The sequence below is a fragment of the Rhamphochromis sp. 'chilingali' genome (assembly GCF_963969265.1).
Source record: "Rhamphochromis sp. 'chilingali' genome assembly, chromosome: 21".
In the NCBI taxonomy this organism is placed as follows: domain Eukaryota; kingdom Metazoa; phylum Chordata; class Actinopteri; order Cichliformes; family Cichlidae; genus Rhamphochromis; species Rhamphochromis sp. 'chilingali'.
The window spans coordinates 27,825,779-27,967,765 of NC_137949.1; the positions used below are offsets into that span (position 1 = coordinate 27,825,779).

At 41.3% G+C, this 141,987-nt stretch overlaps 9 protein-coding genes across 14 annotated transcripts; 4 read left to right on the forward strand and 5 right to left on the reverse strand.

The window, feature by feature from the left end:
• Positions 1–508: 508 nt before the first annotated feature.
• asap2a (ArfGAP with SH3 domain, ankyrin repeat and PH domain 2a) lies at positions 509–57,703 on the forward strand. 2 transcript variants are annotated; one of them, XM_080870404.1, is made up of 28 exons: positions 509–1,042; positions 17,425–17,497; positions 25,040–25,185; positions 27,020–27,094; positions 34,779–34,828; positions 38,839–38,968; positions 39,832–39,917; positions 40,599–40,674; positions 40,755–40,841; positions 41,929–42,032; positions 42,596–42,665; positions 43,445–43,532; positions 44,269–44,317; positions 44,606–44,772; positions 46,215–46,348; positions 46,918–47,012; positions 47,927–48,116; positions 48,276–48,361; positions 48,732–48,847; positions 50,239–50,306; positions 50,413–50,520; positions 51,507–51,732; positions 52,234–52,374; positions 52,765–52,861; positions 53,300–53,358; positions 53,469–53,548; positions 54,120–54,236; positions 55,890–57,703. In XM_080870404.1, the coding sequence occupies exons 1-28, from the start codon at positions 914–916 to the stop codon at positions 55,962–55,964; spliced, it is 2,922 nt and encodes a 973-aa protein (XP_080726530.1). In that variant the 5' UTR covers positions 509–913; the 3' UTR covers positions 55,965–57,703. The 2 variants fall into 2 exon arrangements, with proteins under 2 accessions (XP_080726530.1, XP_080726529.1); XM_080870403.1 differs by having other exon boundaries at positions 510–1,042; positions 54,117–54,236.
• A 143-nt stretch (positions 57,704–57,846) lies between these two features.
• Positions 57,847–61,868, reverse strand: itgb1bp1 (integrin beta 1 binding protein 1). The gene is made up of 7 exons (XM_080870408.1): positions 61,719–61,868; positions 60,057–60,171; positions 59,894–59,972; positions 59,670–59,800; positions 59,455–59,547; positions 58,909–59,058; positions 57,847–58,824 (listed from the first exon to the last, which is right to left on the reverse strand). Exons 2-7 carry the CDS (start codon positions 60,126–60,128, stop codon positions 58,741–58,743), a joined length of 609 nt encoding a protein of 202 aa, XP_080726534.1. The 5' UTR covers positions 60,129–60,171; positions 61,719–61,868; the 3' UTR covers positions 57,847–58,740.
• Positions 61,869–62,084: 216 nt separating this feature from the next.
• LOC308389195 (cleavage and polyadenylation specificity factor subunit 3) lies at positions 62,085–71,711 on the forward strand. Its single transcript, XM_080870405.1, has 18 exons — positions 62,085–62,273; positions 62,398–62,461; positions 62,712–62,809; positions 62,915–63,043; positions 63,122–63,299; positions 63,408–63,497; positions 63,600–63,750; positions 63,941–64,116; positions 64,204–64,362; positions 64,797–64,943; positions 65,038–65,190; positions 65,299–65,407; positions 65,598–65,696; positions 65,898–65,992; positions 66,411–66,498; positions 70,569–70,635; positions 70,771–70,867; positions 70,947–71,711. The coding sequence occupies exons 1-18, from the start codon at positions 62,203–62,205 to the stop codon at positions 71,046–71,048; spliced, it is 2,073 nt and encodes a 690-aa protein (XP_080726531.1). The 5' UTR covers positions 62,085–62,202; the 3' UTR covers positions 71,049–71,711.
• A 185-nt stretch (positions 71,712–71,896) lies between these two features.
• LOC308389196 (uncharacterized protein) lies at positions 71,897–73,648 on the reverse strand. The gene has a single exon (XM_080870406.1). The coding sequence runs from the start codon at positions 73,561–73,563 to the stop codon at positions 72,523–72,525; it is 1,041 nt and encodes a 346-aa protein (XP_080726532.1). The 5' UTR covers positions 73,564–73,648; the 3' UTR covers positions 71,897–72,522.
• A 2,514-nt stretch (positions 73,649–76,162) lies between these two features.
• Positions 76,163–81,461, forward strand: LOC308389289 (transmembrane protein 151B). 2 transcript variants are annotated; one of them, XM_080870591.1, is made up of 2 exons: positions 76,163–76,772; positions 79,222–81,461. In XM_080870591.1, exons 1-2 carry the CDS (start codon positions 76,659–76,661, stop codon positions 80,821–80,823), a joined length of 1,716 nt encoding a protein of 571 aa, XP_080726717.1. In that variant the 5' UTR covers positions 76,163–76,658; the 3' UTR covers positions 80,824–81,461. The 2 variants fall into 2 exon arrangements, with proteins under 2 accessions (XP_080726717.1, XP_080726718.1); XM_080870592.1 differs by lacking the exon at positions 76,163–76,772 and adding an exon at positions 78,196–79,048.
• Positions 81,462–83,210: 1,749 nt separating this feature from the next.
• Positions 83,211–88,350, forward strand: lrr1 (leucine rich repeat protein 1). Its single transcript, XM_080870486.1, has 5 exons — positions 83,211–83,752; positions 85,145–85,243; positions 86,447–86,699; positions 86,913–87,387; positions 87,488–88,350. The coding sequence occupies exons 1-5, from the start codon at positions 83,570–83,572 to the stop codon at positions 87,741–87,743; spliced, it is 1,266 nt and encodes a 421-aa protein (XP_080726612.1). The 5' UTR covers positions 83,211–83,569; the 3' UTR covers positions 87,744–88,350.
• An 88-nt stretch (positions 88,351–88,438) lies between these two features.
• dnaaf2 (dynein axonemal assembly factor 2) lies at positions 88,439–90,925 on the reverse strand. The gene is made up of 2 exons (XM_080870485.1): positions 88,948–90,925; positions 88,439–88,857 (listed from the first exon to the last, which is right to left on the reverse strand). The coding sequence occupies exons 1-2, from the start codon at positions 90,706–90,708 to the stop codon at positions 88,477–88,479; spliced, it is 2,142 nt and encodes a 713-aa protein (XP_080726611.1). The 5' UTR covers positions 90,709–90,925; the 3' UTR covers positions 88,439–88,476.
• Positions 90,926–93,426: 2,501 nt separating this feature from the next.
• On the reverse strand, positions 93,427–97,213 carry LOC308389731 (Krueppel-like factor 11). The gene is made up of 4 exons (XM_080871247.1): positions 97,051–97,213; positions 95,955–96,257; positions 94,651–95,590; positions 93,427–94,206 (listed from the first exon to the last, which is right to left on the reverse strand). Exons 1-4 carry the CDS (start codon positions 97,063–97,065, stop codon positions 93,905–93,907), a joined length of 1,560 nt encoding a protein of 519 aa, XP_080727373.1. The 5' UTR covers positions 97,066–97,213; the 3' UTR covers positions 93,427–93,904.
• Positions 97,214–107,261: 10,048 nt separating this feature from the next.
• On the reverse strand, positions 107,262–123,039 carry grhl1 (grainyhead-like transcription factor 1). 4 transcript variants are annotated; one of them, XM_080871872.1, is made up of 16 exons: positions 122,867–123,039; positions 120,577–120,766; positions 120,228–120,301; positions 119,597–119,730; positions 119,260–119,492; positions 118,544–118,626; positions 118,109–118,262; positions 117,670–117,781; positions 117,185–117,279; positions 114,317–114,560; positions 113,720–113,847; positions 112,047–112,075; positions 111,762–111,847; positions 110,251–110,336; positions 109,783–109,847; positions 107,262–108,553 (listed from the first exon to the last, which is right to left on the reverse strand). In XM_080871872.1, exons 1-16 carry the CDS (start codon positions 122,884–122,886, stop codon positions 108,439–108,441), a joined length of 1,848 nt encoding a protein of 615 aa, XP_080727998.1. In that variant the 5' UTR covers positions 122,887–123,039; the 3' UTR covers positions 107,262–108,438. The 4 variants fall into 4 exon arrangements, with proteins under 4 accessions (XP_080727998.1, XP_080727997.1, XP_080728000.1 ...); XM_080871871.1 differs by having other exon boundaries at positions 120,577–120,769; positions 122,867–123,038; XM_080871874.1 differs by lacking the exon at positions 122,867–123,039 and adding an exon at positions 122,587–122,860.
• Positions 123,040–141,987: the final 18,948 nt, after the last annotated feature.

Here is a 141,987-nt window from a genome sequence, read left to right on the forward strand (position 1 = left end):
TATATTTCTTCATACATTCTTATATAGTTCTATATTGTGTATTTTGTTGTACAGTTATTTTATTTTCAACTTTAATTTATATATTTATCTTTATCTTATTCTTCCCAGTTAAATTTACCCTTCATTCTAATTTGTGTTGTACAGTTATTTCATTTTTAACCTTAATTTATATTTTATTCCTTCCTAGTTAAATTTACCCTTTTTAATTTTTCATATTTATTTCCTATCTTATTCATAGCCTTTTCCTTTTTTGTTTTCTTTAGGTCACGAGCAGTTGTCCAAGCATTTCACTACATATCGTACTGTGTATGACTGTGTACGTGACAAATAAAATTTGAATTTGAATTTGAATTTATATATCACAGAAATCACCTTCCTACTGCGGTGCTATAATTTACAAGCAGCACTGAACGCGGCGTGTCCCCATTGGCTGGTGCGGGTTCATTGAATCCCCTCCTCTACCTTTGTCAGTTCCTTGCGCTCCCGTTGAAACGCCTGGTTGTTGTTTCCCGGGGCTTGGAGGAAGGAGAAGTTACCTCTGCTCTGCTGCAGGTTTTCGGGACACCGAGAGAGGACAGCGGGATCTGCCGAGGAAGCTTTTCTTTCCCCTGTGACCACCCGGCTGGCCGTTAAACTGAATGGAGTAGCGGGATAAAAAGGCAGGAGGGATTTAACCTTATCCATCACCTTGTAAAGCACGGCGCGGTGAGAGCGGCAACGTGCAGCACTGCTGCGCTGGATTGTGTAGGGAGCAAACAAGGGAATAACACAAACAGAGATGGTTTACTACCCGCAGGGACCTTCACACACACCACTGCTGCTACTGCTCCTCTGAACTTTTCAGTCCTAGAAGTGCGCAGACGAGAAGGGGGTTAAGAAAAAGGGGCTCGTTCTTATCAGCAAGAAGGGATTAATGATGCCGGACCAAATTACAGTTGCAGAGTTTGTGGCAGAGACCAATGAAGATTACAAATCGCCGACCGCCTCTAACTTCACCACCAGGATGTCCCAGTGTAGGAATACAGTGGCTTCCCTGGAGGAGGTGAGTGATGGTAGCCCCTTGTTTTGCAAACATAAATGAGTTCTATTCAGATTTTCCAGTATTGGCAGGTAGTGACGTAAACGGTTACCACTCACTTACACATCCCTTAACCTTTATATTCACGCTTTGGCAAACTCAGACATCATTAATTAGAGGTTTTTTACTGTTTTGCGTCTACAATGTGCTCTGGTTGTAATTCAGTTTAATTTTAATGTCCAATTAGAGATCAGTCCTCACAGGTTTGCACAGCATTTCCAACATATCTATCCGTAAACCCCCGATTCCCCAAAATGGAAGGAATCTAAAAATGTATAACAGAGGAGGGGTTCTCCTTTCTAAGAGGACTAGACATGCAATAGATGTCTCATGTACAGAGTAAATGAATGAGGTAAATTAGGGGCTGTGAGAGGATTAAAAAAAAGAGAAAGAAATCAGTCAAATATACACGACTTTTCACTGTTCCTGCACAGAGAGCACTTTGTGTTCTCCTTTAACTTGCAGGTCATCAGGAGGAAGGACACTTCCGCTTTGTTTCCTGACAGCCCTCTGCTGCCTCCCTCCCTCTCTTGTTGTAGTTTCCCTACTTTGTGTACTGTAATGGCAGAGCCTCGCCCTGCCTCCTGGTAAAAATAGAATTTCCCACATGAGTAGCTCCGTTTGTTATGTGTGTTAGTGTGTCGCTGCTTTGTTTGCCGTTGGGTGGCATGTGGAGGGAATGGGGGGTTTAATTCTGGTGTCATTAAGGTAAAAGGTTTTGGAACTGGTGCAGTCATTTTTCCATCCAACACCTTTTTATTTAAAAAAATAAATAAATAAAAATGACAAGATGAGGGAATCTGGTGGCTTAGATAATCCACATATGGGCTCAGTGTCAGCTTAAGCTTCCTGATCCTCCACACCTTGGTGAGGGTTGTGGCTTCATTTTTAACCTGTGTATATATGTGTGTGTGCGTGCATGGAGGACTGAGCCAGGCAGACGGTCACACACCTGCTCTAGCTGACAGGTGCTTCTCCTTGGCATCAGTCACCATTCTGCACATACTTTGCCTCAACCTTTTCATTTATTTATTATTTATTTATTTTGCTGCTGCTCATTTTTTTTTAAAAAATAGCCACTAATCTCCAGTTGGGAAGGATTTTCAGCACTGCTCGAATGTCTTTTCCCGTAGAAGTAAACATAAAAGTGTTTTTTTTTTTTCTCTTCTTAAATAGCAGGTCAGCTGTAATTGGTGGCTTTGTGAGCTTGAATTGTTGGGTTGAGAGACTAATTCAGCAGCTTTGTTTTAGAGTGCTGCTGCCGCTGGAGAGGCGCACAGAGTGGCGTGTTGTTGTTTCACATTGACCTGCCCAAAGCTGAGGCTCAGGGAACACAGGGCCTTATTGTTGGGCCTAGCGGAGCTCGCTCACTTTGGTCTGTTTGACCAATTAAACGCTGCAGTGGAAGGGGAACACTTCCTCTCATTGTCTGCAGGCCTGCCTGGAATTTCAAGCGCATGTACGCAAACATAAACACATTTACATACACATGCGTGCACGAGCACCTGTTAGTGGTGCTCATCTTCCTGGTGGCTCATCTTGGAAAAAACTGACTAGCAGTCAAATGGACAGCGTACTTCACGCATTTAACCTCGAGTATAATAATACACCTGCATACTGTCTAGTCATGAATGCCGGATGAAGATTTTATACTGCTGTTTTCAGCATTATACCGATCGTCGAACCTTGTGCTGATTCTGGCCTTTCTGTTTGCTGTACAAGTGCTCATTTCTTTGCTTTTACCCTTCAGCTGACAGTCGAGGACAGAGCAGCAGTGTACTCTGTGATGCTACAGTGTGTTGGTATATGATTTCAGGTGACACTTGTGAGCTTTGTTTCCCTGTACAAGCTCCACTCGACAAGTAGAGCTTCTCCACTAAAAATGTGTTTTTATAAAATGACCACACTGCTATCATTTGCACAAAAAATGCATTTTATGGTGCAGTAGTGTATCGTGGTATCTCCTGTTCCACTGCTTTAGGAGCTTGCCCCCCATTATAACTTAGCAATGGGTTATTTATTAGTAGAAAGGAATGATTACTAGTCTTAAAACAGTCCTGTTTGCTGTTTGGGAAAATACAGGAGGTTTATCTGCTTTATCCTGTACTGTTTTGGAGATGCAAACTGCTTATAAACCTGGACGCCTCACCTCTTTGGAAGGTTGCATCCAATAATCCGTTTTCCTAATGAAGCGTGTTGTAAAGTACCTGATGGGCTTACAGTCTCAACTTCTTTAAAGACTCTGATCTTTGTTTCTGGCTGTTTATAGAAAAGCTTTAAACATGTTAACCAAAGCGGAGACTGCACCGCTCTGAGAGTTTATGTCAACGGGTGCACATTGTTGTGTAATTATTTCTTTCCAAACTTAATTGCATCTGACAGAATCTTAATTAGGCTAGTAGCTTTAAAGTGCTGGCTATTAGGAGGCCATTCAGAGAGCTTGTGCGCATGTGGGTGCTCGTTTGTAAAAACCACAACAATAAAAAGCTGTTTATCCAGTAAGAGGATATTGGGCTTTGTGTCATGGCCCCCCTCTGTGCTCATGTAAAACACTTGTGCTGACTTTGCTCTGGGCACACTTTTCAGCAGTCGAGATGTAGGATCTGTTTTTCTTTATTCGTAATAGTCTGTAATCGTTTTTTCTCATTCCTTATTTAAAAATATGACACTGAGGCAATCGTTATTATGTCAGCTGTCAGGTTTTTTTTGTTTTTGTTTTTTGTATAACACAGACTGTGCATATCAGGAAAAACCATGAGCTCAAGTGGAAAGCAGGACTTGCCCTGAGGGATGATCTGATCCCTGTCTATTGATCACGCTGAAGAGTCATGCACTCAAGGCTCACTCGAGGAGAAACTCATGAGTATGTTTCGCTGAAGTCAGAAATTGGCACACATTGTAGTCGTCTCAGGTCTGTTTTTGCACCTTTTTTTTTTTCCCTCTTTCAGTTACTAAAGGCTGCCTGGCAGACAGACACCTAAAACAGCTGCAATCAATTGAGTTGCCTCCAGGAACGAATCTCACGTGCTTTCACTTCTATCTTTGGCAGCAGTACCTGGTAGTTTCGTGTACTGTCACTATTGATTGATTGATTGGTAATTTATTTCAACATGTGAACAATATACAAGTACATTTAGAAAAGAAATGAGAGAAAAAAAATATACTATACTATGTTGCGCTTGAAACTCACAGAGGAGGTTAAAGAATTACTAGTACATTCATTCTGTGGTAAAGTGGGTCACTTACTGGGTTCGCGATGTGTAACATCAACAGTCCTCTCAAACCGTTTGCTAACGGTATGAAAGAGATGTTAGTCATACTTTAGACTGCTGAGCAGCAGCGTCTGGGGCTGTAAAACAGCCGTCACTACTTGATATTCAAGACAAGCTTTTGTGTTCTCAGCCCTTTGATCAACCCTTTGCAGGCAGACACACAATATCCGTTATGACATTACAGCTGCTTTCTCATTTAAAGTTGTTTGACAGGTAGAGTGCTTGCCTCCCCGGTGTAGCTTCGTATGTAAAAGTATCCCTAACTTGTTCCTCGACCTTAGTATATTTGTCTTTCTGTTGTTGTATAGTTATATGATATGTGTGTTGCTTTTGTGTGTGTGTTTTCTTTTCTTTTTTCTTTTAAGGATCATGTAAACCATTGTCCACCACAATACACACACACACACAACAAAGGAAGACAATTACTTCATGTAAAGTAGCATAAAGTATTTATGAAAGGCCACTTATCATGCAAGTGTTTCAACATTTGACAAAAAGACACCTTACAGCTTGCGCTAAGTGCATGGTTTAGGTAAGGCCTCAGTTAAACAAGACTAGAGATGAGTCAGCAACCTCTAGCTGCTAGGGAAAATGTGTATTTCCAGGGAAAAATGTTTATCTCCTGGCTGTTTGTGACTGGTAGCTGGCACTCACTGTGAAATTGACTGCTAAAGCCCTGCTCACACAGACCAAGAGAGTGTTAAGTGATCTCACTGTTGACCACAGAGTGCTTGGGAGAACTTTATATTCTTTAACCTGTTGAGGTTTCTGGCAGTCGCTGGAGTGAAATTGGCTGCAAAGTTCAGTAGATGGTACTGCACCAAAAACCTTCCCGTGATTGCTTTAGTTGTAAGTTGGGTGCGGTGGTTGACAATAGTTTTCATGGAAGGTGCCAACTTGTCTGCAAACACTCGCTGTTTACTGTACATTGTGTTTACTTTGGTTTACAGTGAAACTGCGATGCAAGCCAGAAGTGGAGACCGTTCACTTTCAAAGTAACAGTTGCTTACTGCTTCAACCAGCACTTTCCAAAAGGTGCAACTTTTACTTTGAAAGTCAACATTTCTAATTTTGGTTTGGATCACAAGCGTTTGTTTCAAGTCACCATCTTTCATGCAGTCTACAGGCAACCATGGTGATGAACTAGAGACCAGTTGCAAGGAGGTTGTTGTAGGTCTTTAGCTTACAATGTGAAGCTGTTGTTGTGATTTGGTGCTGTGTAATTAAAGTTAAATTGACTTGCTACAGCAGCCAGTTTCACCTGGTGACAGCCGGCAATGTCTAGAAACCACTTGCCATCTGGTTGAGGAATACATGTTTTTCTGTAGCACCAGCAGTTTCAAGGGCATTGTCAACTGGGCTCGATGCGATTGTAAGTGACGTGTCAGGATACCGCGTGCAGGATGCAGCACCAAAGACATCTATTTGCCCATGCGTGCATACAGATTTTATACAAGGCAGGTTAAACAACAGGTTAAAGATCTGCTGATGTCCGATCAGGCGGTTTAAAATTTGCATTTTTACATGCACTTCCATTTGTTCAAGAGCCTCGGGGCTGCAGTGCTTTTGTGAAAACGGCTCAGGTTACTGAGCCAGAAAACTTAATGAACCATGACAAGGAGCAACTAGAGGTCCAATCTGAAGCTTTAAGTGACTTCAAGTTCATTGAAATGCTAAAAAAAATCAGTTTCTTGATGTAATGGCAATAGTAAATGACTGATGCAGAATACTGCATGGCTTATGCCCTCTAATACACCCACTCAGTGGGCCTCTCCTTCCAACCTCTATCTCATTGTTAAGTTTATTCATTTTTTGCAGATGAATAACGGTTATTTATAGCCAAGTCAGCTTTTCATGGATTGTTCCTGGCGTTAAGGGCAGTTGGGGGTAACTCGGTCTTGAAGGCTAGCATCATTATTCATCCATCTGGCTATTAATTCACCCAACAGAGGTCCATGACTCTGGCATGCCAGCTATGCATTGTAAAGCCTGCTGGATTATTTGCACTTGATTTTGTAGTGAGATTATTTTGTGAGTATCTCTGGGAATGGAAATGGCATTCACAGCATGCACGGGTGCTGGCTCTGCAGCCCATACCAGTCTGCAGTCTGGTTCTCACAGACTGTTACTAACTTTTCTAATGCTGGTGTGCAACATGGGCATGTGGCTTATGAAAAAAAAACAGTGTGTTTAAAAAAAACAGCAGCTGATTACTGCCTGCCCTGAGTCTTTAGCCTCTCATCTCTTTATAGCACCTCTAAGCCTAATCTGAAGCCACCAGTTGTTATGGGTACATGCTCTAACTTGACGCTATCCTCTGTTAGCACATGGTGATATCTCTTAATTTCTAGTCTGTTCTGCATAACCGGTTGGAGCAGGACAAAACATTTATTCTTCTCCTACTATTTGCGTTGACATGTTTTACCTAAAGTGCAACAATTTGTGGTGGATGTGTCAACATCTAAAGACAAATGTGGTCTCCTAACTCATTTTACACATGTCATTCTGCTGGCTTGTGTTGATTTTCCAGCAGCTCCCGGGCCTAAAGAGAGCGTGGCCTTCTCCTGTCCTGATTGCTGCCCCATCCCAGGCGTGGTTGGTGTTAACGGCTGTGACCTGGTCAGGGACAGCAGCTGCACCCCCATTGGAACAGGTGGCCTGGAGGAAAGTTTTAACAGCCTTCAGACAAGGATTATCAGTGCAGGGACAATCCACATCTAATAGCTTTAGAGCCACACAGTTGGATCTATAAGCTCTTACACATACGGCCTAAATGCGCCGTCTGGTCCAAGTGAGCAACTCAAACCCCCAGCCACCTTGGCCAGTCTTCTGTATCCCACCAAAGAAGCTTAATGATGCTCTCAGTAATTGAAATGGGATTTCTGGCACGATCACAGCAGTCTTGTCTCCTCCCTTCATTCTAACTCTTTATCCGTTGTCCCTCGACTTTGCCTTAACTGTAGTTAAGGCACCAGAATAGGCCAAGTATGTTGAAGCAAAGCCAAATCTTGGGATGAGCTCTTGAATTTTTAGCTTTTAGTTTATTTTCTATAGTAATCTTGCTTGAGGTACTGGTGATGGAATACTTAAAGTTGATATCTGGGGAAAGACATGTTGCATGTGATTAAACACTCTCACTTTATGACTATATCTGTGGTAAAAGTCTCTTTTCATTATCTGTGTGGGACTGCTAACTCAATGATTCCCAAGGGTTTCAAATGGGAGGTGGCTGTCCGGCGTCTGGGGCCTGGTAATGCAGTGTTTGTGTTATCATCCTCCTCAGATGGACTCTGGCCAGGACTCTCTATGATGTACCTCATTAAGATCTATTAGCGGCAAGCGTCCCAGCCTTGTCCCAGTCACTTCAAAGCATTGATGCCTTTTATCCTCCGTGGCTTTGACTGTTACGATGTGATATGATTTTATTCAGTTTTGTGTGCTGTCTAGACTTGTGGGTGAACACATCAGGACTTGGTAGCGAATTCATTTTCCTTTATTGCAGCCTGTTAGTCATTGTTAGACCTAATAAGTCTGTTTCATTAGGAGACAGGGTGAAAATGGTCAGAAACTGAGTCCGGCATGGTGAAAAGGACTGAGGTTAAAGGACAAACGTGCTTCTCTCTGTCCTAAACAGAGGTTAGGGGGTTAGACACCAGGGGCACTTGGGGATGCCTGGAAATTAAAGCCCATCTCATCCATCAGAGTGTCCTGGCCCAGATTGTCAGAGACGGCTGCTTTTGATGGCTTTTGTTCCCTCACAGGCTCTACCTCTTCCATTAATGAACTCCGCTATTGATTTGTAGTCCCGTCCACTCCATGTTGCTTAGGCCCACGGTGCCGTGGGAGGGGTGAATCCTCACAGTTGTGCTGTCCTGTTGTCACTTTCACTCAGAGATCTGACCCAGACCTCTCCTTTGTTTGTTCTAGCGTTGCCTCCTCAGAGGCTCTCAAGGCAATCTTAGTTCGATTGCTTCTGACTCGCTTGGGGCCTAAGATCAGTTGTACGGTGTTGGAATTACACATCGGTAGTCTGGAAGGTGTGAAACCGCCAGTCGAACCTGCACCACCACCCTTCAGTTGTAGTACTGCTCTGCAACATCCAACATCTGTCCTCCTGGTGTGCAGTTTTCATAATATCAGTGATAAATTAAATGTTCAGCATAAGTCACAAAGCAAATGCTCTAAAATAGATTTGTAGAATTCATTTGTGGGAGTCTGCTACAGCACTGGAAACAGTGATACTTCCTGTAATTTTTGAAGCATGTTTTATCTGCAGAGATTGCCCGAGTCTGACACTTTTCAGATTGTCTGAGTTTCGTAGAGCGGAGTGAGTTCATGTCAATCGGAGCTCTTTTCAAGTTCTGAGTTCCCGGCGGAGTTCAGAGAGGGTTGTGTGAAATACAGGTCATCCTCGTCTCTACGTCTGAAGTGCGCTCTCAAGCCAACAACGGCACACAAACACAATCGTGGTCTCTGTAGTTTTTTACAGCAGAGTTTTCCAGGAGAAAACAGGTCATTTTCCCCTCTGTCTCTCAGGCATCATGTTGTAACTGTTGGTCTCTGGCACAGGAGTCTCTGACACCGTGAAGCTGGCACAAACCTCCGTGTGAAAAGAAGCCAAACAGAAACTTTAAGGTGAAGTCAGAGGAGGGTTTTTTCCCCACTGCTTCCTCAAAGTGCAGCACATTTGGTCCTTATTTCCCCCCCACCCTCTCCTGCAAACTTTTATCAGCCTCCTGCTACTTTTATAAACTTCATTAAATACTCCCCCTCAAAGTTAGGCAGACCGTTTTAGCAGGTTTTAAATACATGGCGCCATCGGGGTCTTAAGCCTGCTGCTCATTTAACCCTCATTTTTAAGATCTTTTATGTTATATTTGAAGTCATGCACAGAGCGTGGCGGATACAGTGATGCAGACCTGAATCTGTTAGTGATGGGCTGGGGCTGCTCAGATGCTATAGATGCATTTCACTTTGATGCAGTGCAGCTGTCTGGGGAAACCAAAAGGAAACCATACTTGCATTGGGGTCTCTCACCTTGTAAAATGTAAAACACCCTGAAATATGCCTCGGGACTTAACATGAAAGTTTGTTTTCTCTGCCACTTAAAGCGCTGCAGTTGATGTTGTCATCCCAGTGTGATTTCTGGCAGCTGGTAGTCAAGGCTGTGGTCCAGCAGCGGTCTTTGTAGTGCTCACCGAGGAGCTGTAAAGCAGCGAGTGCGCGGTACTAAAGTACTTGTGGGTGGATGAGATGTTTTCAGAAACTTGCAGTTGGGGAGAAAACTTAAACAGAAACGAAACCGAAACTTCCCAAGTGAGTTCAAGCTGGAATTATTAGGCTCCCTGGAAAAAGATGTTGACTCATAATAAATGTAGTCACTGTTTAGCTTTGTGCTGGAGTCTTCATCAGTTCTGTCGCCAGAGATGCAAAAATGCACGCATTTCTGTGTTAATGAGCTCATGTCAGCGTGGAGTTTTCCATGCTGACCTCGGGCAGACTAACTTCTCACATCTCTGCAGTCGAGGGAACAGAAAGCCTGCAACTATGGCCCGTTAGCAGTCCACTCCACGAAACCCACCTCTGTCCAAATATTGACTTTTCTCACTCAGCACAGAGAAAAGTTGTGAATGAAACACTTGAAAGTGGCTTTAAAGGAGCTCTTTTAAAGAGGGAATTCATCTGCAGCTCAGCTGAAGAGGTTTAAAATCGAGATTATAGATAAAATCTGTCTCGGGTGGAAAATCAGAAGCAGAGACATAAGAAAACTGCATGGCTTGAGCACAGCTTCCTCAGAGACATGCCTCTTGGTTTTAATGTCTGCATGTTTGGGGACATATTATACTCATTATACATTTCAAAGTAGCCCTTATATTTACTTTGAGCCTCGATGCAACTAAATTCATCCACTGTTGGGTTGAGCCTTTTTTTCTTAGCTCCTGTTCCTCGCAAACAAAAGGTTTGAACAGGAAGAGAGACGGGCTTCTGCGCTCAGTGTCGCACCTTTGTCACAAATGAGATGATCATATTAAGCCACATTAAACATGTTGCTTCACATCATACAACATCATACAGAGCCAAGAGTTTAAAAAGCTCTCCAAGGGGATTACTTGTGGCTATTGTGACCTCAATGTTTGTTTAATATAATAATAATAACCACTGTGAAGGGAGACTTATGACAAGATATAAGGAAAAGCATAGTAGGTCTACTTCAGTGTTCTGAGTTTTGAGCTGAGACACAGATCTTCCTTCACCGACACAGAGCGAGTTTCCCTTCCTGTGTTTACACTGTGAAACATATGGAAGTGCAGACAGCAGCCCGAAGGCTGGTCAGTACTTTGCACTGTGCAGCTGCTTCAACAGCACACCTGCAGAAAACCTGACTTGTCCCTTTTTTGTAATGTTTCAGAGAAGACTGCATACAAATGTAATGTTTTATTTATGTTTCTCTTGGGCCCAAGTATACTTTTTTTTTTTTTTTTTTTTTTTTCCCCCAGGTGACTCAAAAAAAGGGAAAGTTTTTGATGCAGTCTCACACAGTGTATAGATGGGCGTTAACCTCGTACACCTAATGATAGATGTTCATAAGACACTTATGTAGCGCTAGTGGTCGACCTGCTAACCGCGGTGAGTCAGTTGCTGTTTGGCCTGTGAAATCTTTTACACAGCTCATCTGCTGTTTCAGATATGAAGTTAGATCTGTCTCATTAAGAGATCCTGTTCCAGTTTTTGCTGTGTGGGCTGACCACCTCGCAGTGGGGAAATAAATATCAATGTGATGTTGAGTGCAGTCAAATGATCTTCACATCAAAACTTAGGCTTTTTCTGTCCTATTAACTCACTCTTTTAGTTGTAGTTGTTTTTTCCGTGGAGCTACTGTACCAACACATGCAGCAAATCCTAGGCTGCTGCTTTCTTACTCCCTGGTTTCCACTATATGAAGCAGACGCTTCCTTGGGTCCCCGTCGCAGGCGGTGGGGAGCTTAAAGGGTAAGGCAAGGTTATAAGACGACTTATAAAGACGCACAGACAGAGCGCAGATGTGCGTGTGTGTGTGAGCTTCAGAGAAGTGTGTGAAGATTTCTCGGATTGCCTTTCTTTAAAATTTAACGTGTTTGTTGTCTGCTGATGGGGCCTCTGAGGAAAGAGGGACGGCATCTTGCAAAGCAGACATGCTGTCATCAGCAGATAGTTAGCTGGCAGGAACAATGGGGCTGGGTCTCTGTCTTGTCTGTCAGTCACTCCTGCATGCAATCATCCAGGAATGTGTTTCTTCTTCAGACAGAGGAGAAAGAGGTGGAAACTGCTACGATAAAACAGCCCTGTTAGCTGGACCCACTTTTGCTGGCGTTGTCTATCACTCCCCGCTGTCTCACATGGTCTTCGTGTTCTCTCTACCTCACTGTGTTTTGGGTTTTGTTTCTCTTCTCAAGATATAAAGGTTCTTTTGTCAGTTACAATTATTTTGTCCTTATATAATGTCACTTTTTTCAGTCTGAAACCAGATTTGAAGTAAGTTTTAGTTTAGAGCAGGTCACCTACTAATTGGAAGGTTGTTGATCTGCATGCCAAATATCCTTGTGCAAGATAGCGATCCCAATTTGCTTTCCGATGCATCCATTGGAGAATGAATGTTATCAATGTTGGATAGAAAGCACTTGCATTGGAAAAGCATAGAAAAAAGTGCTTGTATGAATGAATGTTAATGAGTGAAGTTGTATTAAAAAAAAATTCTTTGAGTGCTCCGTTTGAGCAGAAATGATATGTGTCCGCTGTTTTTTTTTTTTTTTTTTTTTTTTTTCTCCTCTTAAAAAACCCTTTAAATTCTTTTAATTTTTTTTAAAATGTAAACTTTAGTGGAGTGGAGTTGAGCATCGTCAGCATTATTCAGCTTTACGGTGTCTTCTTTCCTTCTGTCTATGATATTATCTATCAGCTGTGGGCTCACGGCGATCAGTAACATGACATATAATACTCAGCAATTCAGGAAATGTACAAACTCAAGTGAATGGATCACTCTGACAGTCACCCCCGTGACCCTGCGTTAGTCTGCGCAGATCGGCTGCAGCAGATGCTGCTTTGTTATAATCACCACGATGATGATGCTGATGTCATGCCTTTAAGATGATTATCAGTAGAATTCAGTTTGGGTCTCTGATCCTTCACAAGATGGGAGAAAAGTGCGCTTCTAGTTAGTTTACTGTGAACTGCTAACAGGGAGGAGAAAACGGCTGACATCGCAGAAATGTCACATAAATTTGGCTGGTGAAGCAGCTCCAGGCCGGGTGACGAGGCCTATTGTGTGTGTGTGTGGATTCAGCTCGGAGCCTGGGCTGAGCCTGGGCTGATGAAATATTACAACACCGCGGAGTTCCCCTCGCACTGTGAATACATTTCTGGGTTACATTTCTGCTTCAAACAAGTTTTTACAAAAAACTGCTCAAATGTGGGCAGTGCATCGGAGTGCAAATGTGTGAAAGTGATTGATGAGTCATGTGAGAATGAGTCAGAGGAGTGTGTTTGGTGGGTTTATTACCCTGCTGGCCTGTCAGACCACTCTGTGCTGATTGATGGTGTGCTTTGTGCTTGAGCGGGGGACACCTTGTGTGTTTGGGAGGCGAGATGCCTGTTCCAATGTGCGTGTAAGCCTTGGACTCGTCACTTAGTGTTGTTATGAGAGAGGTCAACCAGAGGTTTAGAGGTAACGGTCTGTGAGAGCAAAGTATTGACAGCTGAGCAGCCAGAACATAAAAATTGGCTGTTTAATATTGTGCCACTGAAAATAGCTCTGACCCATCGGATCGCACTCCGGCACCAGGTCATTGACCCAGTGTGTGGGGAGGGAATCGTGCACTCTTGGAGCTTATCCTGGGCTAGTTTTGCAATTAGGTAGGGCACATTTTCTTCCAGCTGGAGGCATCTGTCATGGGGGAGTCCCATTAACCTGTTTGGGGAGAAGTTTTAGGAGGGGTGATACATGTCAAAGTAATATCCACAAGAATGAGAAGACTCTAGCCAATTGCAGCACACGAGGCAGCATGTGAGTAGTGAAATGTATTCTGGGATAGTGCCGCATCCACCAGCGCACCCAGTTTGCATATGCATTGCAAACCTACTGCAACACAAACCTGCTTTATGTGAACAAAGCTGGACTCTTTTATTCATCACAACTGTTATAACCTGCACAGGGAAATGAGGTCACATTGAAATCAATGTTGCCTGAATGTCAGTGTTTCCCTGTGTACTTTGCAGTAGTTGACAAATAACTTCTAACATAGAGGCTGTTTGCTGATACTGATGCAGAACACATAGCTGCCATCTGACTGCTCTGATACAGCATATGCACCAAAATCTTTAGTCACAAAACTAACAGATTGCGGTAAATCTGATCCATTTGGCTCGTCGTCCTCCATGAAAACATGCACTTTATTGCCAGAGAGTCCCGCTGAGTCAGAGTAAGAGTGCTCCATGACTACCGACCTCGTCTTGTGTCGTGTATTTTTTTAATTTAACATATCATTCTTATCTCTTGTTATAGAACTCGCTGTTCAACTTAACTGGAGTGAGCTTGCACCTGACTGTTATCTCAGTGCATGCAGCACACATTTTGCACTTGTGTTTTAAAATTATGAATTAAACATACACAGATGATTTATTTTTTATGCACAAAACTCGTCTGTAAAATTCTGCCACATGCGTTAGCTTTCGCAGCTCACCTCTGTTTGACCTCTCGTCCTCCAAACCAAAACACACTCAACCTCAGATGATCAATAAACAGATGAAAGGTTCAAGCATGTTTTTCTGAAATTGCTGGCTAGCTTAAATGAATTCAGCTATACGTGAGGCAGTTTTCATGACACCCTGAGAGTTACAGGGTAACTGTGAAATTGCACATCATATCGCCTCAAGCGCCAACCCCTCACTATGTTTGATATGTTTTGAGCCTGAAAATCATTAACTCCACCTTATGTTGAAGAGGGGATCAATGAGATCCTCCTGGAAGCCTTCTACACTCTCGCAGAAGCTCAGATACCAGCAGAAATGCTTTGAGTGCTTTTATGGCTTTCGTTCTTAGCACTTGGAGTAGACTTGATGTACAAAGGCAAGCCCCAGGTGAGATTAGCTCTACTAAAAAAATGCGCTCTGGGTTAAAAGTCTTTGTGTAGTTGAATTGGTTTGGCGGCGTATGCAGAGATGATACTCTTTGTAGGAAAGCTGTACTTTTCCTCAGTCCTTTTTCCGATTGAAGCTCAGTCAGAGCTACAGCTGCAGAGTCTGTCTGAGCCAGACAGAGCTAATGGGATAATGGCATATGTTACAGATGAGTCATTTAACGGTAGCTGAAGGAACTAAAACCACAGAACTGTAAGTCCCACTTATATGCAAAAGCTTCTTTTAATTTGCACAGTTCCTCTGGTTAAATACATCATATTTTATTTTTAGCACGTTACTGTTACCAGACGCTGCTGTCTGGAAGCTTAGTTGTATAAACACATATGTTCAGGGGGGGAAAGCAGTTATATTTAGAAATTTGAAATATTAGCACTTTGCACATGCCTGTGTTTTCACAGCATGAAAAATGCCTGAACTGTATATGGGAGAGATTTGGTCTTCTGTGAAACGCCAAGTAGAGGTTGACAGTGCGGATAATGTGCTGCTGTTTCAGGGGTCAAGGCTAGGTGAGCGTGACCGCGGGGTATTTTTCAGCTGAAATGAGCAGACTAAATGCATTTGTCAAAGGCAGGAGTGTGTCATGTATCTTATTAGTTTAGCATTTGTGTTAACAGTTCTGCACATATGAAAAAAAAAAAAAAAACTATTAAGAAGTTAATAAAGAGAGTAATGAAACAGGAAAATGCCCACCAGTGTCTGCTAATAAGGGAAGGTTAAATCATTCATCACTAAAAGTGAGTGAAGTTGATTGAGAGCTCTCCTGCTGGGGTAGTTTCTTTTTGCTTCATGATGGATGTGGGAAATAATCTTCCTGCTATGTTTCCATCCTCAGTCTGCTAATCTGCTGATCTGCTAACTAATTTTCTCATCTGCAAATTAGTGATTTGCATCAAACACGTCAGTGCCAAAGTGCCTTAAGCTAGCATGCTTTTCCAGTGATTCCAGTAGACTGCTTTTGTTTCAAAAGAGATTTCCTATTGTAAAAGACTCCTCGGCTCGACTCATATGGCCGACCTTGTGAATGGTAAGTTGTATCCCTCTGGTTTTCCGTCAAACCCACTCTTAGTTACAGGCCTAGAGACCAGTGGGGAGTCCACTGGCAGTCACCAGTTCCTCCACCCAGTTTGTGAGTGGTTGCTAACAGCTTCTGTGAAGCCGTTTGCTAAAGCTGCTGTCATGTATTTTGAAAGTAAAAGTTTAGCCTTTTTTGCCTTCACTGCTGCTCGGCAAGTGGTTGGATAGTGTTTGCAGACTAGTTGGCAAGCAGCTGTGATATGCCAGAAAGCACAAGGAGGTTTTTGGTGCTCTTTGCGTCCAATTTAACATAGTGACAGCCTGCGTGACATAAGATGACAATGACTAAAATCATCACCTGGCAGCTCCATAATAGTTGTTAGTTTCATGGTTTCTCTATCCATTTTTTTTTTTTTAATTTACAGTTTTTTGAAGTTACATCGATTTTACATTGAAGTAAGTGTAAATGTCATAGCTCATTAAACTCATTAAAATGCTGTTAAACTATAAAAGTTTCATCATTCTGTTCAAGACTGATCCCCCACACCCCATTAGTCGTTTTTTCCCTCTTCCATGAGTGTAACTGTATCCCCTAACAGACTGACAGGGTCCCCCCTCTTTACCCTTATAGGTGGCCTCTGTGAGCCCGTACTGACAGAAGAGTGAAAGAGGACATTGTGAATGTTCTTGTCTTTTCTCTGAGCTCTGTGTTTTATTCTGTCTGTCCCTCAACCAGTGCCACTTAATTTATCTGTCACTTTCCCTTCAAAGTCTCTCATCGCTTCCTCTTTTTCTGTTAGTGTGGGTGAGATGTGACCTCAGGGAAAACGACGTGCTGAGCAGTTATTCAGCATCTCGGAGCCTGGATATTAAAACGATTTATGGATTTAATAAGTTTTGTCATCGCATCTTGTGCAATTGCAGAGTAGAAAAAGTGCGTGTGTGTGTGAAGTATGTGTGAGTACATTGCTGAATGGGAGTCATTGTCTATTTTTGTTTTCAGGGAGTTGAGGGGATCTGATGGGTGTCAGTAAGACGGGGAGCGGGGCAGAGAAAAGTGGCGCCGGCTTTGCCCTGGTCAAGCAGACATACTTAATAAAGTCTCTAAAAACTTAATTTCCTAAAAACCCCCTCACCCCAAAAGATTCCTGTCATCACTGACACAGTGGCGCATTGTGTGAGCTTTTCTCTGTGAGACTGGCCTGAATGCATTGGAGGGAAGGTGTGTGCGTGCATGTGTGTGTGACTTTGGTTAATCATAGACTTGTGTATATATTCATTGCGGGGAAAATGCCCTTGTTGCAATGGACCTCAGTTACTCACTGCTCTTGCCCTACGAGCCGTTACAGTGATGAACACACACACACACTGACACACTGACTAATGAGGGAGCCCAGGTCTATTCTTGGCTTTACCTTGAATAATGCATTGCTAGGAGCCACATCGGTGGGTTAGAAACGCACAAACTGTAGCGACCACACACAGGCGTGGATTGAGGTTGTGGACTAAACCGAAACCACTCAACGCCTCATTACAATTCAGAGCAGAAGCACAATCTGGGATTAGGAGGTAACTATCTAACAGTACACATTTAATAAAGGTGGTACATTGTGTTACTGCAAAGCATGGCTGCTTGCAAAACCTCAAAATCTCCACACAAATATGAGCGATTCAGATATGTCCATCTACCTCACAGGAAAAGGCACCGTACAGACTGGTGTTTCTGTATTCTGTGCACACTGTTGCACTACATCCTACTGAGTTTACCTTTGGAAGAAGAGTAAAGACCTCATGCAGACTAAACATACGCCATCTTTTTCACGCCATAAATTTGCACGAAGTTGAACGTTGACTTCTTAATGTGCTCTTCTCTGTGTGTCTGTCCAGGCTCTGGATGTGGATCGCAGCGTGCTGTACAAGATGAAGAAGTCCGTGAAAGCTATCTACACGTCTGGGCTAGGTGAGTCTTGACTACGCTCCATCACCACAGCAGATCGCCGGCCTCTTCTGCATTACTGAAAGAACAATGCTGCATGATTCAAATATTATGAACCATTTTAACATGCCAGCACTGAAGGAAAGAGTTAATTTGTAGTAAGACTAGATGCTTATGTCTTACCTTTTGAGTCTCCTTTAGGAGGAGACTCCTTGTTGGAGTGCAGTGAGCAGAATATTTCTACATCTTTATTTAGTAAAAAAATATTTAAGAGGTTGGTTTGCTGGAAATGCTTTTTTTCAGTTCCTTTGGTCTTTATTTTCTGTTTGATTTTAAAAGAAAGTATATCCTCTGTCTTTGAGGGGGAGAGAGAGGTTTGTCTTTTAAGCCCTGTGTATGTGTGTGTGTCATTACCATGCTCATTATGCCTGGCTGTGCCAGTGTTGGGTGTTTTTTAGTGTCTTTTGTTTGGCCTGCCTGACAGAACCCTGCTGAGAGGCAGAAATGGAGAGAGACCTCTGAACAATGTGCTGAGCACGTCTTTTTCAGAACAGTGTGAGCTCTGTTCAGGCAGGAGGGACAGCTGTCTGATCCAGACCCCCGGAAGGAACAGCTGGGGAGGGGCACAGCCTGTGTTTGTATGTGGCCGCTGAGGCATGGACACACACGTTCTCACGTCACTCTTAAACATGCATTTACATTTATAACGTCCAGCACTTTTCAGTCCCATGTAATCTTTCATGCAGGTGTAAGCGTATAAGCTGCAAAATGTTGCCGTAGGCTCTTCATTTGAATCTTTTTACTGGGACGTTGCTGCATTTCAGACGGTTTTTATAAATGTTTGGAGTAGAAACATTGCTTTGTCTGTAGGAATACCACAGGGGATGCTCTTATTTATGCTCGCATGAATGGAGGTCACCTTTTGTTATCAGCAATTATCAAGGAGAAGCAGCCCAGACACCAGTGTGTTTTGAGTATAACCCAGAGGATTTCAGTTTCATGTCTGTGTGATCCTCATGTGCCGAGTACATGGCACTTTTAAATGGAAACACAATAATGACAGTTGTTTAGTATATTTTCCAAATACAGGCTACTAAATTAAAAGCCATATCTTATACTTAAAGTTTTATTGATCCATATTTCTATAATAACGGTACATCCACTGAGTGTTGTGACAAGGGCAGTTTAAATTACTATCTGCCAGTTCACTTCAGGCTTTTTGTCGCTTACATCTTGCTAACTCGCACTTGTTTTTATTATTAGGCGGCTGCAGACCTCCTCTGTTGTGGCTCAGTGTGCTCCCTGCCCAGCAGCTAAGTGTATACAGACATTTAGCTGCTATGTGGGGAATATAGTGGAGTATGTTGCAGGTGAAGCCAGATAATTACCTTTTGGATTTGATGGTGATCAAAACAAGAAAACCAGAAAAGTGACTATTATGTTTCTCAGGTGACCAACCCAACAGTGTGTATTTCCTCACTCAGCACACCTGTGTCCCAAATGAGCGTTGCCAGGTTGTTGTGTTATCCCGAAGTCTGACAGACCTCGGTATCATTAAATCTAATGTTTGTCACTTCAGGGCGGCAGGCTAATGCTAAGGATTTAGAATATGAGCGATCTGCTTCCTTTGCTGCTGCAGCCGTCTACAGAAAGCTCGGCTTGCTTGCTAGTGGCTGCATATTTCGTAGTTGGACGGCAAGGCAGCCTTGTTTGTTTGACAGCATGCCAAACTAACCCGCACATCAGTGTAATGTAAATGGGTTACATAGCGCCGTAAATAAACAATCCCTCGACTGTAGTTTAGGAGCAGTGTTCATGTGGGTGGCTTTGCAAACCCTTTTACCTGCAGAAACAAGCTACATACACTCAAAAATGATCCTATTGGCTCTTTAAAACCAGCTGAGATTAATTAGATTGTAAGTGGTTAATGACACCATGCAACTTGTATCTAAAGCCAAGCTCTAACATAAATATAGAGGAAAAAGGATCACTTGAGTTTTCTTAATGTTCTCCAGACAAGGTGTTGTGGGTAAAGTGTGAGTAATGTGACACATAACAGGGAGCCTCAGCACCTGCTATGGCTGACTGACTCTTCCAAAATTCTGCAAAGATATTTTAGGCTGAGAAATAACGTTTTGTAACGATGAGGAGAAAGAGGAGCTGGGTAAGCAGAGGGAATGTTGAATGTTTAGAGACTGTATTGAGGTCAAATCAACGATTTTTTTAAAGAATTACCATCTCAGGGAAAATCTGAGAGGCTGAGCGTGCATGGTGAGTTTGTAATGTGGATAAAGAAAAAGATGGGAAAGGGAGCGAGAAAGGTGGAGTGGTTTTAAATGAGCAGGAGAACCCTGTGTTGCTGCAGAGACCTGTCAAGGTGTCAGCATGTGGGTTTTGATGAATAAACCAGCAGCAGCATCTCAGACCTCAGAAGGAGCAGGAGCTGATCGCGCAGAGCTGCTCGGACAGGCTTGTCAGAGCTGCTGAACAGAGGATAACTGGAGGGGGATGATGTACCTGTAGCTGGGAAGGACATTTAGTTGCTGAATATAATGCAGAACTCAGACCACGCTGCATCAGAGAAACACTGAAGTTGATCATGTGTCTGCAGGTAGCAGAGAAAACGAGATTCTCCATAAACTTTTAGCACGATTACCTTTAATGTCTGAGATAAATGGGCCGAGGAGAAACTAAAATGAATGCAGAGAGGACTCAAAAAAAGAGCTCATGCTACTTGTGTAAAGCGGTTTCTTAGATTTTAGTAAATACAATTTAGAAAATATAACGTTGTCTTTGCAAGACTGAAGGTTTCAGGTGGAGTTTGCAGCTGGTTAAGCTGCTGGGTACATAATTGATATTTAATTATTTATGTTTATATATAAATACGTATATCAATGTTAAAATAAATTATTTGCATGTGCATTGGCTTGCATAGAAATGTAGCTTTAGACAAAGTTAAGTTGGCCGAGCTAACCCCGCCAGTTTCTGTTTTCATTCTAAGCTAACTGGATTTGTACTATAGCACATGTTCTCACTCACTGTCATCTCACTTACTGTCCTCGTTCCAGGAATTTGCAAAAAAAATATTTTAGCAAAACATCAAACTTGAACTTTAAGGAAAGTTTTCTTTCTCCTTTGATTGTCTCTCATGCCTCTGCGATTCCTTGTCTCTGTCCCGTGGGATTAATAGTCACGCTTCCTTTTCTGTGTGCTTGTGGTCATTTTGCTCAGCGTTGTTTTCATTGAGTCCTTAGAGAGATCTGGAATTGATCGGAGGTCACCGGCGCATTGTGTCGCCGAGCGTCAGCTGACCCGGACTTACGAAGCTGTGTGGGAGAGACGGAGAGAGGAAGTTGCTATCTGGTGATTAAATCCCGCATGTGTGGGAGAGAAATGGAAGAGGCTGCAAAACAAGCCTTTGGGATGTAAGATAATCCTCAGCAGACGCCTGGAAAGCTGTACATGTGTGTGTTTGTAAGTTTAGGAGGAAAGATACAGCGGTGAATGCCACAGGCGTGAGCAGGCTTCTGTCTTGCAGTGAATGCAACTTTATCATTTCCTGAGGTTGAGCAACAGGAATCCTTTTCTCTCCCTTTGACGCACAATATGCTGCCATTTACTTTCAAGCCGACTTCTTAAGCCATTTCTCATGCTGATTTTAAATAGACAATAACATCCACTCTCAAAGTTTCCCTCAAAGGAAGATGAAAGTACTGACTTCAGTTATACAAAGGAGAGGGGACCATCTATCCTTTTATTTTCCTTATCTTCATACATTACTGAGACAATATACGCTCAACAGCCAGTTTATTCAAACTGCGTATTAATGATCTATTGCAAATAACACGAAAAAGCTTGTTTCAGAGATACCAGGAGAAGCTAAATAAAGATGACTTATTATGAACTGTGACTCATGCAAAGCTACACTAGTAGAAACTAAGATTAAAAATACGGACTAGAAAAAAGCACAACATTCCCCACATTGAGTTTTTTGCAGAAGGGTAAGGGTTTATGTTAAAGTGGGCTGAATTGTGGTTATTTGCATACCTGTGCAATAGCCTGAGGAATCACTAAGAACTCGCAGTCAGCCTGACAGCTCTTCACTAATTGTAGCTCATTTAGTGTTGTTATATTCTGAGTTTGTCTTCTCTGAGAAATTTCCCTGTAACCTCTCGTCAGAGCCTGAGTTGGCGTCTTTTAGATCTGCAACAATAAAAATCAGGTAAAATCAGCTTATGTAATGCAACAATCAATGAATCTTTTAAGCTCTAATCATATAAAATCCCAATTCCCCATTTTCTGTTGTTGCATATCTTTAAGTGAGGTTCGGAACACCAGTGTTATTTCATGGAAATGTTTACTCAGTGTCTACACATCTGCAGGTAAACAAGGAATTAGCAGGTTGTGTTTGCAGTGTAAACTACAGGAAAATGTCTCTCCTGTCCTTTGTTGGGTTTTTTCCTGCCACGTAAACTCACACGCCCTCTGCTCTGTACTACGGGGCTGCATGCACGACATGTTTGGGTCATGTTACAACAAATACACATGTAGTCACTAAGCTGCCCTGGAGGGGTTTGTGCTATTTGTCAGCTTTGAGTAGGGCTCTCATGTGCCACTTCAAAAACAACAACAGGACCCCGCCCTGTTGGCTCGAAACCTGGCTGAGCTAAACAGCTGGAGCGGATTTGGAAAGCGGGCTGTGGATGTGTGGCAGTGGTCGGTTTCTGACACATGACTGTGATTGAAGTTTACTACATCTTTGTGTGGTACATCTCACTGCAGGTCTTTGTTATGTAAAAGAGGATTTGGTGCTTTTGGTTTTTTATTTATTTAGTTTTTTGGATGAAGAATTGATCACTTTATCGAAACATGAGATCGTTTTTTTCCCCCTTTATTTATTTTTGTAGGTCTTTTATTTCTGCACAGACCACAGACAGAGGGGGGAAAGTCTCATTATAACACATACTCGCCAGGCTTCTCATTTTGCCACTTCCCTTGTGAGTCTCGCGGCAGCTTTCTTATCATCGACCTCTGTTATTGCGTCAGATGATATTTTGTGGCTTAAATTAGATTCGTCTCGTGAGCATGCCTGCAGGTAGTGACTCAGGCTTTCAGCTCTTCCCTTTTAATAACCTGATGGATACGTCAGCGGCCAAGACGTGAGCTTATCTAGTTACCTGGAACATCTGTGCAGTTGCTCGTTGTGTGTGTGTGTGTGTGTGTGTGTGTGTGTGTGTGTTACCTCTTAAATGCTGAGTCATAATGTGGTTGCAGGTGTCTTTTGGCATGCATCCTCACAATTTCAGACCCCCCCACCACCACCGCATCCCCTTATATATTTTTTTTTCTTTCAGTTGTTCCTACTTCCACCCCCTTCCTTCCACCTCTGTTGCGTTTCTCTGGAAGTTGTCGTCATAGCAACAGTCCCCTGGCGCTCCATCCCTGGCTCCACGGCTATCCCAGTGGCATTGGTTGTTATCAGCAGCCTAGTGTGGCGTGAAGTGCATTAAGTGGAATCTCCTAGGCCTAACCTTGTGGTACATTAAACCGATTTTAGACGCACTCTGAGATTTTGGGGCAGCAGGCGGCATTAGATGAGGGAGGCCTTTTGTGTGTGTCTTGCGGATTACATTGAAAACCGGATGGCAAGCTTGACACGATGGTATTGTCACAATACCCAGGAAAACACTCAATAACATTTTTCGATACCACAAGGAAGTTTCACCCCAGATTTAACAAAATAATTTCAGATTATCATCAGAGGTTTCATTCATTTTACAGATTATGAACATTTCTTTACAAAACCTAGTAATAAACCAAGGGTACAACAACACAATACCTAAAGTCACAACAACTTAAGTTAGAAGAGCATAAAAGTTGAACTTTGGATAAATTGTTGTGGTTAACATTTCTGATAACTGGTTAATTATTCAGTGGTATTGAAATGGGAATTTTCCTGACCTTGTTTAATTTAATATCAGTGTTTATTCTCTATTAATATTTGAGTATTGATACATTTTTTTTTCTTTTTGACAACCTTAGTGAGGATTTGAGTAAATTAAAGAAAACTTGAGATTGGGCCGTCTCCGGACCAGTTCAATCAGTGGTGATCAGTGCTGCCACAGGGTCGCTGGGATATCGGCTTAGTGGGAACTGTTGCACATAGTGACCGAGCCCGGCAACCATCAGATGCTAACATTACGTGTAGTAGTCCAGCTTGCTCTCTCTTGCAGCCTTTCACCACACGGGCGCTAGGATATTTCCTGGTGGCAATCTCGTGCTTTTGGACGACTGTGAACAGTGAACCGGAGTTGGTGGTTTGCTGATTACTAACTGTCAGGATTTGCATACATACATCCCAGGTCTGCACAAGCAACTCACTGGCAACAAAATCTAGATAAGATTGGCAAAATATTATATAAAGACCTTGCCTAGATGATAGCTAAAGTATATGTAACACATTTAAAAGGGACCAGTTGTCCTTTTTTCCTTATTTCTGTCATTTATTGTTACAATAAGCATTCATCAGTCAATTTTAGTGTCAAAATTGGGAAGAACGATAAAAGAAACTGCTGATCTACTGCAGTTTTCCCACCCAACATTGTTCAGTCTTTAGCATGAAGACAATGAAGACAAAATCAAGTCCATCGATGCCATCGAGTGAAAAGGACGGTATTGTAGGAAGAGGAAAGATGGCAGGCGGGGAGAAGATAAAAGAGTTCATTGCTACAGATGAAAGCAAATGCTGAAAAATAACCCTCAGATAGGGACCAGTTCTCAAAAACGTGAGTGAAAGCACAAACACGCTTGGCCTTATAATATTATTATTGCATATCATTTGAACATTTGCTCTCTCTGTGTATCATTCTGTTTAGGCTAATTATCTCATCATTTGTATTTGTACGACCTATAAAATATGAGTATGCTCAGTAGACACACTGTAGCCTACCAAGAAAACACACTTCTCTGGATAGAGTCTGACCAATTTATCAGGCAGCAGATATTAGCCATTTGTCCATCTATTGGTATCGCCAGTTATATCAGTCATTAAAGGGAAAATTTAAAAAACTGAAGTAGAGACTGGAGAAACACCCTTCAACCATGTTATGAGTGTGGATGTTGACTAGTTTGTCCACCAGAGGGCACTGTTTGTAATACCACAAACACGTAAACATATTATTATTGCACATAACAAATATTAACTCCTGTATTGTTGGTCTCTATAATTCACCATAGCCTCATTGGTCTGTCCCATCCTTTTTTTTTTTTTTTCTTTCCAAAAATGATTGCAACTATAACTTGACTGAAACATTTTATCAACATGTAGGGTTAATTTGTAGAATTTATGGTTTGTGCCGGGGGTGAGTATCTCTTTTGGTCCGTCCCTGCTGACCACCTTCACTATAGATGTGTGAGGAAAACCGTGTAATGGAAGGAAACTGGATTGTTTTACACTGGAAGACTATCACCATGCATTATTAATACTTATTGATTGACTTTTAACTTGTTAGGATCAGAGAGAAAAAGACTTTGGTTAATCTGTGTGTATATATGTGTGTTTTTCAGCACATGTAGAAAATGAGGAGCAGTACACTCAGGCCCTGGAGAAGTTTGGAGAAAACTGTGTGTACAGAGACGATCCTGATCTGGGCTCGGCTTTTCTCAAGTTCTCCGTCTTCACCAAGGAGCTCACAGCGCTTTTCAAAAACCTTGTGAGTTCACACTGTGTGTGTATGTGGCTGTATGTGTGGGTGGGTAAAGTCCTCTGGGACAAAGACAAATTTTCATGCTGTCCTTAACTGTGTTTATTCCACCGTGTGTGTGTTCTCTAACACACACTGATCACACACAAAGTCCAGCTTGAACTTAAAGCCCTGAGGACATAGCCCTAGTTTTTCCATCAAGACATCCGAAGAGCCAGTGCAACACCAAATATCTCCTGGATCTAATACTGCCTGATCTGTTAAGCCCAGGTCTTGTGTGAAAGCCAACGCTTTATTAAAAAAATTTGACTCCATCTTGTGAGGTCTGTCGCTCCCCTCGCACACTTTATCAGCTCATACCGAGAACAGGAGCTTTAGATTTTGTGTTGGTGTGATCTCAGCGTCTTATATTAAAGAAATATGAGCTTCTGCCTGACCTGGATGTGAAGATGTAATCTCCAATAGCTTAAGAAAGCACTGGGTTCCTAGATTGCGTGTAGGGGCTGGCCTTTATAGCAGCTTGGAAACAGCCGAGTTAAAGGCAGAATTTGTGTCTTTAACAAGTTTGAAATGTGATTAAATATGAAAATGATACCAAGGGTGGTGGAATTTTTATACCCAAGACACTGAGCTATGTGTAATTAACCCTTTTGCACCTTCACTCGATGTTTTCTCACAAGCTTAACGATTCCTGAATCCGTTTCAGACTAAAATCTTAATAGCATTTCGTTCAATTCACTTTTGTTTAGATGCCACCGATTCACAATAACAGTCACTTTGTATAGTAAGATCTGACAGTGTTAGAGAGGATCTCCTACAGTTGAACAAATGATCAATTCAGGTCTCAAGCACACAAATCTAGAGCTAAGTCCGTGACTCTCGTGGCAAGCATGGTTTCCAGGAAAAAAATCTGCATTCCTGGACTGGTTAGCAAGTATAATCAGTCCCAAAGAGCGTGCCGCAATAAAAACCTCCCTGTGATTGCTTTGGTTGCTAGCAGACTGTAGTGATCGCCTATAGTTTGCATGTACATGGACTTTTCTGCAAACACTCACCGTTTACTCTCCGAGAAGCAGTGAAACTTGAAAAAATGGAACACAAACCAGAAATCGAGAGCATTCTCCTTCAAAGTAAAAGATTTATCTCACTGCTGCAACCAGAAGATTTTCAACTTTTATTTTGAAGGAGAACAGTATTTGCTTCCTGTTTGCGTGACATTTTTCACAGTTTCACTGCTGTTTTGCAAGTAGTTTGCAAGTATCTGGAGACTTCTGTGCAAACTACTGACGACTGCAGCAACCTGCTAGCAACTAAAGCTATCACAAGTAGTTTTTTGCTGCCAAATGGTCACCAACACGTAACTAAGCCTGTGTGACTGAGACCTTATCTTCATTAAGATGCTACATACTGCAGGCTTAAAGAATAACAAAACGAATGACCTGATTCAGCTGATTTCCAACCTTCCTTGACTGAGAAACCATCCATACCACTGCTTTTATTGTAAAACATGACCAGTTGTGTATACATGCTGTCGCAGTAGATGTTTACACATATTTATTTTTAGTGTTTAGTGACTGTTTCCACTGAACCTGTGTGACGTGTTCTGTGTTACAATTTGTCTGCTAGTGGCTTCTTTATTTGCGCAGCATTAGCCTTTCAACGCTATTATTTGCTTAAGATGAAGAGCTGAAACTCTGGATTTTGTATGTCCACTGCAAGGAGACGCAGCACACAGGACACTGCTGAAAGGATTACGTCTCAGTGACTTTCAGTCTCCTGCTGTCTTAAAATCTCTGACGTAACCTTTCGACTCTTATTTGTGTCTCTCTTCAACTTCCTCCAGTTCCAAAACATGAACAACATCATCACCTTCCCTCTGGACAGCCTGCTGAAAGGAGACCTGAAGGGTGTCAAAGGGGTAAGGCATATAAACAGCAAGTCTTTGTGTTACTCTCCATGTGCTGTGTTTTATACAGGAGGAAATATTAAAGCCATTATTCTTGGATGATGCCCTGAAGTACCTCTTATTCTGCGATAGTGGACGGACACTAAGGGTTGTTCTTGCACTAATTTCAATGTAAATGTCAGCTGATGAACATATTCATCTTGCAGTTGTTTAATCCGTCAAAGAAACCAGATCGCAGAGTGAAAACGGCTCACTAGACGTACAGAGAGACCTTCTGAGTGGTTCAAAGCTGCTGGACAATTATTAACCTCCTTTAGGTGCTGCAGTCTAGCTATCAAGGTTAATAGCACGCTGCTTTGATCTCAGACCACGTTCCTGTTCCCAAAAAAGTAAAAGTGGAGCTGGCAACACAGAGAGAGAGAGAGATGGTGGATGAAGCAGTTCCTGGAATATACCTGTCTGCAGCAGAGCTGATTCATCAAACTGCAGAATAAAAAAATCAGCCTCTGACTGAATGAATATTAATGTTAATGTTTTTGTGTAGTTATGCAAAACTATGAGGGATGGAGTCCACAATCTCTCAGCTTGAGTGATTATTTATTAATGTCTTTAATTGCTGCTACAATGGTGCAGGTTCATATTAAAATGGCCATAAGGTCAGCAAGCGTGCAAATAACAACACCAGTGAGAGCAGATATTCTTAATAAGGTTCTCTCAGGAGCACAGCTGCTTACAAACATGCTAATTATATGCTTTGTTTGCAAGGGGAGGCCAATCAGATACTTGACTTAAAGGGAGAAGGGCGCTAGCTAATAATGTATTGACTTTTTCAGATCGAGGATGAACAAGGCCCAGAAAATAAAGATTATTTTGAACCATGAATTATGCAAAGCTACTTTTTAGAGGCCGTGAATAGAAATGCGGAGCATATGAATGTTTGAGAACGTGTTACTGTGCATGTGTTTGCAGGATCTACTGCAGTGCTTCTCACTTTTTCTGTTGTGAGATCTAAAGCAATATTCATTTGCTTGGCTGGTTCAATCTATAACTGTGTGTTTCTTGTTTAGCTTGGAGAAGCAAAATAGTTTTCTGCCCATCATGGGCGGTTTGTTTAATTTTGCAGTCCTTTCAGGTATAGAATAATAAATATGTTCTCCTGTAAACTCTTCTTCTTGAAAGCCTACTAGGAGTAAACCCTGAAGCTCTTCTCTGAACTTAGTGCTTTCTGTGACATTTCAAGCCTTCTTATAGAGGAAATTAACTGTGTGTGCATCAGAAGTTAGCTGGGGTGGTCTCTGCCTGTGCAGCTATGCTCTGAAAAACCTGGAAACTATTTTAATAGTCCTTAAACGGAGTCTTTATTGATATTTTACGAGGTGTCAAAACAATGTCGTCTTTATCGGGGGAAGAGCTAAACAACCGTGAAATGCCACCAAAACAAAAGCAGTAAATTAAGGTGGGAATAAAAGACCGTAGCTCAGTATTTTCACAGGTTTTTAGTGCTACGTTTGGAGACTGCAGTAAGCGAGGGAGGGGTGACACAAAGACTCGCAGCAAGGAAATGCTTAATGCCTGCAAACACGCTTTGGTCTGAAATAAAGTGTGTTGAGGTTTAATAGACAGGCCTGTGCCTTGTGTATTAATGCAGTCTGCTAGACGGTCATGTGTGTCCACCAATCAGACTAAACCCAGACAGACACTCATCAACAGTCTCTGCCAATCTGTAATGCAATCAGACTGTCCACAGTGGTCTGTGACCTTTCACTCTCTAGGCACATGATTAGATTTGGTTTCCACTGAGGTATGATGTAGTTAAGTCGGCTCTAATGAGGGTGGTTGCCATGGAGAAGCCAGTTGTCCCCATGACCCCTGGCCACTTTGTGCTGTCTGGCCCCTGAACTGCCCTCCCCCCCCCCCTTTTTTTTTTTTTTTTTTTTTGCTTTCTTTCCTCAAGTGTTGTCGTTTTGGCTTCAATCTCCTTTTCTGTTCTGTGATTTCCTGCCTTTGTCCTCTCGTCTCTGTTTTAACTCTGCTGATATCTCCGCCTTTCTCTCTCGACACTCCCCCCCCACCCCGCCCACCCGGCTTTGGCAGCCAGTTGTCTCCGCAATGCTTGCCCACTTATTGCTCATTAGCCCACAGATGATTCTCATTACCCCAGTGGCAAAGGACTAATGAGCTGCTGGTTATTTTATACTTCAGGGCACACTCACATTTACACACACTTATATAAATGTCACCAGTGATGTAGTCACTAAACCTGGAAGTTAGGCTTCTACACAAAGAGAGAGAAAAGGTCACAGAGATGTACAGTAATGTTTACCTGTTGCTCACTTACACAGCCCAGAGGCTTTCCCTCGTCTCTTCCTTATTGCCATTCATTATTCATTATTCCACCACTACCACGGGAAGTACCTGTTAGGAGAGCGGGTGGGGGAGTAGGAAGAAGTCCAGACATGCACGACAGGCTGTTTACACTACAGGGAGAGGAACAACTGAAGTATAATATATTAATTGGCTGATGTGGATGTCATTAAAGAGTAATGTATTTAAAAGATCAAAGGAGCTTACGAGGAGGAATGCATTGCAATGCGGATGGGAATTATGTACTTCACCAGTCACAAGCAGGAACAAGATTTACACATTTGTACGCTCATTTTAAACGAGTTGTGGTGTTTTTGGAACAAATATGCAACAATTTTACAAGCAAATCAAACTCGCCTCGAATAAATGTTGATGACGGAAACCTGAGTTCACTTTTATTAATGTAGCTTCGAAAGCAGACCGTGCTTGAGGTAATAAAAGGAACTTGTGCTGATTTCCCTATTTTGTTCTTTGACTTTAATAGAATGGCTTTGCATGATTTAGGGTTCAAAATAATGCTTGTTTATGTTATACCAGTCCTGAATAAGACATCTGAGCTCACCTACCGTTTTAGCACCTTAAGCCCGTCTTACCTATAAGTCCCCCCCCCCCCCCCTTTTTTTTTTTTAATAGGTAGGATTAACCCTAACTTCTGCCAGTAACTCTTTACTCAGCATTTAAGGCTAAATGTATATCTTGATCAGATCATTTCTCAAAAATTTACACACAAAAGAGGGCAACTAACAGTAACACCTCAACAAATGAGAAGTATGCTGCGTATTTTGAAATGTACTTCCCTCTTGCCGTTCAGTGCAGATCAAAAATGCAGTTTGGTCTCTTAAAATTCTCCACGTTCAACGCTGCGGTGTGGCAGCTTCAGTAGTTACCAGCCTTTACATTTGATTTAATTCAGGATTTAATGGCTTTCTGGTGACTGGTGCTCACATAAACCCTGTTAATATTCTGCCAGTGCTGTCTTCAGCAATGAGTGCAATGAACTCACTCTGCAAGAGGCAGCAGCTAATGGCTCTGGGATTAGAGGGCTAACACTTAACAACCTGTCACTGCTGTTACTTGATTAAAAACCCCGACCATCTTATCACAAAGGAGAATCAAGATTTCATGTGTAAAAGTCAATTTTAAGGCAATGCAACACCCTTCTTCTCTTCGTATTTTGCTAGGAAAATGTGAAATGCATTTGTTATGACCATCTTTATTCTTCAACACAGCCTGAAGTCTCTCAGGCTTTTTGTCATTTCTTTATGTAGTCTTCAGGAATAGTTCTCCAAGATTCTTGAGTGACATTTTGCTCTGTTTTTTGTCAAGATAATCCAACACTGCTTAATAATGTTGTGCTCTCTGGGGAGGCGATCCATGTCTGATGGTGTTGCACTGTGTGTGTTTTTTTTCCACTCATTATGTCTTTACTGAGATCATTGTGATGCTGAAAAATGAATGTGTTCGTGCTGCCAGTGAGAGGCTTTCCAGATGGTACTCCATGGTGAATTAAAAACTGATGGCAATTTTCTGTGTTCATAATTCCATCAATTTTCACAAGATTCCCAGCACCAGTGGCTAAAATGCACCTCAAACCACGACAGTGTTTTACAGATGGTCGTGGAAGTTTTGGTATACCTCAGCATTATTTCCTTGTTTCCCTTCTTATAGAAAATGGTCAGGTACAAGGACTGGACTGAATGAAAAATCGGCCAATATCCAAAGCAAAACCTTGAAAGATTTCAAAAAACATGAAGAACTATTGATCAAGACCACTTTGAAAAAAATGACAGGAGTAGAAGAAAGTCTGGCTGCTATGAAGAAATTAGTGGTGGCTAAAGAAGTTTTGCACAGTAATGAAATTAAGCCCTTTCACTGTAGTACCAACAAGAATGCCGCTGTGAGGGTCAGTGGAAAGCCCAGTAGTGTTATTGCTGGAGATAGACACACTCCCACTCAGGAGAAATTAGAAAGTGTTGATTTCACCAGTCTGTTCTGCTAATACTGAATTGTGAGAGCGGATGCCTGCATGACATCATACCTGCCGTCTACTCGCTCATCACATGCTTATGGAGAGGTCTCTAACACACCGTGAATCATATCAACTTATCAGTATTCAACCCCAGTGACTAAGGGGTGCAGAACCTAGTGTGTGTGTTTGGAGCTTTGGTGGGGGGAAGCTAGTGTGGACTAATGCATTTGGATTGAGGGATATTAGTCCAGCTGTGTCCCCCCCCTCATTGTGTTTCAGTGGATCGTGAACACCCGAAACCGCCCACGCATGCTAGCTGTTGGAGGTTTTTTAGATGAGAGCTGATCTGTGTTTGCTGATCTCATTAGTTTGCAAACCAAATACTCTGCAGCATTAGTGCTTTTAAAAATGACATTGGCAGACATTTAAAAACAGCACAAGGAAGTAGGTTAACATGCCAGTGGACCTCCGCTGTAGTAACCCTTTCGTAGCACCACGTCACATGTAACACAGGCTTAGTCATTATTCTGGTGGCCTCGCATCAATTCAACTCCAAGCATTTTTATTTATTTTTTTGCAAGTCATCCCTCTGCTTTCTCCCTACTTTCCTGCCTCTCTGAACCTCTCTGTAAAAAAATAAAAAATAAAAGGGAAAAAGTAGGTCAGTAGACAGTTCTACAAAGTTTTAAAGTTAAGAGCCTCCACATCATTGATACATTCGAGTTTCATCTTATTACATCCCTTCTTCTGTTTCTCCACTCTTGCCTGATCATATCTAAGATCCCGCTGTGACATTCAGGGGTCTTTTTGCTGCTCACACTTTCTTCCTTTCTCTCTAAATATTCTTTAGCCAGTCTGTTAAATGATGACAGTAACATTTCATTTGTTTCTCTTCCTGATAGGCCCCCCAAAACATGCTTTTATTTTGTCCATCTTTGGCTGTGACGATAGAAGGATTATGGGCTGCCAGCCAATGCAAATGCTACGTAGTTCTTTGTCTTTTGTGCCCTCTGTCTTCTTTGCAGCAGGCGATAAGCTAACACACAAAAAAGATCCCAAACACAAGCAAGAGTAATCCACAGTACTGTTTTTTTCACATGTTTTTGACAGCTGCAGCATGTAGTGATTCTGCCAGGGTGTACATAGACCCCACACTCCCCCAGTGGCACCCTTACCTCTCATCAAGAGCCCTTGAAAAGGACTCCGATCTACTTTAGGTTGCACATTTAGTATATCTGTAGGAAAAGGTGTGAGGCACGTATTCCAGGAGCTGCTAATCCTTCACATGTATGCTCCTTGTATGGTCCTGGGTAGTAAAAGGTCGCCTTCTCCATCTTTAGATTCAGCCAGACAGGATACAGAGTGCTAAAAGCCTGCATATCTCTGAGGGAGTGTTTTGCCCCTGTGCCTTGTCCTATTCTGCTCTGCCCTTCCCTGCCCAGTGATGCCTCTGTCTGGTATTTTTAGCCATTGTTACCATTTTTCCTCCTCTCTCCGGCTCTGACATTTCCTTCCGCTTACCCTCTTTTTTTCTTTTTTTTTTTTCTCACTTGCTCTCTTGACCTGCAGTTCATTCTTTTAGTGGCTTCCTTCTACCCTTTGACAATTTTCCCCGCAGTCCTGTTCTTTTACGTTGGATTTTTATAGCCTTTTATACTCTCTTTTCTCTGGCGGTTTCTGCCGTTGAGCTGGATGAGTGAATGGCTCCCTGCCCCTTGAATTGGCCCAGTGAACCATGTTGTGATCCTGTGGGCCGACAGGTCGAGCCTGTCACTCCTCTGCTGTTGAAGTGGAGGTCAGCGGTGGGGATCAGCTCACTCTGGAGATCTAACAGTGACACTGAAGCCGTAAGCAAAACCTAAGGCAACAGAAATTCATAGCAAGGTGAAGAAAAGTGCTGCATGATTTGGTTTGGCTTTCTGTGGTGAGCTCACTGTAATGTTTTAATTACAAGAATTAAAGCAGCTTAATTGCAGCTAAATCCTTTAGTTTTTTTTTCTGTTTCTCTGCTGTACAGCAGATTTTCCTGGCCTCCTGACCCCCCTCCACTCCTCATAACAACACAACAGTTGATTTTGGTGTATTGGTTGTTTTTTAGGGAATAAAATGGGCAGCTGTACCCAGTAATGTCTGCTTTGTGCGTCCTAATCACTGTTTAATCAGCACTGGAGGACCAAAGAGGTGCTTTAATCAAGAGTTTTGCTCAAGCAGCACACGACGGCAAGAAATCGTTACCAGAGAATTTGCGTTATGAATGCCAGAAACAGTCACCTTGTGTTCCTGCTCACTGTTGAGACAAATGCCGGCTGTATAGATTAGCTATATTTTTTTTGCAATGTTTTGCTATTGACGTGGTGAAGGCTGTGTCATTCTGCATCCAGTTTCTTGATTTCTGCTCGCTATTTTAACAGTGTAACCACACAGTTCCCGAGTTTTCTGCTTGATGCGCTTGTCTGCGTTGATTATGTATAGTACATGTAGGGCTCTGACTATCAGTTACTTTCATTGTTGAGGACCTAAGAGTATTTATTAACCGTGTTTGGAAGTCATATGTGAATAAAATCTTTGCACCTTGAGAAGCTTTACATAAATACAAGAAATGGGTAGAAGCTGCTAGTCTCTCTTTCTGAGAGGTAAAAAAAATTATATATATATATATATACACACACACACACACACACACACACACACACACACACACACACACACACACACACACACACACACACACACACACACACACACACACACACACACACCTACCTGCTAGCGCCTCTGACTAAGTCTGAGGCCGGCCAAGATGTAGACAACTTCCCACAAAAGTGCAGCAACTTGGACTCATTAAACTAAACAGCTGTCACGAGTATATTAATGAGCTTCAGAGGCCTTTTATTATTTTTGGATAAACACAAGCTGTTTCCTCCTGTTTTCAGTCTTTCTTGTAACTTTTTGGCTTCTCCTTCGTGACGTCCGAAAGTAACTTCCCAATGGGTCTCAGCTTTCTTAATTAAATGTATGTGAGGATCCCAAAAGTTGCACCAATCACAGGAAAACCACAGAGTAATGTTTTTTTGTTTGTCTGTTGTTGTTGTTTTATGAAGATGCAATAAAGGCTTTGTTCTGATAAATGAACCAAACAATTAATAGACTGTAAGAGCCAAACTACCCCGTTCATTCAGCACCTGCAGCTTTGAATGTTACCATGTGCTCCACTTAAGAAAATGTCGTCCCAGTTTATTTCTCGTCTATGTTCTACTCAACCCTCGATCGTCTCGCTGTCTTTCAAAGAGCTTGTTGCTGGTTTTGTTCAGTTTTTAAAAATAATTATTATATTAATTAATACTTCCTTTTGTTTTTTCGCAGGATCTGAAAAAGCCCTTCGACAAAGCCTGGAAGGACTACGAAACAAAAGTGTAAGAAACTAAGCGCATCTAATCAGCAGTTCTTTGTGTGTTTTCTACCATATTTGATGTTTGCACTGTTGTTAGTCCATGACTTGTGCTCATGTAGTTATACGTAGTTTAACACTTCAAGTTAGTTTTGTTTGAATGATTTTGGGCAGTATGTTTAAAATCAAATGTTTAGTAAGTGTCTTGTGTCTGTCCTCCATGTTTCCCTTTTAATGCCTCTTCCCTTGATTAACAACTCAGGCAATTCCTTATAATGTGAATAACCCACTGTCACCTTTTCCACTTCCACACTGAGACTCCATTTTCACCGACACTCCTTTGTGATTGTGCATGCAAAGAACTCGGGAGTTTTTATAGCACTTTCATATATTTTACAAGCAGCAAAGGACATTCTTTACTGAAAGGGTAATGCGTCTTCTCTCCAAACCGTTTTGATCAAGCAGTGCAGACTGTGTGCTGACATTAAGGGTTCATCTAGATGCCATGTGACCATTCCCGACCGTCCTAACTTGTTCTATTTTGTTCGACTCCATTGATGGCTAATGGAGGCCATCAATAGAGTTTTCTGCCTGATATGAAAAGCATCCAAACATATCAGTGATCATCTAATCTATCCGCTGTCTCCATTTCATAGGCTCAGTCAAAGAGCAATTACAGTATTTGGTCAACATGGCATTGATTTCTGGTTTCCTAATTTTGTTTGCGAGCTCTTTGCACCCCAATGCCTGATTTTGAATTCCTTGTTAGGGGTTCATCCCACATTAAAAGCTGTTTATTCAGGAAGTGTTTTGGCTTCATTTTCACAAGTGATTCATTTATATTTTGTTTAAATGTAGAAAAACTCCAAGTCCTTTGTCTTGTGGGTGCTTTGCTTCCTGAACCAACAGTAGTGAAAATGAATGGACTCTCAGCCCCGTCGTCATTTGAACAACTGTCAGTTTGGCTAGCAGCCAAACAGCCTGGCTAACACGTGTCTCTGTATTTGTCGGGGCTGAAGATTCATGTGCTGACAAAGGCCGGCAGTGTAAACCTAATGAAATCGGGTTTGGCACCTTCAGCAAAGCTAAACAGAAAGTTTAGGACAAAAACCAAAAAGCTTTTGGGACTAATGTCTGTGAGTGTGAGGTTGTTTGTGTGTGGTGTGCTAACCGTGTCTAAGGTTTTAACACTGTACCCATGAATATACACTCACTGGCCACTTTGCTAGATACACCTGTTCAGCTGCTCATTAATACAAATATCTAATTAACAGCTGAATTGATGCCAGATGCCACATTGCAGCAGCTCGGTACATTTAGGCATGTAGACACAGTTAAGGTGACTTGCTGAAGTTCAAGCCAAGCTTCAGAATGGAGGAAGGTGACCTAAGAGCCAGATGGTCTCTGAGAGAAAATATCTCATGAGCGGCTGTTCTGTGAAAATGTCTCGTTGATGTCAGAGATCACAGGAGAATGGCTACAGTGTTTCGAGCTGGTAAACAAACAGCCACTTGCTGCTGCCTAAGTATGCAGAAGAGCATCTCTGAATGCTCAGCACGTCAAACCTCTCACTCCATAACCACTCCTGTCAGCTAAGAACAGGAAACTGATGCTGCAATTCTCATGTTCCCACCAAAACATTGCCTCACTTTCAATGATGGCTGCTTCCAGCAGATTAATGTGGCGTGTCACAAAGCTCAGACCATGACGATGAGTTCACTGCACTCAAACGGCCTCCAGATCTCAGTCCAGTAGAGCACCAATAGACCTGATACCTCAAGATTTAAGGCACTTCTGAAAGCAAGAGGGGGTCCAACCTGATACTACCCAGGTGTACCTAAACACAGTATCCAGTGAGTGTACCTCCAATGAAACCTAGACAAATGTGACTGTACAACTAAATACAAACAGCTCATAATGTCACAGGTAAGACAAAATATTTAATTAAATAATTAATGGACTTGAAAGTAAAATTTTAAAGTTGCTTTTTTACTTTTGCTAAGATTCTTAATTTGAAGTTTTGAATATTAAGTTTAAGGTTAATAAGTGAGTTAAACATCAGGTAGTGAGCTAAAATGTCTCGATGCATGCTCAATCCATCCAGGTAAGGAAATCCCAAAAAGTCGATTGTGTTCATGAACACAATCGACTTTTGTTACTTTAACGCACATGAAACAGGCTGGACTCTTACGCAGCTTTCAGTCACATTTCTGCATAACTGTTTAAAAAATATGCTGTGAGAAAATGCGGCACATCCAAAAGAATGACCTGTTGCATGAAAGGTTCCCCCCCCCCTCCCTTTGTTGTCTTTCTGTGTTGTCCTGATTGCCTGTGGAAGATGGAGAATTTATGGGAAAAACCGGCTCTGAGCGCTGGCTGTCAGGCAGCATGTATCTCATTGGCTTGTAGTCTCTTAGGTCCTACTCCTGACCTTTTTAGTACACTAAACCCATGGCTAACCTTAATCATCTTTAACGTAATCATCCTCAAACACTAAAAAAAAACCATGCACAAAAGAATCCTGCAAAAAGTGTGGAATCGAATCGCTGAGTCAAACCCCTCTCCCTGGTCGACATCTGCGCTCTAATTCCTTCTGCTTTATGTACTGATCTCAATTGTCGTCATCAGCGAGAAACTACAAGTGTTTGATTTCCCAAACAAGCTCTCAGCTAATTATGGAAACCTTCCAAAAACAGCGCTGATGAGCTTAGTGCAGTTTGACGCTTGGCACTTCTGTTCAAGCAGCTTGGATTATTTATTTATTTATTTGTTTTTCTATCATCTCAGTGAAATCGGTGCAATGAGCCGTGCGTTCCTCCTGTGCAGACACACCTACGCATTTGGTGTGTTTGCTTCAGGACACGATACATCTGGCAGTACAAGGTGATTAAAAAAAGGCGAAATGAGACACCAGCTCGAATTACTGAGGAATGAATGAAGTTGGCTTTGCAAGAATTACTTTCTAATTCATCATGATTGTCTGACATAGCTGGTGGATCATTTCTAATGGGGTGTCTGCAAAGGAAGCAGTTCGCTGATCACAAATTCGGAGAAAGTCGGAGAGATTCAATGATGACGGGTAAAAAAACAAAGTGGGCATTCCCCCGAGTTAAACTTTTCTCACTTTCAAGGCGACATGTGACAGAGTTGTGAAAATTCGAGGCATCGAGGCAGCTAGAGCCTGGAATATCAAACATCAGCTGTATTCTTTGTTCTCATTGGTTGACACTTCAATCACTTGCTTTGGAGTTGAGAGAGGTTTATCTCAGGACCGGTCCACTCTTCATTCCCGAGCCTTTTTACACCCGTCGCTTGTCCCTTGAGCTTCAGAGCAAAGCGTGGCGAGTTAATCGTTCCCCGTATGGATGCCTTTTTGAACATCTCTCAACTCTGAGGCCAGTGACTGAAGCGGCCATCAATGAGAGCAAAGGATACAGTTGATTCACAGAGGGTTACCTAGGCAACTGGAGCCTGGAATGTCCTCTAGCGGGCTGGATCACTGACATAGGAAATCACTTCCTGTGCCGACGCCCCTCGGTGTTGCTCAATACTTTACTACGCAAGAACTTTAGGCACTTGACTAAATCTGCGTCCACGCAGCATCACTTTGTCGCTAACGGATGGTTTCTAGGAGACGTTTCAGGCTCCGGTTGCCTAGGTAACCCAGTAACATATTTAATACCAGGTTATGTCAATCCTGTGCTCTTATCAGGAGCTTCTTCAATTGCTCGCCTCGATATTTTCAGGTCATGAGACAACTTTTTTCACTCAAAATCGCCAAATGTAATCAACACTCTATGGTTTCTAAACATTAAGTTTTAATAAAGAGAATTTCTGCTTCTTCGTGTAAGCCCATCTACTGCCTTGACACTTTTACAAAGCTGGCTTTTTCTCATCTTATATGTAGCTCAACCATGAACTGCCTGACAACTTTAGGGCTGATTTTTCACATTATGCCTTCTGTATGCTTTCGGTGCTGTTATGGATCTATTGATTGCTCTTTGACACCCTCTGCCACGCTGTCACTCTTGCCAGCACCAAGATAGAAAAGGAAAAGAAGGAGCATGCGAGACAGCATGGGATGATTAGGACGGAAATCAGCGGGGCAGAAATCGCTGAAGAGATGGAGAAAGAGAGAAGATTCTTCCAGCTGCAGATGTGTGAGGTTAGTTGGAGCGATTATCAAGAGACGGGTTTCATTTGGTTACCAGTGTTTTAAATATATATAACATGAATTAATGAAACATTAAAATTGTATGAAATCCTGTACTCAGCATGGATGATCTGATATCCTCGTGTTGGTGTTGTTCCCAGACCATCATGAAAATGTTGTTCCAGGTTCAACATTGCAAGTGACCAATCACATTGTTGTGACGTTATTCCTTTGCGCGCCAAGCCATTCGTGCATTTATGAAATTCCAATGTTGCAAGGACAATATTAATTCTGCTTACTGTTTATTAAAGGGTTAGGGTCAGGGTCCGTTGATCGGCGGACAGAGGCGGTTTCACGCAGCTTAAGTACAGTTTTTTGTTTTACGCCGGTTTTTCCCGAAGTCGCAAAGGTATGACGTCACAACATTCTGATTGGTCACTTGCAATGTTGATCCTGGAACAACATTTAGTATGATGATCTGGGAACAACACCAACACGAGGATATCAGATCAACCACTCAGCATAGTGTTTATCAAGAAAATAACAGGCAGTGGTGGGTTGAGAAAACAGGGCAGTTTCTGTCAAAGTAACGGTAAAAACTGAATACTGCGCGGCCTGATGGAATACAAAAATCACATTACATGTAAGCATGTTTATGTGCTGAATGCCTTTTTTTTTGATGTTTCATTTTAATGAAGCCTTGCTTGAAAAATTACATTTTTGCCCTTTTGAAGTGTCTGGGTATGAGATGAAAGTGATGTATACATTTGAGATGGTCCATGAGTATTTGAAGTCTCAGACTTCAAAGTTGCTTTTCCATCTGTGTGAACCTGGACTGACCCCTCTTCCTGGATCTGGATTCAATCTGTTTACAGTATCTCCTCAAAGTCAATGAGATCAAGATCAAGAAGGGGGTGGATCTGCTGCAGAACCTCATCAAGTATTTCCACGCACAGTGCAAGTAAGACGTGCATATTATATACGTCAAATTTATTTTACATCGTAGGCCACGTACATACTACTTTGATGCTAAGTGGACCTGACACATTGTGTAAAATTACAGAAAAGTTCTGGTAGTTCATCATCATCCAGACAGTCTTGTAATTATAACATAAAAAGATTATGTTATCATATAGAAAACTTTTGTCCTTTCTGTAAATTCACTGTTAAAAAAAACAAAAAAACACGTGCATTTATGTAGCAGATGTTGAAAAAAGTTTATGTTATTTAACTGTTGATGAGGCTCCTTTTATCTAAATAAAAGGCTGTAAAACCTAGGAAAATGTGGTTAAACGTTCAAGATCTGTGCACTCCTTTACATTCTCAAAAGCCATCTAGCGGGCGGAATAGGAGTCTTTACCAGGCCCATTCTGGCCCCTAGGCCTCATGTTTGACACCCCTGATACACGTGGTTAAATTGAGTATATATGAAAAGCATATTTTTACTGTCTAATAGTAAAGATTTAGTTTGAGGTATGCATACACAGTTGATGTTATTTTTAATGTATTATATCAACAATATATTTAGGATTTAGGCAAATCCAGTGCCCCGATCCACTGTCACTGCAAAGAAAAAGTTACTCACGTATACTGTAAATCTGTTTTGTGGCACTGGGATAAATTTGTGTGCTTCGTCATTCAGTTTCTTTCAGGACGGTCTAAAAGCTGTGGACAACCTCAAACCTTCCATAGAGAAACTGGCCACAGATCTGCACACGGTCAGAGCCGTTTCAATCCAGCCTGTTTGTCCACTCTTAAACTTTCCTTCATGACTTAGACATGACTTGTGTCTGTACAGATAAAGCAGGTGCAGGACGAGGAGAGGAAGCAGCTGGCTCAGTTACGAGACGTCCTCAAGTCGGCGTTACAGGTGGAGCAGAAGGAGGTAACACCCACAACAGAAACGAAACGATCAAATGCTTTATGATGTACCGGACAAGCTGAAATCTGCTTATTAAACTTCAGCTTCTCTCAGTGGTGACATTAAGTTGGGACTCACGCACACACTAATGTATATACGACTCCATTACTAATCTATCCCTCTGGGTTGGGATCTAAACTATAATTGAAAAGAAGCACATCTTTTTTTCTTTTCTTACATCTGTCTTGTTTCTTGCATGTGCTATTAGTCGTTTACTTCTCTACCCAAATGAACTGAGGTAGACTGCTCATCAGCTAGATGCTCAGTGAACTGTTAAATATGCTGCAAAGCGCAGCAGCTTCAGGTCTAATCTGAAGATTGTTTTCTTCTCTCCTCTGCCGCCGCTGCCTTTTGTGAAACAAGTCCAGAAGAGTAAGTGGATTTGTGGAAAAAAAAGAAAAGCTATAGCATCTCGTGTTCCCTGTGGTGATGTCGTTGCTTCCAGTGCTCGATGTTTTCGATGTAGTCGTTCAGTGAGAAAAGTTTGAGGTGGGCCTGTCATATCTTTTTTTTGTGTGTCTGCTGATATCAGCACACATCAAGCCGCTCCACCACTCAGAAGTCGTCCTCTCTGTTTCCCGTAGTGTTTCCACAAAAAAGGAATATGCAAAAAAAAAAAAAAAAAAAGTCTGGGTCCTCTTTCATGGTAGCTGATGTATTTAAATGAAGCCTATTCAGGCTGCATGTGTTAAAACAGCAAGAATTGCTAATGAGATTAAAATGCTAATGACACAATTTGGCCAGCTGCTGCTGCAGACTCTGACTTCAAAGGTGTACAAGCTCTTATTTTCTCCCTTCCCTTTATTTGCACAAAATCACTCAGGCTGAGAGGAGCAATCTTAACATAATTGATATTTGCTTTAAAATCCTCCGCGGAGCAGGAGACCCAGAAGCACAGTGTAATCCAGAGCAATTTTGCGCTTGTGCAGCTTCCCCTCGACTTCATACTGTTTTTTGCTAATTCGGTGTGTAGCTCCTGCCTTCCGCACCTCATTTTCTGAAATGACAGCTCTGCTTTGTCGCCTGTGTTTTTGCTGTTTTTTTTCCTCAGGATTCACAGGTGCGTCAGAGCACCACCTACAGCCTGCACCAGCCGCAGGGCAACAAGGAGCACGGCACCGAGCGCAGCGGGTACCTTCACAAGAAAAGTGATGGGTATGTTTAGAAAAGGGCGTTCAAAAGATCAGATGAGTCACTACACAACAAACTATTTCTTCAGTGAAGAACGCAGAGAAGGCTGTGGCGTTTAGAGGCCTCATTATTCCTCCACCTCTGTCTCTCTCGTGTTGGTGGGTTACTAATGAGTGTTTGTCAGCAAGATTGTGCAAAAAATTACCTGCACAGTTTCATGCAGCGGCTTGGTGGAGCGATGGCACACGTGCAGTAAAAGAGCTGGCAAAATAAAAGATGTGTGGTTTGCTTTGTTTAAAACGAGCAGTCTGCAGATCATCTTGAATGCTGAAAATGTCCATAACAAGTAGTCAATGGTTACTTTGGCGATCCTGCTAGATGACATTAATTTGTCAAAATTGATTCAGATCATTTTGGCTTTTAATTCTTTTTATTGTTTTATTGTAGACATGCTCACCCCGTGTGTCATAACTAATGCATGTGAATGCTAGTGGTAATGTGATAATGATAAATATTTCATAGGCTTTACCGATTCACTGCACGGGTGTACGCGCGACATACTAATCGCTGCCGTCTCTGCGTCGCAGGTTGAGGAAAGTGTGGCAGAAGAGGAAGTGTACAGCGAAGAATGGATTCCTCACCATCTCACACGGCACAGTAAGCAAACAGTGGAAAGAAACACAAGACGACATCTTTTCTTCTGAAAACACACACAAACCTTTTAGTTTGTCTGCAAGCCTCATCATTGCTGCTTGTCTTCATATACATTGCAGTGAAAAAGCACAAAAGTGAATTTTTAGCATTTTTCACACACTTTTAACACACTTCAGTGTGTTCAGTGTTTTTTAAAGTTTTTAAATGATCATTTTTATTTACTTAAGGGGAAATCTATCCAAAAGAAGGGAAAAAAGTGATTGCCCCCTTGTTAAATTATGATTTATTTTTTTTATTTTTTTTATTTTTTTTTAATAGTCCATCTCTGATTGAGGTTATTAGGTTTAGAGGACAATGGCTTTTTCACACAGGGGGAGGTGAGTTTGGATAACTTTTTTCCCCCTTTAATTGAATTAAATTATCATTTAAAAAACTGCATTTTATATTCAGCCGGCTGATTTTAAATTGCTTTGATGATCTGAAATATGACAAATAGGCAAAAACTGAACTGCACATTTACATTTTCCACAGATCAAAGGACAAAGTCTGCAAGTTAACACTCCTCAGAGTTTCAGTTCACTCGGCTCATTTACATTAAAGATTCGGTCAACCCCTCTCGCTGACACGGTTCATCTCTCACAGAGCTGCTTATCAGATGTTCTGTTTGGCTCCAGCAACAGTCAGATACACTTAAACCAACACTCCTGCTCACTTGTTCTCTCATTTTTCTCCTTCTCCCCCTTTCCTTTCTTTCCCTCCCTCCATCTGTCTCTCTTTCATAGGCTAACCGGCCACCAGCTAAACTCAACCTGCTCACCTGCCAGGTGAAACACAATCCTGAAGAGAAGCGGAGTTTTGACCTCATATCACGTACGTTCAGCCTCTTCTCTTTGCTTTCTGCCGCCTGTGTTCTCCAGTGTGTTGTTGTAACCAAATGCCTCTGTTTAATTGGCTTCGAGCAGCAGCTGGCTGAGATTTGTTATGTAGCTGAGCAGATTTCAATTATTTCCCATGCAGCGGAAAACAGAGATGATTAAGAGACAATATTAACACGTCTGACGCATCTGAATCCAGCGTGTAGACTAGACTCAAATACCAAAGAGCAAAATGATGGTCGAATAATTGCTTTCATGGCTGAGAGAGATTGAAAGGCTACAATGTTGCTTTCTTTTGTTTGTTTCTGGCGAACAAATATTCAAATAACACTTGCTTGGAAGTCTGGTCATAAAGAGATGGCAGGAAAGGAGGATGGAGAGAGGGATGATCTGTGTGATGATCATGTGACAAACATGGCAGTTTGTGGCTATTTAAATGAAGACTAAACTTCAGGCTTTAGGGATATAACACAGTTTAAGTTTCCTTTCATTTAGTTGTATAAAAAACTCCCATGTGAAGATGGAAACACTCGTACTTTATGTTTTTGTTTTGCAGCGCGCCCTCAGTCTGACCTTTCACTTGAGCACTTTAATGCCCTCTGGAGAGAATCACTCAAAGCTTTTTACTGCATATCTGCAGCTCTTTGACTGATCTTCTTCCTCTTCAGTTTTTTTCTCCCGCTCATCTTTTCTATTCCATCATTTGTTTCCTTTCTTTTTTTTGTTTTTAGATGACAGAACGTATCACTTTCAGGCCGAGGACGACCAGGACTGTCAGATGTAAGTGCTTTTCCCTTCCTTCCTCTTGTGTGTGGGTGCGCCTGTTTATCACCTCCAATGCTTTCCACACACTTCCTCCCTGACACACACTCAGTCACTTTACCTCCCACCTCATGCCCATTAACTGCCCTTTTACTCCAGTCTGAACCCCCCGTGTCTGCCTTAGCTGCGCCTGTTTTTACCCACTTTCCCCCCTTCTCCTCCCCGTGCTTCTCCTTTTGTCATTTTTCCTCTTTTCATCTGCCCGACTCATGTCTCCCGTGATCCTTTACTCTGTCCCTCCTGCAGCTGGATCTCGGTGCTACAGAACAGTAAGGAGGAGGCGTTAAATCAAGCTTTTAAAGGGGACCATCATGTCGGCGAGAACAACATCGTGCAGGAGCTGACCAAGGCGATACTGGGGGAAGTCAAGCGGATGATAGGAAATGATGTTTGCTGTGACTGCGGAGCCCCGAGTGAGTGGCACAGTTGGACGGGGGAAACCCTCAGATGCCTTAATAAAGTTCAATTTAAGCCTAAACAAATGGAAAACTAACTATGTTTTGAATCTTACATGATCATTATGTGATATCCCACAATTTAGATTATGCTAAACTCTTATACAAGCAGCTTTTTAAGACCAGAAACGACTAAGTATGCCTTTTTTCCATTTAAATACAAGGTTTACATGCTTTTCATGTTTTGTTTTGTTTTGTTTTTATAATTGAAAGCATAGTGATGCCAGCTCATTTACTTTCATAAATGGACCAGATTGGGTTGAATAACAGGCGTTGAGAACTCAGGATTTCCTGGGATTTTCCTCCAGTATCAGCTCCTTTTTCCCTGAAGAACTTGTTTATGTGTTCGTGTACTAAGAGATGATTTATGGGAAAGACACGATTGCGTAACTGCTGTTGTGTAGACCTCAAATTGTAGTAATTCAGAAACCATAACGATCTCAAATTTTAGTAGGCTGGCGTGCGCACATAGTTGGTGGGTCTCCAGTCATGAGGATCTTCCGATTTCTTCAATTCCTTAAACATCATTCGGATTAAAGATTTTTAAGTCTTTACATTTAGCTTCAAATATTACTCTTATATAATTTCAGGTTTTTTTTTCTGTCTTGCTTACAGCTGGGATCTTAGTGAATGCATATACAGTGGACCCTAAGAGTATTGTTCCAAATAGAGCCGCACCGAGTGCATTTTACACAGCACAGCAGCCGATAACTTCATTAATTATTTAAATCTCCTGACACAGGGGACTGGATCAAATCAGAAATCTCCACAGTTCTGCAGTCACGATCAGATTTTCTGGAAAAAGCAACATTGACTTTAACATCCTTCCGCTTGTATCCTCGATTCCTAAAGGCAGCGGACACTTAGAAGCCTGCCTGGAGGCAGATCAGACATGTGCACACTGCTTTGGCAAAGTGTTTGCTGTAATTTAATGTAGTATACAGTACTTACGGGGAGCGGGTAGTGTAATTCATGCACACCAGTGGTATAAATTCCTCGTATTGAAAACTCTTAGAGTGGTTCCCCTGAGGAAATATTCTGCCACAACCTTGAAATTAGTTTTGTGAAATCCCCCAAACCCATGAAATACCCCCACCACAGATCTGTACTTTATTATAGTATGTACGTACGGCAGGCACATATACCTACACATGCACAGAGTAAGCAGTCCAGCTCGGTCACTTTCCTGTGACAGTGTGTTAGTGTTAGTAAAAGGCTTTTCAGGCAGCCATTGGATTTCCACAAGGACACATCAAAGTTGGCTCACAGGCTGCTGAAGTGACTTCTGCTTCAGTGCTTTTCACCCACATACACTCCTCTCTCATGTCACTCATGCATTGTTTATGTCCCTTTTTCTCCATTTTCTTTACAATGATCTTTCCTTTTTTACCCCTTAACAGACCCGACATGGCTATCCACCAACCTGGGCATCCTCACCTGCATTGAATGCTCAGGGATACACAGGGAGCTGGGAGTCCACTACTCGCGGATCCAGTCCCTCACACTGGATGTACTCAGCACCTCAGAGCTCTTGGTAAATCACTACCCATCTTCTTGTTCCTCTTTTTCTTATCCAGAGCTCTCTGGAATATTTTAAGCAGGATAAGCTTGGAAAATGAAACAAGAAAGGGAAAAAATAGAGGGAGATTTTAAGGACAGGTGGACAGTAAATAAAGATTGGGTGAAAATGAGAAGCCTTACAGTGCCTTTTGCGTCTTCCTCTTTAAAAGACCTCTGGAAGTCTGCACACTCAGAATAGCTGAGATTTTGTTTGGCTTTTCTAATCACCGTTTGGAGTAGTGATTTACTGCCTAAGGGACGGTCGGGATTAAATGCTTCCAGCCATCATTGCTTTCCCTGGTGTTAAGACGCCAGTCATGTTGGCCACAGTCAGACGGGGCGTTGTGGAGTCTGTGAGGCTCCACACTTGGAGCTCAGGATGTCTCCTGCCTCCCGGTGGGGGCGTGATTGGAGCTGATGACTTTTGAGTTAATCGATGTGGCTCAGAAAATGACACATAACTAGTTTTAATTACTGTGTGTGTGTGTGTGTGTGTGTGTGTGTGTGTGTGTGTGTGTGTGTGTGTGTTTTCGTGTTCCACAGCTGGCCAAGAATGTGGGGAATGTAGGCTTTAATGAAATCATGGAGGCTTGTTTAAGCGCTGAAAACGTGGTGAAACCCAACCCGGCCAGTGACATGTAAGTCACCCCCTCACACTCCATTCTTCCTCTATCCCCTCACCTCACCTCCATAGCTCTTCTGCTGCTCCCGTCTCCTCACTGATCTCAGTTTACACTCTACACATCGATTTGCGATCCTTTTATGTGACCCTTTAACGCATTTTAAGTAACAAGTTTGACATGTTTTTATTGATTATCTCTTCTGTTTTAAAAAAAAAACTAAGAAAAGAATCTGAAATCTGATCAACTTTTTATCATAATCACAAAAGCTGTTTTTGATCCTCAGAGTGAGAACAATTAAGGCGACTTCTGAAAGAACAGTTTAATGCATTATTGAAACCTGGAAAGGTAGTGTTGAGGTGTTGTCTTGAGGGAAGAAGTGTGATTGGGGGGAAGAAAATCTTGAATGATTCTAACTTTTGATTGGATGGTCGTAGATCGCTAAACATTAGCAGAATTCATGGCTCTTGTTAATGATAGTGAAAATAAGAGCATTTCCACATGCACGGTGCAAAGAGGACTCAAGGGTTTGGGGCTAAGCAGCTGGATAGCCTTAAGAAAACCACTTGCCAGTGAGACTAATCGGAGAAAAGGGTTTCAGTGTGAGATTCAGCTCTGGAGCAATAGAAAAAGGTTGTGTGATCTGATTACTCCAGATTTAGCCTGTTCCAGAGTGATGGGTACATTGAGGTAAGAAGAGAGGAAGATATGGTCTTGCACCCTTTATGCCTGGCGTCCACCCTACAAGGGCCAGAGTGATGATCTGGGGTCACTTCAGCTGCTAGAGCTGATAAGTTCCAGGTTCAGCAAGATTAAAAAAATGAAGACAGCAGATTAGTTTTTCCATCAATGGATTTTTTTCTTCCCTGATGGCACGGGCATATTCCAAGATGACATGCTAAGAGCATCTGTGTCCTCGTGTTCTCCCCCAGGCAGGCGAGGAAAGACTTCATCACAGCCAAATACACGGAGAAACGTTTCGCCAAGAAGAAGTGTCCGGATGCGATGTCGCGGCTTCACACGCTGTGCGACGCAGTGAAGGCCCGAGACATCTTCTCCCTCATCCAAGTCTACGCTGAGGGGGTGGACCTCATGGAGCCCATTCCTCTGGCCAACGGGCATGTCAGTGCACAACATATGTTAACATTTTCCTGCGTACCGTTTCTCCTCCTATTTATAATAATCTGTGGCATTATTATTGCTCTCTATCTCCTTCCATGAACCTGAAATCCACCACACGTTCCAGAGATTTCATGCAAATGCTTGATCGTTTTATTTCAGGAACAAGGAGAGACGGCTCTTCATCTAGCGGTGAGGCTAGTGGACAGAACGTCCCTTCACATCGTCGACTTCCTCACTCAGAACAGGTAAACACAGCACTGAAGGCAACCAGAAATCAATATGCTGAGATGGTCTGTCGGACCATCATAAAAAGACCAAAAGCTTATTTTCAGTCCTGCTGGTTTCTTGACATCCACTTTTTTTCTGTTAACTCTCTTTTCTCTATGGACAGAAACTATTTGCATAATAATAACAATGATGCATTAAAAACAACAATAGAGCTTTGTTTTGCTGTGGTTTGCGTGCTAAAAACACAATTTTACAGAAAGTGTTTGTATTGGCAAAACTACTCCCTGGTCTTATGGAGCACTGAGGCAGGACAGAAGAAAGCTGGATTTTATATCCTCTGTGTTGGGATTTAAAGTTTTTCCCCTCTTTGTTTCTCTTCCCTGGAAGTTTAAATTTGGATAAGCAGACAGCCAAAGGCAGCACAGCGCTGCACTACTGCTGCCTGACTGACAACAGTGAATGTCTGAAGCTGCTGCTGCGGGGGAAAGCCTCCATAGAGATTGGTAAGGAAAAACACCAGAAACAAACAGCACAGCCGCAGTGCATCAACAGTCCATTGTTCTTTTTCTGCAGCAGCTAACAAAGTGCAAGGACTGAAATATTGTAATTACAGTTTTGAGGTAATTGTGCTTTGGGTGTTTCCATGTCCATCTATTTCTCTCCCTGTACATTTAGTCCTTTACATTTTTCTGACAGCGTGAGACACCGGTCATTTTAATCAGGAATCACAAGCACAAAAAAAAACCAATTTTGCAGATTAAACTTGATCACAGTACAGTTTAAATTGCACATTACTGCACTGTGCAAAAGTCTGAAGCCCCCCCTCATTTCTTGATATTTGGATTTCAAGGAGTTAGACTTTCTTATAGTTGTAATATTAACTGGTTTAAGCACTAGCTCTCCAAAGCTTTCTAAAATTGTCAAAAAGGGCCTTTTAGGACAATTTTCTATCATTTTCAATCCACTCCTTGTACTTGATCATTTTCAGAGTATTATTTTTTTGTGTGTTAAGCCACTTAACACTGACTTCTGAATCATTCGAGCTTTAAAAAAAAAAAAAAGCACCTAACTTAAGGGATGAACCATTTTTTTCTGCCTACATATAACATACGACTTGGCAAAGAATTGATTTTAGGTCTGAAGTGGTGTCAGAAGCCATTCTTAAGGAAGGGAAACTGAGAGAAAAGGCTGAGGTGTGCCGTATTATGCAAGAACTGGACTAAAGAATCAATGAAAATAGATCTTATATAGTAATGAAATGATAAAATCATCAGTTTGTGTGGAGGAGACCATGAGGGGCACAGTGAGTGTAAAACATGGCGTCATGCTTTGTGATCTGGTCAGAACTGAATATAGAAAAGTCACTTGCGTGCAATACCATAGGAAAAACTTCTAATCAGCATGGCAATGTTCTTATTGCTGCACCTATTTACTAGTAAAATATAAAGAAATGAGGGGTGGCTCAAGACTTTTGCACATTATATAGAGGCCACTGCAATGGAATTTCTTCATAACAGTGTGCTTAATACATGAAAGCTGCTCGTATTTATAAAGTTGCTTTTGAGTGAGACTTTTGAGTCCGGGAGTTTGTTTTCTCTGGTGGCCTATCTTCATCTCACACTTGGTTCCCAGAAAACAAGCCGTGGCAACTTTTTCTCACAGCACTTATCTTTCTGCTCTGCTCTGCTCTGAAATCAAACAAAACAGCCAGATAACAAATGAATGGAGACGGAGCACAGAGAGACACCAGAGAGATGCTCGGTGTGGGAAACGGTTTAATTATACATTTGTCTTGTCACAGTGACAGGAAAGGGAGAAAATGGGCCGTGTGTTTGTGCTCATGTGGCTTGTGAGTACAACAGTGATTATATGTGTCTGTTGTTTTGCCTTCTAGCTAATGAGGCCGGGGAGACACCGCTGGATATCGCTCGAAGGCTCAAACACCTACAGTGTGAGGAGCTGGTGAGCTTACTATGTTTAGACTTGGCTTAATCCTGCAAGCACATCGTCGCTTCGTGAAATGTAAGAGCTGTCAGTCATTTGCGTTTCCGTACGTATGTGTTTACAGCTGAACCAAGCACTGGCAGGAAAATTCAACGCCCACGTCCACGTCGAGTATGAATGGTGCCTGCAGCACGAAGACCTGGATGAGAGCGACGAGGATCTGGATGAGAAGGTGAGGGATGCTTTTGTGAATAGTAATAGTTCCTTTTTTTTTTTTTTTTTTTTTTAAAGATTTCAAGACAAAAAAAGTTTTAAAAAAGTGATAAAGAGACAAACAAACAAACAAACATGAAAGGGATGAAAACGACTAACGCTTGAGAGAGAGATCAAATCAGCTTTGTAGTGAGGCTGCTGTGAAAAACAACCTGAAGAGCTCTGAATTTCTGCAAGAGGTTTATTTTATTTTGTTTCCACTAAATACAATCTCCTTAAATTAAACACTAAACTCCTTATTTCCTTTGTGCTTTTTAATGCGCTTTGTCATTCTTGCTGCCTGAAATGATTGAATGTGATTGGATTTTGGACAAGTTTAATTATTGATAGTTAAACATGTTGTTTTCAAGGCTGAATTTTAACACAGGAGCTTTATATATATCTAGGAGGAGAAATGGTGCATTTTAATGCAGGAGTTAACCTGCCTCAAGTGGCCATTCGAGGAACTGCAGTTTTGGCGCTGGCTTGATTTTTCAAACCCTGAAAGTTGCCACTTAGATTTGATTGGACCTGAGTTCATTATTGAAAACTCATCAGATAATTGAAACTGGTTCAATTTTTGGGGGGGAATAACCATGTTTTAATTTTATTTTTGTTGTGTTGTTGCCTTTGTTGAAGTGTTGTAGCCAAATGAGAAATCTCCTAAATACTAAAATAATCATTCAAAGTAATGCTAGAAGATTAGTGAGAAGCTTTATTAAAAGGCAAAGACAAAGTCCCATGACTGGGACATTGCTGCCTGCGCAGAGCGTGCAGGAGTCACATGACAGCCATACTTCACTATGAATGCTCACGTGCACCTATGTCAAGTAATGTCAATAAAAAGTTCATGATTGTGGTGCATGTGTAAAGTGCATGGTACCTAGGTTAATCATATATGATGTGCTCCTGTCTCACATTGTGTAACTGTAATGCTCACATCCTCACATGCATGCCTCCCCTCAGCCGAGCCCCCATCGGAGAGACGAGCGACCGGTCAGCTGTTACACTCCGAGCAGTAACTCCCACCACGTACAGTCCGGCCTCGGCTCCGCCGGCCGTGAAGCTAAGGACAAGCAGCGCCTCTTCATGCCCAACCTGGTCAACAACGAGACTTACGGCACCATAGTCAACACAAACCCCCCTCAGCCCACCACCAACTCTGCTCCACCTCTGCCCCCGAGGAACCTGGGTAAGCTCAGACAGGAGAAATAAAGGCGAATGTAGGTAGAAACCACTGTGAGCGAAACACACCGGCAGGCATTTAATAAATCTGTTACGGTTTATATGAATGGAAAAAAATGATCTCATTCTCCAGATAACACAGATAACCTCACTTCTTCTGAAGCTGGCCTCTTTGCCTGCCTATAAGGAAGTGATATGAATAAAAAAATCAATAAATAAAATCTAGTGACTTGCCACAGTCGGCCTATAATACCATTAGTGTCTGTTTGGAGTGCTGCCAACAGAGCAGAGGACGAACAGCCAGCTGTGTCGCCCCCCTCACGTCCCCACAGCTCTCAGCCTCGGCATTCATTGCCCTCATTAACCGTCGCTCTCAATTACACTGAAATGGAAACGACTTGACTTCATTAGTGGACGCTGGTTCTGGCAAACAGCCCTGCTCTCTCTTAGTCTCCCTTCTTTTTCATTTTAATAACCCCCATCTCCTTTTTCCCCATCTCGTCTCCAGTCCAGTTGTCCGGCCCGGGAGGCTCAGCGTCCAGCACCTGGAAGCCCAGTCCTTTAGACCTGACTGGCCGACAGAGGTCGTCCTCAGACCCCCCTAACATGCATCCTCCGCCGCCGCCCATGAGGCTCACTTCCACTGGAGGTATGGCCCCAGTTTTGTGCACGCTTAAATGCTGCCTTTAAGGCATAGAAACTCGTTCTCAGTCTTGACCAGAGCTACAGTGAAGTGATTTAATAAGACGTAGTGGACATTTTATAGATGTGTTTGGATCGCAGCTCTTCTCAGCGTCTAATAAAACATTTTACTGGAAGAAAGCTGTTAAATGTTTCATTTACATAATCGACACATGCACTTAGCTCACGTTCAGTTTTCTTTTCTTTCCACATGCATATGTCAAAGGTTCTTCTGACCTTAATTTATCAGTTGATCTTTTTAAAACCAGACTTCCTGACTCATCACAACATCAGCTTAGTCACATTTTTCTTCACACTGTAAACAAATGAGCTAAAGCAAAGGATTGCTGTGTTCCAGCTCTGGGTCTTCCTACTGCGATGAAGATTGACTCCATGAGCAAGTCAGGTCAGGGGCCACTGGGGTCCCGGGCGGTGCCACCTAAATCTCCCGCAGGGTAAGAACATAAAGGCGCATTTATTTATGCACAGCAAAGTTTTAGATTTCCTTAGATGTAAAAGGCGTGTCGACATGTACTAGAGCTTTCTGAGCTACACAAAAATATTCATGCATTCACACATACACATGAAGATTGTGCACTGCGGTCGTGTGTCTTGTTTTGGCTGCTTGTTTTGTGGCGTTTCTTTCCAAGTGGATAGAGACGCTTCTTTAGCTTCTAGGCTAAGCTCCACATCAAGCCAGACAAGTAATAACTTTCCTCCACAGTCGTCCTTTTGTCCTTTTTTTTTTTTTTTTTTTTTTTTTCTTTCTTTTTCCTTCCCACAGGCCTCATAGTGTTGTGATAAATGCCTTTGAGCTTCCTCAAGAGCTCTTTTCTCCATCTTGGTACGACTATCACTCTTCTTTTTTTTTCCCTTCTTTTTTGTATTTCCAGAAATGATAAAAGCTTCAGCAGAGGGCCCCTAAATCGAACAGAATCTAAAGAAAGAGCATGTGAGTAACATTGTGTGTGAGTTGTTTGAGTATTCGCTCAGATCCCGTTTCTCCTCTGGAAACGTGGAAAGTTTTGTTGTCACCGTGATCTAATTTCCTTTTCATTCCAGCTAAGGAACTGCCAGGATGCCCTCAGAACTCCATAGGTCAGTCTCTGCCTCCAGCCCCCATGCCGAGGAAAGCATACCCAGTGAGTCCCTGATTTTTATTTTTTCAATTAACCCCTCCACCCCCTTTAATTATCATCCAGATTTTACTTTGCATATTCATTCAGTTTGCAGTACAGACTCATCTGCAGCTTATTTCCTAATTCATGGCTTACTGCCTTTGTAGAGCTGTGTAAGTCCCCTCCCTATTGTTTCAGTGATTCTAGTGCTTGCTTGTAAATTCAATCCCTTCTGCAGCCTGACTCCATAATTTGGCCTTATTCTGCATGTGAGAGGGCTACTGCTGGCATTATGTGTTTCATGTTAGCACATTTTAAGCGTTTTAATATTGCAAAGCGATTTGAAATTGACTAGAAAAACCAGAAAAGAGTGCACGTCTTTCATTTGCATGGTCTGTACACTAATCCCCCTCGCTGGCTTCTAGTTGTTGGTATTTGCCAGTCCAATCCCATGCAGTGCCGCGATGATTCACAAACCTCATCTTCTCGTCAACTTTGCCTTAGTTTGCTATTTAAAAAGTAAAATCCCACAGATTAACGCAAATGCCCTTGAAATCCTGTGTGTGTGTCTGTGCTTGTTCCCGTGTCCCAGAAGCAGAGGCCAAAGCGAGTGAAAGCCATGTACAACTGTGTAGCCGACAACCCCGATGAGCTGACCTTCTCCGAGGGCGAGGTGATCGTGGTGGACGGAGAGGAGGACCAGGAGTGGTGGGTCAGTATCTGTCACGTTGAAGACTCGGTGTGCAAGTTGTTTTGTGCATCTTGGATGTTTGCACGTGTTTTCAGATTTGAGATATTAAGCATTCTTTGATGGATGTAACTTTGATAAACCATGAGCTCATTCCCCCCTCCTCTTTTTCCGAATGCTGCTGCTTCTGCTTCCTCTGTGGAGCCCCTTGTGTGAACGCTGACCAGCTGCAACTTGTTTTCTCTGAGCCACCCCTGCAGATATGACCGTATTTAGTCAGTCTCACTTTGTGTCCCTCCATGGATCCAGAGTTTCCCCCCGAGGACCCCGTTGCCATGCTTCCTCTCTGTCCTATGTCCAGCTACATTATCACTCTTTTTGTGTCTGAGATATCAAATAACAACACAGAGCTGCGGCTGCACAAACGGGTCTATCATACACTATATAAAGTCTGTTTCCTATGAAAATATTCTAGAAAACCGGCATAATGAGGAAAGAATGCTTTACAGTGTTTAAAACGTGACTTTTATCTCTGATGTAGTTCCTCTGATAAGCTTTGATCAGCATTTGATGTTGTTACTTGCCATGTTTCATTTAACTTTATCGGAGCAGAAACATGTCCTAGCTTTTTACTTTCAGGTATAGACGACCTTTAAAATGTCTTTAATGGAGATAATAGGTACTGTCTTCTTTATCCTCAAGGTAATTTAAAAGGGGAAAGTCTTTTACGTGTAAAGCTCTCATGTTTGTTGTGACGTAGCCTTTTATTACTCTTTGCAGATTTAGATGGTGTTTCTGTTGATTCAGTTTTGTTTGACAAAATCCCGATTGATTTACATGGATACATGCTCATTTTTCATATAGCTGAAGATGTATTTTTTAGATTCTGAGCCAAACACAGAAAATATAGAAGTATATCAACTAAATCCAAGCACTTTAGAGCCTCTAACGCTGCCTGCTGTATATCCTGATGATACTTGCACACATGACAAATGCTCGTTTCCCCCTCTGTGAGCACTGAGGGACTGTATTTGTGCATTTTCACACTTTTAGCTCAGTATACTTGTGTCAAGCATTATAATATACACCAATAAAAGCCAATGAAGTATGTAAGTAGTAGTTTTGGGATTTAAAATCTCAAAACTGAATCACATGGGTTGAAATCACAAATATTGGAAAAGTCTTCCCCACCTGTTTTTAACTACTCTGTCATTTTCTGTGGTGTTTGGTACTGTCGTAGACTGTATGTTAAAGATGGGCGTAGCTTCCTGCTCTAAAAAAGTGAAGCCAATGCTGAAGTGCCTGAAAGCTGCATTGTTTTATAACGGCCAGCAGGAGGCAGCACTGCTTATTGCCAAAACAGGTGCAAAAACAAACCCTGTTGCTCATTTGATTTGATTTCTAACCTCAGTAAACGCTTCAAGTCTTATTGCATACAGCTCAGTCAGATCCAGGTGTTTGTCCAAACACTCAGCCTGAGGCTACACAACTTTAGTCAGCCAGTAGGTGACTTCCCCGTGGCTATGTCCATCTTTTAGATGAAGTCTGTGCATACTTTAGTTGACTCAAATAATTTAAGCATTTCTACCCAAACAGACTAAACCCCTCTGTTTTCTTGTCATGGCTGCCTCATATCGTCCTCCGACCTCACGTCTCATCTGTCTTTGCTCTTCGCAGCTGGGCCACATCGAAGGCGAGCCAATGAGAAGAGGCGCCTTCCCCGTTACGTTTGTGCACTTCATCGCCGACTGAAATCCGGGACTCGGGAAGTATCACACGTCCCACTATCACCGACAAAACATCCACCATCGCCCCAGTGTTTGCAGTCGACGTCATCGGCACCATCATCACCATCTTCGCTGGCGTCTTGAGCGAGCTCGTTCAAGCGTCACTGCTGCTCCAGCGAGTCTGGGTGTCACAGGGGACTCATCAGACTCTGTGGTTTTAATGCTTGCAGTTAAAAAAGAAAAACAAAACAAAGATGATTGTAGTGAATGTCCTCTCACAATAAATGCACTTTTCTTGTCTTTTCCCTTGTTGACATGTATGTACAGGATTCCTGTCATCCATTTTCTCCATTATACAGACAGTCCTTAAAGCGACAGCACTGAGAAGATCACAGCGTTGTGTTTTAACTTACTAACAGCTGTCAATGTGAACTTAGTCCCCATGCTTACATTCCATATCTGTGCATGAGCAATTCTGAAATGCCTGCTTTTAGGTGCAGCTTTCCACATATGTAGTAGCCCTCCCGTGTGGAGGTTTTTCTAATGGTGCTAAGTTAACCTTAAAATATGCTGGAAGTTGCACCCAAGGGAGCCTTTCCCTGACCCAATTTCAGTGACGGACTGGCAATCGAGAACGGGGATGCTGCATGTTAAAATAGCCTCCAGCCCATCACACCTGGGAGAGTCCACTTTCCCGAGCCGGCATAGAGTAATAGGAACATGCATCCTCTGCAAGGCTTTCCCCCACACATGCACACTGTCTGCCCCAATTTAAGCTGCGGGGCAGGGGGTCATATTCAAAAGCAACACTCCAGTTATTCCTCCTCCTCCTCTTCTTCCTCCTGATGCAGTGCTGACTGGAGCTGCAACAGGCAGTAATTACCTTTATGCTGAGTCCTGACACCTCAGGCCATCTCTGCCTGTCATCTGCCTTATTAGAGGAATAGAAGCGTGTGCTTGTATGTGCGAGTGCATGTTTTGTCTGTACGGAAATAAGCTGCAAACGAAAGCATATTCAAATAACAGGGAGCAAAAAAAATGAGAGCGTGGGAATGAGATGAAAAGCGGGAGTAAGCTCTGTGACTTTTGTTGCTTCCTCGAGACTTTTTCTTCACAGATGAGCTAAATAGAGAGGGAACACCCTTCCTGCAGCTTAAGCCTCATATAGTACTTTTAAGACAAGTTTATCTAATGCATTGTGAAATAAATATTAAACATAGTGTAATTAACTTCATTTTAGTTGCAGAGCAACTTTCTCTCTGTTCATATTGTTGATATTTAGGCATTTAACCTGAAATCGGAGCCTTTTGTGGATTTGTGAATGGCGAGAGGGTGGTAGCTGATGCGCACTCTCTCCACCGTGTTGATTATTAACTCACTGGATTGTTAAATCTGTTTGTGTAAATAGAGCAGGTTTTGTTTGTGGATATTTAAATGTAAAATATTGAAAATAAAAGGAGGGGGGGAAAAAAAAAAAAAAAAAAAGCAGGTTAACCCGGGCAGTAAATGTCTTTTAATGCACTGTGGTGATGAGCAGTCACACAACCTCAGCTGGGCCTGTGTGTGTGCTGTAAACATGAATACAGATACTAATGTGTGCACGCACACACACAAACACTATTCAAATCATTCTCATTAACAGTCTGTGAATCACTGCATTGACTCCTAACTCTGTTGTGCAAGTAAATCGGAGAAAAACAAACAAACTGGAACAATAAAATCTGAAATAGTGCAAGGCGTCGGTGTGTTTCTTCTTCAGTTTGTGATCCAGCAGCAAGTGTTTTTTCTTCCATTACCATATTTCGTGACCTGCATTTTAAAAACAATCTTGTCAAGCTAAGAGTTAAATGATGTCTCATGAGCTCCCTCTGCTGGCAAATGCACTCAAGAAAAGGAAAACGCTCCTCTGCTGTACCTGATCCACGTCTTTATTTTCCTTCTTCACACACATTTTCAACTGGACCAAAGTATTATTTCACAAGGTGAAGTCAAGTTAGTACCACAACTGTAAACAAGTCCCACAAAATCTTACATGTGTCGCTACCAGCCTGTTAAAATTTACTTTTTCCCAGCTAATCACACTTTTGGTACCAAGAGTTTAAAAAAAAAAAAGAAGAAAATTTTAAAATAAGCTCAAGTAAATCTTTAAAAATGAATAAATCCCACAAATTAAGATCAATGTGTCCAAAAAGTCAGGCGATATTTGTAACATTCCTTCTGGTCAAAAAGTGACCACTATTGTACCAATACTGCTGTTAGAAAACAAAACACTCACAGGGTTTCAAAACCTGAAGAGGGATTTGAGTGATTTCCTCTTGAAGCCAGCTGTCACATCTGTGTACCGAGCAGTTAATCCGATGATTGTCTTCCGTGAATTAACATATGCCAGCAAAGTTTTAGCACTATGTAGTACCATTGCGTACATTAAATACACTTAACGTTACACTTATAAAAGCTCTGCATTGTGTCCCAAAGCTATATTTAATGCAACCGTTTGCCTCCTTACTACACCTTCTTTTAATATTTATTGTGAGAAGGCAAAAAAAACAACAAATTCCAGGGAAGTGACTCAGAAAAATTCACCACAGTTCTGTTTTAACTGGATGGATTACAGGAAGGGGAACAACAGCTAGCTCACGCCAGACTTTTCCATCAATAACAAAGATTACGCACCATCAGATCTGCCCTTTAGATGACCTCTCAGAAGGGTAAGAAAGCAAAGGTGCAACATTTTTGCCAATAACAATGCTGGTTGTCTAACTGTTGCTGGTTTTGCAGATGTTTCGCTCTCATCCCAACTCTCACTCGGAGCCTCTGGACTTGTCTGATGTCAGAACGCAGTCGAAGGAGGCCGACAACACTTTGCAGATGGACTGCGCCTGCTCCTGTTCAGACAGACAGCAGATGTCACGCATCAGGGAAAGGAAACGCACAGTGACCGTGTAAAAGACCTTCCATTTCGTACTTACTGAGCTGCTGCACTGGTACACCCAGATGCTGCACTCTTCTTGCTCTGTGTCAGTGGTTTTCAGAGCCAGCAGGTTCTTCCCCGCGCCTAGCCCGTCATCGTAGCACAGCATACGCACGATCAGGTAGAGAGGATGGCGATGCAGCACATTCTGAGAGTGTAGAACAAAAACACATAGTAGGGGTCTTTTTCAATTTGTTAACTCCGTTTCCAAAAATGATTTGCAAATCATTTGTGTGCCATGTTTAATTTAAGTTAAATTACGTTAAAATTAAACTGTTAAATCAAATCACATCAAAGGTTGGAAGTGTGAAATTTCACTGCACATTCACAGAATTCACGCTCACTTTGAATTTGATGCCAGCAACATTTTTCAGTGCATTGAGGGCAGGAGCATGTTTACCACCCTGTTGCATCACCTCTTCTTTTTAAAATTCAGGTAACCGAGGAGCTCAGTTGTTGTAGTTTAGACACCAAAATGTTCCTCCGTTCTTGGGATACTCTTCGAAATGACTGTGTACCACCTTTCTATTCCTTTACTACTCACACACTGGTCCAGCGACGCCACCTTGACGCCGTACTTGGACACTACGAGAACCATCTCCTCATCTCCGGGAACAAATGGCAGCTTTCCATCTTGCTATGAGAAGAGGAAGCAAAATTTGCAGTACCTTCTCTGTTTTATATCAGAATAATTACAGCATGTTTCCAAGGAGAAAGGTTAAAGTTAAAATGTGCCCAGATCTTTCTCCAGCTTCTTACCTGAGCAGCATCAATGTAGTTGATGAGGTCCAGCGGTTCCTGGAGGGTCTTGCTCATGTCAAACTTTAACTTCTCAATAGCACCCACATATTTCACCCGAAACTCAGCGCATGTCTCAGATGTGTTGTTCCCTATAGACAAAAAACAACAACAACAAAAAAAACACCAGTTAGAAAATTAAACTGCGAGGCTGCTTCAAAATTTTAACAGGAAGTCAAGCTGACCTGAGCTTTTGGTGGAGTCCGTGTCAAGGCTGGCAACAGTACTCGATCTGGAGAGTCCTCCCAAGCTGGAGTCCACAGACTGCAGTGAGACAGAAACATTAGACAGCGCCGCCTTAATGAAACGCAAAGACACACGTGTCTGCATGCTTGTGTTGTTAACCACCTTGCTCTTTGTGCTGATCTCACTGCTTTGCGAGCTGCTGCTGCTGTGGCGCTTTTTGCCTTTCCGGAACATCCTTCACCATGACGACCGCATCCAGCCCTCCAGACCCGCTGACCTGGATCATCAAAGGGCTCAGAGTTAAACGCGCAGCATGGCTGCCTTCTCAGGTGTTAATGGAGCCCATAAATAATTAAATGCAGGACACAGGAGCATATACGGTTTGAATAATTGATACCTAGTTTGTTCCTCTTTCTTATAAGAGAAGAAGAAAAATAAAGATGATCCCACACTGCTTAAATGACACTGGGGGTCTGGGCTCTGGGGAGGCCAATCCATGACTGATAGTGTTCTACTGTGTGTTTCTCTACCCTGGTATACTTTTACTGCATTGGCAGTGTTTTTGGGATTACTGTCATTCTGGAAAATAAAGGCGTTGCCAATCAGGCCCTTTCCCGATGGCACTGCCCAGTGGATTAAAATCTGATGGTACTTTTCTGTGTTCATAATTCCATCAATTTTAAAAAGGTCCCCAACAGCACTGGCTGAAAAGCAGCCCAAACCATGAGAGAGTAGTGTGTTTTACAGATGGCTGCACACATTCACCATTGGACCGTTCTCCTCTCCTCCTTTATACATGCTGATGACATTCTGAACCACTAATGGCAATTTAAAGAAAGAAAAGATTCATGGGTGTGTGTTTAGTGGCTTCATTGAAAGTAAAATATTAAGAAATGAGGGCTGGCTTAAAACAACTGCTAAATATCTTTCATGAAATTCATGAGATTTCTTGGATATTTATATAATTTGTATTACTTTGGCAAGTACATGTTTCCGGTTGGTTTCTTTTTAAAAAATTAAAAAATAAAAATTGGGCTTTATTTTTATTCTAGCGAACTAAAATCCTTTCCCTCAGTCTTCTAGACCAGTTTTAGTTAAACTATAATAACCTTGAGTCATCCACACAAAAAGACATCCTAATTAAAATAACAACATCCACAAGTGAAAGGTGAGATATTTGTTCGAGTAGTTTCTTCATGTAGGAAGGTGTACTTGTCCTGGGAACTCTGAAAGCAAAGTTAAACTAAGGCTAGAAAAGCTACAGTATATTCAGTCACCACCGCTGCTAAACCGCATTTCACTTTCAACTTGAGTTTAATCACGTCTGAGTCTGAAAATAACTCAGGACCAGAATACTCAGAATAACAGACGATATAACACTCAAACAAGAGCCTAAATTGATAATATCGATTATAAACACAAATTTGTGAGATTATTTGTACTTTTTAACATTATAGTATAGTATTACAGTACTATTTAACAACGCGTACAACCACCAAGTTTAAAAACAGGAGCACCATTTAAACAGGAAACTACACCTGCAACTGTAACAGCCTCGTTTAGGTGCGGCTTGAACAGCGTGTCTGTAAACAGATGAAGCTAACGGAGTCCCAGGCTACAGACACCAAAGGTTAAGACGCCTATCACCCAAACTACGAGCTGCTCTGTGCTTGTAGTGCTGTAGCTACAAGAAAACCTGAGTGACTCAAACTTATCCTACTCACTCTTGGTCGCATTCATTTTAAAAGTTACAAGCCGAGGACTTCCTCGGAGGGGCTTGTAAAGAGAGTGAATTATCTAACGCTAACATGACTTGAAACATACCTGTTGTAACGAGGTGCTCTCAGTGTACCGTTTATCTGCTTTTCTTCCAATCCACTTTCTATTTATCCACAGTTTGACTCTTCGGCTTCCCTTTGAGCTTTGAAGCCTACACCCAACACCACTTAAAGGGGACGCAACGCAGAGGAAAAATAAACACATAAAAATCCTACGAATAATACGGATTATTGTGTCGATACATTGCTGAACTTAAAATAGATAATCCTAAATTGAGCTAATATATTTAACTTCCGTGCCTCCTTTTGCGTCGGGTTGTTTAATAAATGTTAGATCAAAGCTGGTAAAAGCCAACCGACGTGCGTCTCGGAACTTCTGTCACACGACTTGATTCCAGTCGGGCGTATTTTGGACACGCCCCCGGAAGTTCATTCAGAAAACACATTGAGTGCAGTATTATCGGATTTGTTATTATTATTTTATTTTATTTTTTTGTATTTTAAAAATGACACTAAAATTTTAGAACAGAATGGCCACAAAACGCAAAATAGAGATAATTGTCCCTGCCGAGGAAAGCGACCAGCTCCTGATTCGTCCACTGTGAGTTAATTTCTATTTTTTAGATATATGCACATACATATAAATATTATATTTTATGGCTGATTCATTGTGCCACCATAAAACCACATACATGCACTGATACCGTATTTGGCTCATGTTGCAGCGGTGCTGGGCAGGAGGTTGGGCGGTCATGCATTATCCTGGAGTTCAAAGGAAGGAAAATTATGGTAAAATAAATAATAACAAATAATTGGTTATACACTTATATCAATAGCAATAATAACTATATTACGGTTACCTGTTTGAAGGAGTACAAAGTGCAATTTTTTGTTTTTGATCCATTCATTCAATACAATTAAATTAATTTTATTATTTTATATATTTTGACATATAGTTGCCATTGTAGTATTTCATGTCCGAAAGCAGCATTGATGCAGATTGGATTTAAATGAACAAAGCTGTATTTGTGTGTGGCAGCTGGACTGCGGCATTCACCCTGGATTGGAGGGGATGGACGCTCTCCCATACATAGATTTGATTGACCCAGCTGAGATAGACCTGCTGCTGATCAGCCAGTGAGGCTCAACTGCCCTGTCTCCTTTACATTTTCACATTTTTCCTGCACAGAAACGACAGTTTAGATCTCTAATTATTGCTGGTTTTATGTGTTCTCATTTCAGCTTCCACCTGGATCACTGTGGAGCTCTGCCCTGGTTCCTCCAGAAGACCAGCTTTAAAGGGAGGACCTTCATGACTCATGCCACTAAAGCCATCTACCGCTGGCTCCTATCAGACTATGTTAAAGTCAGGTAGGGGCAAAGGTGCCTAGAGACAATTACCTTTTAATTGCAGTGCAGCATACAGTCATATTTTTATTATTATTGCAGTAACATCTCGGCAGATGACATGCTTTACACTGAAACCGACCTGGAGGAGAGCATGGACAAGATAGAGACAATCAACTTCCACGAGGTCAAAGAGGTGGCTGGGATCAAGTTTTGGTGCTACCACGCTGGTCATGTGCTGGGAGCTGCTATGTTCATGATCGAAATAGCTGGAGTCAAAGTAAAATTGCTGTTGTTTAATCGATAATGATAAGAAAGGATTGTTCGCTTAATTTTTTTTAAAAAGCTAACCTACATGTATATTCCCCATCTCCTTTTCCCTCCAAAGCTTCTGTACACAGGAGACTTTTCCCGCCAAGAAGACAGGCACCTCATGGCAGCTGAGATCCCCAGTGTCAAACCTGACATCTTAATCATAGTATGACATTATTTAACTATAATAAGTCATATTGAACACCTTTTTAAAAGGCTCCGTAGGTGATCGAAACATAGTCAGAAACTATTATTTGTCTTTCTGCAGGAGTCCACCTACGGCACTCACATCCATGAAAAAAGGGAAGAGCGAGAAGCTCGGTTCTGTAACACCGTCCATGACATTGTCAACAGAGAGGGTCGCTGTTTAATCCCTGTGTTTGCTTTGGGACGAGCACAGGAACTGCTGCTTATCTTGGGTTAGAAGTCATGTTTGACTCCCTGATACTGAAAATGTGATAATGTGTGTCAATATTGTTAACCTCAATGTTCAAATTTATGTTTAGCACTGGATTTCCTCTGATAGTTATGACTTTGGTTATTTGTCTTCTCTTTATCCCATTATCACTCATAGAAGTCTGTAAGATTGGGTTTAATGTTCTCTTGCAGACGAGTACTGGCAGAATCACCCAGAGCTCCATGACATCCCCATCTATTATGCTTCTTCCCTGGCCAAGAAGTGCATGGCTGTGTACCAGACATATGTTAACGCAATGAACGACAAGATCCGCAAGGCCATAAATATCAACAACCCTTTTGTCTTCAAGCATATCAGCAATCTGAAGGTAGAGACTGTCACAGAAACCCTGTGCATATTCTCAGGCTTGACTGTCTCTCTCCAAAAATAAAGCAGCACTGTCTATTCTTTCCAGAGCATGGATCACTTTGATGATATTGGCCCCAGCGTGGTGATGGCGTCTCCGGGCATGATGCAGAGCGGGCTCTCCAGGGAGCTCTTTGAGAGCTGGTGCACCGACAAGAGGAATGGCGTTATCATCGCCGGTTACTGCGTGGAGGGCACACTCGCCAAGGTTAGAGCACAGCAGGACAGCAAAAAAAAATTTTCTGAGCAAAGTGGGAAAAGATGCTGTGATCTAATAATCGATATGCTGATTCAATTGCACCAGATTGCCGTTATTTACAGCAATTTTCAAGCCATCAAATTTAAAACTCAGAAGCTGTGACAAAAGACAGGAATTACTCATTTTTTAAAGAAAAGAAATTAAGTTGCCACAAGAAGAAGGAAAAAAAGTTTTCAGTGTTCTTTGTTCATTTTCTCTAATAAAAATGAATCGAACATGTGAAGTTTTTAGGTCATTAATTTGGCAAAGCAATCAAACTGAAGGCTCTAAAAGCAATTTACGTGCCATTTTCTTTAACTATTTTCTAAATCCTTTCACTGACTAAATGATTTATCAAGAAGATAATTGTAAAATCAGTCCTCAGTTATTTGCACACTCTACAGCACATCATGTCTGAGCCCGAGGAGATCACCACCATGTCGGGACAGAAGCTGCAGCTAAAGATGTCGGTGGACTACATCTCCTTCTCCGCCCACACTGATTACCAGCAGACCAGCGAGTTCATCAGAGCCCTCAAACCGCCACATGTGGTATGAGAAGAAAACAGTGTGGTGAAATTCACAGTTCTCTTGACTCGTCTTTTTTTTGTCCTTTGCATAAAATGTTGCACATGTTTAATTTCAGATCCTGGTACATGGGGAGCAGAATGAGATGGCGCGCCTGAAAGCTGCGCTGATCAGAGAGTACGAGGATAACGACGAGGTTCACATCGAAGTCCACAACCCTCGCAACACTGAGGCTGTCACGCTGAACTTCAGAGGAGAGAAGCTGGCTAAGGTGCAGTACGCTTTTTGTGATCAGCAGTCGCTGAATTGTGCGTATGCTTTTTAATGACACTGTTAAAAATGACAAATCCACTGAAAATGGATACACTTCTCTTCTCAGGTGATGGGCTCACTGGCTGATAAGAAGTGTGTTCAGGGTCAAAGGGTATCAGGCATACTGGTGAAGAAGAATTTCAACTACCACATCCTCAATCCCTCTGACCTTTCCAGTAAGTTCACTTTCATTGTCCCCAGATGGAGAACAGGGCCACCAAGGCATTTTAGTAGCGTTGATGCTTCATGACTCTGTCATTGTTTTGGGGTATTTGGCCTCAAAACTAAACCAAAGTAGACTATGAATGAATGAATGAAACATTCCTCCTCTCGGAGCTGTACTGACCTGATCTGTCTGTTCTGCAGCGTACACAGAGCTGGCCATGAGTACAGTGAAACAGACCCAGGCCATCCCCTTCACTGGACCCTACTCACTGCTTGTCTGCCATCTGAGGAATCTCACAGGTAAGACTGCGTGACCATTTCTGTGGGAATCTCGATGACCATCTCTGCAGACAGTAGACTGTCTGAGACCATCCAAACTCATAAAAAGAAACAAAAAAACACAACTGCCCACATTGTTGCAGTTTGACACGTACTGCAACCTTTTGAGTTTTGTCAGCGTGTGAGTGATTTTTACCCCGTAGTGGTGACCGTCTTTCTCAGGTGATGTTGAAGAGCTGGACGGAACTGAGAAGAACACTTTGAAGATCTTTAAAAACATCACTCTAATCCAAGAGGCCGGCATGGTGCTGCTAGAGGTGAGAGCCCACAACGTAGCGCTGTGCTTTTCACACCAGTGTGCAAAACTGGGAGTCCTAAATGTATTTCTTTAGAGGATAGACACAGGGTTTGATATCACTGAAACACTCTAATAATCCTTTTAACAAGGTAAGAAGGTGAACACTGCACCAGTGTGCCACGTAATAGCAACTACTCATTTATGTTTTCTGCTGCTTTCCACGTGCATGTGTCCAGTGAACTACAATCCTGGGTTTGGTTCGGTGCAGACTATTGACTGGATCACTCTCCTTTGTAGCCATATAAAATCTAAGGGACAACTTTATGATTGGTTATTTCTGCTCCTAGCCACAGATTTTTAAAGGGAGTGTACGTTGTGATGCTCAGAGACAGCTTGGGACTTGTGTTTTATTAATTTGTCTTTATCTGCTGTTTCAGTGGATAGCTAACCCTCTAAATGACATGTATGCTGATGCTGTCACCACCGTGGTACTGGAGGTGCAGTCCAACCCAAAGGCTCAAAAAGGTCAGCTTGGTTATATAGACCCATATAAAAGATGGATGTAGGTAAGATGAAATCGCACACTGGTTTGTTCACACACACTTTGAAGCCTGAAATTAAACAGTTTGGCTGTGACATTTGAGCTAAGGGCTGTTGAAATCCCCAATCCACCTGATGTCATAGAAGTCATAGTCTTGGTGATTCTGGCCATTAGATTGTTTCTTTAATCATTTCTTTTGGTCGATGATCATGCACTCCTTGTTAGTTTTTGGTTTTTATGACATATTAAGTTCCCCTTTGTTTTTCTCCTTGCTATAATCAGGACCTTTGGATGTGTAATACACCTATTATGGTCTAGCATCCAGAAACTGCACAAATGGATTGGGTTCTGTGCACAAAGTACTCATGCACTATATTAACAGTTCACTCAGAACTTTATATATGGGATTGTTATCACGAATACCCATGAAACACCTGGAGTTGCTTCATGGCACACTTTTTGGGAATTATTGTCTTTAATCCTGCATTTGTGTGATTGAAAAGTGTGTGCAATGACACAGTTTTAAAGATTTGGCCTAAATAATTCTGGAGTGAATGAGCCTAAACATGATGACCGGACTAGTGACACCATATAACCTGTGACTCTCACACATGCACGTATGACTTGCCAGTTTCAGCTGAAACAATTTCAGTGTTTCAAACCATGTTCCAGAGTTTTTAGTTCACCATTCATGAGGTTTCAAGAAGAAAATGAAAGACAGATCTGAATGTTTGAAAGTGTTTTGGAAAAACTCTGTAAAGATTAGATGAACAATACTCAAAGGATAAATCCAACTGGTTTATTTTGTTAGATAAGTTGAACAAAAAGTTAAACAAGCAAGTAAATAAAGAAACAAGGTAAAATGAAGTAAGAGCAAAAAAGTTAACAAGTAAATAAAGAAACAAGGTAGAGGAGAGAAAACCCCAACAATCCCCTCTGAGCAAGCACTAGGCGACAGTGGGGAGGAAAAACTGCCTTAAAACGGGCAGAAACCTCCGGCAGAACCAGGCTCAGGAGGGGGCAGTCAACTGCCGGGACTGGTTGGGGGGGTGAACAGAGGTGGAGCAAGACGAGGCTACATCAGTTGAAGAAGCAGCAGAGTTCCTCTTCCGGAAAAAGCTGAAGAATTTTTTCTTCTTTTTCATGGACTTTTCCACGAGGGCCTTTTTGTCCAGGATGAGGGTTCTCAACTCATCGATGGTTTCTGTGTTTTGCCTCTCAAGTTTCTTGCATGTTTGTTCCACCTGTTCTAATGTTGCTTGTGTTTCTTCAAGCTTTTCTTTGAGGTCTTTGGATGTTGCCTCCTGTGTCAGCTTTGCCTTCTGCAGGTCTGCATTTCTCAGTTGATCTTCTTTGTGCAGGCCTTCTAGCTGCTCATTTCTTTTCTGGATATCGTGGAGCGTACACTGCAGGTCTTCATGCGTTCTGTCTTATTTTTGCTTTTGGGCCTGCATTTCTGTGTTTTCCCGCTTCAAGTTGTTGAATTCCAACAATATCCCCTTAATGAGCTCTGAGTTGTTTTTTGCCATTTGATCGATCCTTTTCTGCATCTGTGAGCATCGTTTTTCCAGTGTTTCCTTTTCTCCCTCCAGCTCACTTGTTTTGACCTTCAGTTCATTACAGAATTCTTGCATTTTTTGATTTTTACTCTCAAAGTCCTTGATAATGCACTTTTCTTCTGTCAGTCTTTCTTGCTTTTGCTCTTTCTCTTGAAGGAGGTCTTTCTTTTGGACCAGTGTTTGATCCAACCTTACCTTCACCATTCTGTACTTTTCCTGCATGCCTTGGAGTTCGCGCTGCAGGTCGTTTTGCTTTGTGTCCTGTTGTTCCTTCTGTTGGAGGACTTCTTTATTTTTTTCTTCAGCTTCATCAAGCTTTTTTTGGAGCAGGTGATTCTTTTGGTCCATGTATTAGAGATCCCACTCTATCTTATCAATCGTCGCTTTCCTGCCTTGAAGCTGCTCGGACATTTCTTTAACTTCAGCGCTCTTTTTCTTGTTTTCTTTGATGAGGAATACAATCTGCTCTCTGGCTTGAGCAAACTTGATCCCCCAGCCCTCATTAATAATGTTGATGTCGGGCTGGCGCTGTAGTGTTTCTTCCAGGTGTTTGTTTTGTGCTTCCATTTGTAAGCACTTCTTCTCCAGGTGACGTTTTTCTTCTTCAATTTGTTGAATTTTGTTCTGGAGATGGTTGTTTTCATTCCTACTCTCCTGTAATGCCCTTTGGATGGATAAGAGGCCATTTGGAGAAATTGGCCGGCCACGCGTTGAAGGAGAGGCGGCGTAATCTATTTGTCTCGGTTGCCGTAATCTTGGATACATGTTGGCGTTTGTATCCGATGACTCTGAGAGGTTTCCAAATTTTTCTGTAGTGAACGTTTGAAGGCTGCAAACAAACGAACTAAAAATTGCTGTTTCTCACCCCTACTTAAGGAAAAACTTCAAAGGATCAAAGATCCTTGTGACATCATCACTCCTAAGCCAATCAGATTGTCACATGACATTTTGAAATGTGGAATGGGGATATATATATTTTTTAAACAGTTTTCAAATTTAACTTAATATTTAAGTGTTTCTTACTTGACCCGCTTAGTCGATTAAAAAGTTAATTGCCACGAATACCCCTAATGTTATATAACAGACCACAGAAAAAAGACAGGTTTTTTTCTACGTGACAGAGCTATAATAAATGTTTAGTTTTTTTTAATCATCCTACTTTTTATAAAAGGGAACATTATTTAAAGAATATGTATTTAATTAAAAAACTCTGTATTCATCTAAAGGGTATAACAAGAAGGGTGACCTTCCTGCTCGAAAATGAAATGACCAAAATAAATGTATTTCTCTGCAATTACAAACTCTGTGTAAACAGTCTTGGTGTCAAAATAAAGCTAACACTGGTGAGATGTCATCAGAGCTGTAAATATTACTGCAGAAGTTACTGTGACTCAAACATAGAAAATTTGATTTTTTATTTCCCTCACCTAATTTTTAAAAGTATTTTATAGCAGCGGTCCCCAACCCCCGGGCCTCGGACCGGTACCGGTCCGTGAGTCGTTTGGTACCGGGCCGCGAGAGTTGAGGCTCAGGTGTGAAATGTATAGTTTTCAGGGTTTTTATCGGTTTTCAGCGTTATTTTGTTATCGTTTTTATTGTTTACTCGGTTTTCCTGGGTCTCTTCACGTGTGTTATGAATAAATTTTCTTTTTTTCGGTACCGGTACTAGTTTTATTTTGTTGTATTTATCCGCGACACCTTAAAGGCCGGTCCATGAAAATATTGTCGGGCATAAACCGGTCCGTGGCGCAAAAAAGGTTGGAGACCGCTGTTTTATAGCATATAACACCTTTGAAAATATGCTTTGGTTCCCATTTAAGTCCAGAAAATCCTAAATCAAGATATGGATATTACCTGTCCACAGATTCATGGTGACGTAACTGCTCTTTTAACTGTCTGGTGTCTTTGCTTTGTTTGTTGTTTGCAGACATGGTTTACATGAGCTTTTAGCTGAGATTCAGAGGTTTCTGTGGACACTACTCATGTCAGCACTTATATTTCGGACCTCGTGTTATAATCGATTAAACGCGATCTCCTCCCTTTTGCCCCCATTTTTGATGTTTTGGGTGCAAATGATCAGGCATTACATTCTCATAATAAATCAGATAAGATACTGCAAATAATTAAGCATACTATACTTTGTCATATATATTATGTTACATGTGACCATAATTTTAAAAAAATATTTAAAAGATATATAGTCTTAGTCTTTAATTGAAGAATGTTTTTACTAAAGTCATAAATCAAATGAAAAGCAGGGAAATTATAACATAAAAACTGACATTTTTTGCTGTAAGAGGAGTCGCCCCCTAAGGGCCATTAGAAGTACTGCATTGGTTTCACATTTCAGAACTCGATGTTACATCCATCTTTTAAACACAGTTAACAAAGCGCCATTAAGCACGTGGTGTACACGTGTGTTTAGTTGCTGCTGTAAGTTTGAGGCGGGTGCTATCTGGTTAATGCCAGTGATCTGCTTTCTGCCTTATGAGCAGTGATGGAGACCCAGAGCAGCACTATGGACATGGATGTTTTCCATACTCGGCTAGAAGTCATGTTGCAGTAAGTGACAGAATAAATCCATAAAACATTTTTATAATGCAGTAGCATGAATATTTTTATGGAAATGAAGTTCCTCGGATAAATAGTTGCTAAGCTCTTAATGAATTATGTTATTTGTCTGCTGTCTGTTTTCAGGGACATGTTTGGAGAAGAATGCGTGAACTTCAGCGATGGTAAAATCATCTCTGTGACTGTGGACGGGAAGACGGTGCACATTTGCTTGAAAACAAGGGTGAGGGTCTTTTGTCCTGTTAATGGGAGCTGCTGATTTGGTGTTTGAGTATGTCGCTGACTTCTTATCCCCTCACCAGTCTGTGTGCTACGAAGATGAATGCACAGAGGACGATTCACTCAGAGAGATGGTGGAACTGGCGGTGCAGCGGCTCTATGACGCTCTAAACCCCGTTATCTGAAGAAAGACACACACCTGCCTGCGGGTCTCCAGACATTGTTAATGATCAGATATACACACACAGTTGGGACATCGTGTTAATGTAGATTAAAAACAAAATGCTGTGATTTGCATTGAAAAACACATTTTATCCACAGAGCATAGAAAACATCAAATGTTTAAACTGAGAAAATGTATGATTAGCTCAAGACGAGCTCATTTTTACTTGGATGGCAGCATCACTTCTTAGGAAAGTTGGAACAGTCATGTTTATCCACCAGATTGTCTGTTTTATGTATTGTAGATGATGAGACAGTCTTCGTAATTTTACAGAGGAACATTCTGAAATTGTTCCACAGTTTACAGAGCTGTTTCACAGACTGAAGAAACACAGTAACAAGTGAGCAAGACTGACTTGCGAGAATAAGCTATGTGATGTTATTTAACAGATTCTTGTGTTGTTTGTATTGTAAGCACTTTTAATTATAAAATACATCATTATGTTAACTGCGTTTGAGTGTAGATTCACTGCAGGTTTCATTTGACCTGAGTTCATTATTAATATGCACTGATATGACTTGTTTACTTTTAAATGTGATGATGTGTGTGAATTTCTAAATGCACTACATGTGCTGTAAGTATTTGTTGTTTTAAGAAGGCTTCTACTTTAAAAACAGTGTTGTGTTTACTTTTGTCGATTTTAAATATACAGTATTCATTGTAATCGTGTGATCTTTGGACATACACATGCTTGTTTTATGTAATTTAATATTTATTTTTGTTTTAAAATCTGTTCTCACTAAAAGCACTACATGCATTGACAAAATCAAATAAAAAGAGGCAACACAAACAGTGCCCATAAGTCTTTTATTCATTAAATATCTGAAAAAATATACCCAGTAATTTCACAATAAATATAATCAAAGGCACATTCTTTAAAAATAACCATCTGATTTTAACCATAAAGTTGCTTTAATTCCCATTTTGGCTGGACTTTCAAGATATCACCACACCCTTTACTTATATTACTATAAATATGTCATAAATAGTAACACATTACCATTGAAGCTTGGCTTGTCATTAACATTTGTATAATTTCTACCAGACAAATGACTTTATTAAAGCCAAAGGAGCTGAAGTGAACGGTTGTAAACCAACCACCGAAGCACTGCTGTGCAAAAGGTAATACAGGATGAACCAAGACCACAAGTGATTTCTATTTTGTCATATTTAACCTCTTCTATATGATGTATTCACAAACAGCAAATGTGCATGTTGCACATATAACTTTTTTTGCTGATCAAAGCTCCAGAATGAGCTATTTTTAACAACACATTTGAACGGGGGGGAAAAAAAGCTTTAACTAATGGATGCTTGTTGTTTATTTTCATGACAATTTACTACCCGACTTAAAATTAGGTGAAATGTTTAATAGTGTGATCAGTGGAGGAGTTTCAAGGGGGACCACAGTGTCCCTCATTTCCCAGCAGATTTATTCATCCCCGTTTTAAGTTGATTAGTAAACCTATGGCTACCACCAGCAGCATACCAACTCCCAGCTCCATCATCTTGCCCATTTCCTTCTCGCCTATAGTGTCCTGTTTCTTCTTCAGTATCTCCTCTTTGCGGACTCGGATGTCTCTTTGCCTCTGCAGCTGCTCGCTGTAGTGGGACTTGTAGAACTGGTCGAAATCAAAGATGCCTCCTCGGCCGTCTGGGTCCACCACGGAGCGTCGGCTGTCGGTTTGCCGTCTGCCTGCGCTCCCGCTCGTGTCCTTGACGGAAGGCCTGACTGTAGCGGTGAGGTCTGCCAGACTCAATAGTCCCAGGTCATATTTCTTCCTGAGCCCCTTGTTTCCCAGCACGGTGTAGGCCTCGCTGATCTCCGAAAAGCGGACTGTGGCCTCTTCGCTGCCAGTGTTTCTATCCGGGTGGTAGGTGAAGGACTGCTTGTAGTACGCTGTTTTTATCTGGGTTCGAGTGGCGGAAGGTGCCACTTCAAGGATATCATAGTAGCCAGTTTTGGTTTTGTAAAGAGGCTCGGATCTGGCTCCATCACCGCTGTAAGCCCTGATAAATGACCGCTGCCCGTGTTGCCAGTACAAATGCTGACTATAAGGGCTCTGCTGTCGGCGGAAAGTGCGGGGCGAAGTCCTCCAAAACCCGGCGCGTCTCCACTGTCGAGACAGATTCCTGTTTTCTCTTTGTACCTGGTTCTTATTATAAAGAGAAAACTCCTCAGGAACATAGTAATGGTAATTTTCTGCAACCGCTCCGTTCTCCCAAATAGCACCAAGCACCGGCTTTACACTTGTGTAACCGTCCCGAGAAGCTAGAGCACGGTCTGTGTGCGCGGCGTCTTTGGCTCCATACGGCCTGCCATTATGACTATCACCCCAAAGAAGCCCTGCTGGCAAAGGCGAACCGTGTGAGGCACCTTTCTCGTGTTTACTGTGGCTGACACGTAGGCAGTAGTTATTTAATTTGTGTAAGAAACCGTGCGCCCTCCTTCCAAAACAACTCCTGACCTCCGCCATGTTTCCTCTGACGAGTGCTATGTTCGAAGCGTGTGTCGGGTAATCTCGGGGAGTTTTTGTCTTCTTCTTCTGTATAGGGTTTACTGGCGGTCGGCAAACAGCAAAATGGTGCATTACCGCCACCAACTGGTGTGGAGTGTGGACAGAAAGAAAGAAAGAAAGAAAGAAAGAAAGAAAGAAAGAAAGAAAGAAAGAAAGAAAGAAAATCCAAATTCTCCTGAACAAATGGGTCTGCCTTAAAAACCAAAATACAGCCTGATAACTTTCACCTATAGAGGTCGTGCGAAACAAATCAAGTCGAACTTCACTTCCAATATAAAAGAAAAAAAAAAAGAAAAAAAAAAGTATTGCTATTTATTGAATACTTTCTCTCTTTTTAAACTGGGACGTAGAAACACTGAAATAAGAGGTCATGCATAAATAAACTAAAAATCAAGACACTTATATGTAATCAATTATCATCTAGCTTCTTAATGAGAGAAAGGTGAAGCCAGATACATCAGTAAAAAATATGGACACTCTAAGTGACTTAACAACAGTGATGGGAATAAAGGCGTTACAACTAACAGCGTTACTAACGGCATTACTTTTTTCAGTAACGAGTAATCTAACTAATTACTATTCCTATCGTTACAACACCGTTACTAACAAGAAAATGCGGAGCGGTCACGTTACTATTTTTCAACAAACAGACGGTTGAAGCTGTGTTTAGGTTACTGCACCTTATATCAGTTGCACGGAAGTAGCTGTAAGTAATCTGGACGCTACAGCTTTAAGTAGCTGCGCGTGCTCCTGCGGGTGGCAATCACTTTCTGCCCAACGATCACTTTTTTGCACAACACCTGGAGCTAAGGGGGCAAAAGAATCGCATGAGTGCTGCTGTTTAACTGAGGAAGAATAAAGTAGTCGTAGTCGGTAAGCCAATCACATGACCACTTCAAGATGACAAAGCAACAAGGTGATATTTTTAAATTTTGAATTTTTAAATTGTGTTGATAGGCCACGTAAAACCAGAGTCATGATAAACAATATATACATGGCGTTTTTTCCTCAATAGTTTTGTCAAGTTTACTGTCTAAGGACAGCGCTAGCAAGCACTCTGCTTATGACCAAAAAAAGAAAACAAAAACCCACCCCTTTGGTGTTGGTGGAAAAATTCACAATGTCCACCAATCAAAAACTGATAGGGCAACCTGACATTTGGTTGTTTAGGAAGAGGGGGAAGTTTTAGGAGTGATGAGAGAGAGAGAGAGCAGAAAAAGAGAAAGAGAGCGAGTTTTGAGATGTGAGAGGTTTGTGACGCTTAACATGTTTGGAGTGTGTAGTTAATGTGTTGTCTCGTGTAGTTAGTTAGTGCGTAGTGTTGTGTGTGTGTGTCATAACAATGAGGTGACTGCTGTCTGCAGGTATCAGGCTGTGATGTTCTCCTTTATAGTGGACAGAAATTATTTTTTCGGAGTGGCACAAATAATTTGTGTGGCATCTTATTGAATGCAGAACAGCTGATTGTTCTGTAAATAGTTTGAAATGGTTATTTAAAAAAGGGTAAAAGGTAAATGGCTGCAAATAACTTTGTCTGCGAAACTTGTGCATATGATTTTAAAATTGGCAATTTATATTAAAGTTATGAAATATGATTAAATAAACATGTTTGTGGTTGTTACAAAAAACTTTTCTACTTGGGATTTATGTTTTTTGTCTGATTTTGGATCAATTTTATTAATACAGTATGTCAAAATGAAAACATAACTGTAAATTCAAACACGTGAGGTTGTGCTGAAAACAATGATACCAAACAAGGCAAAGTAAATAGTTTTTAACGGTGAAATGTAGAGGAAACATCAAATGTAATGAAAAATGACCAATTATACCCTGGACCCCAGAGGGTTAATTTTTTTTTTAAAGTAACGCAATAGTTACTTTATAAGTAATTCATTACTTTTAGAATATTGTAACTCAGTTACCAACTCAGTTACTTTTTTGAAGAAATAATTAGTAACTATAATTAATTACTTTTTCAAAGTAACTTGCCCAACACTGCTTACCAATATAAATATCACTGAAAAATGATATGACATATATTAGTGGACATGCAAATGTCAGACTTTAATGTCAATTTTATTTCTATAGCACATTTGAATGCAACAAGGTTGAGCAAAGTGCTTTATAAGTTGGTCAAACCAAAAAAGATAAAACCGTAGATCGATCGAATTAATGGAATAAATATGGAATAAAAACAAACAAAAACAATAAAATGAGCTATATTGTTGGCGGGGTTAGCACAGAGAGACAGATAACCATTCACCATCCACAATCATAACATAAAAAAAACACATGGTACTCAAACTTAACCCAAGTTAAAAAAAAAAAAAAAAAAAAAAAAAGCGACCAGAGCAAAACAAAACACACAAGTAAAATATATGTGTCAAAAACAAAGACATAGCCTAACATATTAGAAAACCTAGCCTTATTGTAAGGCTGTATTTGTTGTTTGGTTAAAATGTAACTAGTTATAAAAACATTATAACTTGACTGACTTAAATTTCATAATTTCTAGAAGATTCTTTTGTCCTCAAATATAATGATTAAATAATAACAATTTAACGTATATATTTTGACAAATCTATTCTAAATCAATTTTAAAAAAAAAAAGAATGCATTTTTATTGTGAAGGACGCCGTTTGATCCTAACCGGAAGTGAGTGCGGTCTTCTTTGTCGTCGTAAAACATTTCATACCAGCGTTTCGGATCCACTTAGTGCCTGCGTTAACAAATGCAGCGATGCCCCTTTTTTATGGTCTTTCTCAGGTAACTTCAGCTACTGACTTAGTACACTGACTGCATCATGGTTAACCTCTGCTGTCTCTGCTGCGGTGAACTCCCTGAACCCCGCCCCCCTCCTCCGGGAGCAGCGCGGGACTCCCGCTCCGCACAGCAGCAACATCAGCAGCAGCAGCCTGCTGGCTCCGGCCCAGACGCCTCGGGGCTGAGGGGGCCACCAAAGGGGGGAGCGAACGGAGCGCTATTAGGAGCGAAGCAAGTGAATAAAAAGGAGTGAGCTTCCAGTTTCTCTCGGACATGCGAAAAAGTGCAGCATGCTCTCATCCGATCAGGACTCTGCGGAGGACGCGGCGGCCAGCGGTCTCAATGATGTTGATGGAGAAGAGGAGGAGGAGGACTCACCGGCTGAGAGTGATGTCCCGGAGGAGGTAAGAGCAGACAGATGTAGTCATTATTTTTTCTTCTCTGATAACTTCCAGAAAAGTAAGTAGTAGGTAATAAAGAGCCATATGTTCATTGTTCAAATGTAGGAGGAAAAGCCACACAAAACATGCGGTTTTGTTTCATTACTGCCTTTTTGGTGCCCCGTGCAGTCATCTCTGTGCCATCACTTTCACCTGCAGCCAAACAGCATCATTGCTTCTTGAAATGTCACAATAGTTAATTTGACATAGTGGCAGCACACTCGAGTGATGTGGAAAAGTACTGTAACGACAAAAGCACAGATTATAGTCTTGCACAACACAAGTTTACATGCATGTGTCTGCATTAGTTCCTCCACGCCCTTGGTGTTTACTGTCATCGCGTAATTACTGTGCTTCTGTCTGCAGGGGGATGACTCTGACCACATTTCTGTGGTTGCAAACAACTTGTGCCTATTTTTCCCTTACATTTCCTGAGTTCAGCTTCCTGTAAACTGTCTCCATGACCAAGGATCTAGCATATATGAGTCAGCTTTTCTTTTTTATTAAAGGGTAACCTTTTTCAGATGTCGCACCTATGATGTCTGCAGTCACAAGGCTTGGGCCGCTTCAAAGTCCGCCCTCTCTGGTTCACAAGAACCGAATCCCTCATTTGCTCCACAAATAACTCAGGTGGAACCGACAGTGTAAGGCATCTCCACCCCTGTGGCAGTGCAGTAATGAATGGCTGGCTGTCAGGATAAATCCTTTCACTCCATAAAACACCAGAGGTAGTCAATGTGGAGGAATATCACCACGAGACAAAAACAAATTTAAGCATTTGAAATCAGGAATCTCAGATAATTGCTTGACAAAATGCAGTCAATTTAATTTCAGTAAATAGTCTGAGCTAAGGTTCTCTTTATGCACTCTGGAAGTTTTGACTGTTAGTGTTACTGATGAAATAGCATTCAGCCAGTGTGTTTGCTGAATAGGACTGTTTGACCGCTGCTCAGTTTTGCAAATGGGAGCACTTTATGTTTCTGTTTGGGCGCTCCGCTCCAAACCTCCCAGTGCTCCGCAGAGTGATGGATGGGTTTGTGACAAAGTGGTAACAAGAGAAGCTTTCAGGAAATGTACTCAAGGGAGAGTGAAAAAAAAGTGGAAAAAAAGATACTTTTACCCTACTATTTCTTTGGGTAGCTAAAAGCTTTGAGATATATTTTATTCTTTACTAAGAACAGTATAGGCCAACTGCAAGTAGAATAAAATGGACATGTTCAAGAGAAGTACTGGTGCTTCATAACTGAAATTAACTGTGGTCCATCTATAAATTTTCTTAACTGCTTATCCTATTCAGAGGTTGCGGAGGATGGAGTCTGTCTCAGCTGTTATGGGGCAAAATGAGGGCTGCAACCTGGACAAGCAGACACCTACGGCAAGTTTAGAATCACCCATTAACCTAACATGCAGGTTTCTGGAGGAAGTCAGAGTACACGGAGAACATACAGCTCCATGCAGCCTCACCCAGCTGGTGCATGTGAAGCCAGGACCTTCTTTGTGTGAGGAGACAGAGCTATGAGCCACTGTGAACCCACTGTGTTCAGTTACAGTCGACCTCTATTTACTTTAGCTGTAATTTAGCTGTTAATGCAACTAAAATGTGTTGTTTGGAGATGGAACAAACAAACTGCTTCCATTATTGATAACTGGTGGAACTTTGTTTTGCAAAATAGCATGAAAAAAGCTTGTATCCATGCCGACACTTCCATTAAGAGTCTTTCTTTCAGGAATAAATCTTGTTTCTCTCTCAACATCATGCAATACTTGATTTCTGCCACTTTATTTTTTACCTTTATTATGGTGATCTGATTTTTACGAATACACCTGACCTTACCTAAAAAGATCAGATGCTGTCTGCCGTTGTTATTTACATTTTTATCAGATTCTATCATAGTCATGTACACCATTGTTCTCTGTATGCTGCTGTTAAGCGGCTGTCTCTGTGCGCCCGCAGGCACAAACGTTTGTCTCCAGACTCAGAAGAGAATTAGAAAATAAGACTCTTTAATAAGCAGCCGCTATTATCCAGGAACAATCTACAGAAGGTGGTCCTCCACAGTAACCGGTGTAGGATCAAGAAAAAAGTTCCCTTGATCTGCTTAATTGCTCTCATAATTGCTCTTGTTTTTGATATGGTATTGCATATGATCCGGTTAACTCACTTGTACATGTTTTACTTACATTACAGTCCCTGCTGAATCCCAGTGTTCTTCCTTCAGTGTGATTTTCTCTGTGCTTAGGTAGGGAAAAAGCGCTTTGATTTATAGCTTAACCACTTTCATTTGCATTTCTGCTGCGAGCCTTAAAATCGCTGCCATGTTTAGCGGGTTCATTGCTTTAAGTGTGTTTTTTCATTACTCTCCCCTTCATTTCTTTTCCATCCCTTTCCCTCGCTCTCTCTTTCTCTCTGCAGCAGCGTCCAGTCAAGCAGTCCCTGGGTGCTTGTGTCTGTCGGGAGTCCCACTGGCGCTGCCTGGTGCTCTCCCTGCTCATGTACAGCTGCCTGGGTGCAGTGGCCTGGTGTAAGCTGACCCGGGTCACCAAGATAAGCTTCAACTCTGCCCTCACCTCCTCTTTAACATCCTCCTTTACCTCCTCCCTGCGGGGCGCCTCTGGGGTGGGCATCGGAGGACACGCTATGATCTACCACGACAGCCCCTGCTCGGACGGCCTCATCTACATCCCCCTGGCCTTCCTGCTCATGCTCTACGTGCTGTATATTGTGGAGTGCTGGCACTGCAGGGCCAGGAGCGAGCTGCAGTGCAAGGCAGACGTGGACAGCGTGTACGAGCGGGTGCTTCGGATGCAGCGGGCCCAGCCTTGCATATGGTGGAAAGCCATCAGTTACCATTTTGTCCGGCGGACACGACAGGTGACCCGGTATCGTAACGGGGATGCGTACACCACCACGCAGGTGTACCACGAGCGAGTCAACACTCACGTGGCCGAGGGCGAGTTTGACTACAGCCACTGTGGCATGAAGGATGTATCACGTGACCTTAGAGGCCTGGAGAGGCATCCAGCCATTCGCCTGCGCTTCACCAAGTGTTTCAGCTTCACCGAGGCGGGCCCAGAAAATGATTACCTCAGCCAGAGAGCCAGGTTCTTCTCTGAAATCGAAGGTTTGGATGATTACATGGAGGCTCGGGAGGGGATGCAGCTGAAGAATGTGGACTTCAGAGAAAACCTCTTAGCCTATGTAGACCCAGACAGCATGCCTTGGTACACTTCCCAGGTTGCCTTCTGGCTGGCAGCTCTGCTCATGCTTTCCTGGCCTCTAAGAGTGCTCACGGAGTACCGCACTGCTTACGTGCACTACCGCATCGAGAAACTGTTTGGGTTGGAGTACACCCACAGCAGCCCCTCCCCTCTAGATGAAGACAGGCCTGTGGGGAGAAATATTGGTTGCGTTATTCCCAGAGTTGACACGCTGGACAGCACTGAGATGGAGTGGCACATACGCTGCAATCGCCAGGTGATTCCCAGCTACTCTGAGGCGATGCTGTTAAACATGAGGACAGGGGCTTCTAATTCATTACAAGACACGTCTTCCTCTAACTGCCTTCTACTGGACAGCAGCCAGACTGCTGAGAGCTACGGAGCGCTCCAAAGCCAGGACGACTGCGAGCAGTGCAGCGAGCTGAGCGGACAAGGAGCTGGAGGAGGCAGGAGGAGGACGATCACCAGCTCCAGCTGCTCCTCCATCCTGTCCTGCCGCGGAGCGCTGTTCCACTCGCACCTCTCCTTGGACACTTCTCGCTTTTCCCTCTGCCGCATGTACGGCTCCCATCGAGGGAGTCGCAGCAGCAATCTGACGGAGCCCTGCTGCGCGGACGAGCAGTGCTGCCGGTCGGACTCCAGCCAGCTGGCGCTCAGCAACAGTCCACCAACGTACAGAGACGCACACTTCTTTCCTGTTCTCATTGTGCACCGGTCCGAGGGCAGCGAAGGCGGGAGGGAAGTGAGGCGCTACTATGTACGGAGGGGGTCATCCTGTGTGGAGACGGCCTTGTGAGACAGTGGTTAATATCAGATATGATGGAGGGTATGGTGGGGTTCATTGCTATGTGGATCAAATATGCACTTTTAGCAAGTTTCACAGTAAAAAGAAATTAAAACAAAAGGAAACCAAGAGTGTTAATTTATTTATTTTGAAAAAAGTTACAGATAGCGATAGCACTGAACTTCATCCACATCCTGTTGCTACACCAGGGAGTCTTATCTTGGAATTTTCATGTCTTTGCTGCATGATCTGCGCATCCTGCTAATTTCATCATCTGTCATTTGCAGAAATATTTTCATTGTGTGTGTGTGTGTGTGTGTGTGTGTGTGTGTGTGTGTGTGTGTGTGTGTGTGTGTGTGTGTGTGTGTGTGTGGTGCGTGTGTGTGTGGGTGAGGTACCTTTATGGTTACAGAGCGTTGATCCATTCAGAGGCACATGTAAGAAAAAGAGGTAAAATTTAAAAAGTTGCATGTTGTTGCAGACCATTTGAAAAATTAAGACACGCCAGGTTGAAGCCAAAGACTTTTTTAATGTTATTTTTTATTGAGACCTAGAAAAAAACAATGTGGAACATGTGAACTGAAGACCGTGATGTGAATGTCTAAGTGAAAACAATAAAGGTGTCAAAATGTCTAAAATCCCAATGAATGTTATCACTAATAAAATGACTTTTTAATAAACTGTAACAAATATTATAACATGTGTGTCTGTGGGGCCCTCAAAGCACAAGATGAGAAAGAAAGGAGACAAAACAAGGAAACAAGATCTGAGTTAAGTTTTTTTTTTTTTTCTCTGATCACATTGATCCAAAGCGACAATGTCACACACTCTCAGACTCACAGCTCACTGTTACGTCTCCTGTCCTTAACTGCAAGGGCACAAACTCTAAAGATAGAGTTGGGACTTCACTTCAAATAACACCAGAGGGACGAGTGGTACAAATGAAGCATATATTGATACAAAAATAAATTCAGCATGCCTTTTAGACTGGAGAGTTCATTTTCTGAATAGCAAGCTAAGTTTTTGATTCACTCTACTTTAAATTCACCCAGTCTTATTAGCATAGTAAGTAACTGCGCATTGTTAGAGACTTCAAAATGTTTTTCTAGAAGAATTTCTAGTAAAATTTGGGGTTCTAAGACTAAGATCTTTAACTGAGGAGAAAGATTTGATCCTTTTAAACTGGAAGTTATCAATCCTTTTATCTCATTAAACTCATGCAACTTATTGTAACAATTGGTGGATTCCCCCCCCCCCCCCCCCCCCAAAAAAAAAGAAAATGTTTAAATAGTGACATTCTTATTATCGAATGAACAATTTTTTTCTTTCATCTGCCTACTACAAAGCACCGTTGGTAATACTCCGTTTTCCACTTATTTTCAGAGGAGATTTTCTATTTTGAAGATTGTTACACATCAATATTATTCAATTAATATTAACCAGATTAATGTTTATAAACAAATTTACAATTTTAATGTAAAACCATTCTAAATTTGCACACTACAAATTGTAGTTTGAAAAACACAAGGCCACTTAATATTTTATTTCATTTTATTTTATGTCAGGCATTTACATAATTTGCAAAAAGTCATTAGTAGGCTATATAAAATAACCTATATGTGTTATAGAGAGATCTTTGTTAAAATTATTATCATCTGAGAGGCTGATATTAGTTATTTGCCGATATATCTGTATCAGTATTTATAAGGGCCAAATAAATATGTTATTAGTATTGATGTTGCATAGTTTGTCCACTAGTGGCCACTCACACAACTGGAGGAAGGAACACATAAGTTGAAGTAACCAGTGATTTGTTGTGACAATAAAACCATTTTTAAATTCATTTTTATATTATCTTATTGAGGACTCATGAGTAATCTGTTTATGTTTAGTGTGTCTAAACACTGGCGGATCGCTTTTTAAAATCCCGAAAATATCAGCTAGTCTTAAAGATCCTGTACCAGTCAGGCGCTAGAAATTATAGGAATTTTGCGTTATACTTTGGCCGGAGTAATACAATAAATAAATATGGGCATTAATACCAAATCTGTAAAAATAATAAGTATTCATATCAAAGTATAAAATATTTGTAAAACCCAAGTAAAACTAAACATTTTCAAACAATAAAAACTACAAACTCCCAAACAAAAAGTCAAAACAAAATAAAAACTAGTAAGATAATATAAAAGTATAATAACTCATATTGGAAGATTAGAAAAAACTTTGGATGGCCTTAATTTTTACTTTTATATTCTGATCATAGGGTAGGAATTTGTTGTACAAAACACTAAAAAAATAAGAATTAAAGCACTTCTTAAGTCAAACTGGAGTACCTAATGAAGTGGTCGGTATGTGTACATGTTTATCGCGGGCTTGGTCTCGCGCCTCCCTGACGTCACTTCCCTATACACGCGAGGTTTGTGCTAACGGCAGCTAACAAACCAACTGACAGCCGAGAACGTTCACTGAGCTCTGTAGCTTAGTCAAATTAATGCGAGGAAAACCCAAGTGACTATCCCCGCGGTAGATGCCGGCTCATTTTTTCGTCAGCGGTTTAAATGCAGCTGCGGCTCTGTGAAAAAGGCTGGTCTGTTGTTGACATCCATAACGAGCACGGATGTGTCGCCAGCCTAACCACAAACGCTTCGAGCTAGCCTAACTTTCTCACGGAAGTTTTCCACCTGGTATGCTTTTCAAGCATTTGCTCACTGTGACGCGGCGTTAGGCCGGACTTAAGTCTGTTACTTAAGAGATTGCGATGAAGCTCCAGTGTGATGTCGAGGTGGTGAATCGGATGCTGCCGACGTTTGGGATGAAAAGTCGAGGCAAAGGGACGAGAGCAGTGCTCTCTATTGGAAAGCATTTGGACAAGACGACTCAGCGCAGCAACATCTACTTGATGATCTGCACAGCCAAAGACAGAGCCGGATCAAAGTACAAGGTATTTTACTCCTTACTTTAAAAGCTATTGTACAGCAAGTACTATCTGTTCAGTCTGGAGCTAATGTTTATCTCTGGGTGTGGTGCGTCTGTTTTTATTTGGTCCCTAAAGTAAGCAAATTACAAGATGATTAAAGCTAATTATTTTATTTAATTTACTCAATTTTTCAAAGTACATTTTAAGACCAGAAACGTGTAATTTAGTTCTTCTGGCGTCTGTTTGTTATGTCATGGATGGCATGAGAAGTGAAGTGACGCTATCCCATCATGCCTTGCTTTTCAGACACTCAGGGGGAAAAAGTAAATAAATATATAATGAAACCCAACGGCACGGCTCTAAAAAGTTAATAACTTACTAAATCGTGAAAACTATCAGTTGATCCGGCGACTCAGCATTGTTTAGAATATTTAATAAAGTAAAATATACTTGAAATGTTACGGTGTTGTGCCAAAAAGTGATCGCTGATGTTTATGTGTTTTTAAAATCTAATATCTTTCCTTAAGTTGATGAGTAGACTATAGTCAACTGGATTTAGTAAGGGGGTATATATAAAATAGAGAAATTACCTGTTTTGCTGCTCTCTTTATGACTCTGTTCTGTATTATAGTGGCCACCTACGATATCTTTATAGAACTAGTATGTTATATTTGTTACAATTTCTGCTCTCCTCTTGTTTAGACCTGTTTTGGTAAAAGGCATTTTTAATGTCAGTGACACTTTTTACCTGGATAAATGAAAGATATAGAAAAGCCACTTTGCCAAAAACATATGACATAATTTTTGACTCAAAGTGTATTTATATCATTAATGAGAGATATGTTTTAGATGTGTTTGACAGATTACACCCTAACAAGTCATTTAAGACAGTTTTAATACCAGAAAACCACTGCCTGTGCTGTTTATTGGTCAGTGAGAACACACAGACCTTTTCTTTTCATTTTCAAGCTCCAGCAGCTAATATATTAATCATTTAGTTTATTGATCTATGACCAGTTTTCATAGTGAGTTAAAGATTGGATCATTTTTCAAATAGAAATTCACTAGTTCCTGTGCACACACACTAAATGATATTTAAGAAAAAGAAAAAAAAAAATCCCAAATTTACCTAAAGAACAAACATCAGGAAAATCTCACTGGAAAGTACTGCTGGAGTTAATCAGATCTGCCTTTTAAAATATTCATTATTTTTCCAATAGTGACCTAAACTGGAAACCCTCGTCATATTGTTTTCATTTTGTCAGCCTCTGATGTAAACGTTTGCAGCTGTTGTCACCTAGCTGTTGAATGTTGAAATTCAGTATTCCAGTCTTAACTTGCTTGATGCACCACCGCCCTGGAGTTGTGTAATGTTTTTTCCCACCGCTGAAATTTGACCATTTATTTCTCTTCTAGCTAAAAGGCAACATAGAGAAGTTCTTCACTTGGTTTGTGGAGGAAGGCAAGGCCACTGTGAGATTAAAGGAACCTGCTGTTGACATTTGCTTGAGCAAGGTATGACATAGAGCACACCGTGACTGCAGTCTTAGTAAGGAGTATACAACTGAAGACCCTGAATTAAATTAGAAGATGTATGTACATTACAAGAGTGAAACAAATTGTTTTGCATTAACTAACTGTCCAATTCCACTGTTACATGGTTGTTTATTGAGCTTTTAGTCAGCTAGTTAATAAAAGTTTGACTGTAACATGTAATTTTTACATTGTTTTTACATTTCTCACAGCAGAGTGATGTATTTTATGAGGATGTTTAAACTGTAATATTAGAAAAATACACAAAACCTGCTTCAGCCGCCTAAGCAGTCTTGTTTGAGTCTGTGTAATAGGAAAACTCAGAGGACAGAAGACACTTTGTTTGATTAACAGGCTGTTGTTGGATGTGCCTGGAATAGTCTTAGCCTTATTCTTTTAGTTGGTGTTCAGATTTCTGAGAACACTGAAGAATGAATATAAACACAGAATTCAAGCCAGCAAGTAGGCTTAGCTTACTTCCCTGTCATAGGATCATGTCACTGTATTAAAGCCCCCTCCCCGCTCACTAAGTACCTTGCTAAGAGTCTAATTTTGCATTGTAGTGCTGGCCCTTGGAATGGTTGTTCTCTTTGTCTGTCCTGGAAAAAGAACTTTATGTTCTCTGACTCATTTGTCAACCACAGACACACACACACACACACACACACACACACATACACACGTCAGTTTCAACCCCAGTTCATGCCATAGCAGAGAGCTTAGATGACTTATTGTTTGTTTTTCTTATGTTGCACAGCCCTCCGAGGTGTTTAACGCGTCACACTCTTAGAAAGCACACAGCTTCTCACAGGCTTTTAAATTGAGCAGGTAAACATGGAGAAATGTGTAAACCAAACCTCGGTTAACCTGCTTGGCCACAGTTTTGTAAACATTCTACTTCTCCTACAGTAAATGGATTAAATTACCTGTCAGTGCACTGTACAGGTGCACAAACCTGTCTCCAACTCCTCTATTTTCTATCCAACCGACAATCTCTCACTCCCAGCTGCATATAGTCCATCCTGTTCATTCAAAAGAAGTATGTCAGAGCATTCTAGGTCAGGGAATCTGGGTTAGATATTTCAGTGAATCTAGTCATGCACCACAGCGACCTTTGAGGAGCCGTGAAACTGCTGTTTCCTGTTAATCCACTGATCCAGAGTAACTGTATTTATCTATCTCTAGGCCGACTCCAACAGCTTGAAGAACTTTCTCTCGGCGGCTCGTCTGGCAGACAGAGGGAGTGACACGAGCAGCCTTCCTCTGTCCACACTGACTCCTGTTCGCGCCAGAGACGTAGAGCAGCCCAAGAAGAAGCTCGCTATCGTCTCCAAGAAGGATTACCCACTCACCTCCAACTTCCCTCACTCCCTGGAGCAGCTGCAGGTGTCGTACTGCAAACTGTCACGCGTGGACATGCGAATGCTTTCACTCAAAGGTAAATTGATAAATAAAATAAGTGAGTCAAGTTGGTTAAAGGTACCATGTCTCCTTGTCTACGCAAATCCAATAATAAATAGTTGGGTGTAGCTCCAAGTCACACATGGGGAAAAAGCCATTTCAAGACCCCAGACTCCTAAAAAGTGAAAATTTGTGTGTCAGAGTAGACTCTGCTCTCTAAGCTGAGGTGTTTCTGTTTGATTTTTTTCAGCTCTGCGCAAGCTAGACCTCAGTAACAACCATATCAAGAAACTTCCTGCCACCATCGGTGACCTCAGCTGTCTTTCCGAACTCATCCTTCACAATAACCACCTGGAAGCCTTCAGCGAGGCACTCTGTCTGTCCACCCTCCAGCGGACCCTCCAACACCTGGACCTCAGCCAGAATCGCTTACAGACGCTCCCTGCTCAGTTCTGCCAGCTCAGAGAACTCGTGAACCTTAAACTGGACGATAACGCACTCCTGTGTTTGCCGTTCCACATCGGCCGACTCTCGAAGCTGAGGTTCCTGTCCGCGGCACACAACCAGCTGACTGTACTGCCCGGTGACTTCCGCAAGCTGAGTCTAGAGAACCTGGACTTGTTCGGAAATCCATTCATCCAGCCCAACCCTCTGGACCACAAAATGCAGCTTACATTCCCACTTCCACTTCAGGAGTTGGCCTCCAGAGCCGTGGCTAATCTCAGGTTAGATTTACATGCTGCTCTGCATCCAGTTTAGACCTCACTGTGGTTCTCTAGCAAGTATAAAACTCATTAATCCTTTATTCTTTCTGTCACTTTACAGAATCCCATATGGACCTCACCTTATCCCTGCTCACTTGTGTCGGGACCTCAAAATAGCCAAGACCTGTGACTGCGGTTGCATCTGCATCAGTTTCTACATCAAGACTGCAGTGAGCATGAACCTCCACCAAGTCTCTCACACAGTTGTGCTGGTGGATGACATGGGAGGCACAGACGCACCGGTGGAGCAGCACTTCTGCTCGCTTTCCTGCTACTCCGAATTCTTAGACAACTCCCTCCAGAGAGGAACCAGATGAGGACGGAGACCTATTTGATCGAAAAACATTGCCGCCTAGAAACCTCTGTGCACGCGCATGTGTGCGCTGCAGTAGGTAGCATTGTGGGATACAGTCTAAGAGTACGTGAAGAGGAAGCTGCAGTGGTAAATGGCTTTGCCGTAGTTTCCTTATGCTGCCTTTGTGTGAAAAGACAATATTAAGTTTGTTGTGTTTTTAAAAAGAGCTTCAAGCTGTTTGTTATATGCTTACATTTATGTTCTGAGGCAGTTTCCGTTTATCAAAATGGGCTCTGAGACAAGCATGAATATGTTACCTCTTGCTCCATCTGAAACAGAGTGGCACTTACTGTACGTTATGATAGCAGGCAGCACAAAACCTTGTGCTGCTGGCAAGTCTCTTAACAGTATTTTTTTTTCCTTCCTTGTGTTTAAAGAGACTGCAGGTTCACCCACTGACCTACTTCCATCAGACAGGGGAATTACAAGATTAGATAAATTTCCTGAAAACAGTGCCTCAGGGTCAATGACTAACAACCAAAGGGAGGTGCTTTTTACTGTGCAAATGACCCACAATTTTTACATATGTGAAAGATTAAATAAAAGTATTCATTGTCATGTCTTAAGTACTTTATTCTGTTGGATCCAAATGATTTATTCCCCATTTTTGTCACAAGTTTGCATGAAATCAGCAAAAAAGGAACGTCAGGTTTTTAAAAATTACAAGCAATGTTTCTGCATCCTTCACAGCACCATCAGTCCAGCTCGTACATTAGAGTGTTTAGGAAGATGAACCCAGCTGATGATGTATGATCACTGATTACTATCTCATTTCCATCCTTATCAATTTCCCTCAGTAATACAGGTGGAGGCTTGTTACGTTGTAAGACTGGTGAGATTTGCTCCGTCTGCAGGTCATCTTCATCCATTTCCTGCTTTGCTGAGCCTACAGTGACGTCTTCAGAGCAGAAGGTGACCCGCTGGCCCGATTCTCCTCCGCTTGATGTCTTCACGTTACGTGTTGGATGCGTATCCTTGGACTTCACAACCCTCTCAGAAGTGTCGCACTCATCCATAGCTGTTTTTCTGGCTTCGTCACTGGATGTCTGGTTCTGAAATGCTGCATCTTGTTCCATCTGGCACAAAATTGATGAAAGAAGAGGAGAGAAAAATCAGTAGTTTGTAGAAACTTGTACCAACAAACTGAATTTTACAATTGATCTCACCTGCGCCTTTCCTGCTACATTTGCTTTTTTCTTTTCAGTCTTCTCTTGGATATCTGAAGGTTTCATTTTGGATGCCTCCTCCAAACTAGAGGCCAGATTTACATCTTCCTCTCTTATTGCACCATGGGATTGTTCAGTGGAGATTAAAATGTGCTGATTTTCAATCACAAGGCCCTCATCATCAGCCACTGGGCCTCTTTTCAGGGCAAAAGCTTCACACAGAGTATCATCATCCTCTGCTGCTCTGTCGCATCCACCTTCACTTGACTTCTCATCTTCATTCTGATTACCTTGTTTTGCCCATTGCTTCTCCTCTTTTAATTTGTCCTCCTCCTGCGCTTTTCTGCCTTCGTGACCTTCAGTTACTGTTTCCTCCTCCACATGTTCCTGGCCCTTCTTCCATTTTGCCTCATCTGCACCGATCGCCTCTTCCCTAATTTGTTCTCCTTTCTCTTGAACTCCGTCTTCCTCTTTTTCACTATTTTCCCCCCCTTTCTCCTGCATGGGATTTTCAGTTTGTCTTTCTTCCTTTAATTCAGCCCCTTTCTGTAGCTCCTGCTCCCTCTTCTCCCCTTCCCTGTTTTTCTGTTTGTCTTCTTCTTCAACCTCACTTTTGTCCTCCTCGCTCTCATCACAACTTGCACTCTTATTGTTGGCCATTGCTGGCCCTTCAAATAAATCAGGAGGCAAATTATGAGGAAGAACAGGCAGGGTGACGATGAGCTGTCCTCTCTGTTTGTTGAACTTGGCCTCTCCTTTGTCTTCATCCACGGGGTAGGCTAAATGTAGTTCCAATCTGTAGGCTGGTTTCTTGGTCTCCAGCAGCAGTTGCTTCTCTTTTACTTCAAGGCTTGTGTCTTTGACAGATTTTAGAAGAGGCAAATCAACAGTCACCACAATCTCTTTGGGCCTGGGGCTTTGGGCTGAGTCTCTAGAGCATCTAAAGTCCTGGAGATCAATAAGTGATCGATACTTTACTGTATAGTTCGGCTTGGTTGGCTCTCTGGTTTTCAGTAAGCTTTGAGGTTTAGAATCAGTACTGTTTTTTGTTGTTCTTGGTGCCTCTGTGGGCTTTGATTGTGTGCTCGGTCTTTCTTCATCTGGGTATGGAAAGGCAAGGGGGTCTGGAGGGTCTGAAGACTCCTTGGCTTTGAATCCAGGTATGGCTTTTCTTATAACACAGGGCTGTGGGGTGCCTTTGTATTTTGTTTTCATTTCTCTCATGTTCTTTTTGTCCAGAGTCACTTTAAAAGTGCCCTGGATTCCCTGGATAGCTATACTGTCCACCATTTCCAGAAAGCTCTTGTTTTTGCTTGCCATGCGGGTAGTGTCAGGGTGGAAAACAACATCATAAATCATCATTTTGTTACCTTTAGGATCTGTGTCCTGCCTCCCAGGGTGCAGACTGTGAGGCAAGGACCAACACTGACCTCTGCGGCCATTCTCCGACACAACCCACTTAGATGAAGGCTTCCCAACTTTATCACTGGCGCAAATGTTGATGAAACATTTCTGCTTGCCGTCCACGCTGGTTTTGATGGCCCTAAACGGTTCCGGGTGGATAAACTCGACGGTGTTGCCTCGCTCCTGCTCCAGGATTTTGATCCCTTCTTCGTACATTTTCCTGTTCTCGGGGTCTGATATTTCTTGGGTGTAATCCCGGAGCATTTCCCGGAATTTCTCGTCTTTGAAAGCTTTCGTAAACCTGTCGACTTCATACGCTGTCAAGTTGAGCTCTTTGAGCTTCTCCCCGAGCTCCATGCTGACACTGGGAGAACAGAAGCGCTAAGCTGAACGTAGCTCGGAGGACAGAAAATGGCCTCAAATTTCCGTGACTTTTAATCTTTGGATAAAATAAAGAGGTGAAATTCAAAACACATTTATCACCTGGTCTTACTAATGTGAAAGATACGCGATATATTTTTCTTCTTTAGGTCCAATAATAGACGGTCCAGCGACAGTGTAGCGGAAGCAACAGTTGTGTTGATGTAACTATAGCAACTACAGGCCGGCGCAACCAAAAATACCGACTGATAGCCCCCCCCCCCCCCCCCCCCCTTTTTTTTTTTTTTTTTTACGGATTAAAGGTTAAAATCCAATAATAAACAATAATAAATGTCGTCATTTAACGAATGAATACCAAAAAAATGAAATATGAATGAGAATATGAGACACTTTTAAATCCCATATTTGGGAAATTATTTTGTTAGAGCAGGTGAAGTCATGATGAAATGTGCTAATAATATTAATATCATTATTATTTTATTATCTTTTTATTACTGTGTTACACAATGTGACAGCATGCGGTATCAAAGGCTCGCTATATCTGTCTTAATCAGTGTATTCAGTTTGTTGATGCCACAAGTTCCAACTATGGCAAAGTGCACTGCCTTCCCATCATTTTGCTTCACGTGTACATGTTGAAGGACCTCAGCTTCCTTAGGAAACTCAATGTGGACACTACTCTTCTTATAACAGCCTTTGTGCTGTTCTTTCAGTTCAGCCTGTTGTCAATGTAGACACCCTGGTACTCATCCAGTGTGCTGATGTCCTTGTGCTGAAATGTGCACCGTCTCTCTGATGTTATTTCCATTCAGAAGCTGATGATTCTTGCCAGACCACTCTATCCAACCAATGTGGAAGTATAAGAGTATTTCTGTACATGGCACGACTTGGAGTTGTACTGGAAGGCTCAGGTGTAGAAGGTGAACATGGATGGAGACAGCACACGCTCCCTGTAGAGTCCCCGTACTGCACATCACCAAATCAGACAGAGAAGGTAGTCAGAGATGGTAGATATGTTTTCTGATATTACTACCAATTCACTCCCAAATCTCTTAAACCCAGGTTTGTAACAAAATTGTGTGCAAGCGAGTGACTCTGAATAGGGTTCATAGGCACAGGGTGTTACCTAAAAACACACTGGAAGAGACTTCATCAAAGAAACACCAGATGGACTTTAGTATTAGAGCATTGCAGAAAACATTTCAAAGTTACATTAAAAAATTCCACTAAACTGCTGACCTTAAATGTGTAACAACGTAACGAAATTGCAAAATTTTATTTTAGGTTACAAAACAACATTTACGTGTGTCAAGGTTTGTCTTCCTATTCTCTTCTACAATGAAAAATTCCACAAACATGCCACTGCTACAGTTTTTTAAACAAATGTTTTCCTGACCTTTAATAGTTTAGTCTTTACTGTCATTTCAGAAAAATCTTAATTAACATTTTGATCATTTTTAAAATATGATCTGTTCGGAACTGTGATTAAGGAGACATTGTATAGTAGATACAATTGGTCCCAACAATAACTCCCAGTAATACCTAAAATCTCGTCATTAGAGCATGCCACCTAATCACAACCTATGAATTAAACAAACTCTATTAATTAAAGCTTTAAGCAAATAAATTTGAATAAAATGCATAGTACAAATAATCAATTAGCTACCCTTGAACTCTATACAGTATACTTTTTAATTTCTACTCATTATGTTATCATGTTAATGATGACATAATGGGTAGGCCGCTATTTGTGAAATATCCTTTTTTTCTTCTTGTTTTCTTGTTTTTTGTTTTTATATTCCGGGCGTGTTTTTTCCATCGTTGCAAGCAATAACATTACACAGTCCCACCAGCAGGTGTCTCCGTAGACCACAGTTCAGGTGGAACTCAGCCAGTTAGTATATCGGTTAGTAAGGCAAATGGGCGGGTGTGCGAGCGAGAGAGGTGATTGGTCGCACCCCCAGCAGTTCCTGTTCCTCACTGTGTGATTGGAAGGGGTGGACTGTTACTAGGTATGGGACCACTGCTTATGAAACTGCGTGTGTGTGTGAGAGAGAAAGCGGCATCACAAAGAGACAGTACATCTTTATGATTCATAAAAAAATAAAGTTCTAACAGTTTCTCAGAACTTTGCACGAAAAAAGGTCAGGCATGTGACTTTATTCTAAACACCAGTCCACATATGCTAAATACACCAGGGACATTATAATGAACTTAGTAGAGTATTATGCAAGAGCTGTAACTCGTGCCCTCCTTGCTCCCATGTGACAGATCTGAATGTGCTCAAATATGCTTCTAATGAACTCCAATACAGAACAACCAACTTGCCTGTCTGTTCTGACTCATCTGGCTCTGTCTCTGAGCTAATGAACAGGACGCGATGTCCCCAGATGGATTTGCCAAAAGAGCTTTTATAACACCCAGAAAAAAATCATTCAACCAGCAGGAAGCTACCCACAGGCCAGTCAGCACATTTGAAAGAACATGAGTGAGCTTCAGTTGAGGGCGGTGGCGGTAGTGGGAGTCAGCATGACACACACACACACACACACACACACAGGATGTGGGCAGGCACCACTTTTGTGTATTTGTGCGTGAGATGACTGGGAAAGATTGCTGACTTCATCTTGATCCCACACATGATTTTTTTCATTTTTAGAATATGGGAAAGGTCACAAGACTCACAATCACGACTCATTTACCCTTGTTTTTTATTACAAATATGTATTAAATAATATGAAAAGGTAGACAGGGAGATACAATCAAGGTATAATTATGGTACTGATGATTACTATTCATATGTACATTTCTTTTCACCCATCCCCCCCAAAATGTGACAAATTCATTTCATAGTACAACAAACAACACATTCACATACACGTACATGAATATCAACACAAACAAAGGAGAGGTGCAGAAGGTGAAATGTATAAGACAAAACTTCATACAAAGGCTTTGGCAAGAGTGCATACATATAATCACAATTATATAAACAAAGAATCTTTTAGAGAAAATATGTGTACAAATGAGCAGTAGAGCAGGAAGAGAGTCCAGTGCATGATTTCTTTTTCATTCCCATGATTCAAAAGAACAGCAGTCCCATGTGCTTGACTGCTTCCTGTGTGTCCCTCTGGTATCTTGGGAGTGGGTCGGGTGGCAGGTTGTTCATTGTTTAGTTTGAGCCAACAGGTACCAGCATGCTTAGCGCTGCAATGCCAGACGTCGAGGGAGGGATTTTTCCTGTGGCCATTTTGTTCAAACTCCTGACGTCAGCCTGCCAGGAGGGAATTTTCTTTGTGGTCATGTGGCGGCGGGCGTGTTTGGTCAGGTGATCGCTGCGCATGAACCGCCGGTCACACACGGGACACACAAACTTCTTCTCGCCAGTGTGCGTACGCCTGTGACGGGAGAGCTCGTCTGAGCGGGCGAACCTCTTATCACACCCGTCCCAGCTGCAGCTGAAGGGCTTCTCACCTAAGGGAGGACCAAGTGAAGAAAACAAGTGAGTCACATTGTAGTCATAAAAACTTGACACATAACTGAGCTTGGCTTACAATAAAACAATGAGCTCACTCTGAGCTATCCCTGCAAGGGCAGGGATTGCTCAGTAGGTAGAGTGGTGGCCCCATGATCGGAAGGTCGGGGTTCGATTCCCCTGAACAGCTACCCTGAGGTACCCCTGAGCAAGGTACCGTCCCTACACACTGCTCCCCGGGCGCCCAATGGCTGCCCACTGCTTCACTGAGTGAATGGGTTAAATGCAGAGAGGGATTTTCCCCACGGGGACCAATAAAGTACACTACTTTCTTTCCCGACAAGAATAACAAGGTCGGAGAAGGAATGTTTTACAAACAGGATGCAACACTCATTTTCAGTCCACATTCTCACAAGCAACTCTGAAGGCAGTAAACCCCCCACCTGTGTGTGTTCGAAGATGAGCTTTGAGGTGTGAGCTCTTGAAGTATGTCTTCCTGCAGCCTGGGAAGTTGCAGACATAGTTCCTCCTGCGGGAAAAATCCATCTTTGTGGCTGTTGTGGTGCTGCTGGGTCCTGTTGACAAGTACACAGGGGCTGGGGCCAGAGGTAGTAGCTTGGTGTTGCCCAGGGTCATGACAGTCTGAGGGCAGTGGGTACCCTGAGAGACGGATGACTGAGGGAGGACCAGCATCACTGTGCCTTGGGGCACTGAGGAGCCCACAATCAGGGACTGCTGGACAGGGGGGTTGTTAGCTGAGGTGGGTTGGGGGAGGATGGGTGTGGCAGCAGCCCGAATGCCAGAATTGGATGTCTGAACCGCACTGGGGATGAAGGCTGAGATTATACCCGATTGGCTGCTGACAGGGAACATCTGGCAGATGATTTGAGGGCTTGCAACTGGAGGAGGGGACACAGTTGTGGGAACAGGGGGAGAGGGTGGGCTATTTTGCGGTTGGCTGTTGACAGGAGTTAGGGTGGGGACACTGTCCAAACAGGATTTGGGGGGACTGGGTGGCTGCTCTGTTTTTGAAGGTATGAGAGAAGCAGGAGGGGATGGAGGTGTGGTTATCTGCTCTGTGTTTGTGATGCACTGCTGCTCCTGCTGCTGGGAGACCATTGTAGTAGCTGTTACCATGTCCCTAGCTTTCTCTGGATTGGGGGCCACTGGAATGTGGTGCTGGCAGAGGGTTCTATCCGCAGTGTGGCGGATCACGCTTGTCGCCATTGCTTTGCAGGGCTGTGTGAGGGGGAGAGAGGGGGTCTTTTCAGCAACGGTTGCCAGGACAAGTTGCTGTGTGGATGCGACCAAGCCAGAACTTGACTGCGACGCGGTGCCTGATGATGTTTCAACAAAGCTGGGACTGTGGGGCGGGGTCATACACTGCAAAGAGACAGTCAGAGAGTTAAAAAGTGCATCTACTGTCTCTAGTTGCATAAGAACCTACATTTGCAGTGATAAGCATCACAGGTGGCAAGAAGATAAGACATAAGAATAACCATCATAATGAGCTATAAAACAGTGATTTTTATGACCCTGCCTCTGCAAGAAGGAACTCTGCCTGACAGTCAAACACCTAACTGTAACAAGGTTTTTCTTGTTGTAGCAATTGTCAGCTGCCCCAACCTCATATCATTAACACTTATGCATCACAAGGTCAAACCTTTCAGTCCTTTTAGTTCAAACTATGATGAAGAAATGCTGCAGTGGTGGTGCCCATATGTTGGTGCTATATGATATGTCTTACCAGGGAGGAGAAGGACACAAAGTCCTTTGGGGGGTCTGGAAGTTCTGATGGTGGGAGGGAGTCGCCGGAGTCTGAAGCTGGGGTTAGGGGTCTTGGTTTGCAGGTCTTTGGCTTTGGTTTTGGCTTTTTGCGGCTAAAGAAAAGATCTGTGCTCCAACAGCTCATGCACACCAGAGCCTCCGCTGCTTCCAGGTCAGTGTACTCCAGACCAGAGCAGTCGAAACCCAATCCACTAGAGTCAGAGTGCTCGCTGTCATGCCTCCTTCTCTTTACATTAACCTCACAGGCATCCATATTCTCAGTCTGGGGGGGTGGAGAAAATTAAATTACATTTCTGTGTTCAGGTCACTGACAACACACGTACAAACACACAAAGCTATTTTCCACGCCTATTCCACATTATGTTTATTCAGCTTTTCTCCGATCGCGCTTAGAAGGAGACATTTTTTTATTCTATGAACCCGAATGGAACAAAAAAAAAAAAATTCTATTTCCAGTTATCATCTGCTCAGTCACTCTTCCTGTACCTGAAGTTCCCGGGCCAAAAAGGAGAGGGTGCTGGTGACTACACCCCACCCCATGCACTGCCTCTGGCCCGAAGCCAGGACACCTCCCATGACCAAATATAGACCAAACAGTGACGTGCTGCCGAGATGAGCCATGTGAAATCCCCATAAAGCGGGTTTGCATCAGGAAGTAGGCTTGTCACGTTCCAACTTTTATTATATATTTTTCACAGTAAACAAAGCATATTAGTAATTCTCCACAGAAATACACCCGGACTAAAAAAAAATTGACAGCGACAGAGTTGCGCGTGTCGTTGCGTGATATTTTTTTATTTTTCTTATTTTATTTAAGGTTGAATAAAATGCTAAAAATAGTGTTCATGTTAAATATGTTTTTTGTGGCACTATTGCAAAGTTAATTAGACAAAAAATTATAATAAATATACTTTTTTAAAAATGTCGAATTAAGCTTTTCATTTATGTAAGTGCTGAAATGTCAAAGTAAACAAGTGGACGTTAAAAGAATTGAAGTGAAAACAAACAAAAATGTTGCGTAAAGCTAAAGTGACAGTTTAATAAAATTGCCTTACCTCGAGTGAGTCCATTTCGTTGAATTTTCGCGATGGCACTGAGGAATAAAATATTTTGATATCGCGTTTTTGTTTCTGAAGCCAGTTTAGAACAAAGAGACGGCGGTTGCCAGAGCTGCTGCCTGTTCCGATAGGGTTGAGGTCGTCTTTTCTCTGACTGGCTCCCTTTTCTCTCAGCTGTGTGTGTAAAACGTGGGGGGTGAAAAGGAGGAGGGGGAAGGGGAAAAAAAAAAGAATAACAAAACTCACAACACGCAAAGGCGGGTGGCAACACTCCACCAATCACGAGCGTGCGTGTGAAGAGCTTCAGCCAATGGGAGAGCAAAAAGCGCGTGAACAGTGCGTGCTCGCTGGACGGTTGGAGGAAACAGGGTGCGTGGTCGTTGGTGGGCGTGGTCACAGGAGTCAGCAGTGTCAGGGTAAACCCGATGAACTGCCATCCGCCAAACTAGGCGAAAGGTCGTTTCAGTGTATGCTGCATTCATGGGCTGTAGGAATAATCTCTCGGAAATCACACATAACATTAATTTGGAGCTTAAGCACAATGTATGTCCTGGAGAATGGTAAATCGGATTCATTTTAGTATATGTTAGAGTAATATATTATAAGACAAGAATGAAAAACAATGGCCAATAAATGTTCATAAGTGATGACTGGTGATTAAAAATTATTATTTTTATTAGATCTACCTTTCACAGTCTAAACATTTCATCAGACATTTTTAAATATTCAAATAATAGCCGCTATCTCTCTCTTCTTTTTGATATTAAATAAGAAATTGCAGTGAACCCTCTTATATGAAGTTTTAACTGTATTTTTTTCTGCTTTTTTGTGATGCTGTACGATATGTTTTTTAATAATCTAAAATAGAATGAATAATACAGCAAAAAGTCCACGTCTAGTTGATTATTTTTGAAAAGCATTTGCAATAGCTCATAAGCAAGCAAACATTTGAATTTGTAGTTAACTATCTAGAAAAACATTTCAGTAGGCATATTAAAAAAAAGCTTTAAAAAAGCACCGATTTAATTGTGCTTTATACTCAGCTGATTTGACTGAATTTATGGAAATGGGTCTATCTGAAAGGTAGCGAAGTCATTTTTACCAGCTTTTCCCACAATACCTTGAATGCAACACGACTGCCTGCCGAAACGCGGGGTTCTGTCTCCCGCGCTCGTGTGTTTTGTTTTGTTCTGCTGTTTTTCAAGGTGTTTATGTCGTTTTCTTGCAGCTGTTAAGCAATTGATTACGTATCAAATTCACGTTTTATAACACAATGATACTCAGCCAAGTTTACTAAAGCTTGTTGTTGCGATCTTTAACTTTGTTGCCAGAAATAATGTATCACTCCCATGTTTCAGTTTTTCCCCCTCCACTGTAAACTAGGCCATCCAGGAAAACACACCAATTCACTGTCAGTCATGTTTTCCTGTTTTGTTTTTTTTTTGTCATAATCCTCGAGCCTTCTTTTGTCTTATTGGGTATTTTATTTTTATTGAACATCTTCATACATATGAAGACATGCTATGGCTTAAAATAATTCAAGTCTCCACAGGGCAGTACATGCTTATTTGTCCTGTATGTAGGGCAAAGGGCTTTCTGTGTTATGCATTGTGCTTCTGACTCTAAATATGTTCTGAAAGCTTTATGTAAGTGTGTGCTGCATGTTTTTCCTGTGTCTTATTGTCTGACCATTTGTATGAGCACATCTACATGTAAGAGAAACCAAACTGGTCCTGACCTACATGTGCTGTTAGTTACATCATCACCAACTGTATTTGGACAAAAGGGGGAAAAATGTGTCAGAACTTCTAACAAACTTCTGGAAACCACAATATGAAAAAAAGTAAAAATCAGTGCTTTAAAAGCATTTTCTTGTTGTTGTTTTTATTTTTAGTATAATCACAAACTTTGAAGGGAATAGCAGGTCCACTGTGATTGTTATGATTACCATTGTATTTTATATTTTATTTCTAGTCATTGGTGCTTATACAATAAGAATCTGAACACAGTTTACCTAACTGTTAAGGTGCTGCTTGCTTGCAGCAGGGAGGGGAGTAGCAGGTGTGTCGGCTCAGCCTTGGCAGCGCATGGCTGCTAAGGAGGGCCTGGTCTCGGTATGACTCACATAAGCATGACCTCAGGGAGCATTGAGGGCTTTGGAGCTGCGGTAATGCAGTTTCATTGCCAGCTGTTAGAGAGAAGAGAGGGGAAGAGGGAGGAGCTGCTAAGAAAACCAGTTAGCATGCAGGCATGACAAGCAGCCGGGTCTTACGACAGCAGCCTGTTTGTGGGCCAGTTCACTTCATCTTACTTAAGGGAATCTGGAGGAAAGGTTATGCTGGCCCTATCTGGGCCTCTGCATGCACAACTCCCCTGTCCAACCCCCCCACCTCAGCAACTCCTGGACCGGAGTCAGGAAATGGGGGAGTTGCCCCAGTGAGGTTAAATATATCACCAGGGGCCACATTTCACTAAGAGCCTCTGAACTTTGACACCCATCCACAGAGAAGGGTTTCTTGTCTAAAAATGTAAAATATCATAAATATCACTCACATTAATCCAAATTTATTCATCTGTTTGCTAAAATATGAGGGTGTGCGCATTCATAACTTCACTATAAACAAACTTAGCACGATCTCAATTCATTTTTATGGACCTGAATTCAAAGTGAAGCCTGCAAATATGTGGCAAGATTGTTTACCTCCCAGTTAAAGAAGACATGCACAACCAGTTTGTAGTTCTTGCTGTCCTTTGCAGAGCTACGTTGTTGTTTGCAGATCATTGTTGCAGCTCGAATGTTGCAACCCTTGGCAACACTTGCACGGTTTCCTGATAGTCACACACGCTAATGCTAATATTAAACCACTCAGAGTGCTTTGTGGGCTCAGCGAAACACTGTCCAGCAGTTGCTCCTTTTCACCATAACTACAAACTGGCATCTGGGTGAAAGGACACTACATAACTACATGGCTGATAAGGAACATTTGCAGTATGTGTTGAAAATGATGAATTACACACTGACATAAAGACACTATTTTACTTTATTATATTTGAAGTTGAGATTTGCAAAGTTATGAGAAAAACGTGTATTGAAAAACAAAGCAAAAGACAGAATGGATGTTTCCTTTAGAAAAAATTATTAAAGTGTGTTTTTGTATATTTTAGAGTCGCTATTTAGTCCGTAAATGTATGTTTTTTTTTAGCTTAAATATTATTTTGAATGGGCCTTCCAATGGACTCTGACCTGTTTAGGGTGTACACCACCTTTTGCCCTATGACAGCTGGGGAAGGCTCCAGCCCCCCTGCCCCCACAACCCTGAACAGGATAAGCGGCTAAGAAGCAGCTGTATAGTGCTTAACAGATACATTAGACCACACGTCATAAAAACAAGAAAACAAATATTTTAGAAATCTGTCAAAAATATATTTAAAAATAAATCCTACTGAATTCATTGAACAAAATTCAGGTTTTTGTACACAGATTTGAGCAACTGTACATTTTTGAGAAGTGAGAAATGAATCATGTAGAACATTCAACCACTAAAACATTTTGTTTCTGTTCAGGAATGCAAGTAAATACATTTAATTTGGCATTTTAATTAAAAAAGCCAAATCATTATTTTTTCTGCTTTTTTGTAAAGCAATACATTTGAAAGCTCATGGATAACAACAATTATTATATTTTTAGTATTAAATATATCATTTCAATTGAAGAGGTCTAATAAATTGTTCTAATAATTTTTACAATGACCAGTTATTGTGTCAATTACTGGCACAATTACTAGTTCTAAAGGAACTTCACTGAAAGAATCCTTTGAGTGTGCATGAATGTAAAAAACAAAAACAAAACAAAGCAAAAGCACTGAAATACGACTGAACTCTTCATCTTAATAATCACAGTTGGTATGCAATCGCTCTCAACTTTATTGGAAAAAGAGGAAAAACCAATTTTATTTCCTGCTCCTGATGAAATTTTTTGGTGTTTATTTCCAGCCACAGATGACCTGTAGTAGTCTGCAGTGAAGGATGTTTTATGTACCTCACACCATGTGACTCCTCCCCCTCTCCTCCTACACATAAGAGTGGAGCAACAACAGGGAGTTCTCATCCAGCAGCCGACTCCTGATTGGTCAGAATGGGATTCTGAAGACAATCTGTTGCTATGAGAGACTGACTTGTGTGCTGCAAGCTTGCTGTCTGTTGTCCTGGCAACATGAGGAACAGGAGGCAGGTTTGAGGGCTCCCTGGAGGAGCTTTCCTAGAGGAGACGATCTAATGATGTGGGCTCCATGTTGTTATTAAATATTACACTTTGAATTTTGTTCTGTGCGGCTGTCGGGCCACTTGGTTCTCTGTGCTGCTCTATTCATCATCCCCACTTTCTAACACCTACATTAGTTACATTACAAACTATTTCTGTGCTCCATTGTAAGTCTGAAAACAGCTCAGGTCTACTCAGTGTGTGCTCTGTTGAACCTCACTATCCTATGTGCTCTCTGTGTTTTTAAGATATGGACTCCAGCCAATTGTCTTTCTAATTCTGGGCATTCGATGAAACTCAGGGGCATTAAAAGAAATACAGCATCAAAAAAGAATTAATAAAAAACAACTAGCACATTTTCAGGCTCATGAGCAACCCCAAGACCTGGCTATGAGGGCACCACAAGTTACAACAAATACAACACATAACAATATAACAAGTAAAAAACAAACACAATATTCCATACAGACAAGTGAACATAAATAAGTGAATAATGTGCGATAAAAGTGTGCGGCAATCGCACTGACCAAAAAGGCTATTCTCTCACTCCTTTAAAATGGACTTAAACTCCCCCATTGTAACCATTTCTGAGATTTGTATGCTGTTGTGATAGCGTAGGCTATATTGGTTGTGGCTTTTACACAAAGAAACACACAGATAAGAAGGAACCAGCCAAAGCAAAGATTTATAGATAAAAGCCAACCAATGGGAAATTCTGCGGATATGAAGAGATGGCCAGTGATGTACACAATTTCCACAGGCAATAATAAACCGTAAAGAACAAAAGCACAGTATCACAACTGCACAGGCCTTAAATGCATTGCTTTGTGGTGCGGTGAAATTATTTGGAACCTTAAGGAAAAAATCATAATCCTACTTAGGTAACTGTAAAAATGGTTTTGTGCAGAGTAGTCTTTTTCACAATATTAAACATTAGACTGTATCACTGGATCATAATTCATTAATGTATGTATGACTTTAACACTGCAGCAGGAGATAATTTTAATTAGATTTCCACTACTGGGCATCTTTCCTTTTAGTAATAAAGCATCCATTTATCACTGCACCTGGGTTATTGACTGAATTTTGAATTTTGTGGGTTTATGAGTTCTGCTGGTTTTGAGAAGGGACACCCACTTTGGATCCTATCAGTCCATTCAAAGGGTTTTATTAGAGGTAAACAGACCGATAAGAGCCAGACCGGGCCCTCTATCATCCATTCAGATGGATGGCCACCAGCTGTATTATAACAGAAGACTCCAGAATGAAGGGATTGTGTAATATTTATAGTCTTCTTTTAGTGATGCAATTTCATATTCCCTGGTGTTTTTAAGTTTCTTTGCTTGATTATAGATGAATTTGGGTTTATTAGTTCCTGTTTGTGCTTCTACTATTGTTTTACTGGTTGTCTTTCTGTGCCTAGTTTGTATGTTTGAATCCTTGTCTCTGTGTCTCTGTGTTTGGTTTTTGGTCTCATGTGTTTTATATTTCATTTGACTTCCCCTGGTCTGATTATTCCAGATTTATTCCCACTGTGTTTCCCACCTGTTTTCCCCTCACCTCATTACCTTGTGTATATATTGTCCGAGTCTCCCTTTGCCCTTTCTTGTGTCCTCCCTCTTTGTAGTGTGCCTCTCCAGTTCCCGTAGAGTAATTTGGGGCTTTTGGTTATTCATGTCAATGTTCAGCCTTAAACCTGAAAACAGTTGTATTCTAATATTATTAGTAGATTTATATCTATATTATATCTATATATGTAATCAGAACTTTTAAAAAATGACATGGAGTATAAACTATAGTAAAGTAGAAGTAGAAAATAGTATAAAGTATAACAAATGTACTATAGAGTAGTAGTAAATTAAGAAGAAAACGGTGCAAATATATTAAAACTGCTCTTCAGTAAAGCACTTGAGTTCCTGTAGTACAGTTTCTGTACTGTAGCGGGAACTCCGAGGATCTCTGCAGGAACAGCCAGCGCAAGCTCGCTTTGGTTCTTCACTATAAGTGTTAGCAACTCTTTGTACCTAAGAATATTTTCTAAGTCTGTTGTAATTACATTTACTAAGCTGTGGTCTGTTGGGTATTAAAAGGAAAAGGATGGTGTTAAAAATGCAATGAACTCATCAGGAGCGGACACGGACAATGTTCATGCAGCAGGGAGAGAAGGGTCTTCTGAAACCTCCTCTTCATCCGCACACTTCACTAGAGATGACTCAGCTTTCCTATGCAATATCTGTTTACAACTCTATACAGCAGTACTTTAAACCCTTCATTTTAACCCTGAACTGCTTGTTGTACTTTACACTTTGTTTACGCAGTCACTTTAGTTGTCTTTTTCGGCTACATTTAATAACCTGTTGTTATCTGCTGTTGTAACAATGCCGTATGTAACTATAGAAATTTTGAAATCCAGTGCCAACGCTTAACTTACTTATTTCAATTTAAATCAATTTCTTTAAATCATATAAGAGAAGAGTTGTGATCAGGAACCACTTTCCTGATCAGTCATCCATACTTACAACAGAAGTTCCTTCATGACACCAGCAGTGGGTTTAATGCAAGACGTTATGCTAACTCAAACTAGTTGAAAGAAAATGTCCAAAACACACATTTTTATTTGTCTTTACAGGATATATCCACCATCATTTATGCAAATTAGTGCATTTCAATAAGAATAAAAATCTCATTGTGGCTTCATAATGTGGTGGTTTACACTTTTTTTTCTCCCAGGAGGAGACAAAAATCCCTTTGGGTTTGTGTCAGAAAGAGCATCTGCTGTAAAAAATAAAAATAAAAAAATCGGATAAATCAAACATGTGGAGCTACCTGCTGTGGTGACTTCCTGTGAATAAGGGAACAGTTGAAAGTAGCTTTCAGGGCATTTTAATGAGATCATTTGCATATTCAACATTTTAGAATACAAAAACATAATAACAAACAGTTTTATTCAGTAAGCAAATAATTCAAGTTTATTTATATCGGGCTTCCACAGCCATAAAAAAGTTTCATCATGTGTAATAGTAGAGTTTTTTTCTAATCTATTCTCTTGCAGAATGAGAAAGTAAAAGACAACAGATGGTGGAAGACACTTGAAGGCATCGCAGTGTGGCAACATGGCAACATGGCAACACTGGCGAGGCTGGTTGGTTAAATTCTAACTGAGTGCTTTCTCCTCTTTATAACTGCACAACTGAACCATAAGAGAGCCCCCTCTTTTATGATCATATGTTTAAAGGGATCAGATTGCTTCTGTAGCCACAAATGGTAGTACTGCATGAGTCTACCTACTTACTGACAGCTGTAAGCAGGGCCAGGTGGGTAACTTTGGTGAGACAAAACTGGAGGTTAGAGCAGGTAGCTACTAATTTGCAGGTTTTTGTTTTGGATCCCTGTTTAGATGCTGAAATGTCTGCTTTTGTACATGACCACTAATAAAAATAGACAGACTAAACAACTAAGTTCAATAAGCATGACCTGCATTCACTGGTCTGTCTGCTTTCCCAGGTGTTTGGCTATTCTTTACATAACTTTCCCACACTATAAAACTCAATGCTGACATCATGGCTCTAGTCCAATCATCTTTCTGACCTCCTTCTTTAAGCCAATCAGCCTTCACTCTCAACCTAAATCACACTGCTAATCTCTCATTCTCTCTTGCAGATTCCTTCGTGCAACTTGCCTCCTCTCCATCTCCGCCTTACCCAAATCACTCCATCCAAGCCTCCATGTTATCTTCTCCACCACCAGCTTCTAGACTCTGGGGAGCGGGGTGAGGGGGTTGTTTGCCCTAAATTCTATTAATGCTGGGTGTCTATTCAGTAGTGATGGACCATCCAAGCTTAATCACTAGATAATAAATTCTGTATATCAATAAATCATGTTCAGCTCCTTCTTATGATCTTTCCTTATTGAACTAATATTAAGAACATTAATTTGCTCCAAAACACACCGATAGAAGCTGTAAGATTGTCTCCACAGACAGGAACAGCAGGAATCAACATCTGCATCTATTGATAACAGGATAGAGAGAAAGACGTTCTCCAAAAGCTGTGCAGCTGATTATAAATGCAGTTATAATTAATGCTGTTATAGCAAGCTGTAGGCTGTTCGCCCAGTTAGAAAGGGTATTTCTGTTTTCTGTGATGTTTTTTTTTATTGGCTGAAGAAAAAGAAAAATATTCCTGTTTGGTTTTGGTTGGTTTGGGTGGGCCAGACAACTTGCTTGCCTGGCAAGATTCAGTAAAACAACCTCCAGGGCTGGAAAATGAAGCAAATGCAAAAGTACCAAAACAAAAAAACTGCCATTAATCTGACCAAGGCAGCTTGAGGTCTATGGACTCAGTGGTCTTTATCAAGAAACGACTAAAAACAATTTTTTTTAGACTTGTGTTTAGTTAACTCTTTTTTCCCCATTTTTAAAAAAATACTCTGTTATTTTCTGGAGGAGCATTTTGTGATCTTAGTCTTGAAAAGTGATATATTTCAATAAGGAGAACTCATTAGAAGGAAATGAACATGATTTATTGATGTAAAGAATTCAGTTTGAGGTATTTGGCGGTTAGACCCCAACGGCCCATCATAGTGGTGATAGGGTTTAGAGCAGGACCCTCCCAGAGTCTAGACGCTGATGGTGTAGATGAAGATGGAGGCTTGAATGGAGTGAAGAGAGGCAGTGATGGAGAAAAGGTGGGCTGCATGAAGTCGAGTGCAAGGAAGAATGACAGCTGTGCAGGGAGATTTAAAGTTTTAAAGTCAAAGCTGGCCTGAAGAAGGCCAGCAGAATGCTCACTGGACTAGACCCGTGATGTCACAATTGGCTTGGCAGCGTGGGAAAGTGGAAATGGTGCAAAGCTTAGATTACCTGCCCACAAAGGTTGATTCTGTTCATCTGGATGTAGCGTTTTTTAGTGGGAGAAACGATTCGTTACTCATCCAAGTGACTTCTTCAGTCTCAGCTGACTGCAGGTTTCCCCAATCTTATAAACAGTACATTTGCATAATGAATGAAACTAGCACCACTGAGGGAACAATGGGCTGGGAGGTCATTAATATGCAAATTCTCATGATCATTGATTAACAACCACTGATCAAAGATCATTGATCAAAGACCACTGATTAATGGCCATGACTACCATTCACAGAGAGTTGGGGAATGGCTGATGTACACATCCTGGACAGGGAGGAATGCTGGTTTGAGCGCGGAGTCAAGGAGGCAATTTACATGAAAAGGAAAAGACCATCTCTGAATTGAGGAGGGGGCCTAAGGGTACGTCTTTTGCCATCTTACAATTCTGCATTTTTACACTTTCTAAATCACCAAGTTAATACATGCACAATTCTGTGATGCACACTTTGTACTTAATTCAGTGATTTTAGTAATTTACAACTTGACAAGTTGCACATATAAAACATATTCTCACTTACACTTAAAACATGTTTGAAATAAAAGAATCGGTGAAAATGAATCAGTGAAATGTAATGTTTCCAAATGATTTTAAACCGAAACATGAAGGATAACCTGCCTCCGATCAGGTTTGATATAGCTCATTAAGTCATTATAATCGCTTCGTAGTACACCGCTCTGGGTGGTAAACTTTATTTTTAAAGCGTGGGTACTGTGTTTTTCTACATTTTTACAAAAATGAGTAATTTAAATGTTAATTGTAGCATTAATGTATCAAATTTCAGGACCTAGCGCAATCAAAGCATGCCAGCTACTGTATGTGGAAATTTGTGGCCAGGTTTCCGACAGAGAAGCTTCTCTGCACCAGGCTATCCTGTCATGCCCACTTCCTGTCTGCAGGGTTGGAGTTGATGCCCAGACATCTGCTCCTGTGGACCGACAGTTAATCTCTGCCACAGCCCAACAGATCAACCACCATCATATCTGATATTTAATAAAAAACATCTTATTAGAAGAAAGAAAAAAAGTCTTACACAACCAAAACAGCAGCTACAGCAGAGCTTTTATTAGGGAACAAAAACAACAAAAAGATGTTAACTTTGTGTTCCTGAACGTGTAATTTTTGAATAACTTCATATAAAAAGAAAAAAACAACAACATTATATTATGATGAAATAGAAATCTATATATGGTTAAAAAACAATGACCCACATCCATTCTCTTAATAAATATATACACAATAAGTACTGAGATACAAAAGAGAGATCATTTAGATCCCTTTTTTCTTTTTGCTATGTACAAATAAAAAAACAACAACATGATTTCTATAGTGTATGTTATGGCAATTGATGAGATTTGTTTTCTGAATCATCATATTGCACTTCCAGGACAGCCATTACAGACTGTGCTAGATATTAATTGACCTATTTTTACAGCATTTGTGAATCTACTCTAGAGGAAAAGGGTAGTTCTGTTTTTGCAATATTATCAACATATTTAGTGACCATTTAATACTTACAGAGGAGACCATTATTTAAATTGATCTGAGAAAAAGCATTTTTTAATGGCACCTAAAAAAAATCTTCTAGGCTAAAAAAAAAATACATTTACAATATTCTACCAAATTATATGATGGTTTTACACACTAAATACTGCCACGTTTTGTTTAGTATTAATACACTGAACCTCTGGAGCTTCATCAACAATTCAAGGGCATTTTACTACGAATTTCTGGGCGCTAAACTTTGCAGATCATCAGCGCTGTGGCTTTAGAATGGGAAAGATAATCTCTTTCTTCTGATGAATGAATGAACTCTGCTGCTTTGTATAGCATGAGGTATAGCAGCACTTCAACTGCTCTGCAAGCCTGAGCAAAATATACAAAAGCAGGCACTGACATTTGAGGCTCAGCTCATATTCTCACTAAATACAAAAGTGTCATGTCAGTGTCAAATATGTCCTCACTTGTTAATTCTTATGCACAAACAAACAGCTTTATAATGATCAAAATGTATAACTTACATCTCTAACCAGTATCCGTTAAGAGCTATGGCTTTTAAAAAAAGGAAACAAACAAACAAAAAAACATCTGTTGAACGCTAATACAACACGCAGACAACATGAATGACAGGTCCATAATCACTGCATAGCCAGAAGTGTAAACTTGACGGCTCCATTTGTCCTCAGCCCCTCTTTTCAGGGTAATCTATCACATCTCCAATCAGATTTCAGTGAGGGTGAGTTTGTACAAGCCGCCCAACTCCTCCGTGGAGATCTGGAAGGTGTCTTCGTTGGAGTAGTGTTTGATGATGTTGTCATCCATGTGGACTAGAATGCTGTCAAAATGACAAAATAGTGTGTTGAAGTAAAATATTTTAAAATGTTTTTTTAATATTATGAATTATTGTGACATATATGTAATTTTGCAGTGGTACATATTCATATGAATCATAGCCAAAGTTTTAAATACGTCAGTGTATCCACAAATAATCCATATGAGCCAAAAACATGGGCTTCAATATGATCCAAACAAATCATTTCAGACAGCTTTTTCTACTCTTAGCTCTGTATGACATCAGTGACAGGGGAAATACTTAATATGGTCATTTAGGCTTAGTAACCCCTCCCACCTACTTTCTTTCAAAGAGAAGACAGCTGTTTTTTAAGGGAGGTGAAAAGACTGATTTTTTGCTTCACATAATGGCCCAGTATACAATAAATACACTTATTTTGAACTGTGACTCATGCAAAGCTACTCTAATGGAGTTCAAGAATAAAGACACGGAGCTGGAAAGGGGCATATTAGAAAGCATTAAGTTTGGGTGCGTGCAGGACTAACCATGCCAGAGCCACCAGCTGGTTAGCTTAGCATAAACACTTTCTCCCATTATATAAGTGTAATTCTTGTAAGGCATGTGCGTATTTCCTCCCAGGTCGTGATTACCTCATCTGCATGTGCTAATTGCTGATTGGTCAATTAATCCCCAAGTTTACCGTTACTTTATGTGTGAGGAGAACCTGTTGTGATTTAATTATAATAGTGCTGTCAGCATTAATATTGTTAAAATGACGTTAATGCGAGTTAGCGTGGATCGCCCCGTGCTGCACGGCGTCAACACATTAACGAGCTAACCGCAGTAACGTGTTGACGCCGTGCAGCCCAATGCACGGGGCGATCCGCGCTAACTCGCTGACAGAGATTTACTGCATTAGTGCGGTTGTGGCGTTAACGTCATTTTAACAAGATTAACGCTGACAGCACTAAATTATATATATTATTATAATATAAATATATTTTGTTATAATTTATATGATATAATATATATAAAATAATTTGATGTAAAGGGGAAAAACCAATCATTAGTCTAGAAATACAATGGAAAAATATGATTGGTTATAACTAAATGATCTATTTCATCTGCAGGTGAAACAGTTCAGTAAAGCACCAAGAAATATAGAAATACACTTTATGAATTTTGTATTCATTTGTTCATGGATAACAGATTTCCTCCTTCACAAAGTTTCAAACATAGTGTGGAAATGTGATAAACATGTATACACTCACCCTTTCTTGCACTTCTTGTAGACCTTTCCAACCTTATCATAAGGCAGTTCATACTTCTCCGAAATCTGGTTGGAAAAAACAAAACAAACACAAATTTGTGTTAAGAGAAATACAGAACACCTCTACTACCTGTTATCTCACCCACTCCACATAAGTACTCTATTACTAATATCCATGACCTTCACACTCTTTTTCATCTTTTTAAACTTGATGACCCCTGAAGTACCCATTCCACTTTTTTCCCAGGACATTTCCACGTTCCATGTCTTTTCTAAATCTTTTCCCCTAACCCTCCCCTCCATTAACACCTTTTGTCCCCTGTGCAATTCTAAAAAACACATTTTTATTTTTTCCCCAATCACTACTTTGCACGATTCCTGTGTTAGTGGCTCAGCAAAGCTTAGATGATGCAAGAAACTGTTCTTTAGTACAATCCATAGCTAGTTCGGTGAACTGAGGACAACTTACAGCTTCCACCAGGCCTTTCAGCGTGGGATTCTTCAGCATGAGGGCATCAAACACCTCGTCTGTTTCCTTGCGCACGTACAGCAGGACTGTGTGGTGAAAAAAGAGAGAGGAGGCAAGCAGGCGTCAAAGAAAAGCATGCACGCTCATGGACTGAACACAAACACAAATTCAACCTCAGACAAATGTCAGCGGCAGTCATAAAAGGGTTTATCTGCGTCAGACCAGACTGCTTTACTGATGCTTTGGTACATTTGTGTGGGTTTGAGGATTTGAGGTTTTACCACATCTCCAAAGGACTTTCAGAGTGGTGAAGCTGCATGCATATATGTACACATATGCCTTGAGCCATTAATACATTTGCAGCTATACTATATATAACACTGCAAGCCATCTCTTTGCTAGACTGCAGAAGAACATGCAGAGATCTCAGATAGAGCGCTCCTAGAAGGTTCACTGATACTACACTAGATCTGGTTCCAACAGATTTTTAAGACAATTAAAAAATAATACAGTTTGCTGCTGTAATCTGAGTATGTGGCTAATTTATCTACTTCTTTATGTGGACTAAAAACAAACAAGACAGGGGAAACTGAGAGATGCTTTTATGATGACACAAGCCAGATTTACACATTTACACTGAAGTAGCCAAACATAATGACAGATTTCAGTTTGAGGAGCCTGCACAGGAGCTGACTGACTACTCTCTACGTCACTGAGACGTCAACAAGTTCCCAAAGCTTACAGTTTTACAACAAGGAAAAACATGACTGGTAGTAAACCTTGCCACAACAGTAAGCCAGTACAGAAGGGTTTGTACCACTTGCAGTGTTACAGCACCTTCTAAATGTAGTTACTTCCACTTTTCTGCCTTGTGTCCCCTTGAAATGAAGCAGCATGTTTAAAGACCACAGAAGAGAAAAAAAGTGTCCAGTTATTGATGAAATTATTTTGAAAAAACATGCAATCGGTGACTCCTTCCTCCCCTCTCTGTGGTTAACATCATTCCGCAAGAATGTATTTAACAAGGTCGAGTGTGGCTTTGTGAAGGTACGAGAGGTGTATTTGTGCAGAAGCACTTTGAAGCAGGCCTGAATGTTTAAAACATTCCTCCCTAAGCTACAAAATATTTCAAAACATGCATTTACAGATTTGTAATGTATTGAAAATTGTAGTGTCTATGAATGGGATAGGTGGTGAAGGGCAAATGCTTGTTTGCATAGATGTCTGCATGCACGCAGTGATCTGTGGTATTTCGTTGGGTCAGTGGAGGGCTGGGGCACGTGTATATGTTGGAAGACTTGGAATTATCACATGGCCCAGAGAGAGAGCGAGAGCGAGGGAGAGTGTGTGTGTTTGTGTGTATGTATGTGTGGAGCTACAGGCGCTGACCACAGCAAACACAGACGGACACGCACGCACACGCAGCCGCACAGGGGAGCATCACTCAAAGGCTGCTGATTAGAACATGAGCAGTGTGGACATTGCACTACAGCAGCAAACACACGTAGTACCTTTCTTTGCTTCCTCCACTCTCGGCAGCTTGTTTTGGGGTGAACCGAACTCATCGTCACTGAAGGGTAATCTCTTCATGCCCGAGCTGTGGTTGAAACACACACGCACACAAACAGCTGCTTAAATGGTCTCAACAACCGGCTGACAGGCCATAAAGCACGAGCACAGACAAAAAAGCTCACGTACATTTCCTAGAAACCGCAACCCTGTATGCATTTTACCGGGAAGTGTCAAAGGTCACGGCAATTCAAAGCTACCATGAAGCAAATGTGAAGTGAACTCACCTGTCTTCTCCATCATCTGTGGAGAAGGGCTGCAAAACAGAGAAAAATAAGAATTTCACTCAAATGCAACATAAAGGTTACAAACTACATACAGCATCTCACAATACATTTTATTTGCCTTATAGTTAATTGTTATCAAATATTTATGATGATTTGTTAAAATATATCCAAAAACGTTTTTAACCAATTTCCTGCAGTTGTAACTTTTCACGTAACTCTTCATGGTAGTGGCTAAATCAGTCAACTAGGCCAAAGGTAAAGTCAACAGCCGAGTCCAAATAGTTTCCTGTGTTGCCCCATTTATTCTTCCTTTATCACTGAGAATTGGAACTGGTCAACATAAACCAGTCTGTACAGCTGTGGACGGTGAAGTGCAGGTCGGGTGGACTGACAGGACTCACTGGTATCTTGTGGCTCACGCAACTGCACTCCTTTTTTATCTTGTTAGCGCTCGTGTTAAATACCAAATATCGATTAGTGTCATTATTTATCTATCACCCAATTGAATAAATTTGACTGCAAAATGTGAGAATAAAGTAGAACTTGTCCATTTAGTCTCAAACACATCAACTTAATGCCTTCAGATTGCAGGCTCTTAATAAATATTAGAGTTTTTTTATCATATGAAACAAAGTAAAAAAGCAGATCCTCTGATTTAAAATGATCCAACTCTTTTTTTTTTGTAATTCCTGGAAGGCTGTTGTTTTTCTAGCCTTTCGCCCTTTGACTGTATCGATTACAGGCATTGCTGTGAATAGATTTTCTATTCTGAGAGGAACATCAGCAAACCCGTTGGTTATCAAAAACTGATAGCGAGGCTGCAGAGAGTTCGGTCAGGTTCAATGTCAATGGCATCCCCAAAAATAACCAACCTCCTGTCTCTTCCTCTGCTTTCCTGGTATTAATGTAAACGTCACATGCATGAGAGAAGGGGGAGGGGGTGGGGGGGTGGGTGGGGGGGTGTTGGTGTCCTACTTGCATCATTTACCAACAGGGGGCAGTCAAAGCTCACACCTAGTGGAATTTCTCAAAAACAGTATCCTTTGCCCGGTAAACTCATGTGAGCACGTCAGGTGTGCATGCTTCGCCGTGTGGCGTGCTCATCTTGAAAGTGCCATGTGACGTGTTCACTGTGGCAGAGCTCAGAGTCCAGTTCTAAAGAAGAGGCGCTCCTTCCGTTTAAAACTCATAAAAAAGCCAGATAACCTGCAGAGTTCAGGTAAACTCCTGTATCTCTCCTCATCCTCTGCAACATGTTTCCACAAACCGACAGGAAAACTGCACTCCTCTCTCCCTGTGCACCAAGACTATTTTTTGCTCTGAGCATATGAACACATAAATCAAGGTGGTTGTATGCCGGTTTGTTTTGAGTCACTGGTAAATGAATCATGGTGTGAGTAACCAGTTTGAAACCTAGCTATCAGTATGTAGGACTTGTATCAAAGCTCAAAACCAGAACTCTCTGTTCTTGCCAACTAGCAAGCAGGCAGGTCACCTCAACTCAGCTGGCAGCCGAGTGGGCGGAAGCTGAAAAACAAACTGTTTATGGACCACCTAAGATGCTATGAATGTTGCAACAGACACGTTCGTGCTTTGGGAATGGCAGGAAACATACAGTTTTCAGTGGTGGCCTAAAAAAAAAAAAAAGTTTTGCGGCTTTGATCGGCACTCACATGACGTTGGAAGGTGGAGAAGTGAATGTCGGGAATGAAGAGGACAGGCTGGGTCTCGAGATCAGTCATCATCTTAAAGATGGTCACATCGTTACGTTTCTGGAGCATTGGTACTTTCATGTCTGCAACTTTGAGGGGAAGACAGCAGGAAGCAATTTAATATTCATGCAGTAGGATGAAGTCAAACATAACACGACATGAGTGAAACAAGGTTTGATTGAATACATGTTTGCTGAAAGTTATCCAGCAAATGCAGAGGAAAACCTCCTGGACACATGAGGACCACATTTACTCTTGTCTTTGCTCTATTCTGGTTTCCAGTATTAGAGTGTAGTTATAGTGAAGTTGTAGCGTAGGTCTTCAAAATAAAAATGTTTAGCTGAAGCAAGCTGAAACATGCTGCAGAGCTCAGAGGAACTACAGCTGCAGGGGGTAAACACACTAAGGGGATGTTTTCATCTACATACAGGAAATCATTTTAACAAATACACGTGTCAGGGCGACTTGAAATGAAAATTGATCGTACTGTGGAAGCCTCTGGTCATTTTAGTAATGATATGTTGTAGCTGATTATCCTAAAACTTAAGAGCAACTTACAAGCCAGCCCAGAGTTTAGGTCGACAGCTTTCCCTTTCCTGCGGGACTGTTTCCTCTCCTCATCTCGGATCTTCCTCTCGGCGCCTTTGTCACAGAAGACTTTGATCTGGCAGTAGGCACGGTGGATGGGCTTGTTGCTGCGGTTGTTGTAACTGTAAGTGTCGATCTGCAGATTCAGGGGAAGACCCTTCACCCCTTTCTGAGAGGAGAAGTCTGTGCTCAGACAGTTGACGGAGATGAAGATCTGTGAGGGGAGGAGAGAGGAAGAAAGTTGAGGACCGAAGCAGACTAATGTACAACTTTAAACTTAAAAGTTTGTTTATTAAAGTAGAAACTGCTTCTTAATCATGAAGCCAATGCGATGACGTTTAACTTTCAGGAAGGCCTTGATGCAGCAGGTATCTCATAGTCAGGCCTCACATGCTTTCAGTGTCTTTTGCTGGCCTCTTTTGGTGGGCTTTAGTAATTACATGCTCATTTTACTTTCCTTTGTCCTGGTTATTTGCTTTGAAAACACACTCTAACTGTGTTAACACAACACACAATCAAGACAGGTTTAAAAATACCACATAGAAAAGTCTCAAGGGGAAAGTGCTTAACAAATTTATTAGATCACCACCAAATGTAAGGTTTCTGCCACACGTGTGCGTTTTCTTGTCTATATATATAATTTGCTGTTTTACAAAAGAGCAGAACAATAGTAAAGTAAGTCATTATTATGCTCGAGTTATTTCTGACTTCTCAGAGAAGTCCAGTGTTGAAATTTGGCTATAACCACCTGAACTATGTTCAGTGAATTTGATAGATTTTAGTTTGAATTGATTTAATTAATTTGTTAAGCAGTGTACAAATAAATATAGCCTTTGTCGTTCATTTGGTGTATTCCACAAATGAAGACATTTAACAGTCTTTAATGGTCCTTAATGGTCAACAACTATATTTTAAATGTTAAGGAAAAAGTCTGTTTGGAGCAGAAACATTTTATACATCATTTTATATCCATAAAACCTAATTGGGGACAATAATTAATAATTAATTAAAAAATTCACACACACTAAAGGAATACCAGGTGTTACTTTGAATCCAAATCATTCAATATAATGTCTTATAGTATTTAAAATGTAACCAGTTTAGTATTACGAGTAATGGAAGTCATGGAAATCATATGATAAAACTGCACTTAATAAATCGATGAACTCGACTTGATAACAAAAGTACTTTAAAGAGAACTGATGCAGCGTCACAAGCTTTTCCATAGAGCATGTTACTGTGGATGATCTAATACTCTTTCTTCCTTTTTTGAGCTGTTTCAATCAATAACAACCACACACATGCAGACAGTTTGGATGTTGGTGCTGTTTTGATGTAAATATACTAAAACAATATGATTTGCAACCTTGATTTGATATAGTAAAGCCTTACATAACTTTTGCCTTTGTTCCTCATCTTATAACCTTTATTACCTCCATCATCACAGGACTATATAAGGGTTACATATACAGTACACTTTGATATATGCACATATACTGCTATGCATTCAGCCCAAGGGCAAACCACACACATACAGGTACTTCCTCTAACGGACTTCTCACCTTAACACACACCAAGTTTAACTAACACAACCAAATGATTAAACTCCTAATTATATCCTGAAATCCCATCAGCATGTAAATTGACCTCACTTCCCAAGGTCAGAAACCCAAACTGATCCTCTCAGACATCCATCCAAAGACACACACGCCAAACACCTTCATCTGTAACCAAACACCTCGCTGATGAGATGCTCAAACAATGTGGCTGGGCGGTTATACAAATGGTGAAGTAACAAAAACACACAAGGATGAACATCCTATGAATGCATGCCACAAGTCATGAGACAGTTAGACCCACATCCTGGTATGCAAGCGTGAGTGTGTGTATAAGTGTGTGTGTGCTTAGGAAGGTCTGTTCATGTGACTTTATTTATCCAAAGTGTAGCCTAAAGAAAAGTACGCCGGTGATGAGCGGCAGCGCCGTGTTGTCTCTTTGTCTGTTTGCCACCTTGTCAGTAGTCTTCCATCTCAGGCCGAGAGCAGAGCAGAGCCACAGGGCAGCACGAGGGTTGGGAACAAAGAAATAAACAATCATGAGTGGAGACGAGGACAGGAGCTCCTCCTTTCTGACGGATTTTGTTTGACAACTGTTCCATCTGGTCACCTCCCTTCCCAATGAGTTTCCTCATTCCTGCACTCTTTGTTTCTCATGTCCAAAAATACCTAAACATGCGACATCACAATAAGGGTGACAGGCAGGTTGGACCAGTCAAGAATATAAGAACAGAGTGTAGGAATAACTCTCTCTTTCACACACACTCACACACACACCTACACCTCTGTGTTTTTACACAACCTGAGTAACCACACAGGAGAGGAGTGACTGCGACATGACCGCATCCTCACTCTTCTTTTTTAAAACCACTAATTATATTTAACAACTGTTTTTGGGGGGATCAAAGTGAGCAAAGGGGATGACGATCACCCATAAAGGGGACTCGGCACCTGACACTGTCATTCAGGCACGGGGCCTTAACAAACAAAAAGAAAAGGAGGACTATTTTTAGGTGTCTAAGTTTGTTGTTGTTAAAAGGTCAAGCCTCATATTTAAACGTTCAAGACCAGGAAGTACGCGGAAGCCTCGGATCACCGGTGATCCTGAGAACCAAACACTGTTCTTGTTTTGACAGGAACACTGAAGTGCAAACAGTGAACTGTCATGTTTGGACTTGGTTCAAGAAACAACCGTGTCAGAGATGTCAGTGGGGGTGTCAGGCAGCCGTGTACCTGTGAAGGTGTGGATGTGGGTGTGGATGCGTTAAGTCCACTGACTTACTTTGGCCTCCTCGTTTGTGTCCCAGGTGAAGGAAATGGCGTTATATGAAATCTCCTCAATGTTGCCGATGGTGTTGAAGCTCTCCTTGTAGTCAGCTGGAGCAACAGATGTTGGTTATTAATAAATGATGTATTGAAAGCATATTAACTGCTTTATGCCGAGTAAAAAAGAAATTAGCCCATTTAAATAAATCTAAATAAATGATAAAAAACAAACCGGAAAAAGTAAGAAAGGTAAGGTAACTTCAACATATGCTGAGATTTATGAAAGTTACAGACTAACAGTAATCCATCAAAAGCAAAATGAGCTGTCACAATCAAAGAACACACCTTTTCCTGCTAAGCTGTGCCTACAAACAGCTGCTTGAGTTTGCAGACAGATGAGGATTAGCGTGTCCGCTATGTCTCCGCACTCAAACTGGTCGGTTTGGTTTGTTTTATTTCACGATGTGGTTTATTATGAAAACATCGTTTTTCAGAACTTACCGATGTCGAGGCACCTCTGTTTAGCCGTGTGCTGTCTGGAGTGCCAGTATTTCCAGTGTTTTAGCTGGTCGTCTCTGCACTTCTCCTCTCCAAACACAACCATCACCACGCTCTGAGGAAAAAAAATAAAGCACAGTGATACCTTAATATGACTGTCAATAATCAGATTTTGCAATACACTTTCTCCTGTCTTCCTCCCTTCATCCCCAACCGGTCATGACAGATGGTTGCCCCACACTGAGGTTTCTTCCTGTTAAAACTGAGTTTTTCCTTCCCACTGTCGCCAAGTCCTTTGGGTTTCTCTGTATTTTGTAGGGTCTTTACTTTACAATATAAGGGACTTGAGACAAATGTAGTTGTCATTTTTATATGAATAAAACTGAATTGATCTGAAATGAATTATATGTCATTTCCTGGTTTTTTAAGTGCTCTTTCTTACCCTGACTTTGGTGATGGGTTGCTGCAGGCCTTTGTTGTCAATCTCCCTGAGGGTGATGGGGTAAAACTGGCCCTTGTTGAGGTACGTCATTGTCCCGTCACCTGTCTTCTGACGCAGAGATTTGGATGCCTCGAGAGTGTACTCAAAATTATTCCTGAGACACACAAAAATAAGGGTCAAATCTAGTGAATACCATAAACAACAGCACGCTGCGTTTAAAAAAAATCCCTTCTGTAAACAAATCCGAGGAGACGAATGAAACAGCAGAGTAACACCTAGCGGGCTTTAAATATGTGCAGACACTTGTGAGACACACAGACGGGAGTCTGGTGTCTCCCCTGTGACTGAGATGAATGAAGCCATTCTGCTGTGCCGTGTCAAAAGCTGAATGGCGGTGTGGAAGTTGGACGGTGGGCCGGCGGCAGGGCGACTTACCCCGGCACGGTGTCAAACTGAGTGTAGTCCTCGGGCGTCATGGAGGTCATCCGAAACTGGAGATCTCCTGGGAGGGAAAACACCTGAAGCGCAAAAAAGGAAAACAGAATCAAGCAAAGCATGGGAACAGGAAATACAACAGCTGCTTTGCATAAATTTTAGATGATTTTCTTCAACTAGCAAACTGTGTAAGCAACTAGATGAACACTGTGTTTCATTCTAGTCATTTATTAGGCTAGGCTTTCTCTCATCAGGTATAACAGTTTGTTTTGGTGTTTTTTATTCCCCTTCATTTTGGTTTTTGTTTAAAAAAAATGGCTCTGCGGCCACCTCCACCCCCTCCTGTACAGGGGTTTTGTTGGCTTTTCTGAGGTAATTCCCCTCCAGGTTAAAAAGAGAAAGAGGAGAGAGAAAGGGCTTTGGCTATTGTAGGAGAAAAGTACAGCACTTTATTGTGTTGGTGAGACAATGGCATAATAACACACTGGCCACTATTTTGGCATGTTCAAATAAAACCAGGGAAGGTTGAGCCCACCGCTGGCTCCATGGGATCGGGTGAATATCCTATTGTCTGATGGGAGAGATCTGAGAGGGGAGAGGAGAGGAACGCGAAGGAGAAGGAGGAGGTGGGGTGGAGGGGGTGCTGGGAGAGCATTGGCAGGGTTTTGACGGGGGGGGGGGGGGGGGGGGGGGGGGGGGGGCATCGAAACACTCACTTCCTGGGAACCATCCTTAAAGCTCTCGGGAAAGGTGGAGTCAGGGGGCGTACGAGCCTGGGTGCCAGGGCTGAAATGGACCGCGTTGTGGGTGAGCTGGCGGTCAAAGACGCCCACGTGGCTCTCCGTTTCGCTGCAGTTGTTTGGCACAGTCACCGAGAAGCCGTGAGTGGGCACCTCTGTCTTGATAGTCTGGTTTGGCACGGTGGCAATGGAAACTGTGACAGTAGTATCTGAACAAACAAAACAAAGCAAAAAAACCCAAAACAGTTAACTGATCATCAGGTTTCTAAATTTTTCTGTTTTTTTCTGTTTGTGTTGCTGAATCAGAGCAGACCTGGTGAAGAAAAGTGGGCTCTCTTGTCTGGGCCCAGCTGAAGAATATTGAAGGGAGGCTTGAGCACCGGGATCCTGTTTTCCATACTGGCTTCCTGGAGTTGGACTATGGAGTGTCCGGCCTGGATCTGGTGCCTGTGACGAAGTAGAAGTGCACATAAATTTTAGATCTCCAATACAATACATCATTGCTTTGATAAACCTTGAAACAATGGGTTATTTATATGATATGTTTTTCTGCTTCTCCCTTTTCTCAGTCCTGGGTTTCACCTTTGGTGTTGCCATGCCTGAGAACTGATTAACGACCCATTGATAACACAAAGGAATTTGTACACCGGACATTTTCCTTCCTTTTTTGAGAATTTAAAGTTGTCTTCTATGACACTCGGAGCAGCTATTTTAGTACGCCTGACTAAAGCAGCAAAAGAAATCCTAATGTCAATAATCATTTTTCCTTGCTGCTCTGGAGAAAACAGGTACACTCCTGAGAATAAATGTGCATACAGTTTTTAAATAGAATTTAAAAATCATATCACAAGAGCTTGAATCGCTCTCTTGTTTTCTGCTGTTGCCCTCTGCTGTGCTTTTATTTTTAAAGGGGGAGGTGGTACGCGGAGAGGACTGCCGCTTACCTTTTGTTGGGATCCACATCAGAGACCAGTGTGTCTGTCTTGGGCTGGTGTATTGTTCTCTTTTCCCTGGGCACCTGTATATGAGAGTAAACACAGCCGCTCAGCGTCTGACCACATCACATCTACCAGACTGGGTCATCCTGCTGTTTGTACTCATAGTTAGATCATTTACATGACATAATGTAGACTCTGTCTCACAGATGTTACTTAATGATCAGATGTCACTAAGGGTGAGGATCACAGAGGGAAAGTTTGCAAGAACCTGGCAACTATTCCTCCAGTATGTGATTTTGCACTACTCTTCATAGAAGGAGGGGAGAAACTATTCCTGCTGAGCTTTTCCTGATACCTTATAGTAGTCGTAGAGCAGACCCAGAGCTGCGGCACTATCCTCGTCTCCATTTATGCTCATCATCGCCTTGGTGGCAGCTGTCAGCGGGTTCTCCAGAAAAGATTTCCAGGCTTCATCCTCTGTGGTGAAAGAGCGACGCTGGCCGCCATAACCCGGCTCGTTCTGGAGAACCAGGACCGCACGTTTACTGCTAAAAGGGGGAGAGTGTGTGCTTTAGTTACCGCATACAAAGCAGTTAATGACATGAAATAAAAGCCATGGATGTGCGCAGCAAAAGGGAAGAGCCGTCCATACTAGAAGGGATTCATCTCCTGTTATGGACTTATTTTCCACACTAACTCCACATAAGCTCTCCAGACCGGGACCTGAAATCTCAGTGTCGCTCAAAACAGACAAACAGGTTATAAGAGCGAGAGATCACCCATGTAGATGTTTTTTTTTTATCTGCAGGACCAGTTGGTCAGGCTTTTCGAGGATTGTGCAACAAATCTCTGCCGCTGAACCACAGAGGCAGAAGGTGTATCGAGAAAAAGATGCTCTACAGGATCGTCCAGTGTAACGACTCTAGTTCGGGGATCACTCATTGGTTGAGAAGCCGCCCGCATGTGACGCATCTGACCCGGCTGCATTCCTGCGCTGTGCTTGCAAACGAACTTGTTTGTGACAAATAATCATGAGATTTTAACGCTCAGTCGCCGCCTGCCTCGCGCTCCTTCTCTTCCTCTTCAAAATTCAACATCGCCTTGGTATGCTGTGCACAGTGTGCAACCTTAAGCTATTTGAACCTGGGTGCATTACATTTAAAGTAAAACAAAAACGCCTCTGCGTGTACGAAACGGCTGATGATGAGCCTGCGACGTTTGCACTGAAGTCACCTGTTTACAGTAAATTTTAATGTTTACACAGCTTCTGTTTGCTGAGACGCGTTAAGCCCCAGTCAGAGTAAAGTCATTAATGGAGCTCTTGTTATTAAAGTTTCATCCACAAACTTCGGAAACCGCATATATCCCCTCTTCAGCCATCCTGCAACCACATCCAACAAAGTAATTATTATAAAGTGTGAACGGACTGGATCAGTTTCCATGTTGAGTATCTACAACAAATACAACTTTTTTGTCTCCCAGTGGTCAGAGAAAGTGATAATTAGTAACCCTATATCTAAACGCAACCTGATATAATCCATTATGTGTTGGCTATAAAAAAAAATATCTAAGGTAAGGCAATATAAGCCATTATTTACTAAAACAATGAAGAGTCTGATTGCTGATCAGGCAAAAATTACACTGAGATGTCAAGAAATAAAGTGAGTAAGGCAGCATGAGTCCAGACTTCTGTCACTTTAATGTACAGGAGCAGTAAAAAAAAAAAATAACACTACTTTTTTGGACATTTAGAGAAAAGAGCTTTAATCCCTCATTTTAAATTAAAAAAACAAAACAAAACACACACAGCAGTGTAGAGTAAAATCCATGAAAACCTCAGATAGCCCTGTGCTCGCTTGTCTATGTTAGTCGTGGGGCCAACGCCTAGCAGGTGTACGATTTCACTCCCCTCAAATGTCTCCTTGTCACTGCCCTCAAACCCCCCCACACACAGAATACAGAATATATCTCAAACTAAACATTTATATATCTGAAAAACACTGATTTATTTTTATTATTTTATTATTTTAAGCTCTATCTTCCATTAAATCTCTTTTACACCTGTGCAGAGGCAGTTTTCCTTGGCTGACACCTTGCTGCCGGAGACTTGTGCCTATTCCTGAGCAAACATCATTTCTACTATCCACATAACAGTTAAAGCTTAAGGCAAAATCAAACAACCGCCCATCTCTACTCCGGGACGGCTCTTATTCCAACAGTCGCCTCCAGCTCGCACGACAGGTGGAGGTACACCTGTACAGGCTCGAACATGACAGGTGAAACGAGCGGAGTTACAACACCATGGGAAACTATGAGACTACACCAACTCCCCGCTTGGCAACCCGCTGTAACAGAGCACACTTACCCTTTTAAAAGGAGCTATAATGATCGTAGAATAGGCTCATGCTTATATGCGACACGAACATCAGGACACGATTTTGAGAAAAATACAGAAGGCTGCAGCTGCAGGTCACAGTGTGACCTCGGCTTTTGAAAAATCCGTCAGTGCAATGAATGTATTTGTTTAAAAAAATAAATTGCAAAAATAATCAGAAAATCCACAAAAGCAATTAAAGTCAGTATTACAAGCTTATAGTGTCAACATGCTCGTTGTGCGGGCTAACAGAGGAGTCAGGACAACTTACTTGTCATGCTCCTGTGACATCTCGGTCGGTCGAACTGGACTTTCTAGTTGGTACTGAAAATCCGATCCGTCTTCTTTACCACCCTGGAAAACTCCGCTGCTAACACTGGATAAGGGCCACGGCAACAAACAAGGTGTCCCCTCCTGAGAGAACGGGTTTTGTCGGCTTTTCTCGCTTTTTGGGGCAATGCTTAGAAATTAAGGCCGGTTTTACCTGTGACAAGGACGCGGATTGGATTACAGGTGGACGGGAGGCGGGGTCTTACTGTCAATTGCCCTTGCCGGGCTTGTGATTGGCTCACCTGATGGCCTACCTGCAGCTGTAGGGTGAGTTTGGAGAAAGCAGTGGTAAAACTGGGTTTTAAAAGCTGTGATTTTATCATATTGGAATATTAAATGAGAAATATATTCCCCCTACCCCTAAAAAAGGCCAGTGCAAAATTTATTGGGATGACTTAAAAATTAAAATGATTTACAAAAAAGAAAGAAAGAAAGTCTTTGATGATTACAGTCACTAAGGAAATATTCACTTATTTGTACACCTGCAGGCTTCATAGATGTCACTATGTGGGAGCTACTATGATGGAGATTATTGTGGCAGAAAGACCTGATTCACTTTACAAAGACATGAACAAGCGCGCTCTTTTAAAGTCTACACCGATAACTCCTGTATAACACGGTAATAAGACGTTTAGTAAACTAATAACGTAATTCACTGATAAATGATCAGCATGCTGTGGATTAGTGGAGACCTGTTTTTATGAGCATGAACTCAATTCAAAGGCGACAAATTAAAGGAGAACCCTCTGTCTCTGTATGGTGGCTCTGTGAGAGTTTTTTGATAACTTGGGTCTTCCTGGAAATCCTTTGCTATCCTACATGATGCTGTGGGAATTCTTTGTCATTGTTATTTATTTATTTCCTCAGTGTTTTGTGTTAAGCTGTTGGCCAACATGCTGTTGGCTGTTGTCTGTGCTTGCATTGAAAATGTGCATATGAGTATGACTAAGTAATGCAGCTCAAATCTATCTATGGGTACAAATAAAATAATCTAACCTCATCTAACCTAACTTGTGCCCTTAGAGCAGGGGTGAGCCATTCATTCACTAACTGTAAACACTTCTTTTATTAGTGGCAGTTTATAAAGACTTAAAATTGATGTTAAGCAGAACTGAGTTCAGATTATAGGTGCGACCGTACACAACAGTCCCATCCAGCCCCTTGGGAAATTTAATTGCCCACACCTGCCACCTCTTCTTCATCTAAGGGATTTCATTCATGTTGAACTATTTCTATCCTGATAGGATTCACCTCTTCCAGTATGACCTCCATCCATAAGGCTAAAGGAGTCCCTTAATGGTTTGGAAATTACCCGAATTGTGTGTTATGGCCTGTATGAAAATTTGGACCAACTTTTTAGCCAGCTGGCTCCAAGAAATATGTTTGAGTACCAGATTATTAGAATTTTGCAGCAATGATGCCAAGTCACACAGAAGCTGCTGTGATAACATCGTAAGAAGATAGTTTACACTAATTTCTTTGGGATGCACAGATATAGTAGTGAAACATGGGTATTGCCAATATCGGACCTGCTATTGAATGATATCAACAAATAAGATGCCATCTACTGACATCAGTGGTCGGTATATACCTGTGCGTTCAAATTTATGAATAAGTGACATGACAAATATCACAAGTGGTCTATCAGTGTGCCTGATATAAAACCATGTGTATCAGTATTTACTACATGAAACATCTTTGATGAATACAAACGCTTACAGTAACCTGTCTTAATGCAATAAAACAAGATGATAAAACTGTAAAGCAAGTGAAGAATTATGCTTTGGGCTTTTTTGTGTCAGTTTCTGGGTATCTTGAAGGCAACAAGAAACTGAATTTAAAAAGTTCCAATCATGGGACCCCTCACTCACCTAAACATATTCCCTCACATAGCTGGGGGCACTTTTTCCATTCTGTTTAACGGTAAGTACACCTTTCGTCCCACCTGTGTCTCTACTACTAGATGATGTTACAGAAGCTTGTTTACCTTCTTCCAGAGGACAGATAAGCATCAGTCTGCACAGCTGCAGGTAAGAAACAGGCAAATTAGTCCCGAAAGCCACATCAAGAGTGCAAATAAAGTGATGACACCACTGAACCAAGAGCTTGGAATAGAAGCACACTAGCACTGGCAGTCACGCATAAAAGTTTGAATAAATTAGTGGTCATGTGTCTATACGGCACATTTAGGATTGTTTGATTGCCATTTGCTCTGCAATTAGCTGTGAGCTATGACTCTAAAACAAGCAAGATGAAAAGGAAGTCTGAGTGAAAACAAACAGCTTTGTTAGCGATAGAAGGGTCTTAAGAGATGCTATCAGATATATTCAAAGTTTCCCCCTCACACAAACACTTACATAGAAACTCTCCAACGACCCCACCCCACCCACCTAGCCTAACTGCCTACCGATCCCCCCACATCCCTGACACACTCCCATGTAGACACAACCTCCTGCTCCTGGATCCTGGTGTACTGTTTATTTATCCCAGTGGAAGGACACCTGCTTCTACTGGTGCTTATTTGTGTTTGCATTGAGGACATGGGATAGTAGAATAAGGGAGGGATGTGAGGATGTGTGCGTGTGGTGCTTTGTGTGTCTGAGAGGGGAGGCTGGGAACACGTGGCTGCGCTGTTGATGGTAGCTGCTGCTTGATGCTGACTCGACAGAGCACATATAGGGAAAACACACCAAAGACAGCAGAATGTGGATCAAAGCACAGGTTCAGACATGAGAAAAGACCTGCTGAATCACTTTTGGGATGTAGAAGACACATTTCATCTGAACAACAGTGTAAAAGAACAAGCTTAAAAATGTGTTGTTAAGAATTGCTGAAAATTTTAAAGTGAACCGAATGTCTTTAAAACTTATTTTAGTTTTAATTTCAGGATGTCCAAATAAGCCTCTCCCACTTTACAATTCTCCTTTGATGCATCTTTTTGTCCCTCAGAGCGCCTGAAGGACAGTCAAAGGGGACTTTCTATAGCTTAATGCTTTGATTCAGAGCTGTTTGGTTTGTTTTTCTTTCTATCCAGACTTTTGAAAGTCCCTCTTTGTTTGAAAAAGAGATCTATGTCCATGCCACCAAAAAGCATCTCATACAACTTAAAGTTAATCACCTTCAAATAATGAGATTTAAATCAAATTTAACATTCCTGGGAGGACTTTAAGAGATCTGTTTGGTGACATTTCTGCAGTTATTTAAATTATCAATAGGTCTCTGTTTTCAATGTGGTCCAGACAGGAAGGTGTGGGCTTGGTCACTACGTAGTTCGATTCTTTTACTACATGACAACATCTGATGATGTGAGCCGAGTAGGTAATACATGACAAAAAACTTTCATGAATGGTGCATTTATTTTCTTATGTTTACAACAAGAGCAGGAGTAACATAATCCTGTGTCAGCCACCCCTAAACTTTCTTGTAATTTTTATGTAGTGGGCTTGAGCAACAGTTCTCCAGGCTTTGTGAAGGTCTTTTAAAGGTTTTCCTTGGACATACCTGACCATTTTCAGAGAAGTGGTTTTTTTTGTTTGTTGAGTCACTTTACACTGACCTATAGGTCATTCAAGCATAAAAAGACACCTAACCTAAGGGATGAACCAGTGTTGTGTCGACACATAACAGAGAATTTAGCAAAGAAGCAATTTTGAATTATATCTTCAGATGCTTTGTTACTAGCAGCCTGTCTCACAATTTGTTTCATTTTCTTTAGTAGAATTTCCAGTTAAACTGGCATAAAATTGTATTTTTCCATCAACAAGGTGATTCCTAAACAGCTGCAAACTTGTGTATCCTTAAAAAAATTGAAGAAACTGGACAAGCAGGGAAGGTAGGCCTAAAAATGATCTACAGCAGATGAACAGTATCTGAAAGTCCTTAAGAAATATTAAAAAACAAACAAAAAAACAAAGACCTGATGCAGGACCTGAAGGCCTCAACAGTAATGTTCTCAGTGAAAGGGTGGCTGCCAAGAAGTCATTCTTAAGAAAGGCAAACAGGGAGAGGCTGAGGTATGTCAAATTACACAAGAACTGGACTGAAAATAAGCACCTTATGGAGTGAGTTTGACACTATTGGTTCAAATTGTCATCAGTATGAATAGAGGTCAGCAGAGAGGCTGTAGAGGATTGTCTACAGCCATCTGTAAAACACTGTGGAAGCTCTTTATTGGTTTGGGCCTCATTTCAGCCAGTGGTGTTGTGGATCTTGTAAAAACCGATGGAATTATAAACACAGAAAGGTATAGCCATATTTCAATTCGATTGGTAATGGCTTCATTTTGCAGCATGACAATGATCCAGGACTCAGCGTTATTGATGCATTGAAGTAAAAAACTGAAGACGTCAGATGTTTTTCAGGAATAATTTCTGCTTTTTTGGAGCCGAGAGGACAGGATTCGTTACTCCTACTCTTGTCGTAAACGTAAGAAAATAAATGACAAGGAACAGTTTAAAAAGCAGCCAACAGCTGGACAAGAGCTTTTGAACATCCTTCAGGAAGCCTGGAAAACTATTCCTGAAGACTGCTTAAAGACATGAGAAGAAAACTTGCCTATGAGAGTTCAAGTGGTCGCACCAAATACAGACAGTCAAACTCTCTTAGAATTGAACAAACTCTGTTTTTATTTTGTGTGTACTGTATTTCCATGTATGTTAGCACATGTTTAACTGAATCACTATGTCTATTTCCAGTTTTCCTAACAACATCAAACTGTAATGATTGTAGTGCATCTATCTCTGTTTGTATGTTCCCTATCGCTTCCTAGGCAAGTGGAACACTCTTGATGAGATTTTGCATAAACACTGCCTAGGGCACCGTGAGCGCCAACATCTGCACAGCACATACAAATATTTTATAAAGAGCCCCCGATTGTATATATTTGTGCACTTCACAGCTCAACTGAGCAGCGAATGAAATGTAATAGTATGAAACGCTGTGTCACAATATAATGTATCATAGCATCATACTATGATCATGGTAGCACATTCAGGCCTGTTTGTACGTACATGTATTGTGGGGGTTTACTAGTGTACAGAAACGAGGGCTGACTCAAGATCTTTGCACAGCGCTGTAATATGTTATAATACTGAAAACATTTTTTAAGCGTATGATTCGGGTGACCAGGTGTCTCCTTGTCTCACGTTTAGAGAAAATGTCCCAGATTTTAACCCTGGTCAGCTCACATTGACTCTCATATAGAGCATTTTTCTCCTGTTTTGGCTTCCCTTCATTGGCTTCCTGTTAAATCCAGAATTCCTGCTCCTCCTTAAATCCTGCTCCTCACATACAAGGTCTTAAATAATCAGGCCCCATCTTATCTTAATGACCTTGTAGTACCATATCACCCTATTAGAGCACTTCGCTCTTGCTCTGCAGGCCTACTTGTTGTTCCTAGAGTATTTAAAAGTAGAATGGGAGGCAGAGCCTTCAGTTTTCAGGCCCCTCTTTCTGTGGAACCAGCTTCCAGTTTGGATTCAGGAGACAGACACTATCTCTACTTTCAAGATTAGGCTTTAAACTTTCCTCTTTGGTAAAGCATATAGTTAGGGCTGGACCAGGTGATCCTGAATCCTCCCTTAGTTATGCTGCAATAGATGTAGGCTGCCGGGGATTCCCATGATGCATTGAGTTTTTCCTTTCCAGTCACCTTTCTCACTCACTATGCATTAATAGACCTCTCTGCATTGAATCATATCTGTTATTAATCTCTGTCTCTCGTCCACAGCATGTCTTTATCCTGTTTCCTTCTCTCACCCCAACCGGTCGCAGCAGATGGCCCCGCCCCTCCCTGAGCCTGGTTCTGCTGGAGGTTTCTTCCTGTTAAAAGGGAGTTTTTCCTTCCCACTGTCGCCAAAGTGCTTGCTCATAAGGGGTCATATGATTGTTGGGTTTTTCTCTGTACCTATGAAGCGCCTTGAGGCGACTTTTGTTGTGATTTGGCGCTATATGAATAAAATTGAATTGAATTGAATTGAACTGAATATAGAAATGTGTAGTTCATAAAGAAATGTGCCCGTCTATGGATGCAGCTCTGAAAGTGAATACAAAAGTGTACAAAGGCTTCAGCATCAGAACAATTGTATTAAAAAGACAATATAAATGTCCTGGATAGAAGTTTTATCACAATCCCAGACTCAGACTACCTCCCTGCATTAGTCTCATATTGGTCAACACGAGCACACTCTTTGCCCTACATGTAGCTTCTTAGAGTCTCGTCACCCAAATAACCGCAATCATGACTTTGCGTCTCATAATTATGACTTCTTATGAAATACTGGGGAAGAATTTCAAATTTCTCCTATTTGGACTAGCACAAAAACTGAGCACTAAATTTGAACAGAAATATTTTTATTGCCCTCACATGGGCACAGGGGGCTTATTTTACACTTATTAAGCAGAATGAAGTAGAAATTGCAGGAAAGCCAAAAAGGAATGTCGCCATACCAGGATAGGGGCTCAGGATGTGAAGTTCTAACGGCTTAGATATCATATTTATGGCTTTGTGTCCCATAAAATATGGTACAATCCCATATTAATGAATTTTAATGGCTTGATGATCTAATGACATTTTCTCATAATTATGAGTTTATATTCATGTGCCTAAAAATGAAGAAGTATAGTGCCCTAATTTTGACTGGCTTTCTTATTTTGATTACAAACTGTTTGAGTCAATTTTATTTATTTATTTTTTAATAACTTTTTGCAGAAAAGAGCTTCCATAGAACCCACATCCAGGCCAGTCTCCTTGTAGTTGTTCAACAGCCTGAGGCAAAGTGATGACGTCATGAGTGTTTGGGAGAGACAGAAACATAGAAAGAGTAGGAAAAAAAAGACAGACGGCCTAAATGCACCTTTAGTTTATTTTTTGGTGCAGTTCTCCAACAGTTTCCAACGACTTCAACTTGTCAGCACGCTCGTATCACCTGCCTGACAATGTGCCCACCGTTCACCAACCACTTTTTCCATCTTCCTCCCCTGTCATGCCTCTCATCTTCGTAGTCGGTTGGTGTTTAACGCTATCCTAGCACACTCCAGGCACATAACTGGGATGGAAATCAGATGCAAATCTTTACCCCGTTTGTCCAGCATGTGAGTACTTGTCTGAGCAGGCGGCATTTCTAACTGTAGTGAGGTCCTACGGTAGAGGGTGTTATTATTGGTTAAATAGGTGGGCGACCCTTTGCGAACAATGAAACAGTGTTGTAATGTGTCTGAAGATCATTATCATTTTTGCTGGCTAAATGTTAACGGACGTATGCGTACACAGAGCTTTTCAGCACGGAAAGTGATGCGAGCCGCGTAAATCTATTTACATGTATTAAACTGGTGACATATTAGTTTGACCTCCAAATGTTATATTGACATTGTGGGATGGTCACCATGCCTATAAAACTGCAATCAGTCATTATTCAATGAGGTCTTGATTTAGGAGCTTTAAGTGAAGGACAGTTGGAGAGTCTGATGGAAACAGCGCAGTAATCTTTTATGCTGAGGTCGGGGTTAGATGGTATCACGATGTTTCCAACTGATTACAGTAAAAACAGCCATGAGGACTGAGGGCACAGCAGACCCGCATGCTGCTTCACGGCAACTAAAACACTTGCACTAATACTAAAAACACACACACACACAGAAAGAGGGAAAGGAGCCGGTGTTTTTTCCGGGTGTTATGGGATTCTGGGATTCTTGATGATGTGTTTGTGTCTGTGTTTTGCTTCACAACACTGCGGATGTTTTAGCCCCGAGCTGCAGATATTAATGACCATTTTGACCTGTTGAAGAGACCCTTTTTCTTAATAACATCTGAATGCAGAGCACTTAACTGAGCTATACTTGTCATGAGAGGAGTTTGATCAATATGCCTATTTTATATATTATATACATATAAACATATATACTGTATATAAAGATTGCTTTGATATACACATACATTATGTATAGCTGTTACAGACCTCAATCAGATCCCTTCACTTTTGCCAACTTTATTGCCCTTTAACTTTGATTTTTATCAGACTAATCTGAGTAATCCAAAGTAACAAAAATATTTGTTAAAAAATCATAAGGACACTTCATGTAATCCGTTTATAGAAGCTCTGTTATCAGCAGTTGCAGCTTTGAGTGTGTTTGTCTTTACAAGATTTGCACGCATGGATTTGGGGAGATTATCTCTTTTTTTTTCTTTTCCAGATCAGCTCAGTTTCTCTCAGAGTGACTGAAAATAGCACAGTGACATCTTCAGGAATTTCGATAAATTTGTCTGTTTAAGGTTCCTCCAGTGTGTAGTGGTTATTGTAGTCACTTGGCAAGTGAAAGGTTGCTGGTTTGATTCCAGCCAGCGAGACAAAAATCATTTTTTTTGGCATAAAACTGCTAAATCAAACATGTGGAGCTGTACAGTTTGTCTGAAGTCCAAAGACCTCCTGGGTTGTCAGAGGTGAACCATCTCCCATATCTCACAGTGCTGAGTTTCCTTAAAAAACGAACTGTATATAACTGCATTTAATCCTGTGCTGAAAAGCAATGCAATAACACAAGCCCACTGCCACCACAGATAGCTGCTTTAAATAATTACTAAACAATAAAAACTGAAGCCAAATCCTGATTTTTATCCATCTAAAATTGCATTTACAACGTTATGAAGCATCCAGATATAAGATTCAAGATTCTTTATTGTCATTATAAAGAAATATACAATGAAATTAAGTTGACCACACTTAATGAATATATAAAAATAAGAATAAAAAATAAGTTATGCTATAAATAGAAATAATGACAGTTAATTTAATTCATGCAGACACAGCACACATGAATATGAATGAATTTTAAATGAAACAACTCAGATGCAGTTGAACTTTCAGACTTTCAGCTTTAATTCAGTGGGCTGAACAAAAAGGTTGCATAAAAATGTGAGCAACTAAAGCATTTTTAACACAAGCCTTTTACTTCAGGGCCTCAAAAGTAACTGGACAAATTAATTAACTGAAAATAAAATATTCATTTCTAATGCTTGGTTGCAAATCCTTTGCTGGCAATGACAACCTGAAGTCTTGAACTCATGGATGTCACCAGATGCTGGGTTTCCTCCTTTTTAATGCTTTGCTTTTACTGCAGCAGATTTCAGTTGCTGTTTGTTTGTGGGCCTTTCTGTCTGAAGTTCAGAGTGAAATGCATGTTCAGTTGGGTTAAGATTTGGTGACTGACTCAGCCATTGGAGAATATTCCACTTCTTTGCTTTAATTAACTTCTTGGTTGCTTTGGCTGTATGTTTTTGGTCATTGTCCATCTGTCTTATGAAACGCATCCCAATCAATGAGTAGACAGTATGTCTCTGAACACCTCAGAATTCATTTGGCTGCTTCTGTCCAGAGTCACATCATCAATAAACATTTGTGTCTCAGTGCCACTGTCAGCCATGCATGCCCAAACCATCACACTGCCTCCGCCCTGTTTAACAGACGATGTCGTATGCTTTGGATCGCGAGCTGTTCCACGCCTTCTCCATATTTGCCATCCTTCTGGATTGTTTTTCAGGACCTGTCCTGGCTCTTTTAGAGGTTGTTTTTTAATTTTTTTTATTTTTTTTTTTAGCAAAGTCTAATCTAGCCTTTCTATACTTCAAGCTTATGAGTGACTTTCACCTTGCGGGTGAGCCCTCTGTATTTACTTTCATGCAGTCTTCTCTTTATGGTAGATTTGGTAGACCCCTGCAGAGGGTTGTTCATGGTTGGCTATTGTTCAGGTGTTTCTCTTCACCATGGAAATGATTCTGTGATCATCCACCGCTGTTGTCTTCTGTGGACGTCCAGGTCTTTTTGCTTTGCTGAGTTCCCCAGTGCTTTTTCTTTTCCTTCTCAGGATGTACCAAACTGTAGATTTTGCCACTCCTTCTATTGCAGCATTTTCTCAGCTGGGTTTTTTTATGTTTTCGCAACTTAAGGATGTCTTGTTTCACCTGAATCAAGAATCCTTTGACTGCATGTTGTCTTTTAAGAGAAAAATCTTTCAAATGCAAGCACAACACCTCAAATAAACCCCAGGCCTTTTATCTGCCTAATTGACAGTGACATAATGAAGGAATTGTCGACACCTGCCCATGAAATAACCTTTGAGTTAACTGTCCAATTACTTTTTGGTTCCTTTAAAAACTGGGTGGCACATATTAAGTATCTGAAACTCATAAACCCTTCATCCAGTTTCAATATGGAAACCTTCAAATGAAAGCTGAGAGTCTACACATTATATCCATGTCCATTATATGACTATAATTGGAATATGTTTCAATGGACAGGTTAAAAAACCAAAACTTGTTCAGTGTCCAAATATATATGGACCTAACTGTATATATTGGTGCATGGACATCCAGCTTCCCCCTAAAGTCAATAATAATTAATTTTGCCTTTTTGAAGTATAAGATTGTTAACAGTACACCGCTCTGTGAAACCTCTGTATCTTCTCTCTATATGCAGACTTTTGGTGGAGAGCGCCACCACGGTTGTGTCATCTCCATATCAAACTATGGTGTCGTATCTTTTGCTGCTACTAGAAGGAATAAACAGATTGTCACAATACCGTGAAATAAACCTTGGGCTTAAACTAAAGTGTTGCAATACAGTGGAAATTATGAGACTAATGAGTTTTTTCATGATAGAGTGAAAATATTTTCTGGGATATTAAAGAAGAATTGTTGTGCAAGACAGCTGCACAGCTCAAGAGTCAAACGTGCGTCAGCTCAATTAACAGGCTTTATCTATAAAATATGAGGAACAATGACAGGTGTCAAGGTGAGGTGATAATCTGTGAACAGCTGCAAAATCAGTAGCATCAACAGTATCTGCTCTCTGCAGCCTCTGCTTCCATTTCCTTTTGATGCTTGTTTATCCCATAAAAAGTGACAACTTGCAACAGTTTTGTATTGACTGTAGTGTAAGGCCTTTATAAACAGCCGAGTACAGTTAACGTTGGCTGTTTGAGGAATGCTGGTAAACAGAAGTCGCAGCATTCCTGTGTGATCCGAACCTCGGCAGCGTGCTGCTTTAACAACATGTACAGGAAATGTTCCCAACTCCACTTAAAACATATACAGACACGTATTCCATGAGCAGAGCAGGCGTTACTCTTGAGATAAGATGAAATCTTAAAATTCACCCACTGAAAAGATAAAGAAATCCCCTTTTCAGTTTAGTGTTTTCAGATATTATCTGTCCAAAACTGCTTTTTTCTCTGTTGTCAGGCTTTGCACTTTTTGAGAACATTTTTAGTTAAGAGGTGAGTTCGATTATCATTTTCTGCTGATCTAAAATCCTGATCAGATAAGCTCTCAGTGAAAATGTCTTGATCTTATCTTGAAGGTTAGGTGCAAATTTTTTTTGTCTCAGTTTGTCCAGCTGGATGTGAATCTGTCTTATTATGTCAAATTTAAAGCATGAGGTTCAGTTCAACCAAACAAAGTCTTTTTTGTTCGTCTTGATAACACTTTAACCTTACTCATCGCAGTCTTGTGACTTACAGGTGCCTACAGAAACGCACAAACAACAATGCGAGGATTATTTTGCTCTATGGGGAAGACGTGCATAGATGGGACTGGCCTGTTGACTTCAGTGAAGGCGGTTATTGTTGAAGAAAGCGTGAGAGACTGCCAAACAAGCTCTGCCACTTGTCACCTAGTTCAACCTCCCATTCTGCCCAGTCCAGTTTTGTTTCTGCTGTGATTGATTTTACTTCACCTGCACAAGCAGCAATCACGGCCAGTGACTTTCCTTTAAAAAAAAAAAAAAATCAGAGCACATATAAATATGAACAAAATGCAGATTCTTTTTGTATTGTAACTGGTCAAGACGGCGCTAATTTCAATCATTCTGTAATTGTCAGGCTAATAAAGGTAGCAAATGTGTCAGTAATAAGCCAGTCTGCTTCTTTTCCACTTTCTCTTATAGCTATCATTTATTTTGTGTACCTTTTCAGCAACTGGCCCTCCAAGTGCACACCATGAACTGACTGAATACTGAGTTAATGTCCCTGCTATGAAACCACTCACATGATCTCAAGTGAAGGCTCAACAACTGGGTAAAAGGGGCCGAATGTGTACAGAACACACGCATATCAAACAATGCAAAAATGCAGTTATTATGAATAACACACAAACAGTTAGGTGCAACTACACTGAATAGTTTGAGTATCGCTAAAGTTGACTGACTTGTAAAAAACAGAAATGGCACTAAATGCAGGACGTCTTAATACTGAGCTGAGCCAAAAGACCTGGCTCACTGAAAAATGCCAGTATTCCCATCTAATCTCATCTCCCTTCATTATATCAGTGTAGTATATCTTTATAGACTGCCACAAATAACAAGTAATTTAAGATGTCAAAATGTTGTAAAGTGCTTCTAATTTGCACTTCTTTGTCTTTCGTCCTTCCTTTTATCTTCAGAACTGCTTTTTGATCCAGATTAACATGATAGAACCACACAGCAGCTGCAGATTTGTCAGCTATGCAAATCTCCAGATCCACCACATCCCAAAGGAGCTCTATTGGATTGAGACTGTTCATTATCTCGTTGGAAGCAATCATCAGATGGGTACATCTGGTCAAAAAAGGCTGTACGTGATCATCAACAATGCCTACGTGGGTTGTGCCATTTAAATGCTGCTAAATTGATATTAAGGGGCACAAAATGTGCCAAGAAAATATCTCCTACACCAGCAGCAGCCTGAACCGCTGATATAAGGCAGGGTAGATCGAAGCTTTGATGTTGTTTATGCTACATTCAGACCCTCCATCTGAATGCCGTATAGTTCTCTCCTTTTTGTTTTGGTGAGCCTGTGAGCGTTGCATCCTCAGTTTCCTGCTCTTAGCTGAGAGGAGTGGCACATGGTGTGGTTTTCTGCTGCTGCAGACTATCTGCTTCAATGTTCAACCTGTTCAGCTCTTGTGCTCTTCTGCATACCTTGGTTGTAATGAGTGATATTTTGAGCTACTGTTGCTATCAAACACTTCTATGCAGTCTGGCAACTGTCCTAACTCTAGCCTTTGACAACAACAAGGGATTGTCTTCTGGATTTTTTTTTCTTTTCTGGGTTGTTTTCTGTAAACCTGAGATGTTGTGCAGGAAAATCCCAGTAGATCAGCAGTTTCTGAAATAGATCAACAACCATGGCACATTCAAACTCACAAATCACCTTTGACTGGTGATCTTGAGCCTGTCTTATGCCTTGAGCTCCACTGATCTGCTGCCATGTGATTGGCTGATATTTGCATTAACAAGTGATTAAAAATGTCCTTAATAAAGTGGCTAGTTAGTGTATGTTACAAATGAATGCAACTGCAATGTCCAAAACACTATTCTATTTTTCCATTAGCAATGCAAAAGCAGCATATTATTGTTACAGGCAGCAAAAGCAGTGTTATTTTAGCTTTTAGCTATTAATTAGCAGAAGAATAATTTATTGATGAAATAACTTTTACTTACAAAAAACTTTGGCCAATGTTAGTCATTTCCACTTAAAAATCTGATTTTGGTAACTGCTGCAAAAATGTGAGGACAACTTTGTGAGGGCCGCTTCAGAGTAGAAGAAGGTGCTGGTTATGTTTTACAACAGATTTAACACGGTATTTGTGGTCTCCAGAGTGGAAAAGGTTTTAATCTGCAAAATAATTATTAGCTTCGGTGAAGCAAAAGAGGAGCCATACTGTAGGAAGCAGATTACTTTAATCAATTATGAAAGAAAAATCTCAGAAGTGTGCATGACTAAGCATATTGCAGTACATTTCCTGGGTTACTTTCCATCAAAGCACTGGCTATATGTTCTTGCACATTATGTACGTGCTCTGAGATCTGTCGCTCGCATTTAGGTACACATTTATGCTCACCCCCACACTAACCGACCTGTGTGAGACACTCAGCAGACAGGAATCCTTTCAGACGAGATTAGCTGCCAAACCTGAAATGTGCCTTAAGAGGAAGCAGGAAACTGAAGCAGCATCTAAAATGTTTTCTGGAAAATTCATTTAGTAAAAGAACAACAGGCTCACACTAACAGTAATTATGGGTTTAGCTTCATGTTTTGCTAAAATGCATCAAGCTAATTTTAGTTCATAGGTCACATACAACCTAGCTAGTGGCAGGTAAACCGAAATTTAAAAACTACTGTTCAAATACTGAAAATGTAATGAAGTGTACAATGTAAGCATATAATGCAGGATCAGTTTTCCCACATTCAGTCAGCCTGTTCTCTCTGCATGCACATTAAGGTTTACAAACGACACAGGGGACTTGCAGTCATGGTAAAACAAAAGTAAACCCTCTCTCATAGCCATGATAAAATATCAACTGGGTGCTAGCAGTTCTCAAAATTAGGTAAATATAACCTGAGACAAACAGCAGCACATGATATATCACATTATGCCATTATTTATGTATCACAAACAAAGCCAAAATGCAGACACAGTGTGTGAAAAACACTGATTCGGCATCTTTTATGGGCATCTTTGCCCAGTAACTGTGCTGCAAAACAGGCCCGAATCATAACCACCACCATGCCTGAAAGTTGGTACAAGAGCCCTTTATCTGTCCAAAGGGAATTGTTTCAGAAGACCAGATGGAATAAATCACACTGCCAGAGAAAAGACTTTCTACATGCAACCCTTCCAAACAAGCCATAGTTGTTCAGTCTTTTTCTAAATGAGCTGTCATGAACTTTAACATTTAACATGCTAATTGAGACTAGCAGAGTGTGAGATGTAGCTCTTAGATTTTTTTCCATTTTCTATAAGCAAAAAAGCCTGAAACAGGACTGCCAGTAACTGTTTGTTTTTATGTGTCCTGTGAGCCTTGATCACCCAATCATTACCTAATCAGAGAAGTGAGACAGCAGGTTAATGCGGGTGACAAGAGAATAATAAGATGATGAATGAGGAAAGACACTGAGGGCATGCGTAACAGATGGACTTTAAATTGCTTGGAAATGGCCTCATAATTCTTCCTGGATTGATGGAAAGTCACAATTGCATCTCTGAGGTCAATGCTGATGTCTTTTCCTACTTAGCATCGTGTTAACATGCACCTGAATGCACCTGAACACACTTCACTTGCTGAAAACCAATTAATCCAATGCATTTGATTAACAGCACCTTGGTGCTACTTACCGTCATATAAAATCAAAAAGACTCCAACACTGCTTCTGCACTTCGGCTTTAATTTTTGGCACATGTATTATGTCTTACTTTGTAGTGCATCTGAATTTATAAACTGTTAAGATCACTGTACAATCCAGTGTAGGGGTTCTCCAATGTAAACATTCATACGTTGTAATTTGAGCGTTACTGCATTAGAAATAGCAGATCATTGTCTTAAAAGCCATAATCAGTGACTTCTTTGCAATCCAGGGGGCTGGACTGGTCCCTTTGGTGGACTGGTTCAAGCATGTGGGCCTATGTGTGGGAACCCTGACATCGATGGACTCTCAACCTGTTATTGTTTGTTTTTCACTTTCACAACTGTCAGCATGACACAGTGAAGCCTTCATACATAAATGGCTAAAATCATATATCAGTAGTACCGTTTAAGTTCACTCATAGGACTCCAAAGAGATCTTTCATGTTTATGGCTAAAATAATAAGCCTGGGAGAATATATGGACAACAGTGGGGACTGATGTTACACACAGGAAGTGAAAATAAAAGCTCTTCAGCTGCATCTGTTCGTACCGTGATTGATGAACGAGATGGTGTTAGCAGAGCAGCAGAGAGCCAGTGATATTAGGAGACGTTTCAGTCAGGGATAATCCATTTATAACAACACATTCACACATGCATGCACATACAGTCTCATATTTGACTCCTCTGTGGTGACACAGCGAGCAGGATCTCAGTGGGGCATGTATGTACCTGCTTGAGTTTCTGTTGTCTTCAAGCCAACCGTTGCTGCTTGGCGTTTACCACTGCCTTCATGCCGTCAACTAGCTGTTGCACTGAAACCCATCTGTTCTCTCCTCTATCCCCTGTTTAACTCTGTAAATGCAAAGTGGCTGATATTCATGGGGGGAGACGAGAAGGGTCTTTTTCTGCATTCTGGTTCATGCACGAGTCACTGAGGCTCGTCGTGTTAGTGAAAAGTAAGTCATGAACTCCCCAAAAAAAGGCGATGGGGGTTGGCGGCAAGTGACAAGTCAACCAGGAAAAAAAAGGGTAACGTCATGCCTGGACAGAGAGCAGGAGAAGGAGGTTTCACTTGAACAAGGGCCAAGACTTTTAGCCAAGGGGGGAGGTAACAAACAGGAATAAATGATAGTGATGACACTCCTAGATAAATTTCATGTTCGTGTGATATTTGGGAATATTTGTTGTGACACAGAGTCTGACACTTACACGGAAATGTTTCCAACATCTAGCTATACCAATTCTTAATGGTTTTTATAACTGCTCTTCAACATGCTGACATTAAACTTGGCTTCTCAGTGAAAGGCTAAAGATTCTTAAACACTCTTTTGCTAAAAAAAACCCAGATCCTGCTTTAAAATCTGGCCATGACCTACTAGCTGCATTTGTGATTTCTTGATACAAAATTTCATCTTATTTTGTTTGCTTTATGTACTCACCTTTTCTGAATACAGCCAGATTTATCAGTGTATTATAGACTTTTCTAGATTTTTAATCACTATATATAAGTTGTAACGGGTGTTAGTGCAGTGCTGTGATTTAACAGGTTGTAGAAGCACCTTCTGTAGCAATAAATTGAAGTGATGGTTTCCTGCATGACTTTATTAGTCTCTCACATTGGTGTGGAGGCATTTTGGCCCACTCTTCTTTACAATGTTACAGGTATTTGTTTTGCACAGCTCTCTGAAGGTCCAATTACAGCATTTCAAACTCCTTGATTCTCCTTTATCCAGGCATTAGTGACTGTAAAGCCCCCAGGTCCCGTGGCTACATTAAAAAAAAGCCCAAATCATCATCCCTCCACCACCGTGCTTCACAGATGATATGAGGTGTTTGTGCAACTGTTAAGTTTGTTTTTGTCTAAATGTGGTGCTGTTCATTATGGCCAAAAATCTCAGTTTGGTTTCCTTGGTTTGTTTCAGACATCCTGTCTTTTACGTCAGACACAAATACTTCCTCCTGTTTTTTTTGTTTTTGTTTTACTTGAACCTGTCCGTTATTTACGCTCTTAAATGTTAGGAAAGCAGAGTGGGTGTATTCAGTGAGCACTGTCAACCACTTTCTTTTTCACACTGCAGCACACACAGTTGTACTGCATCTGGCGCAACCTTTGCAACTTTTTCCGTACCATACAAATAAAGTTTTTTTTTAAATGCCTATACAAGATTTTAAAGATTTTTAAATCATCTTTTTCAAATGGATTCCAGGATAGTTTCTCATGCTGCTTTTAAATCCAACGAAATGAGGCATATATGACAAAGTTTAATTCATAAAGCATATAGAATGTAATACTTGGTGTTTACTAAGTCATATATCATTGTAATCTTCAACCTAATTTTATATGATAAAATCCTGTGAGGTTACTGGAGTGTTTACAGTCAATCAGCAGCATCTGTGAGGCTTTAATCTAAACTTTGGCTGGTCGTTTATGAGACCATGTACTGCGAGGCTTTAATGTGTGTGGAGCGCGGGTTAGAGAGTGATTGAAACTGCTGCTAAAACAACACCTTTACATGCGTGCCTTTTGTTAACTGAACTACAGACCAGTCAAACCAGCAACACCTCCATCCTTAGTCCACGCCAGGGTGGAGCAGAGAAATCACTGCAGTTGACAAGCTGGATTAGGCCAACCGTCACCTTTGGTTTTTGTTTCTATGTTGCTGTAAGGTTTCAGTCAGTTTATGTGATTGGATCTGTGACACAAGACACACAATGGCATGTTTCCACAGAAAATCGCGGGAGTATGTATTGACCAACTTTTTTTTCCATGCGTTCATTCGCATTTGTTTTTACTTGTTTGATTTGTGAAAAATACGAATATCTTTTATGATTTGTTCTGAACCAAAAAAGATAAATATAATGAATTTACTATTAAAGACACTTTTTTGGGGATTTTTTAGTTCGCTCTGCATCTGTTTTTGTGCGAACAGCAAAAAAGCAGCAAATGCACGATTAGGACTTGTATTTTGGCACAGTGTAAATTTAAGCTCTTAATGAACAAAAACTTATTTACATTTATCTTCACATTTATCTCATCCTCCAGTACATCAGGTCTGTCAGTGTGTGGCATCAAATACTATAATCATATTATTTTTAACAGCTTCATGGATAAAAGGTGGTTTAGATAAAATTGTCAAAAACTCTGACTAACGCTTAAGAGAACATAAATCAGAAAGAGTGACTGAGCAAGTAATTAATATCCAACAACGAAGTGACTGATGTAGAATAAGAACCTGGAATTTTAATTAAAAATAAAATCTTTCCATTCTCCAAGTTTTACCCCTTTGGCATTTGTAAGCAGCTCTGTTCAAACTGCTGTAACACACTCCAATTTATCCATTTGAGGACTTTTCTGTACCTCATGCTTTTCTGCTTTTGCACACTATCATTTTGTGATTTCTTTCTTCATAAGTAGTTTGCTTTTGTTGACCCCTGCTGGAAACAAAGAGACATTTTCTAATGCGCAGATTTGAATTATGAAATATGGCCACCACTGGTATCCACATATGAAAATAAATACCCTCTCAAGCCCCTCAACATGCATTAAAAATAAATAAATGCATAAATGAGAATTTAGAAAGAATGACTACTCCTGGGTTCAAATCCAACATGTGATCTGGCCGGGGCCTTTCTGTGTGGAGTTTGCATGTTCTCGCCAGCTTCCTCCCACAATCCAAAAACATACAGTTAGTGGGTTTAGGTTAACTGGTGATTCAAAATTGGCTATAGGTGTGAATGTGAGTGAAACCCTGACTGGATAAATGGAAGAAAATGAACAACTGGCTTTTTTGTGCAGTACTGTAAGAAGCCAGAAGAGGGCACCACATGATAGCATGTAATTATGTGTAATCAATTTCCAGTAAAACTGTCTCCTATTCTGTGGTAAAAGAAGTAGGTTGCACAATA

Bases quoted from the DNA above. Each gene is read 5' to 3' on its own strand.
- LOC308389289 (XM_080870591.1), top strand. From the start codon at position 76,659: ATGCTCTCATCCGATCAGGACTCTGCGGAGGACGCGGCGGCCAGCGGT. The intron at 76,773-79,221 runs GTAAGAGCAGAC...TTCTCTCTGCAG, and splicing joins AGAGTGATGTCCCGGAGGAG to CAGCGTCCAGTCAAGCAGTC.
- itgb1bp1 (XM_080870408.1), bottom strand. From the start codon at position 60,128: ATGTTCCGGAAAGGCAAAAAGCGCCACAGCAGCAGCAGCTCGCAAAGC. The intron at 59,801-59,893 runs GTCAGCTTGACT...TTTTGTCTATAG, and splicing joins GGACTCCACCAAAAGCTCAG to GGAACAACACATCTGAGACA. The intron at 59,059-59,454 runs GTGAGTAGTAAA...CTACACTCTCAG, and splicing joins TGGCGTCGCTGGACCAGTGT to AATGTGCTGCATCGCCATCC.
- LOC308389196 (XM_080870406.1), bottom strand. From the start codon at position 73,563: ATGGCGGAGGTCAGGAGTTGTTTTGGAAGGAGGGCGCACGGTTTCTTA.
- grhl1 (XM_080871871.1), bottom strand. From the start codon at position 122,886: ATGTCACAGGAGCATGACAA. The intron at 111,848-112,046 runs GTGAGTTCACTT...TTTCAACCACAG, and splicing joins ACAGATGATGGAGAAGACAG to CTCGGGCATGAAGAGATTAC. The intron at 109,848-110,250 runs GTAAGTTGTCCT...TTTTCCAACCAG, and splicing joins TGAAAGGCCTGGTGGAAGCT to ATTTCGGAGAAGTATGAACT.
- lrr1 (XM_080870486.1), top strand. From the start codon at position 83,570: ATGAAGCTCCAGTGTGATGTCGAGGTGGTGAATCGGATGCTGCCGACG. The intron at 86,700-86,912 runs GTAAATTGATAA...GATTTTTTTCAG, and splicing joins GCGAATGCTTTCACTCAAAG to CTCTGCGCAAGCTAGACCTC. The intron at 87,388-87,487 runs GTTAGATTTACA...GTCACTTTACAG, and splicing joins AGAGCCGTGGCTAATCTCAG to AATCCCATATGGACCTCACC.
- asap2a (XM_080870403.1), top strand. From the start codon at position 914: ATGATGCCGGACCAAATTACAGTTGCAGAGTTTGTGGCAGAGACCAAT. The intron at 43,533-44,268 runs GTACGTTCAGCC...TTTTGTTTTTAG, and splicing joins GAGTTTTGACCTCATATCAC to ATGACAGAACGTATCACTTT. The intron at 51,733-52,233 runs GTAAGCTCAGAC...TCTCGTCTCCAG, and splicing joins TCTGCCCCCGAGGAACCTGG to TCCAGTTGTCCGGCCCGGGA.
- LOC308389731 (XM_080871247.1), bottom strand. The intron at 95,591-95,954 runs GTAAGACATATC...GTCTCTTTGCAG, and splicing joins TTGTGTCCTTCTCCTCCCTG to TGTATGACCCCGCCCCACAG. The intron at 94,207-94,650 runs GTGGGGGGTTTA...GTCCTCCCTTAG, and splicing joins TCATCTTCGAACACACACAG to GTGAGAAGCCCTTCAGCTGC.
- dnaaf2 (XM_080870485.1), bottom strand. From the start codon at position 90,708: ATGGAGCTCGGGGAGAAGCTCAAAGAGCTCAACTTGACAGCGTATGAA. The intron at 88,858-88,947 runs GTGAGATCAATT...ATTTTGTGCCAG, and splicing joins ATGTAGCAGGAAAGGCGCAG to ATGGAACAAGATGCAGCATT.
- LOC308389195 (XM_080870405.1), top strand. From the start codon at position 62,203: ATGGCCACAAAACGCAAAATAGAGATAATTGTCCCTGCCGAGGAAAGC. The intron at 64,117-64,203 runs GTAGAGACTGTC...TATTCTTTCCAG, and splicing joins AGCATATCAGCAATCTGAAG to AGCATGGATCACTTTGATGA. The intron at 64,363-64,796 runs GTTAGAGCACAG...CACACTCTACAG, and splicing joins TGGAGGGCACACTCGCCAAG to CACATCATGTCTGAGCCCGA.